Source organism: Temnothorax nylanderi, unplaced genomic scaffold, assembly GCF_030848795.1.
Source record: "Temnothorax nylanderi isolate EJ_2023f unplaced genomic scaffold, tnyl_v1.0 TNYL_tig0461_pilon, whole genome shotgun sequence".
Taxonomy (NCBI): Eukaryota; Metazoa; Arthropoda; class Insecta; order Hymenoptera; family Formicidae; genus Temnothorax; species Temnothorax nylanderi.
In genome coordinates, this window is record NW_027249523.1 from 30,554 (window position 1) to 145,842 (window position 115,289).

Consider the following 115,289-nt stretch of genomic DNA (forward strand, 5'->3'; position numbering starts at 1 on the left):
TTTGCTATTAATGTCAGACTTCCGCGCGACTCTCGCGCCTGCGTAAGTGCTAATTAGAATAATAATGCCGGCTTGACAGAGAACTAACGAAATTCCAAAGTTAATTGAAATATTCTATCGCGGTGATAAACGGGTGGTACTGAATCCGCGAAGTAATTATACGACGCCGGCGACACGCCAGCAGAATTACAAAACGTTACAAAATTAACTCTATTATTTTTTTTTAATAATAATTCGTGTATTAACAATAATTTCAGAGCAATGCCTAATATCTCCTTTATGAGAATAAGTCACGAATTATTTAACAAAGCATTTCCAAAGATTTATCGTCGATAAGAGATAATAGTCTATACATCAACTGCATTATATAGTTGCAGTATATTTAGTTGCTGCTAAACGTTTTTATCTCTTGACATTAAACAAATAAAATTTGATAGTATAAGCGACTTCTTTTCGTTAGACACGCGCCAAATTATGCAGGTCAAGGTGTCCCCGGTGAATTTTTATCAAACTTAGAGAAAAATGATCCCGACTTTGGGAATTACTCAGCCCCCGCAGTATCATCGTAATTTCTCCCCTCATTAATCTGACTAATTTAGTACCAGCCAAGTACGATTACTTGTTCTTCTTCACGCACATAACAAAATTAATTGTGATCGTTACGAGAAAACAAGAGCAACCTATAATAAAAGAGGATATCGACTTCGGCGCCGAAACAATCTTCTTTGTGTCCCTTTAATAATATACTGGCGAAATGTATCATCGTTTTTGTGATAAATGCAGTGACGTGAAACCATCAGCAATAAATGAGATTTCGTTCGGACAATTCAAATAGTAACACACGATAAACACGAATGACCGACATTTTTCACATAAAATGCTGTATAGAATTTGACAATGTTTTTTGACCCAGAAAAAATGCCATTTATAATAACTTTTTATTAGTCAACTAATTGAGCTTATTAACCAACTAATATAGGTTTCTGTCGCCGTGATACCGCGCGGCGCCAGCAAGAGCCAATTTGCACGGAGAAGAAAGCGTGCGAAAAATTCACGGACGTCCGCCGCAATTAGACTCGATCGAGCGATTTACTTTTAAGTTAATGGAATGAACGACGGCAAACTAGCTGAAGCCTGAACGACGAATGATGGTAACGCTTTGCCATAATTCGCAATTCCGTCCATAACTGATAAAATGTGCAAATTTTTATTTTAACAACTTTTGCACAAACGTCTGGCAGAGTTTATTAATTTGTTTTACAAAAGTCTCTAGATAATTTAGTACCTATTACGGGAAATTATTACAGAGAGAATTATACGAGAGATAAAATAAATATTACTAACATAATATACAAACAGCAATTTATCATTAAAATCCTAAAGTCAGATGAAAATAATATAGTATTATTTGGAATTCTAAAAATATAATTAGTTTGTACCATGTTGAACTATATTTCCCAGTCTTAAATTATTCCCCCGCGCTTTGCCGGAATTCTTTGGTGCAATCGGGATACCAAAGTGTGGGAGAGATCGCCCTTGAGTCTTTCGAAATTCCGAAGAATCCCTCACGAAACTGCAGGACCGAGTATTCCGTCCGGTAAGGGAATAAACGGCGAAACCATGGCAGCAGGACTCAACGGGAATGTAAATAATCCAGGGAATTCGCACGTAGACGGAAACGGCTGTTAGAAGAATTTAATATCGGTATACATCGCCAAACAATATGCAAGTCGCTGACAATATTTGGCATTTCCCCTCGTGTAATTAGTCGCGCCTTGATTTAATCCCTTCAACGATGGCTCGGAGGATTAAAGCGATCGATCAACGACGACGTGGTACACTGTTGACGATCAGTATCGCTTAACCTTAGGTGAAGGATGTCAATATTTTACGTTGCATGAAGAAGAAACAAAACTTCCATTCCCCCTTCTCAAAATAGAACGGAAAGAAGATATTGCAAACTTAAGACGTAAATGCAAATTGGCATAAAATATACATCCATTTTATTAAGATTCTCAAGACTCTCCCCTTATGAAATCAAGCGTATAGAAATCCTTTAATTCTTTACACGCGCCCGGGTATTTAAATCTATAATTAATTCTCAGCGGTGTGAATTAATCCGCTTAAATATAGGGATTACGTTTTAAAGCACTAGGATCGAAAATACACTGGGAAATGTGTCTAAGTAATTTTGCGCAGAAAAAGGGTATATGAATGAGACGGAAGAAAGGCGGAAAAGTATGTAGAAGGACAGAAAGTGGCGCTGAATCTAGTTTTATAAATCTTCCCTCTGGTTTAATTTCACACATAAGCTGTTCAAATGTACCCGGGGCTTTCCTAAAAATTAAGGGATTTTAATACCATTATTCACGTGCCAAGTAATCTGTTACCATACACAGCGATTACGCATATATAATAGAGACGTCACGGTACATTGCTTTGATTTTTTAAACATATTTTTCAACCCACTATGTGTCTCCTACGGTGTTTAAATGTTTAAAAATGCCATACATTAAAAAAATTTTTTACGTAAAACAATAGATCCCTACAAAGGGAGTATCTTCGATATATTTTTTAAATTATATTTATTTTTTAGATTAGGTATTTGAAAATTGTTTTTAACAAACCTTCAACTAGTAGGTATCACTTGTTGCAAGTTATTTTTCGCTATTAATTAATTATGTACGTCATCTGAAGTTAAAATGTTTTCCTAACATTATTAGTGATTTATGTCCCGAGAAAATATACCTAGACTACGTTCCAATTAAAAGTTGTGTGACAAGAATTAACCTCATTTTTCTTTGAAATTAATGATAGCGGCCATGAGGTATAATATCTAAGTAAATAATCTAAAAGTTCTTTCATTAACATTATACGGATAATAGAGCTATGAAACAATACTCGATTCTAAAATCGATACATGGAAATGTTGTTATTTAATAGTTACATTAAAATAACTGAGTTCTAATCTATCATAGATAATAATCAATATACACGTTTATTTGTTACTAAAATTATTAACGATTTTGAAACCGAATACTGTTTTGCATTGATCTAATAGATATGAGTACAGATTTTCACTGCTTATTGTATAATGCAAATTATTCAATATATTGAAAACTTTTCCACAACATATAGCTTGAAAAAGTTTAATTCATATTTTATGAAAAAAAAAAAGTAACCGACGTTACTGGCATTTTATTCAACAAAACCCATAACAGTTATTGATTTTTCGAGTTAATGCACGCGAATGCACCTCTTATATAATATATATGATAAGTAGGATAAACATAACTTTTATTTTTGTTTTATTTTTTATATAAATGCAAATAAATAATATTTTATCTGAGCTTTATCGGAATTATTAATAAACATGACCAATTTAACATCAAATATACCGAGATTGAAAATGTTATACATTTCCATATATCGTATTGATCCAAGATAAAATTTTAATAATGTATAAACATCTCTATATATATTTTAAAAACATTAAAATATATATAAATATCTCTATTTCTAATAAGTGTGTGAATGTAGTTAAACATGTTGCAAATTAAAATCCGATAATTTTAAACATAATAATCTCTCTCTCCCTCTCCCTCTCCCTCTCCCTCTCCCTCTCTCTCTCTCCTCTCTCTCTCTCTCTCTCTCTCTCTCTCTCTCTCTCTCTCTCTCTCTCTCTCTCTCTCTCTAAATTAAACTTTTCCTACAAAGGATTCTATTCACAACTTAAGCTTATCCCGATCACATAACACGAATAGTTAGAGAATCTTCGATTAAGAGAAACCATCACATCGATTCTCAAATCCTACATAATCACACACCTATCGCTACCTCTCTGACCCAGTTTTCATATCTTTTCTATATAGAAATAACGTAGAAAAATTTCCGGTTTAATCAAACTTCCGTCACGTGCAGCTGCAAGTATCGTCGCCATCGTAATGACACTGCTCGATCTTGCGCACGTCCCCAATTTTCTAAAAAAAAATAATAACAATAAGCTTAATCCGGATAAAACTTGGGACAAGTGTGCCCCAATTTCAGAAAGGTCTCTCTCAATCTCCTCGAACCCTTCGTAGCAAGAATAACAACGAGTCTTGCTATTAAGCTCTCAATGTCCCGTATAAATAATTGCCCAAAGAGCCCACCCATCAGATAGATATCAAAAAAATGAAAAACAATCTTGAAAGAAACGGATATTATTCTACTTTTTTGACATAGGTAATGGAATGAGGCGAGCCAAAGTAATATAAGACCATAATAGCGCAATATTTCCAGTTTCTTGTTCGTAGTTAAATGCATGAGATACATATTTCCTTAAATTGTCCAATTTGTTATTATAATCTTCTAATTTAGGAACAGAAAAATTACAAATAAAAATTTCAAATTCTTTTTGTTTTAGTTACCTATATCATTTATTTAATTTTTATTATAATTAGAATTATTTAAATATTAATATTATACGGAGAAAAAGCTGTTCGATTTCGCTTCCATTAAAAGACTTTTACAAAGTTGAACGAGATAATTACAAATAAAAATATTTGTAATAAAAAAATTACAAATAAAAATTTCAAATTCTTTTTGTTTTAGTTACCTATATAATTTATTTAATTTTTATTATAATTAGAATTATTTAAATATTAATATTACGGAGAAAAAGCTGTTCGATTTCGCTTCCATTAAAAGACTTTTACAAAGTTGAACGAGATAATAAGCCGTCTTTTGTGAGAGAACTTTGTGTACTTCAACTTGGACGCGGCCACAATGATCGTGGCCACGAGAGAGGCCCGTGTCTGGCCGGCTTTAACTATTTCCTACCGGTCGCGAACAAGTGCGGCGTGACCCAGTCCGCGGTGTTTTTTTAACGAAAAAAGTGTGAAGAGGGAAAAATAGGATGAAAACGACGCCGCGCGCCGGTACTTTGCATTCTCGGACATTCCGCGATAAAAGAGGTAAACGCGCGTGTCTTTGAGCTTAACGGAAGTTGCAGAAAACGCATCTGAAGTGCGTACTTTTAAGTCATCTCGCCCAGAAAGCATATATTTGTTCTAGAGCGAATTAAAAAGTATCAAAAAGAAAAAATGAGAGAGAGAGAGAGAGAAAAGTTTATTAAAAAGTTCGTTAAATTGAATAAACATTTGTTAAGTATTGTATTATTCGCAAAATAAACCTCATTTCGTATGAAAAATCTCTATCTGGAGAGATCTTTCTCACAGAACTTTAAACTCCTCTTCACTCTCTCTCTCTCTCTCTCTGAAAACTAAAAATTTAGATATAAACCTTGTTACCTTTCAACATAATTTTAAATATTTTATTAACTGCTGCTAATTAGTAGATATTATATATGTATTACATGTAGGCTGGTAATATATCGAAAATGGATCAAAAATTGTTAAATTACCAGATTATTACGTTCCGATTTAACTTGCGTTAATGTATTTGCGATGATACACGTAACGCCATCCGTGATAATCTCGCGATTTGTTTCCTTCTTCATTAAATATTTGCTACAATAAATTTATTAGCAGTTCTGTATATAAATGGTTAAATGAAGTCCAAGATAATTATTGAAATAATACAGTGCAGTATTTATTGGAATAATGCAGACATGCGCGCTGTGAATAGAGCCTGTCGATAAATACCTCGTTATATATTGTGCGACAGCTTTTTGATCGCGTTTTGCACACACTCATCCCAAAATGTTTGAAAATTCGTATCGGCAGGAATTATTTGTGCTCGCGACATAACAAAGCGCTTTATACTGTCATCCGCATGTTGATTACAACACAATTTATTAACGCTCACGCTCGCAAGCCTTTTCTTTTTTAAAATGTCATTTAACACAAACTTCAAACACTAATTAATTGAAATTATTTTCTATCCTAAAACAAGCTACATAGTCTTGTTATTCAAAATAAATGCTTTAATCTTTGTTGAGCATAAATGAAACTTTAAAATTGTATTTCTGTTTCGTTTCCCTCGAAAATGACTAACTTGGCTTTTCTTTATTCCTTGTAATTTTTCTGAAAATTGCGTTAATTATCTCATCTGTCTAATGCGAATAGAATAGAAGGAAAATTCTATCTTTCATCCGCCTTCAAGATTACGGTGGCGGCGGTTTAATTACGATGCTTTAATTGCAAATTTCATCAGCGAATGCGAGCTACAAAATTAATACCTCAGCCAATAATAGATACGCTGAAAAATATATATTGTATGTAGCTATTCTTGATACGAACTTCGACATAGCAAAGTTGCTGCAAAGACTGGTAAGTATATCTATCTATATTACGATTGCCATCTACATATTCCGAAAAATTAGTTAATAATTCGCTGATTAGCCAAGTGGCGCATTTTAATAATCTTTTCTACATGAATAAAATTCTATATTTGATAAATTTTTAAGTAGGTAATAAAATTTTTAATTGCATCAAATTTTAATCAATTATTTCTAGTAACAGTAGTTAGTTTTTTATGTGTAAATTTTGTCTAATATAAATAAAAGGGTACATGGCAAATTAATTCATTATATAATCTGTTTACCCCGTTGCGAAAGAACACGACGTTCTTCATCTCGGAGATTTCGAATATTAGATTTTACGTACGTGCACGTCCATTATTCTTATATTATTATTATCGATATTCACAAGCTTCGAGAAGCGCTTTTATTGGCGGCTGAAGTAACGAAAGCTTCTCATCCGTTGCGATCTATCTTCACCTGCGCCCTTCAGAGAGTCGGTAACTGCACTTTCCCCGCGCCATCCAAAATCGGATGATATCGCGCGAACTCATTATACCCGCTCGACTCCGTCCGGCGATTTGCATAAATTTTCCACGACAGGGAATGAAATTGCCCGCAAACTGTAGCGGATGGTAAAGTTCCGGTCTGTTCTAAGCAGTCGCTAACGACGTGAACGCGGTGGACACGTGTGCGAGAAGCGCATTGTTCGAGTTACACGGATTAACCTTTTGCGTTTCAGGGATAGTAAAACAACAACAAACTCCACTACGGATAAATATAGTGATACTCATGCAAAAATTAGAAGAGCAACTGCATATTTCCTAAAACACATCAGCAACTCTTGTTTATAATAAATAAAGCTCGATGTTCCACTGCACTTTTAGTTTATTCATAATTTTATCTATTAATTTTTGTTAATTTGTACATGTAATATTTTATTGTAACATTGAAACTTGATAGAAATTTAAATTTCTATTTTTTATTACTATTTATGATTAGGTAATAAAGAAATATTTATGGAATATTTAATTTAAAAAAATAATGTTTTATATATATGTGCATCTTTATAATAATATTTTAGTTTTCTAGTACAATTAAACCAAATCAAGAGGTAAATAAATAAATCATAAATAAATAAATAAATTTTACTCATTAATGATCATCGATTAATCACGTTTTATTTCGCGCAGCTCTGTGAAATCTGCGCTTCATAATAGCTTCATGCACTTTTTAGTAGCGGCATATACCATGAACTTCATCGATAATCTGGCATCATAGAGCAGCCTCTGGCATCATGATTTAATACTGGCTGTTGCGGCGCCATTAGTCGAGCTCGTATAATTTCTAGCCTGCGCATTATTCGCTTTAAAAAGCTTTCCGATGCTCGCGGTTACATACGCCTTCTCGTTGCGCTGCCCGTTAACTCGCCCGACAAGCGGAAAAAATCCATCGCGCGTGTAGGTGAAAATATGAAAATAGATAATGTATACGTATATACACAAGTACAGTTGTATCGATGCATTCGCGTACAACACCCGCGTCAACTTGTCGGACGGACTTAACGTCATTGATTAAACAACGCTGAGCGTTTTGCGCACCTTAGAAAATTTGATTTAGTAAATTTTTTATATTTAAATATAATATTAATAATAATGTTAAATAATATTAATATTTAATATTTAAAGAAATACTTTCTTGAAACCAAAATCTAATGCACCCCTAATCAATTAAAACAATTAAGAATAGTAATATTAAAGGCAACTATCAAAGATAATAATATATATATTATTTAAAAAAAAGATTTAAATTATTTACAAACGTAAAATTACACTCTGTTGTTCTATTTAGATGTAGATTTATTAGTCCGGAATATCCCATATATAAATGTGGGGATGTGCTTCGTATGTATCTATCCACATAATGGCAGAGGTTAGCAGAAATATCCTATTAATGACAGTCCATTAGACTGCCAGCTCAAATTTCCTCCAATGAACCCTTCCGAGTTGCGCGCTCACTCTCGAGACCACTTTCATTAAAAAGATAAACTTACTTTATTCTATATATATTTTTCATTGTTCGCTCCATTCATCTATCTCGGCTTCGTGAAACAGAAACGACAAGTTTATTCACTTTAAAAAAATTACTAACACTTTCGATGAGTGACAGTTACCGATCACTCTGTGCAAGAAGGCTAAAGCGTGATGCATCATTGATAAAACTGCAATAAAACTACGATGATTACAATATAATTAACGTGCAAGTCGAATTTTTCTAAGATTAATAATGTAGAAAATCATTATAATAATAATAATTGTGTTACATGCAAATTATATTCGTAAAGTAGAGCATGCAAAAAAATAAAAAATATTTTGCTAATTAAAAATCATAAATTAAAGATAAACGTTAAATTACATTGTCTAATTAAGTTATGAGAGTAAATAAATCTACATACACTGTTAGATTCGTAATGTTATTATACTCATGTATATTATAGTATATGTAAATTGTACCCATTTTGAGTTATTTTTAACCATTTCTATAGGTCGCTACCGCTCCTACTCAATACTCGTTAATTTAAGTAAAACAATGTAAACATAATGTAACAATGTGAAACAAAATAATTTATAAATAAACTGAACTAATGAAGTTCAAATAATATTGTTTTATATTAAAATAATAAATTTCAACACACGTGGTAGTTAAAAATAACAAAATGTTACTTAACTCAAGGTATTGCTTTGAATAAATTAAAAAGTATCTTTAATGGTGTTAGAAGTATTTTTCCGTTTGCTACACTCCTATAACCTCTTAAGTAATTGACGATAGTTTCATTATGATTAATAACAATAAAGTGAAAAAAGCGGCTGCGTAAATGCTCAAGCTTAATTATTATTCACTAGGTAAAAGTCAAAGCGCGCGTTGAAGAGCTATACGAATGCAACGTCATGCAAATGACCGAGCACTCGAACGAGATTCGAGTACTCGCCAGCGAGAAATGCACGTTCCGTAAAAAAGGACCTCGATATAAGAAATGAATGCAAAGCAATGTAGGAAACGTAAAAAGCGAGGGAGGACGAGAAACCGTATCCAAAGATTTACCGTGCTGAATCTCTTGCTGGCTGTCCGCCGGTATGTTGTCCGCCCTCTTTTCGCGATACCCTTTTAAAGCAAGCCGTAAATTTATGTTATGCAAATACAGATTTCCACAGGAAAACATCGCGAGAAAGGAAGAATGACATTTCGCTTTGCCTCGCAAAGAAGAATATAAAATTCGCGCTTCGTTATTTGACTGTCGGTGAAAGTCTCGCCGCTAGCTGTTGCATTAATATAGATCGGACGTGAAAATTCACAGATAAAACATCTCAAATGGGACGCTTTCAGAATATTGTTATAATTACGCGTTAAAGAAATAAATATGAATTTTAGCTAAACACATTTGTATGCGAACTATTACGAACGTACAAACGATAAAAAGATACAAATAGCAAGGATTTTATTAAAACAGTATGATTATTAATAGGAAATAATAAAAGTATTTATTTAAAACATAAAAGAGCTTTTATGTGATTAATCAAACAAAACTTTGCTTTTATCAAAGTAACAAATTTCTGTCGAAACCCTCTCGAACATGGCCTGCAGAATAAAATCAAAATCACGGAAGTGATTCGATAACAACAACCGCCACCACGGTAAACCACCACTATGATAGACCACCACCGATTTAAAGTGGAAGAAGCAATTTGCAGGCTATCGTACCTATTTTCGTGCGCGTCACGAGCAGACGCCGCTTATGATCGCGATCTACAATCGACAAATACGTAGCCAAGTCTAAACAGACTTTCCTATAAAAAAAAACTCATTAAAGTGCAAACTTGCAAAATGTAAAATTATTAATTTATCATGGAAAGATATCCTATCTACGAAAACAAAAAATAAACTAATAATCAGGAAATAAAAAGTTGCTTATAGAGTTGCAAAGATATATTTACAATAATTTATAGCTTAAATATAATACTTAAGAATATAATTTAGAAGTACAATTATTTAATTTAAGAAATGTGCAAGATTGCCTTGTAACAAAAATTCCAACTTTATCGTATTTCAACAGAATAATAATCTTTCTATCTCTGTATTCTAGAGGTCTTTCAATATAGCAACCGAGATCTGACGCACAGGCAAAATGTTTTATTCACTTAACTATTAACAACGCAATATTCGCCTTATCTTCAGGAGACAGGTCTATAGCACGATGCTTTGACGTTGTACACACGGCAGACGTTTGACATGAAAATTATCTAATATAGGCTCATCCTCCTCCTGTCTCATTATTCTGAGTCTTCCGCTAGTGAACGCAATGTGTATATGTGCTTATACATATATGGGAGATACAACGTCCATGCATAATGCAGGGGCACGGGAATGATGCATAAATATTTAGAACTGACTTCTATGCGGCATATAGTTAAACATTGACAAAGTGACTTACGTTATAACGACCCCAGTAAACAAATGCAAATCTCTTTTTAAAAATTTCATATAGTTATCTTTAATACATCCAAGCGCGTCAAGATAAAGCTTAGAATTTTTGATAGAAGATAATCTTGAATATACTTTATAAATTACATTTAGATATATTAAATAATTACACATTTAAATTAGATCTTAAGTTATATTTAAATTTATAAATATGATAAGTAATAAGTATAGCTTTAACAAGTTGTGTTAACCGATTATTTGTTTTTTATTTCTATCAATTTACTTAATTATTTAATTAGTATTATTATATTAAAGTTTATCCTTCTAATATCTTTATTCTTATAAACAGAATATCTTGCTTTATTAAATTAACATAAATTAAAATATTTTAGAGATCGTCTTTAACAATTTTTTTGTACGTTAAAAAAAAGCAAAACATATTTTATATTTTAATTAATTTAAAAACGTATTAAATATTACTTTTTACTTAATTATATATAACGGTAAAATTAATTTATAAAATAAGCAAGAGAAATATGTAATTTTATAATACGACATGCTGATAAGTTCAGCAAAAATATTCTTTCTGCAAGCACGTCGAATTTCATGGTATGTAAAATATGAATAGCAAGCAGATAATGATATTCAACGAATGTCCTCGGAAAGTTTGAAAAAAGAAAGCTGATATAAATACGCGGAAAATCAGAGCGCACGTTGGAGGTCTTTAAATGGATTTTTCAAGTGGATATTATCAACTGAGTTTATTGTAACGAAGAAGAGCAATGTAGGACGTTACCATTAACGTGGCTCGTTCCCAGAAGTTCAGAAGCGAAAACAATTTATAATAGTAGTTATAGGTGCTTGCGCTTTTACTCCGTAACTCCGCAATGAGTTGATGAGCTGGAAGAACGATATTCTATAACATTCCACACGTTATTTCTGCTATTATACTTCCTAAATATCACATTTCATTTTACTCGTTAACAAAATCGTGTTTTTTCATTAAAATTATTAACATTTATATTTTCTTTAATAAATAAGTAAATAAATAAGTAAAGTACTATTTTCTATTAATCATTAACAATAAAATGTCTTATCATTTTAAACAAATAAAGACATCCATAATCTACAGCGTTATTTCAATTTTTAAAATATAAAAAAGACATTTTACAAACAACGTGATAAAAATTACCAAGCAGATTGGTAAATTTTGAAAAATTATTGAAATTTCCTAGATATATTTTAATAAAATTAATCAAACATATTTTATATTTTAATGTAATAGATATTAATATCTTTTATTATGGTAGATATTAATCAGAATAGCTCGCATAAAATTCTTGGTGGTACATGTTGTCCCACAACTACCATAATTTCAGGGTAAATTTTAAGAGAAAATTCTCTCCGTGCAAGGGGTCAAGTACATTTTAAAGTTTCTTTAAAAGTTTTGTAGCTTCTTGGATAAAGGAACGGTTACACAAAAATATACATTAATGCACTCATTTATTCATGCTGTATTAATATATTTTGCAGACAAGTTATTAAAACACCATCTTAAGTAATAATTATTAATATACATATTGTTCGCATAACATCCAGCGATGCTTCTCGCATCGTGGATTTAAAAAAAAAACATCGAGGACAAACAAATTAAACATACGTATTATTAAAGGGAAGGCAACATTTGCATCTTACACGTTTAGTTAATTTGCAAGTAATGGGATGATACGTGTATAATTCGATATCTTGTGAATCTCGATCCTCAATGATGCTTTTCGTTTGAATTCGTATAATTCAGGAGAGATTTTAAAACATAAATGCAAGCAACTTTTTATAAATAGTGTACATAAACTTAAAGATGTTTCGAAAAACACATATTTTAACATTAGTTCGTTCTCCCCGCTTAAAATATAACAAAAATCTATATAAAATATAACTATTAATAACGCTTTGATCTAACATAGCACAAAAAAATCTCATAGACTAGCGATTAGACATTCGTGAAGTAGGTACTGTATATATTCACGACATGCTTGGTCAAATGTGTTGATGCCTTCTTTAGTAGAATTATAAAATTGAACGATATCTGATTCTTTTCTAACATCTACATCTCCTCGTAAAGAAGACAATATGATAACCATTTTATTTCTTTTCGGACAATTAATATGAAAGTAATGAAAGTAAACTTACTGCAATTAATAATTCACGTTTACTTTATGCTAATAATATATTAGCATAAAGAAAACGTGAATCATTAATTGCAGTGAATCTTTTAATATTCTTTGGTATCTCTCTTTATTTGCTTGAATTGTCTCTATCATACTAACAATAAGTATAAAGTTATTTTTCATGTTTTGCACTAGAAGCACTGAAGTGACCATTTATTACAAGTAAGTTTTTTTTTTGTTTAAGTGTGGAGAACTCACTACCAAAGTACAAGTATTTCTGTGAATCACCCTGTACATAAACACGCGTCGCGGTTTTATGACGATGGGATAACAGCGCATTATGACGCGACACACAGTTTTACATCGAATTTAACACTCCTGTATTTAATCAGAAACCTTTTTCCGAAGAAGAATTATGCAGACACATTAAAAATTCTATATCTTTTTATTAACCCTAGGTTACTATCCCTATTTCTTGTTTACGTCCATTACTACTATGAATCTGGAAATACCTTCATCTGTTCATATCTCTAGCAAGCATTAATATTTTTTACCTTCTTTTTTTAAAATCGAAATACCAAAACTTAAGCGAACTATATAAGCTTTATTTTGGAAAACCATAAAGCCAGTAAAATCATCTTTTCGCAAAAGATATAAAACTGAAACGTTTAAAAAAGCTTTAAAGCGGCTAACTGCATCATAAAACAAAATTAAAATATTATTGAAAATAAATGTTTTGCTAGAATTTAAACAATTTTAATATAAAGCTGCAAGGGATCAAGTACATTTTTAAGTTTTCTTAGAAGTTTTGTAGCTTCTTGGATAAAGGAGCGGTTACATAAAAATACATATAATACATTAATTTTCATTCATGCTATAACAATATATTTTGCAGACAAATCATTGAAACATACAATAAAAAAAAATCATCTTAAATATTAATTATAGGTGCACGCTGTTCGCATAACATCGAGAGCGATGCTTCTCGTCGCATCGTGGTCTCTTGCATTGAGGACAAATAAATAGAGTTTTCCTATCACTAAAGGCAAAACTCTGCACCTTTTTATTTCTGAATAGTCTAAAGTTGTGTTTTACGATGTTAAAGAGCAAAAAATCGTATTTCGTATAGTTCGTCATTTTTTAAAATAAAATACCAAAATTTATAAAAATTCTTTTGAAAATTACGGCATTTTTGAAACCACTTGGCAAGAATTTTTTTCGAAAAGTTCTACATAATTTAAGTTTTTGTAACGACCTGAATTCAACATTACTCAGACTAAAAATAGTCAAAAAGCATTCGTTAGTGGCAGATTAATATTATGTATCTTGATATTATATTGTTATTACAAATTTTAAAAAAGACATTTTTCGGTGTCATATTTTATTGGCCATAATGAATTTTCTGTACAAAAAAGTCTACTGTGCTACGTTTAATAACTAATTCTATTTAATTAAGCCATAGTACTCGATATCTTTCGAAAAAGAATATCTTTTAGTGATAACTTTCCCGTTGTCAATAGGGATAATGCACTGATGTTTTTGCGTATTTTTGATCGGTTTAACCATTCTAAATCGTCCGTTCGTTTAGTGTAGATGAGTGCGCCATTTCTAGATCTCCCGATTTCTAATCACACGAATCTTTTCTCGCACTAGAAATTGCTATCATCATTTAAATGTATTTCATTCGTTACCTTATACTCTGTATCTTTTTATATATTTTGCACGCCTAGAGATGGTGCTCTTCTACACTAGTCTACACCCAAAAACATATAGAATTAACATCAGGTTACTACCCTGAGAAACTCGAGTAGAAACTTTTATCGATTGGTATCTCATAGGATTTCACTAATAATATCTTTGCCTTATTGTGTTGGCAAGTAATGAAAGTTCCTCAGAAGAAGATAATGCTGAAGAATTAAGCGCTATCGAATCGGAAGAAGAAACATATGACATCGTAGAAAACACAGATCAACAGACTGAAAGTGAAGAAAAGACAGCGCATACTTCGATGCGAGGAACTAAATCTTTGGCGAGTCGTTTTATGTATAGCGCCAACTACTTTAAATGGTCCGTTACACCGCCGACGGAAGAAGAAGAAACAGAAGCAGATAAAGTACCGGATTATGAACCTGAAGTGTTGAGCGATGCGAAGAATCAGGATACTCCAACAGAAGTATGGTCTCTCCTTTTTACTGACGAAATGCTAAGTATAATTGTCAAATATACTAATGCTGAGATTGCACGAAAACGAGAAAATTGTAAAAAGTTACATGGTTCTTTAGGATATATTACTCTCGAGGAATTAAAAGCCCTTATAGGGATTTTATACTTTAGCGGATTACAAGAAAATTCTAGTAATGTAAAAAAACTATGGAAATCAGCACTTGTCTATCGCTCAACTATGGCACAACAACGTTTTGAAATTTTAATAGCATTTTTACAGTTCGATGATAAAAGTACACGTCAAGAACGTCGCCAAAGTGATAGATTAGCACCAATTCGTGACCTTTGGGATTCATTTATATCGAATTGTACAAAGTATTATTCGCCGGGTAAAAATGTAACAATAGGCGAGCAGTTAGTAAATTTTCGCGGTAAATGTCCTTTTCGTGTTAAGATGGGTACTAAACGGGAAAAACTGGGACTTAGAATTGTTATGATGAACGATTCAGACACTTATTATATGATAAATGCTATTTCTCACGTTAGAAAAGACGATAAGAGACCTCAAAAGTCTATGCCTTCTTATTATGTTTGTAAATTATCAGAGCCGATCTATGACAGTCACAGAAACATTACTTGTAATAAACGTTTCTCTTCGGTGCCTCTAGTGCAAAGCATGAAAGATAAATGTTCGCTTAGTATGGTAGGGACAATTCGAGCAAAAGAAATAGAGATACCACTGAAAATGAAAAATTTCACTGAAATTAATGATTCGCGTTTTCTTTATGCTGATAATGTGACCCATGTTGCCGCAACAGTATCTAAATATTGTTTCAATTTTTTAATGTAATTATGATTTCTTTCTAAAATTATCAATATATGTAGTAGATATAAAAAATAGGACACTTCGTATTTTGTTTAAAATAATTTTACACAACGAAAGATATTTGTAAAACCAGATCAATATATGTATTATTTTCATTTATACTAATATATTTCACAAACGACATAATTGTAGCAGCACGTAGTTTCTTTGTGTCAATTATTTTAAAAAATATGAAGAGTGTAAATTCTTTTTTATCTGTGTATTTTTCTTTGAAAATGCAAATTAAATTACGGTAAAATTTTTCGCAATAGATGAGAATATTTCATCTCGTATTTTTAATTACGTTATACTCACGCGCAGGTTTTCTGAAAATTATTTTGCGTAATATATTAATAAATTTTAATAATTGCACCAAATGAACATTAAATGCGCAGCGCGTTTACGATAAGCGAAATTAATTACGTGGCGTCCAATCGTCGGCAACATATAAAATTTCCATTTCATATTCGCTGTTCGTGCAAATTTAAACTTCCGTTTTGATCTCATGTTTGGTCATTAGCGATAAGGATGATTATCTAGTATGTGATGGATCCTAGGGGCGATCAATCGCTCATTTGTCACCACTTCTACTTAAGCATCAGTTTCAACCAGGTTCGAATTACGTCATGGAAACCGTCAGGCTGGGAAATAGTTCACCAACTATTCCTGCATAGACGATAGCCGAGTTTCTCATCAACATTCGAGTCTCGTATGAGCCGTACGTTAGTAATTTCGACAAATAATCTACATTATTCTATCGTCCTAATAATCTGCAGCTGTATCTCTGTACGAATCGCTCTAATGCTCAGTCATTCCGGATCTTCTTATTGTATCGAGTAATGTAAATGCAAATCTATATGCGCATATACGCTAGATTGCATCTCGTTAATCATTTCAGTAAACAAAGGATAATCGAATTTCCGTACGTCGATATACAAGGTTTTGCATGGAGGAGAGAGAATCCATAATATCCGTATAACGTTCATATCTCAAATTACGTTTTCGACAGCGAAATCGAGATTATCCATGATTCGTGCCCCGTGCGAATACTTCATTAAGCAAACTGCGCACGTTGCGCGAAACGAAATTGCAGCGGAGTGTAACTTGGGCACATTTAGGATGAACTACACGAAACCTTCGAAGTAATACGAATTTCTTTTCAACAACTGTGACGTCATTCCTCTCACGAAACATGCTAATTAATTATCAAACTCAATTAATATTGAAAATTTCAAAAAGATAAAAACAACGGTAAATGTAAAGTTTCTAATTAAGCTAAGAGAGATAAATTATTAGATAACATCTGATATCTACACGTTAATAATATTACGTATTTCTAACACATAAAAAAATGTTGCCTATCTGGTTTATAAAGATATAAGAGTTTAGACGGTAATAATTTCTTTTCCATTTCATCACATCTCGCAACTACAGTGACATGAGAGATGGGATTTTGAGCTGCGGATTTCGTTACATACGTCCACTTCAGGCGCATCTGCAGGTGTAAAGAATGAGAAAATGCATTTCCTCGACTTCGAACAAATGGTTGCGGCTTAGAAGAATAATAATACTCATCCTGCACATTTGTGAAGACAAAGGATTGCTCGCCGCAACGCAGTGCGAGGCTAACCTGTTTTTAGGTAACATCAGAGAATCGAGTAACAATACAGAACAGCGATTATTTAATCGACTATTTAACAATATAGAAAACAATAAAACTTTTTCTTTACGAGATTCTTCGATCTAAGTATTTGTAATAAAAAAGTTTTCTTGTATAATATAGAAGTTATAATTAAGCAATGCAATATAATCTTGTGCATACGTGTACATTCGCCTCATAGCGCATCCGGTATAATACGCAGTTTATGTGGTTAATAGGGGTTCAGAAACTATCTGTGTAAATACTTATGCAAATTATAATCGTGCAAAACAACGAGTGTTTGTATCTGCGGTGGATCGATTTGTATCGCGTATAATATAATATTTACGTAATAGTTTTGCGAAACCCGCAAATTTTGCATAATGTATATTCAATATTTGATTAGAGCAAAATATTAATGCGCGGTTCATTTTATACTCAAACTATTTTAACATTTTAAATCGATCACGTATAAAAACACACAAAAGTAGGTACGTAACTATCATGAAAAAGTTAATATTTGAATTTTTACTAAACTCTATAGCTCTCTTTATAAACATTATGTAATCTTATAAATGTAAAATAACAAACTATCCTGCAAACAAATTACCAAATTAACTAATTTATTGCAAATAAATGCTGAAAAAGTTTCTGTTAATGAAGAAACACTTTGAAAACTGTTTCGAAACGTAGCTCATAAGACGTCAGACATTTCGCAAAGCGAATATAAACCGGAACGGAGTACGAATATAGAGTGTATGAAAGCCATCGTTCCTTAGAAACTAGTAATGACGAAAGATAGTTAACCGCGACGACGGAAGTCGCGAGCTGTCTCCGCAAGAAACTCACGCCGTAACTTCGCTTTGCGATGCGTATTTGGAAGGAAATTGCACGCGCACTTCCGCCTCCGTCTCTCTCCTTCTCTCTCTCTCTCTCTCTCTCTCTCTCTCTCTCTCTCTCTCTCTCTCTCTCTCTCTCTCTCTCTCTCTCTCTCTCTCTCTCTCTCTCTCTCTCTCTCTCTCTCTCTCTCTCTCTCTCTCTCTCTCTCTATCTCTATCTCTATCTCTATCTCTCTCCTTCTTTTATCTCGACAAACATCATTACGATCTATATAGTTTACAGATGTCAAGATAAATCTCAAAGACCGAAATAATAATCGGTTTCACGAATCACGGCATTTCCTATCCGTCGATAGAAGCGACAACTCGAGAGAAGTGTTACTCTCATAAAACTCGTTAACTCTTTCATTTCGAGTTACAAAAGAACTTACACGGGGAACAGACTCGATTACACGAGTAAGAAACGCGTATATCGATCTCCCATCGCCGAGAAATGTAAGGCCGAGTTCTTTTTAAGCGTGGAAATAAAGCGGAATGTCACAACAATTGGCTCGAATTGAGAGTCTACGTGCTCATTACGGCGTTTTTGTTTCGATTTCTATCACATTTGTTCGCAATACTTAGAAGAGAAAGAAGAAAGGTATGTGAATCTAACGGAAACTAAGATTTAGCTAAATAATACTTTTGCGATAAAACGAAATTGAATCGAATTTTTAATCATAACTTGTTTTTATGCTATAGTTAACTACGTGTAATACAAGAATAAATTCTTAATAGCTTGATCAGCTTAATAGCGCGAATAAAACGCTGTAATGATCATCAAATATGCGTCATTACTTCGAGATTTAGCTCAAGCGCGTCACACTTTTGCAACCTTCGCTTAAAAAAAGGAAAGGGATATACATATCTATGAAATGTAGGTTTTGTATATGTGTAGGTATACACCATTTTATGATGAAAAGAAAACTGGGGTCTCTCGGGCAACGACTATTTTTGCTATATCCTACAGTGAGCGATGTGAAATGAGAAAAAATTAGGTCTTTAACAAGTCAACCGGGAATGCGAATAAAATCCCATTATAAGATAAACGCACTTTCGAATTTGGAAACTGAATTAAAAAGCATACATTTCGAGATTGCTAATTGACCCAAATTGGGACGAAGTGTACGAGTTGTATGAAGGACGTCGCTCGTTACTATTAAATGACAAAGACAACTTCGTTTTTGCGCCAATACATTCGCTCGGGCTTTTGGCGCGTATCGACGAGATACGAAATCTCGCGGTGACAACACGTCAACAGACAACCTGTGTACTATTCCTGGCGAACGCGTATCCAATTTGCAACAACGGATAAACAGGCGCGCAGTAAATTATTCGCGACGCCCGCATGCCCCTATTATTCCCATTTTACCGTAATGGAGAGGTTCGTATCCAGAGAGACCGATGTCCCCTTGGAATGACTCCAACGTTGCAGCGCGATACAACGCATATCGATATAAAAAAGCTGTATCGAGCTGGAGTTAACGGAAATGAGGCACCGATATTACTGCGAGACATTGGCGGATACGCTGCCGCAACTCGCAATTTTTAAACTTTTATAAAAGAAATATCGGAACATATAACGCAGAAAGGTATCATAAATTATGTATTGCACCGCGTTAACTAAATTATTAAAACATTTTGTAATACGCGCAATTCTGCGATGCAGAAAATCTTAAAACTGTGTCCGTTGTAGATAATAATTTATCTATTTGTTAAAAAAAAAATCTGTTCCCTCGCTATAATAGTTTAGAAATTAGCCCTGGCAAATATTTTAAAATAACTTTACTTCTATTTGCGAACAATCGAACGCAAGATAAGTTACATTTTGGCGATCGGGTATCGATTACTGCGAATAGGTTACAGCGAGGAAATCGAGGGAGAAAGAGAGAAAAAAGGCACACCGTCTCCTTAACCTCGCTTTCTGCTTCCGTGAGCAAGGCAAACACATTTCAGGATCTATTTCATGCGAGCTCTTCGAACGTGCCGCACACCGACGGCACCGCTTGGAAATGTGGCGACGTTCATTGCAACTTCATTTCCAGACAAGTGCAAAATACTTCACCGGCGGCAATTCTCGCAATATCTATGTCAATTTTGAAAGGCACAAGCTAGAAGCTATTAACTTTTTAACAAAGAAATTGTTTGTTAAATGTATCATATTTTTGTCATAAGTTTACAGGGAACTATGAAAAGCAGTCATACATATTTTTATGCATTCAACAAAAATTTTACACATGTCTTTTACCTCGTAAAAAACATACATAAAATAGACTTATATAAATTTATAACATAGAAAAGTTTATAAGACACAGTTATATAAATGGCTGTTTATCAATTGCTATACATATCCTTTATGTATTCATTAAAAATAAAAAAACTATCTGCGTTACCAAATATAAAATTTACTATTATTTAGAAAATAATTCAATCTATAAACGAGTATAAAGACAAACTTGAAACTTGTCGATTTCAAGATCGACAGAAATGTGCCATTCATGCTAATTAGTCGAATCGATATCCAATCGATCAGCTTTAATAAACTCGATTAACTGACTCGATTGTGTTTAACAAAAATTACATCACGCTAATTTCTTCGATTGTTCAATCGCGCTATTTTAACAATCTATTAAAACATAACAAGTCCTTAATGAAGCGACAATTACTCTCTATCGTGCAGTCTAAACTATTTCCCGATAAATTTGTCCATTTCAAGTGTTTCGTTGGCGCCTAGTAATTTATCGGACAAGCTTCCTGATTGTCAAATTTAACGAGCAAATAATGAATCACAATTTATACTTAATTCCTCTCGACGACAGAGAAATCCATTCGCCAATAAATGCCTCTGTTTCATTGTCGAGCCTCAGCATCGATTGGTTCATGACATTCATGAGCTTTGAAACACTGCGCTTCCAAATTCAATACGGTTTCTCGAGACAATTGTGTCTATCAATAAATATATAATGTGACTCTTTTACTTTAAGAGATAATCGTATAAAAAATTTAAAGCCACGACGCTTTTCCTATGTCGCGTTATCGTTTATGACGTATTAACGCAAAGTTCTTTTCGAACTAATTAATTTAATCATATAAAGAAGCTCGATTAGTTCTGAAATAACATAAAATATATAGATATTAAATATATGTGTATATAGATATACTTTCTATTCCGTTCTAAAATCTCTGTTTACCTTCTCTTCCATTAAGTTATCCCTAGCAAAGTCCCGGGTGACTGCTTCGCTATCAAGAATTTGCCGATATCATTACTGTTAATTAACTAGCTTATAATTAGCCGAAGAGCTTTCAATCAACTATACGAAAATCGAGACCATTCGATCAAACTTTTGACCGTTGAACGCGAACGAACGAAATCTCAAAAGAACGACGTCTCGACTGATCCCTTTTGGGGTTTCCGGCTGGATGCCTACTCACCCTTTGTCGATCACCCAAGGGTCGAATGCCCGCACAAGCTGTGACGTCGGCGGGAAACGTCGCACAGATCGGGCGTCAGCTGAAGCGGGCGATGTATGACGTGCCTTGCACTACACGGTGCTCGCAGTGGCGAGAACGAGATAACTTTTCACCACCGAGCACAACCGTCCTCACCATTCGAGGGTGCGCGGACGACTGAGGTCCGACCGTCGCCGTGGGTGTAGCTGTGCGGTGGCAGCTCCCTCTCACCCTCTCACCCTTCGCGAGAAAGCGCACGCTCTCTTTTATCCAACAAATTCTCTCTCTCTCTCTCTCTCTCGTTCTCTTTCTCTCTCTTTCTCGTTCAGTCGCGAATTCTCCCTTAACTTCTTAGAGCTTTTCGTCCTCCTCGCGCTGGTCGAAGCGCGCTCCTCGTTCATCCAACTCGCTCCGTTCATCCGACGCTTTCCCACCCAGTCTCTCCCATATTTTCCATCCCGTATTGCTCTTCGTCCGCACCCCCCGATTATCCTCGTCGCTCCGGTGTCGATCCGACTTCCTCTTCTCCCCGCGTTTCCGCGCGTTCCTCTCTTTTGCATTCCGGACTAATGTATCCTTTCTCCAATGTGTACATAGTCCTTTCTCTTCTATTACTTCCTCCCTCTACAACAAAGCGGTATCTCCTGTTCTCTCGCTCCACCGTGTCTCAATCATCTCATTCCCCCACCTTTCTCACGCGCGATTCTGGAGCGCGTCGCACTCGCCCCTTCTCTCGACAATCCTCGTTATTTCACCCTCCACCACCCAGATCTCTCTTCGATCTACCTTCTCTCTCCCTATTGCGTTACTTCGTCTCTCTCGCGTACACGCATACTGTCTTGGAAAATTTCGCACCCTCTGGCAACGCCACAGCAAGAAACGGATGCTGGACTCGATTCGCCGACCGAGTTCACCCGACTCGGGGAGAAAGAGAGAGGGAGTTAGCTTCGACGAAGGGGCGAACGAGTGAGTGGTGGTGGCCTGGTCAGCGGAAACGACAAAGACAAACGACGACAGTACGATCGGCGAGGCGAGACGAGCGAGGGAGAAAAACGAACGGTGCGCGTCCGAGCGTCGATCGTCGTAGATGGGAAGAGGCCCGATTTATTGAATCCAGGGGACCTATCGTGAAACTACTTGCAATTCCGATCGAAAACGCGAGTTTCCGACAGCAATATTGTACGTGTTTTGCAACCGTGAATCTCTTTCAAAATCGGTTTATATCAGTCGAATTGCAATGGCAAATAAAAGGGAGAAAAAAAGAGGGAGAGTCAAGTATTGGAATTGACATCAAAAATATAATATGCAAAAGCAGCTGAGAAATATAATTTGAGTTATAAATTTTAATTTAACGTATATTGTTATTTATATAAAGATTAAATACAATTATATATCTTTAACAATGTATTTATAATTTAGAAATAATTGTAAAAATAAAAAAATAAATAATATTATCGTCAATTTAATATTTTGTATTAAAAAGCACACATTTTTACACATACTAATAAATTAGTCCTTACTTTAATGCAACACCTAGACTAAATTGATTCTCTTACTTAAAAAAAAGTCGATCTTTCGACAGACCTGTCCATCTTACACGTTACTCGAACGGAAAATCGAGTTATTTAGAGAAAGTCGCCCGATACGTTACGGGCCTTTAATGCGAACAGTCCCTCACAAAAGGATCTGCTTTAGTGCTATGTTGGCAAGATTCGGCGATACGTATATCACAGCAGAGATTTCCGGAAGATTCATATCGCCCGGCGTGTAACGAAATTTATCGCGTCATTCGTTTTCGAAATAGAACGAATGTGCGCGACGCAAAACAAATATTGAAAGCTCGTTAATCTCGAAATTGAATAATCTCGAAACCTTTTTCCTCATTTTTAGCGAAAATTGAAAAATTACGGTTCTTTGCAAGCAATTACATCTGGCATATTCATCTCTACATTTCAATATTTAAAATTATTGCAGCATTCGACATATATCGTACCTTATTTGTCGATTTCATCTTTTCTCTCTTCTCTCGCCGCTATAAATCACACAAAATTAAGCTTTATTGTAGCCAGACAATTCGTTTAACTTTAATTCGCGTTCTCGCACCTAGCACTTTCATGTCACCTGCAACGAAGTCCAGCCGTATGCGAAAAGCTGGAATTGACAATTTCTCATCAGACTAACTTAAACAGTTTTGTGTGAGAACAACCGTGAGTTCCGACTATGTCGCGCCCGGTACGGAACATCCAAGCAGACAGCTTTCAATTTGCCACGAAATAATTTACACTTTCCAGTACGGCGATTCCACTGGGAAATTTATTGTGAATATGCATGCAGTACTTATGAATATGAATATGAGAAAATTATTATGCCAACGACGGCGTGCGATGCAGGAAGTTCGCACGCAGGGAAGCTCTCCCTTCTCCATCTCTCTCTTTCTCTGTCACTCGTGTCTCTTTTTCTCCCTATTTATCTTTCTTCTCTCTCAAGCTCGCTCATTTTCAAAACCCTCAAGAAGGCGAGACTTTAGACGAATAAATATTAGAAAAGTTGCATCGCATAAGATAGAAATCAAATTTGCTCAAATAAATGACCTGCATTCTGAGATTCGGTGCTATATGTGACAATGCAACAAACTACGTTTTAGTACATAGAACGCTTCTGTAATGTTTCCTGGGTAAGTCACGACGACCACATTACTCGTGATTTAGCGCAATGGTCAGGAAACGTCTGTGCGCAACACGTGCTGCAATGTGCACGCATTAAAGTAAACTTTAAGCTATTTATTCAGAAGTAGAAACTGTATAGTAAGCCGCAAATCAACTTGTATATGACGTATAAATAATCTAACGTTACATAGAGTAAAGCTTATTCAGCCTCGAATGAATAAATTATACAAAATATACACATCAAAATAATATAAATATTCTGAAATAGGTTTTAATCAATATTTCCAGGTGAAGAAATTTAAGAGACTCGCATTCATAATCAATAACGCGATACGCATCTCAAAAGCGAGACTCATTGTCAGAATAAATAGTGTGAGAACCAAAAGAAATAATAAACCTTCCGTATAATATTGCTGTTCACATGAATTTTTCATGTTCACGAGATTAATTTACATAAATCTGCATTCATAAATCTGGATATTGATACAAATATCCAGTTATTAACATCGTTTATATATACCATCAAAATTATTTTTAATATAATAATATATTAAAAATGTATTATTCAAAAATCTTTCATATTTTAACAAAATTCGTAAAAATGGATCTTACGTTATATTATTTTGCTAAAAAAAAAAAATAACGATAAAATTGATAGGTACTTTATAAAAATCACTCTTAGCAATTAATTTGTATAATAATATTTAAACTTGGAATAATACTTGGAAAGAGATAATATAAATTAATTCAAAAACTTTCTTCTTCTACAGATAATTATTAATTTTTATTCTGTATAGACACTAAGCGCATAAATATCTTGTAATTTTTATATTTTATGAGAAGTAAAAAGTTTTAAATAAAAATATTAATATTTTATTCACTTTTTGTAATATTAATTTGCTTCTTTATTCTTTCTTTGTTTCTTAATATTTATTTAAATAATGTTAATCTAAACAATTAAAAATTTAATTATCTATATTAGACTTGAAAATAATATTGGCTAAATAAAATTATTAAAATATTTCATGTTCTCATTTCAATATTATTTTTCTATGGTTTATAATATTATTTTTTATTTTATATTATTTATTTTTACTTGCCTTATAAATTTTAAATAACTGATATACACTTCGCAATTAGTATTCCGAAATATAGAAAGACAGCAAAACATAATAATAAATGACAAACGTTGACGAACTCTATTATGAATATGAATAGGTACAGGCATATGAATACAAGTGCAATTTTCGCGTACACAATAAATTCTTCTCAAATAACGACAAACAATTCCAAGATTAAATATTATATATATATGTATATTATATAGCAATAATCTGTTCTGTTTCATTTATTTTAGACAATGGATTTATGCGAAGTATATCAGTTATTTAAAATTTATAAGGCAAATAAAAATATATAATATAAAATAAAAACTAATATTGTAAACAATAGAAAAATAATATTAACATAGGAACATAAAATATTTTAATAATTTTATTTAGCCAGTATTATTTTCAAGTATACAATATACATAATTAAATTTTTAATTGTTTAGATTAACATTATTTTGAAAAATATTAAAAAACAAAGAAAGAATAAAGAAGTAAATTAATATTACAAAAAGTGAATAAAATATTAGTTAATATTTTTATTTAAAACTTTTTATTTCTCATAAAAAATAAAAATTACAAGATATTTATGACATGTTACATTTACCTCTGTGCTACTTTTATTATAATTTGACACATATATACGTCTAAATAAATTTGATATAATTGATAGCATAGGATCTCAAGAGATCCTCGCATGCAGGTGGCTGCGGCGCGTATCGCGCCCGTTCCCCTCGCGCCGCGGCGACGCGCGGGGAAAACCTATTACGGATAACCTAACCGGTTTGCGGTTTCTCGCGAGAATGATTCGGTCCGACCGAAAGGTGCGACGACTTCGTTGACACCCGCACGGTCTCCTCAAATAAATTGAATTATGATTTTATGCCGGGTTGCAGTTACGTGAACGAGCCGCGTGCTGATTGCCGATCACGTGAAAGGGAGAGACGCAGGTAAACATTGCGCATGTCAAATAAAGCTTTTCTTGACGTTCCTTAAGTCACGATAATTATTAGCGGTAGACTCTTATAACCGGCGATTGTAACGGAGAGAGAGAGGGGTGGGGGGGGAGAGAGAGAGAGAGAGAAATTTATATGTAAACGTCGTAATGAGAGAGAGAGAGAGAGAGAGAGAGAGAGAGAGAGAGAGAGAGAGAGAGAGAGAGAGAGAGAGAGATGTAATCATTTTATAGCGATAACACAAATCCATTACTTCTGATTAAAATAAAAGATATGACTCACCGGCACCGACGCGCAACAACGGAGTTGTAACTGCATCGTCGCTACGTTGTAATCTGTAACATACGAATGTGCAAATCGAATTATAGCAGCGCCCAAGATAATCGATATATATTATTCTTTCAAGTGAATAATTATTAAAATATTTGTACAGTTTCTGCGAAAAAAACCTGGTTCTTAGATGCAAGCTTCTTTTAACATTTATACATAGAAATCTTCCTCTCTAATAATTTTCGTATAAATCGTTCGTTCCAGAAAATGTAATTGAAAATAAACGATTAAACTCGCAAGAAGTTGATATATATTATAAATAGTATAAATAATAATTATTACGTAAATAATATAAGAATGAAAATGTACTTGAACAAATCATTATTATTCGTATATGAATAATAATAATTTACTTACCGCACGGTTGCTCCGCCGTCGCCCGACGTCTCCCAGACCTCGTTCTCCTCTCGGCCTCCTTCGTGGGCTTCGTGGCACAAGACACTCGCGGAAAAGACAGTTAATTAAGATCGCGCGGCGTTTAACACGGCATGGGCACTCCCGTACGCGAGCTGTTCCGCGGGTCGTCGCATTATATTCTTCGTGATATACGATAGCGATGAGTATAGTAAAAGATGTCAAACGTGATCGTCCCTTACGAATACGTATCGATCAGCGCGATTAACTCCCGCGATCCGCGATTAACAGTTGTAGGCACATCGTATAACTGTACGCGCACTTGATTACGATAAAAAAAGAATTGCGCGAGCAGCGCGAGAAAGGTCCTCTTTCGAGATTCACGACATGGCGACGAATCGGACGAATTAGCGGTTTAGCACGGATTCGATTCGAAGATTGCGCAGCTAACTTCATAGCGACGCTCTCGCCTACACTTCACGTAACGCTCGAATTGACGATATATTTCACCGTAACGCGTTTTAAAATAATTATTGTATTAAAACACGAAGAACATGAATAAATGTACGCGAGTTGAGATGCGAATATTCTGTTCCTCGCATTTCAGATTAATTTTTTTATATAAATGTAATTAGAAAAGTTTTGCGAAAAATTGAGAGAGAGAGAGGGGGTAAGAGAATAAGGTTAAAGACAAATCCGGAGTATGATATTGGAAAATACGGTCCTTGCTCGATCGTTTATACGCGCAGGCTGACAACCGTTAATTAATTGCTTAGAAAAAATGATCGCATAATTCTTTTAGTATCTACCGTGCGTTTCGAAAGATAATGCGACACACGGAGCTGCTCGCAGCACCTACCTCCCGGCTAGACTTTCATTCATCGATACTTGATAAGTATTCGTGAGGGACGATCGCGTTTGGCGTCTCCTACTCGTCGCTATCGTATCACGAAGAATGTGAATGCGACGACAAGCGGAACAGCTCGCGCCCGGCGCCACTACCCGCTCGAGTCTCAGCGTAATAATGCCGATCGAGTATATGCTCGAATGCTGGCCGCGCGGAGCGAAAGCGGGAGCGGCGGCGGCGCCGCGGGCCGCGGCGCCGCAACAACACGAGTGGTGGGGATGGAGGAGAGGTAGGGTGCGTTCGGCGTGCCATCCCCATCACTCGTGTTTGCTGCAGCCGTTAGCAGCCGGGCAGCCGTTAGCCGCGGCGCCCGCGCCCCGCGCCGCCCGTGACCACGGTCCGGCGTCCGGCAATCCGGCATTACTGCGAGTACTGCGACTATACTGCGTAGTGCGTACCCTGCGTACGTCTAGACTAATCTAGACTCGAGCGGGCGAGTAGTGGCGCGAGCTGTTCCGCGTGTCGTCGCATTATATTCTTCGTGATACGATGAGTAGTAAAAGGTATCAAACTTGATATCATTGCACATCAATTTCGGATAGAGCCTAGAGCCAATCGTTTTTTTGTCAACCGTCAACTTGATTAGCGTCATATCGCACGTCGTGTATTCGGGTGAAATTGCCAGCGTCATCTTCGAGTCTTTCGTTGTCGAAAACGAAACGTCGCGGATAAGTAGAACGGATTAGCTACAAGTCGGGTAACGTCGCGACCGACGTATGTACATATTTGATTAAGCCGATTCGTTATTACTCTCGTGTATCAATGTCCGTCGTCCGACAATCATTGCAACGTGGCAAAATCATTCGCAACGACGTTCGTAAATCATTGAAACGCGCGTTTCACACGATGAAGGCTGATTATTTGATCGAAATCTATTGTACGGACAAACAGTAAAGTGACGATCATATTTGCGGATCTCGTGTTCCGCGAACATTTATTTTGCATATTTGTCCGTGTTATTAGACGAGATGGCAATTACGCGAAAAACGCGAACGTGTATTATTTAATATTCAATGTATAGAAAGTACAATACAAGAAAGTATAGTTATAGTTAACAAGCATTAAGCAATAGGTGTAGGCGTCGTCGCGGCAGTGATCCCTTCTGCTTCTGACGCGTGAAGTTGGTCGTGCGATTTACCAAGTTTCTCCATTTTAGATCGTCCGTTGCGTTTTGCGTTTATTTGCAACATTTCGCGTCGCGGATATCGAGCGGGTCGTAGTCTCGTAAGTTTTGTCGCTCTTTTCGCGTTGTTCGTCGCAAAGGGAAGCAACGCAACGCGTCATTGTCTATTGTATGTTTATTGCTGAACGTCGGGAGTGCCGTTTAAAGTGGACGCGCGAGCGTTTAATTAATATTATCGCGTCGTTTAATGCGCGAGCTAATTTGAGTGTTTCCGCGAGTGAGCCAGTGCAACGAAGGAATCTGAGGGGAGGAGCTGCCTAGGAGGCATCAGGTGACGGCGGCGGCGGCGGGCGGCGCGCGGCGGAGCAATCGTGGGTGAGTCTCATTTGTCATTTATACATATATTATGTATTTATCAGTTATCACATTATTATATTATATTATGCCAAAATGTTAGATTAACGTGCGATTCGTGATTCGCCATATGCGTGAGATTCGCGAATAATATGGACATTTATTAATTTCGCCAATTTTTTAGGCGGAACGAATTTTCGACGAAATAAAGGGTCGCGATGCCGCAAATATTAAAGAATCAGTTGATTCGCGTATAGAGCTACACTATATAAAATAAATCACGAACAACGTGAAAGATCCGGTACTGATGACGAACGACGAATTTCACTACTACAAATCGCGAATTGTAAATTGCGAACTACGAATTGGGCATTCCTGCCGGTGAGTATAAGTACATAATCGAGTTTTATATGTTACACTTACGGAATTAATCATCTTTATTTGTTTGGATTGTTTAAATGATTTGCATAAGAATTCGGGAAAAAGATTTTTACTTATAAAAATTTTATAATAATTTATATTTGAGAAAATAATTCTTTTGGACAATATATACCTAATCGTTTTCCTAAATATCTATTTTGACAATCGAATTAAAAAACGCGTGTGCATTACTTTTTCAGATATTTATCTTGGACGCTACTATAATTGAGATGTATCTTTAAGGTGCGATTTCACGATGACGCTCGACGCTGGATTCGAGCGTCAAACAGCGCCAAAAAGCTAAACTGTGTTTAGCTTTGACACTCGACGCTCGAATTCAGCCAATCCAGTGGTTAGGTTATATTTCGCGTCCCTCTGAATCTATCACGTGACCAGATTTGACGCTCGAATCCAGCGTCGAGCGTCATCGTGAAATCGCACCTTTTATTTTACGGATGAAAGCGTCGTGCTGCAACTCCGCTGCTGCGCGTCGTAGCCAGTGAGTCGAATTATTTTTTATTTTCGGTAATGAGACGAGAGATGCGAGTAACGATCACAACCGTGCTTATGCGTGCTGCATACGTCGTTCGGATTGAATGAACGCGCAGGAAAAGCACGTGTGCGAGGTAGCGCTGGGAAGCTTGTTCGTTTTGCCATGTATAATCTCAGGGCGAGGCCTTCGCGACCGGCCGGCACCACAGGTGGTGAACCTGCTCGAAATTAAAATTAATTCCGCATCGATAATAAGCGGGGAGTTTAATAATAATACGCACAGTGCCATGGCGAGATCGGCCCACCACGTACGCCATTAGACTTTGGACTTGAACTTTTTATAATACGTTAAACTCGGAATTTGCCAGTACGGCACGCAATGTTTTGGTTTTTTTAATGTTTGTGCCACATGTAGCACGCCGCTGCGTACTAAAAAAACTAAGACCGTGTTATCATTCATGCCGTGAGACTCGAGCGAGCAGGCAGGTAGTGTCGCGAGCTCCATGTGTCGTCGCGTTATTATTTGTTGACACACGATCGCGACTATAATAGTGCCATGAAAAAATGTGACGATTCCTTACAAATCATTAATTATTATATATCAGCTGTTGTATTGTCGTGTAAGTATCAAACTCTCATTAACAATCTGTAAGCGTATCAAGGCGATAGCTGCTTATCCAAGCAGGCATATCGCGCAATTTATTTATTTGCGGTGGAAATTGAAACGATAGGAAAGAATGGAAATTTTAATTTATTGTGTTATGTAATATTTACGGATGATTTCTTTAACATAATACTTATTGTTGATTCGAATATATCTCGCATCACGTTTTAAATGTTTTGTCAATATTTAATTTGTCCATGATTTCCGGATTAATAGAACAGAGTAATACAAAAATCATCGGATTAATTAGTTCAAGTAATGATTGATACATAGAGTGTAAAATAATATACGAATCGCCAGATTACGTAATTTACGCAATGGAAACCTGCAATAACTTACGTAATCATTGACCTATTTGTTTGCAATTAATTAAAAATAGGAGGAATGGAATATCTGGTATAAAATTATTTTATAAAGTATTAAATATTCACGAAAATAAACTGATACTTTGCAATATGTGGACAGTGTATTATTCACATAAAATATTAATTACAATTAAAAGCAATTAGTTGTTTATTAATAATATTTCTCACATATATTTTACTTTAGGATTGTGGGACACAAAATTTTTACGAAAAATATATGTTACAAAGCGATAAAAGTATTTCGGGAAAATGAACAGGATTGGTATGTAACCTTGATGTTGCTTTAGTCGGCATGCACATAGCGTGTAATTATTTACACAAAATCACGACTGCGCGTAACAGTCGCCGGCAGGCACCTCAGAACCGTTTCGTAGCATTATAATCTCTCCTAACGCTGCCGTTCTTTGTGAACGATACGCAATTATCTCCCGCGCAATTAACTATACCTCTTAAATTTAATTCGTGCCTACTGAAACGATGAATACTCCGTCAAACAGGTTTATACTTCGCGCGATCTATTTACTTGTAAGGAATCGAAGCGATATACGACAGAATGCTGAACTTTTGATTGCATTACGTACTTTTGTGCTGAATTTTAATTAATCGTTGACTTGAAAATACAGTAACGTATCGCGTAAATAGTCGTTAACAGTAAGGTCTACGGTTAACGTCGAGAGTGCGGCAAAATGCAACGCAATTATAATTAACTCCATTTTCATAAGTGAATATTGCGCGTCGAATATTCCGACGAGGGAATTCGTGGGGAAGAGGAGGAGACCTAGGAAGCATCGGACAAAGATGGGGCAATGATGGGGTGAGTGCCATAATTATTATTATTTTATTGCCTGCTTTACGGAATTAAATGTTGATAATTATGTAATTGAATACTGTAATAAGATATCGTTTAATGGCGGAAGAATCTTCTACCGGAAAAGGCGGGATAACGTCAGGATAAAAAAGGGTACTCTCGAGGAATGAGGGATACGGGTGCGAATGCCAAAAAGAACTTCGTGAATTGTCTGTTACACCGTACCTATATATTTGCGACGCCAACTGTATACACTTCGTGTCCATGTGACTGATCGCGTAAAACAAAACTGTCGAGATAAACTTTGACGTTCGATCGATCGCTTAACTTTTCTACATGAATTGATCTCGGTGAAACCCAACAGTAGCGGAGCAGACAAAGCTCTCCATCTTAAAGATTGAGGCCATTGATGGAAAAAGGGCACATAAGCTTATTAAATCGTCTAAATTATATATGTAACTGTAACACATACCTGAGTCGATTTAGCCTATGCCCTTTTTCTATCAATGGCCTCGATTATTCTTTGTGTCGATAACTCACTAGCGTTACCATTCGATAAAAGGGCTTTGATTTGATCACATTCAGTCAATTATCCGCCAATGAATGGAGCAATAACGCGGCAATTTCTCGTAGTTTTTTTTAAGTCTTCGAAAACGAGGATTATAGGTGTATGACCGATCGTTCTTTCGATATCAAAATCACATAAAAGTCGCGATTAAAAATTTTTAATTTTTAGAGTAATTACGCGAGAGAGTAATTACTCTCAATATTCATCAAATTACATTTATTATAGCATAATAATAAATAAACTAATAATTATTAATTATTTAATAATTATAATTTAAATTGAGTAATTTAAATTGCACAAAATAAATTGTAAAAATTACGCATATATTTCAATCGAGTATGGCGAATACCTATCATGGATTTATTTATTCCATTTATTTACTGTATTAATATTAAAATGTAATTGTCTTATTTAATCAATAGCTGATATCGAAATTTTGCCTTTCTATCGAAATCTACCTTTCTGTATGATTGATTTCTTTCAAAAGTTTCGTATAATAATGCTTTAATAGTCAAAAGTGTTCTATCCTATAACTGAGAGACACAATCAATAAAATTAATAATTTTTTTTATTGGTCACGGTTGGTCACGTTATAAAATTTTACAAGTTTCTTAATTGTAAATATTGTATAATTAATCATTACTTTCTAATATACAGCTATATCTTGTATAAAAAAATTTTTGTTATAATTCCATGTTTCTATGATATCTTATTTGCGTAAACAATTCGATTATACATATATTTTGTATTATACTTTGGATACAATACATTGTGTTGCAATGTAAAATAATTTTTGTGAAAAATAGTAAATAATTAAAAAATGTTTTTTAACATATATGCAAAGAGAAGAGAACCGCTGATTAGAATGGCGGAAGGCTAGGTTAAATTGTTTTTATCGGATAAAGCTTTACTTTCAACTCAAAATTTAAAAAATTAGAGGAAAATACCAAAACAATTAAAAGGAAAATGTATTTAGTTGCAACAATATCCGGTAAAAATAGAGCAACATAAGAAGATATGCTTACTTATACATTTTTCTAGTGATTATTGACAGGATGAAGGTTATATTGTAGGATGAAGGTTATATTACGACAAAGTAAAATCACGCAGTTTCAGTCAATTGAAGGAAGAAAAAGAACCGAGTATCTTGCAGAAAATTTAAATTTTATGTTTGAACGACGAGCTTTCAGAGAAAGATTTGAAAGACGTATATTCCGATTCTCGCCTAATCTTATATCAGAATATTCTTGTGACAACTTTGACAAAATCTTTCGCAGATTTTAAAAGATACATATTCTACACTGAGAGAAAAATCCAGGTTTAAATAATCGGACAATCGTTCGAAAATTAACAAACGGGTATAATCCGATAACTTTCAATCGGAATTACAAAAAGCCTATTAATGATATCCAATTATCAATGATATCTGGATATCATTAATCGGGCATTATTTTGGCCTTGATCGGCTTTTTATAATTCCGATTGAAAGTTATCGCATTACCGGTTGTTAATTTTCGAACGATTTATTTCTCAGTGTACTTGTGCTCTCGCTCAATTAAACGATTCGCGTAAAAATACAAATCACTCGTGCAAGAGACATAATTTTTTAATTACACACTACACATTCAGTGAAATTTCCTTAAGCAATTATTAATTTTTATTTGTATAAGACATTAATTTTTACAAATTTAAAAAAATACCTAATTGTTTGCATAAGTAAAGTAAATTTCCGTAATAAAGATTTCTATTTTAGTATATTACAGTTTTCATAGTAGCTATAATAATCGCGATTTAACGGAATGACCTATAAAGCAGCCGTTCGCAGTAATATGATATGATGGGGACAAAACTGCTGGATTTCCGGATGAACATTGCGGACAAACAGGAATGGCGCCGCAACGTCGCATGTTTCTGGCGCCATGCGTTCTTCATGTAAGCAGTCGCGAACATTTACAATTATTCTATTTCTGTCAACGAATAAATCTTAAAATGCGCAAGAAATTAAATTGCCCCATAACTTTAATTAAATACTTATTTAATAACTTGAGAACGCAAATGCTATTGAAAAAAACATATTTTAAACATTATCTAATTAACTCTTATTATTATTGATTCTCTTATTATTGATTATCTAATTAACTTTAACATAAATTAATTACTCAACATAGTTTAATTTATTACGGAAATTTTAAAAAATATTTTAGGTATTCGGGGTGCATATATCTTTTTCATGATTATTGCACTTTGAGAAATAAAACTATATCGAATATATCGGTAGATTTCAAAGCATATCTCTACGTTACTCATTAATCACGGATATTTTAGTTTGCAATACGTTTCAAATAATCCACGTTTCTTTAATCTTGATGCATTTTAGTGAATTAAATAAAAGTATTTTGATTTGCCTGTATTTTTAACAATATAGCGTAAAGATTGAAAATTTTGCGTGTATTTTTATTCTTAATCTCTTGAAAAGATGCACGATAACAAGAAGTGATAGTGATTAAACCGGTGTATGGGATAATCAAATGGAGTGAATGTCAAAAACGGGACAAACGTCCATCATTTAACCTGCCGACTATACGTATACTTAAAAATAGTTCAAGCTCACTCGTCTCGGCAGCATGTCAGCGCCCTCGTAATTTATTCATCCTTTCGCCCTCCTTCTCTGATCTGTCCTATGACGTCACGGTGACCCTTAAAACCCATCCGGCTCTCGCGACTGCGTTGCAGCGGGCGGTCGGCACGATCCAACTTTTTCCTGGCAAACAAACGACACGGAAGAGAATTTAATATGAGCCGACAGCAGATCTCCGTTCGTTTCGCGAATACTATGAATTCGTAAAAAGAATCGGACGTGTTTGCACTTGTGGAATAATGCATTGTCTTCGCGTGCTGGGTGCTCTTTTGAAAATCCCGTGATAAACAGAGTGCACAGTTAAGTATGCGAGATATATTTATATTATACATTCTATACGCAAATTAAATTACAGTTTTATAAATTCAAATAGTTTTCTATTTGGCATCTATCATATCAATATTCATAAGTTTACGCTTTGAGAAATTTAAAAACGTGGAATATAAAACGCATTTATTTTGTTTATTAATTTGTGATCAACAATGTTGTTACAACTATAACTGATGACTTTTTTGATCACACATATCTATGTCAAGAATTAATTATAACAAACAGAGATGTGCAACACCAAATTTAATTGGTTATAAGTATTATAATGTCAAAATATGCAATATACATATTACATATACATACACGGAGAGAATTTTCTGTTAAAATTTACCCTGAAATCATGGTAGTTGTGGGACATGTACCACCAAGAATTTTATGCGAGCTATTCTGATTAATATCTACCATAATAAAAGATATTAATATCTATGACATTAAAATATAAAATATGTTTGATTAATTTTACTAAAATATATCTAGGAAATTTCAATAATTTTTCAAAATTTACCAATCTGCTTGGTAATTTTTATCACGTTGTTTGTAAAATGTCTTGTATATTTTAAAAATTCCTTGGTTGCCAAGTTGTCCCAAGTTTGTAGTGAATTTAAGGGTGAAATGTAACAAAAAATTATCTCCGTGTACTGAATCAAATATCGTAAAAAATAACAACTAAGTAAATAAATGAAAAATAAAAAAGTAAAGAAAAATGGACGTTATTGCGTTTCACAACCCGTCAGTCGCGTGAGCGTTTAAAAATTGGATGAAATTTCGTTCACATCCAAATTTGTTTTAATCGAGTCTTCGGTATAGTAGAGCCTGCCAATTTGCGCTCTAATTATATTTACCGAATCAATTTCCCTCTCCATCCGCGCAGCTTTGCTGTATGCCGACAATCGTCGTTACGATATTAAGCCGAATATGTGCTGAGCATACCAATCAACGCTCGGCAAAGCTCGTTCATCCAGCGACATTAATTCGCCTGCAATTAGAGCGAAATATCGGCAACGATAGGGCAATGGGATACATTCCATATTCATCGACAAAAGCAAAAAATTGGACAATAAAATGTATAATGTGAAATCTGTATTGTAGATTGATAATATATTTCGTTGAATTTTTAGTTACGCTAAAATTCACAAAGCAATTTTATAGATTACAAACGTATAGAGAGAGAATCATAATATTTCACAATCAGTTTTACAAAATTATAATTTTGAGAACTCCATAAACCTGCATACATTTTACCGTATAACTTATGTATGTGTGTGTGTTTTTTTTTTAACAACTAGATTTCTATATGTTTAGCAATTTTTATAATTATCTGTAATTGTGATTTATACTTGTAATATATGTTATATTCCTTAATTATTTGGCCAACAAATGCTTTATAATTATATAAGATTAAAAAGCGATTAGAAGAAAATAAATGACATTAATCTCGCAAGAGAAAAATTACTAATTAGAATGAAGATGAATTAGGTCAATGAAGATTAATGACATTTCTTAAAAAATTATTATTATATAATCGTCGTGTTCCCTTTTCTTCAAAGATTAACTATCATATTAATAAAAGGCTGTTTTCTGAAAAGCAATTAAATATATTGTTATATCAAAATTAGTATGTTATTATAAAAATTAGCATTAGCCATTTAAAAACTATGCATTTCGAATTTAATACGTAATAATTTTTTTCAATTTTCTTCTCTTTTTTTCTCTTAAATTCATAAAGTTATTATGTGTGTTATAGATCTGTATTAAACTCAGTATTTTAATCAATATATTTGACTTCTTAAAGATATGACTATTGTTTAACAAATTATGATAAATTTTATTAAGTAATTTATCTCATGTCTAATTTGAAACTTCAAATTAAAACATTGAAAAGCGTTTCAAGATTCATAGACAGTTTGCTTTGTGAAACGAGATAAATCGGAAAGGAAATAAAAAGGAGCAAATCGTAGGCGAATTTTCTCGTCGAAACAGGACGATCAGCTCGTTATCGCTTTCTTCACTTTTGCACGGTGGTTTATCCGCGAACACATCGAAGCGAATTTTCACCGACGCGACGCGTCGCATCTCGACCGGAAATGGAAGGAATCGGCGGGCCGCCACCTTGTAATTTCCGGCGGAGCGAGATAGCCGGATCGAAAGAGAAAGAAGGATAAAAGTACCGAGAACAAATTTGTGATTGTTTCACTATTGGCACGTTGTGACGATAGGTCTTTCTGCTTTTGCTAGCACGAACGTGATTCCGTTGTTTCCGATAAAAAGAACATTTGGTAGCTCGAGAGCTGTTTGTTCGAAATATTCTTTTCGCCATATACTCCACATTTTATTAATACAGACTACATAGAGATATTACAAGAAAGGCGATCTAGCTGCTGGTAATGTTAGTGTTAGCTTGACAAAAATGTATTTTGAAGGCATGAACGATTTTATCTTTTTTGCGTCCAATATTCGATATGATGGACGTACTTTTTCATCCTTTATGATTAAAAGTACAGTTTCAAAGTTACCTACCCAGTGTCGTCAAGCTCGGATGGTAGAAAATTACTGCAAAAATCTGCAGAGCTATTTTTTCAGTCGCTTTAAAAGCTAAATATCGAAACCCTGCAATTTGCTCCGAATGTTCGGCGGTATGGTATATTCTGCGATTATTATCGCGTCCTGCTTTCGACTGTCAGTATGTCGGTGACAGGCCGGTCCTAATTGAATTTTCGCGCAGGCCTTTCATAGGAATACATTCTGCCTGTGCTTCTACATGCTTTAGGTATGCCGCTACGTCTCGCGGAGCTAATTAGCCGTCGTGTGACGTCGCCTTTGATCCCCTTAAATTAATAATGGCACGGCGCTGCCTCGACAGGGAATTTAATTCGGTCCTCGCTGCTGATGTTTTCAGCAATCTCTCCTTTCGAAATCCAAGAAGCTTTAGTTTTATTCGTATTGTGATTATCAATTCATTGTCCGAATAATAAAAGTGTTAAATATTGATTGAAATACTAAGCTACGTATATGCCTACACCTGTAAGCATAAAAAAATTTTAGAAAAAGGGTGATAAAAGAATTGAAAAAATGTATTATGTATTAATAACCCTAATCCCTCCAACGTTTTTTCCGCCATTTAATCAACGAGATTTTGACTGTTTGCCGTTTCGAGAGTAAATGAGCTAGGGCTCTGAAATTTCTACCTGATGTTCCCTACTATAACAACTTTTTTAGGGCAAGGGGGGATTATCCCATGGCCGTTGGTTTTCCGGAACAAAACGACGTTAGAAACGCGTGGGACACGAAAGTGCCTGGTTGGAGGGATTAGAGATAAATATATAATAAATAATAATAATATATTTTTAATTATTAAATTTTATTTTTTTTTTTTTAATATTAATTTATTGGCAATACTGAAAAATAAAAATTGAGCAACAAACAAGAGAATTAATGTGTCATACAACGTTGTTAAAAAAAATAATAACAATTTACTTTTATATTGGGGCTGCATGCACATGTGAACAAATTGCACCAATAAACGTATTGGATTTTTTAACATTCTCCCTTTTCCCTTCATATCGCCTTTCCGGTCGCTTTTATTATCACCTCGCTGTGTTCCTCTACGTTGTATAGCCGCGTGCGTGTCACTGTTATCTTCGATTGAGATAGCTGCACTTTATATGTCGTCCGTGACAGGCGTTTCTGTAACGTGAGACAAGAGCTGATGGAACGACGATAAAGTGGACGCACGAAACAGCAGAATGTGATACCAAAGGTGTAAACCGGGGAACATTCTTCTCCTGCTATTTTTCTCGTGTCCGTGATTCTCCTGAAATCGCGTGAGATAAAGATTGCTTGAATCTACACTGCGCGGAAGAAGAATTATTCTGCGTACGTTGATAAATCGGTTTATGTCGATATATATCTGGATATTTTTAAATATATAACTAAAATAAAAAGAAGAATTATACGATAGATAGATATTCCTTAAAATAGTAAACTAATCTAGAAAATATTTATTGTAAAGAGATAATTATGCTCTCATTTTTTGCTATTTTTAGAGAAAAGAAGATTATTGAGAACGTACCATGTGCATTTCTTTTTTCGTTAAAATAGTTATATTAATCAAACTCAAAATTATTTCCAAAAATTGTCAACCACACTAACTTTCTATAATACGTGCGTTAACATCGTGAACACCGTCCTAAATAAATGAACTTGATGAGATTAATACGGAAGACGTCACTCCAGGTTATACTTCCGTTCTTTAAATACTGAAATATCACAAGCGACGGACTGTGCCGGGTAGAGAATTCCGGAAGGAAAATACAACGATAATGGGATTAATGGATGATTTTATGGCAGTCTGATAAAACTTGTAAGTGCACTTTCATCATCTACTGTGGAAACAAATGAGTACACTACTTCTAAAGCTTCTGCGCTTGACACCATAAAAACTTAAGAAACCCGATTGTAAAGAGGAATTGCTTTTTTTATTACTTTACAGCCTGCTAATAATAGATAATGTCTAGTATAAAGTCTAGTATAAAGATTTTTAAATCAAGCAATACTATTATAGCTATTAGAAAGGCAATAATTTTTATAATTAGATAGTTTAATGAAATAGTTAATAATTTTATTAGACAAATTTATTTAATAAAATAAAATATTAGTTTAAAATATCTATAATGTAATAGATGTAAATATTATTAAATTATGTAAATTGCAAGAATCCGTTTATTTTAAATTATATAATGTATAGGCCTGATATTACGGCCATTGTCATATAATTGATGTATACAGAATAATTATTGGCGCGAATTAATGTAATGCTAGCAAATTTTCTGTTCATGCAAATTTTGTTTGCCTACGGGATGAATTCCCACCTTATCGGAAGATAAAAGCTCGTGATATATGCATTGCTATCAGCATAAACACTGTAAGCTGTCGGAGAAAGATGCGTGCTTATCACGCGTCTTTGGATCTCGTCGATACGATGAACTATAGCGCATTTCGTACATTGCACGTGAAGATGAAGAAGCTTCGCAAAATGAGCGTCTGTAATAACAAATTTTACCGCCTGTGAATCATTTTTCTAGGCAATGTAAAAGACAATATAAAGAATAATACTGTCTTTCTGAAAATTGTGTCATTTTTGCTTCCTCATAGAGGAAGCTTTGTTTTCGTGAAAAAAAAATTTTTTTCAAGTATCTTTGGCAAAGTGTTTAGAATGTTCTAAAATTTGTGTTTAATTGAGTAAAAGAAGAATTGCGATGCTAAATTTAATGTATTTTAATGAATATTCCGATCGAACAACCACCGAAACGCAAAGCATATTCGGAAGCGTCAAAACATCTGAAAGAGAGGGGAGAATCTGACATTGAAGACGAAGACAGCCAAGCGTCCAAGAATGCTGAGTTGTTGAAATCTGTGCAGAGAAAACGACTCTGCGTAGATTTGCCGAGGAGCATGCAACCGACTGATAAATCTCAATCGGCTGTATCGGTCGGTTGCACTCTCCCCGGCAAATCTACGCAAGCGACGGCTGAGAGTATGCGGCAGGCGAGGGGAGACGATCAGGTCGTTGGCAGGCCGCCGACGCCGATTCCAGAACGATCTACAGGTGAGCAGACGCCGAGTATCGACGTTGACATCACGCTCCCACTCGATGACAGCCAGGGAGAAGTCCCAAATTGACGAACTAATCCAGAGCAGCCAAGTCACGACTGTACAGGCAGAGGTACATGCGGAAACGCAAACCGACGTCTAAAAGGTTTGTGATATGTGAAGTGTCCGTTACGGACACATTTCGATGATATCTGTTAACTCAGAGTCAAATTAAACTAAATTAAATTAAATTGTGAAGAGTTATCTGTAAAGTTATCTGCGTGAAAGATTGTTAATTTATTTGATTCTTACGAGTTTTTCATATTTTGACTCATATTTTATAAGAATGTGTGAACTATTACTCAAGCCTTTCCAAACAGGCTAAAATACTTTAAGAATTTATTAAATTACAGTTTTGTGTGATTTTACACTTATTTATATTGATTAGATATAAGTATACGTGAAATGAGTATATTTATACGATGAGCTATATGAAGGGGATTGAAATTCAATTAAATAAGATTAGATTCGTGAAAGATAAGTGATTTAAAGGAAATTTGTGTATTTTGAAGGTCGTACGTTAATTAGATGCATATGTGTATGATAAGAATGAAATTTTGAAATAACGTACAGAGCTGGTTTGGTTTAAGAAACGTAAATATGTTCATTTTTTGCAATTCCGATAGCGGGAAATATATGCGTACTATAAATGTTTAAAATTTGAAAAATCTTTATTATCGACAAATATTCAATTATTATTACATATTTGAATCCTGTAGAACATAACGAGTATAACGACACTCGTTTTATAACGATCTGATGATTAGAACGATATTCGACTGATAGAGAATGACATCTTTAAGACGTGACATTTTTTAGGTAATTTTGATGGGTTCTAGTTAGTTTTGATCCAATTTAATGAAATATATGTCGTTTTACCGGTTCTGATCATGATTTCGTGTTTTCATAATTTTGAATATTAAAATATCAACTTTGTCCATTTTTGAGATATCAAGATAAAACCACTTTTGTTATGTTTATTTAGTCTCTAGAGACCCTAGATAGTCACTAGATAAGATCAACAGGGAAAAATTTTCTAGGATTTTAAAAAGTAAGGAACAAGTTACAATGTAGAAGACCAAAAGATGCATCGAAGAAATATATCAAATGTCAAATAATTTTCTACGCTTTTTTAAATCCAATCAAAATATACGACCTACATAAAAGTACATAAAAGAGTACATAAAAAAAATCTGGAAGGAAAAATCCTTTTGTCGCAAAAAAACAGATTTTAGTGGATCCATATATTCTAAAACACAGGACGTGAAATTTTTCCGAGAACCACCTTTGCCTCCGCTTCTCAGTCCAGCGACCAAATTTTATACCGACTTTGCACCGTCGCGTCGACGCCACACGCAAAATAAGATCGTCCATCGTCGGTAAAGGTTGACGCGGCGCGCACATACAACGATATGAGAGAAAAGAGGAAAGAAAAGAAGTGAGAAATATAGGACAAAAAATGGTTTCCACGTTGCTCCACCACCCTACCCACGCTCCACCCTATTTTTCATCGTCCGACCTCGGTGATGCTCTCCCGACCGTTCTTTCATTTACGCGAGAGAAACAGGAGGCAAGAGCTGAAAGCTTTCTGAATTCGATCCTTCTCTCTCCAAGTTTCTCGTGTGTATCCCGATCTCTCTTTCTCTCCCTCGCTCTCTATTTCCTTTCGTCAGTATCCTCACGTTTCCTCTCTTGCATTAATATACCGACGACTGGATTAAGCACGTCTACGGTTTATCTCCTTCTTGCAATACGTTTAGGAACCTCCACACATATCCCGACCTGCACGGGGTTGGGATAGGACGAAAAGCTCATTTACCGAGGAGCTTTATCCCTTTTCCGCTACGCGTCAACTCTCGAATCCGAGAGAGCGACTCGACGATGATGACACGTGCATATGTATATACATACGGTCCACGATAGAAATGCAGCGAAGGAATTATGCGCGAAAGTCATGCGACACTCGCACGACTTCACGCGGAGATTCGACTTTCAAATGCGAAAAATCGAACTTTTGAATCCGCCGGCGGAGGATTTTCACGCGCCGTCGTTATTGCCTATGTAGGAATAAAAAAACGTAAAATGTCAACGTATATACACTTTAAATGCAAAAGATTTCGGAGAATTTCAAGCTTCGGTAATCGGCACAAAATGAAAATTTTGAGAATAGAAACTTTAATGTCGAAAGCAGAAACGGAGGTGTCACGATAACTCAGAATAACCATGCAAAATCGAAATATAGGTGAAACTAGGTTGTTTAGAATATGTAATGAAACACGGAGGGATGAACACGTCCAAGACGATTTTATTCCAAACGATCTTTTTACGTATCTCCTTTTTTTCGACGATATTCGCTCAGCCAATTAAGGGCGCTTCTCCTTGTTAGTTAGGCGCTACGAAAAACTGTAATTAAATCTAGTGAGTCGCACTTTGCGTCGCCAATTTATTTTCGTTGTTCACGTACTTTTATACTCGTTATACTGTTGTTCTTTCCTTTTTGCTAATTTAAAATCTAATGTTTTACTTTACTTTAATTTATTTTGATTACTAATATGCACGATATGACGATAATTGTTTTGTTGTACTAATTGGAACATCGCGGTGATCAAAGAGATTACAAAACGATAAATACATACACGCTGCGAACATCGATGCGACTAGAAATAGCAAGCTAAATAATTCTCAGGTAGCAAAACTGGAATACGTGCTCCCAGCAATCTCTTGTATAAAATATACAAAATGAACAATGTTGCAAGACTTCGCTCGCGTCTCTTCGCCGTTTGCATTGGACCCGGTGCACTTGTAAAAATACGACCATGTCTACATTTTTTAATTTTTATTTACCATTTCCTCTAACAGTCTAACAATAAACAGCATTGCTATCTGTTTTATTAAAAACAAAAATGACCATTAATTATTATATCCGTGATTTTCTTTGTTACCTAATTGTAAGGTACGAAGAAAACTATGTAGAATATAATCGATAATCACGCTACAGTGTATCTTGCGACAGAATCACGCGAATATATGAATAAGATAAAAGGTAGACTCATGAAACATAGTGAAACATAGTAAGAAACGGGAGCATCGATTTCGCATCAAAGTCCGAACGTCCGTAGAAACTCCATTACGTATCCGCTTTATCCCTTGCATTTACGACACTTTTATCATATTCAGCCATGAATCATTGAAATAACGATACAGCAGCAACGTGATATTCAGGTAAAAAAGTTGAGAAAGTAAAATACTTCTTCTGTATCTAATCTTAGACTTTAAGAAGAAATGTTTAAATTAAGGAAAAAGAAATTTAACTTCTGTTTAATTATTTTATTTAATTTAAATCCATAGCAATTAAATAAAAAAGGAAAGAATTTAGAAAATTAAAAATGCTGTGGTGAATAAAGTAAATGTACTTGTCCATTTTTCCTTTGTCTCAAATATAAGAATTTAAAGAGAAACTAAATATATACGTATGTGACAGTGTTCTAAACTTAGAATTTTCATCTATTTAAAACCCCATTATGTGCAAAATGCATACTGTTGAGAATTTAGAATGTTTTAAGATATAACGTCAGCATCACTTCTAATATCAATATCAATTTTATTAATTTTATCAAAAACTCTGGAAGATAATCTGTAAAACAATATACAATTAAATAAAAAAGAGAGAATTTAAAAAATTAAAAATACTATGGTAAATGTACTGTTTATTTGTCCTTTGTCACAAATATAAGATTTAAAAAAAAAACTAAATATATACGTACGCGACAGTATTCTATAAACTTAGAATTTTCATATATTTGAAACCCCATTATGTGCAAGATATATGCTGTTGAAAATTAAGAAATTGTTTTAAAAGATAACGTAAGCAAAAATCACTTTTAATATCAACTCAATCATCAATTTTATTACTTTTATCAAAAACTCTGGAAGATAATCTGTAAAACAATATACAAATACAGATAAACATGGCTAAAACGAATAAAATAAATTATAATTAGAGTCTTGTCGGAGAATAATTCGTACTTGATTAAGGCGTAATATGCAAGCCTGGAAAATAAGATGTACGAGTTATAAAAGTTAATTTATGATAAACTCTCTATCGTGGAATAATAAAGACGGAAAACATAAAAGCGAAGAAGCATCCCTGTTTTTTTTTTAGAGTGCTTCGGTTCTAAAGCAACGACTTGGAAGAGATAAAAATTGGTTCACCTTTTTATACCAGCGGAAGTACAACTGCATTCGCACCTTTTTATATCCCTGCGCATTATCCCTGTCATAATGATACGACACGCTCCGAGACACACTTCACAACTTGCCAGTTGATTCATTTTTATACCCTTATCGTCCAAATGCGAGAACGTATTCAATCTGCGTCCCATATATATAGATATATATATCGGTATATAATATCAAATGCACATGCATTAAAACGGTGTCTAGTTCAAGCTGTGTGTGTGCATGAGGGAAGCAATAATTTTAATTAAAATAAAAATTAATAAAATAAAGTTTATCTATAAAACAACCCAAACTGGTCAGAGGAATATAATCCGGCTACCGAAGATCTGTGCAATATAATATTCACAATGTATAGCTTTATTCACTGTATTTACAGTACAGTACACATACACTGTAAATATTATATTGTACAGGTCTGCGTTTGCTGGCTCATATAGATCTGAATATCCTTGTTTAAATTTCACTCTAAAAAAATAAATCGCGAGTTGTAAATAAATTATTAATTACAATATATGTGGTTAATTAAACATAACATATGTATCATTTAATTAAGTATCAAGAGTTATTAATTGAAAATTTAGTATAAAAAACATGCCCTAAATCTGTACGGCTCACTTTAAATACATTACATTTGACACATGAATTACTATATTATATATATATGATAAAATATTATATATTTTAATTAATTTTAAACTAGAATTTCGAAGTATTAATTATCAATTTAGAGATTATCTGACGTACAAATTTTAAAATCCTGCGGCTTAGTCGGACGACAGATATTAACATTCATTTTTTATCTCCGCTGCAATGTTTGTGAACCCCCTTTTAGAAAAGCAGTACATTCGGCACCCAGAATTTATGCTCAGAATTGAACGCACAAACGAAACGACGAAAGAGTCTCATTGTTTTTCTCCATTTGTGTAATCCATCGTGAGGGATGCACTCATTCAGCGATCAACTGCCGTGCATAAATCTCAAAAGTTCAAGCGTGCAGTTCAACAGCGCTTCGCCACCACGAGACAAAAGCGTTTTCCTCGCGTCTTATTTTTTTCAATCCCATTACCCGAATCGTGATAGAACTCCTTACTTGCTTTCATACATCTTAAGAATGCAGTTCCTGCGTCCCATTCTTTTTCTTTTTGACAAAAAAGTTTTAGTTCTTGATTACAAAGACGCGAGAATCAAGAGCATAATGTTTCTTTCATTTGTAATTACATTTATATTCTTATAACATACATATTAAGTAACTATTACATGCATTATTTTTATAAATTTCTGTACATGTGAGCTGACCTATTTTCACTAACTAAATTCACTCATTACTATATTTATGCGTCGTGTGATATTTTTAGATGACATATCAATTGCGCAAAAAAACACAAATTTATAAAATTCTGTTTTATTCAAAAGACTGACATTATGTAAATTCTAACAATAAGTACAAATCAAGGTACAACAGTTATTAAAAGATTAAAATATAACAAATTTATAAAAATAGAAATTCTATCACATTCAGCTGCGGCAAATGTAATATTAGGTTCGTGTGTACATATACATAAATGAGTTCATCAAAAGTAGAATTTTTTTAGATGTCAATAAAATATAAAACAAGTTAAAATTTTATTTAAACCATTATTTAAAAAATTATTTTTAGTGTCGTCTAAGAACCTTCTTCTTTCTTCTTTTTAATTTTCAAGTAGAAAAAATTCTATTTCATATTTACCCCTTAAAATTATATAAAACAGTGTCTTTTAACATTATGTTCCATTTTTGATGGATTGTAAGTAGATAATCTATATATATGTATGTACATACGCTCATTTACTACAACACAACTCAGAAAATAAAATTTTCCAAAAAATAAGTTTGAATGTTTCGAATCACTAAAATTCGTTAACATTAATTACTTTTAAATGCGATTTTGGTGTAATAAATAACAAAAATATCTAGCTATATATTAGCTCTTCATTCAGTGTATTGAATCTTTACCCTTCTTTTGCAAACAGTTCAAAAATGACAATTTTTGAGTTATGTCGTTGTTGTAGCAAACGAGCGATATATGTATATATACAAATATGCATATATGTATATACATATGTGTGTATATATATATACATAATACGCTTAACCCTAGAACGGTACACTTCTAAAAGGAGACTAACTTTCAATGCTCCCTACTCGGCAGTTTTCAATGCGCTGGCTCGATTATGGGTGCAGTTAGTTAGTAGGGAGTTCTCCAAAGTTCCCCTCCCCCCTGGTCCGGACCACCCTTCCCAGTACGATATAGAAATGGCGCAACTTTTAAAATCGCTATGGTTTACGCTAAGTACCCAGTGTACCGTTCTAGAGTTAATGAAATTATAATATATAATATGTACATATATATATATATATATATATATATATATATATATATATTACAATTTCATTAAGCAAAACACTGTACATGTATATATATAATAATATACAAAATTACATTCCGCCTACCTTCGTTTATACATGTCGTACATCTTATTGTTAGTAACATTGATCTTATTTTAAAAATAATGTTCCTATTAAAAAGATGTCATTTTAATGAAGTTACTTGTAGTTTTACTTTAACTTTGATCTTAGAATTTTTCCGCTCGGATTCTTCGGAATTTCGTCGACAAATGTGACTCCACCTAAGAAAAAGAAAAATGTATACATACAATCCTCAAACTTTCCCAATAAAGTCTCTAACTACCCAGTTCTTCTCTATCTCTGAATTCTTAGATCTAATTCAATTAAATTACATAACAAATAGTTCTTTCTCCAGATATTCGCGACATTTCTTCGGATATCCGGATAATAACTGTTCTAAAGAATCGCAACAACCGATCGATACGCTAATTAAACTGATCGTGAGGTAATTAGAAATTCCGCGATGCTGTTACAGTTGAAGGGAATCGAGTTATACCTTCCAGTTGCTTGTAGTCGGAGACCTTCCCTTTCACAAAGTTCTTAATGTCGTCCTCCGTAGGTTTCTTACCCTTGCTCACCACCACGAACGCTTTCGGTACCTCACCATGCCTCGCGTGCGGAATACCAATCACTGCCGCTTCCACCACGTCTGGATGCGTCCGCAGCAGCGCTTCCAGTTCCGCCGGCGGTACCTTCGACCAGGCGAGAATAATGTTTTAAATTAAGAGAGACGAACACTTTAAACGCCGCCGAGAAATAAGATACCGTCAAACCGCGGAACTTCGAAACTTTGCAGCGGTATTTTAGATATATATATACACATATATTACAACTGTTATTTATCATCTCCATTTCCCCAAGCTACGTGAATAATTATAAAGTCCAATAATATGACAAAATTAAAACTAACTAATTTCTTATCAGACTAAAGAAAGAAATAAAGAATTAAAGGTTATCGGCCAATAACGAGCAACGAGATTGTTAAAATTTGAAAAAATATATATATTGTTAACAATGTTGAAATGGGACGTTTCGGCAACACCGTGCCTTCATCAGCCAAATTTAATAGACTTGATTACATTAAATATACGAATAATCAGGAATCATACCTTTCTACATCCAATAAGTACAGTAAGATTGTTATAGAGTCGTAATCGCTGTACAAGTACGGTCTTTAGTTAAAAGATGTGTAAACGAGGAGTATCATGGAATTGTTGAACGAAAAAAACCGGAATCGAGATGCGCATTTTTGAAAAAAACCTTGATTAAAAGTCGAAAATCAGGCTCCATGATTTATTCACCAGTCGGCAATGGGAATGAATCGAGTCAGTTAGCGAAGTCTGCACGTCACCATAAAGAGTCAACAGTTAAAAAATGCGTCTAAGCTGTGATAACTGTAAATGAAAACTTGTAAGAGACAATAAATGTAAGAATTTGTTACGATTGTACGTACTGAGAAAATTCGTAGAGTCAAGCTATAATGTTTCCAAGTATTCGAAACAGTACGGTACTTGGAAACATTATAGCTTGACTCTACGAATTTTCTCAGTACGTACAATCGTAACAAATTCTTACATTTATTGTCTCTTACAAGTTTTCATTTACAGTTATCACAGCTTAGACGCATTTTTTAACTGTTGACTCTTTATGGTGACGTGCAGACTTCGCTAACTGACTCGATTCATTCCCATTGCCGACTGGTAAATAAATCATGGAGCCTGATTTTCGACTTTTAATCAAGGTTTTTTCGTTCAACAATTCCATGATACTCCTTGTTTACACATCTTTTAACTAAAGATCGTACTTGTACAGCGATTACGACTCTATAACATTCTTACTATACTTATTGGATGTAGAAAGGTATGATTCCTGGTTATTCGTATATTTAATGTAATCAAGTCTATTAAATTTGGCTGATGAAGGCACGGTGTTGCCGAAACGTCCCATTTCAACATTGTTAACAATATATATATTTTTTCAAATTTTAACAATCTCGTTGCTCATTATTGGCCGGTAACCTTTATTTCTTTGTCTGATACATACGAGCCTGTTCTTTATTTATATTTTTGAAATAAAGAATGTTTTAACATGTTCAAGGATTTCATAATCAATTTTGTCGGAAATAGTTTTGTTACTCATTGCATAATACGATCATATTAAATAATTCTTATAGTGCAAAATAATTATATTAAAATTGTAAAATAATTTATAATTAATTATTACATCAAGTTTATATAACATTGGGAAAAGAACTTTTTATTTATTAATATAAGCGAAGCCATTTAAAGATTATTTATGCAATTAGAATTTACCTATAACATATCAATTAATATTGCAAGAAATTATTTCTTATGTACCTAAATAATCACGACATAAATTATCGATATCCATTAAAATAAAAATGGAAAAGCTCTTTTCTTGTCAGAACAGGTTGTTACCTGGAATCCTTTGACTTTGATAAGTTCCTTTAATCTGTCTGTAATATAGAAATCGAAATCTTCATCGAAGTATGCAATATCGCCCGTTTTTAACCATCCATCCTCGGTTAGCGTATTCTTTGTAGCGGCTTCGTCATCTAGATATCCTTTCATAATGTGAGGTCCCTTGAGCCATAACTCGCCAGTTTGTCCAGTAGTGCTGACATCCTCCTGTGTCGTTAAATCCACCAGACGTGCTTGACAATTTGCTATATTTTTTCCAATGCTGGAATATTTATGTCCATGCTCAACAAACGCCACTGGTGAACTTTCCGTCAATCCGTAACCTTTAAAAAACATCGTAAGACTTTAAATAATCAAAATAGATATTTAATCACAGTCTGTCGATTTTCTTTTTTTTTCTTTTATATTTAAAATTTAGATATTTTAAATTATTTTATACTTATATTCATACTAACAAAATAAAAAACTTTATAATAATGTCTTTGAATAAGTATATATAATTTTCAAAATAATTACGAATGTGTGATATACTTGTGAGATTTAACGGGACAAGAAAAAATTACAATCTGATATAAAAAAGTAAATTTTTCGATGCATTACTGACACGTAATTTGAAATGTTAAGCCATCTCCATCTTTGAGGCAAAAACAATTTCGCTAAATAAAGGTTGTTACATATTTGTATCTGAATAAAATCTGTCTGGGAAAAAATTAAATAAATGGTTCCTCCGCGTTAATACTGGCATTTTTTCCAAACTAACACAATGAATTTTTCGAATTTCACAAACTCGAATGTGCATCAAAACAACTATTCAAACAACAGCAAAATTTAATACGATGCCGCTCTCAATACGACGAACTTTATTCCAAAATCGGCTACGTCGATTCATCGGATCTCGTTAAAAATTGAATGTGTACACCGCTCGTTCGTTCAGGCTCGCAAAGCTCACAAATGCAAAACTCGTCCCCTCTTCTCCTCGACATTTCTACCTCCGTCGGAAAAAAAAATATATTCGAGCCTTCAAAGCTCGCGCATATCGAAACGCGACCCCGGAAATTCGATCCACGAAACTCGATAACCATCGAAAATTTCAACCGCTCGATTTTGCGAACACCCACCTTGGTGGAACTTGAAGACATTCGAGTCAATGCTGTATTTTTCGTAGAATCTATCGACGTCCGTTTTGGCGAGCGGCGCGGCGCCGCTCATCATCATATGCATATGCTCGAAGTGATGCTTTTTCACAAGAGGAGAAGCCGTTAGAAATAGCACTACGGGTGGTACGACGTAGAGCGCAGTCGCCTGCAAAGGGTCATATCGTCATGGATTTAATACTTTGAGCCTTTCATAATCTTTTCACATATACAAAAGAAATTATAATTTTTTATGGTTGATTTTTTATGATTCATATAAAAATATAAAATGACAAAAAATAATTGTTTACTTTAATCCTAGCTAGCCACACTTATTTTCGAATCCTTAATTCGCTACACTCCGGTTCGTGAGACCGCTCGACTTTGTCGCATTGCCATTTTCATTCTAATTAATATTTTTAAGCTTGTAATGTAGGAATTGGAAATACAGAGTCTGAATAAGATGTTTGATGATAATATCAGGTCGAGAAAATGATTTGAGTTTAAACTAAATTTATTATAAGAAAATTAGAAAATTATGTTGTTATATATATATACGTAAAAACTAGAAAACCGAAAAACGTTCAGCGGTTCACTGGACCGGAATGTGACGAACTAGGGTTAAATTAATTTGAATACATTCGATCGCGAGCACTCATTGTCAATCTAATATTTTAGCATTCTATTCTAATAAACAAAAATTTTTTATTAAAAAAATCTAAAAAAAGAAATTTCTTTGGGTACGTCAAGCGATAAATTACCTTTTGTTTTTCCAATACGTTAAGGAACGTCTCAGGTACAAATTTTGGAATGGTGACTATCTTCCCGCCGAAAGTAAGACGTGGAAATGTTAAAGCATTCATCCCATAAATATGGAAAATTGGTAAAAATGTAGGGAATACTTCCTGATATGTACCTGGAAAAGAATTAAGAAATTTTAATATGTATAATAAATGTATCAAAATTATGAAATAATTGGAGAAGATGGAAAACAATTTTAAATAAATAAATAAAAAATTTTTTAAATAAGACTAACTGACATAATATCAATTTCAAACTCGCAAAATTTGGAAAGCGCAAACAAAAAGGCTAAAATAATAAGATAAAAATTATAGATAAATGCTTGGTATACTTGTAGTAGGTTGGAATACATTGATAGAAGATTGAGTCATCATTATATTAGACACCAGATTGCGATGCGTTAGCATAACACCCTTTGGTAATCCAGTAGTACCGCTTGAAAATGGCAAAACCGCTATATCATCGCAAGTTGTGTCTGGATTTACAGGTGGCAATGACTTGCCTCGTGTTATAAGATCCTGAAAAATTTTGCACGCTTATATTTATTTTTACTTAACCGTTTTCTTTTATAACGTATAAATATTGCCGATTTATTCGCATGAATATCTTTATCTTATTGTTAATACCAACATCAAAAGGTATCGAACCCTCGGGAATAGAACCAGTCTTATCGTCAATCACAATAACAGGAGTTTCACGTGGAAGACATGCCCTTGTTGCAGCGAGCACTGTGGATGCAATTGCGGACGAAGTGATGACTGCTTTCGCATTGGCCTTCAACAACTGCCTCGGCATCTCCTCTGAAAATTTTCACACGTCTACCTATATTGTAACAATTCGCTTAATTCGCCCACTTCCCCATCCTACTTTTATTTCATCAATTAAATGTTTTATGTGAATCGCAAGTAACATAAAAATATTTGAAACAACATAAAGCGACTTACCAGCCGTGTACAGCGGATTTACGGTAGTGACAACGAATCCCGCTGACGAGCTTCCAAGGAAACCTAGAACTGTGTCCGGAAGATTGGGCGCCACTAGGGCTACTACGTCGCCCTTATTGAGACCCATGTGTCGCAAACTTCTACCGATATAATATGTCGCATCCTTGGCTTGCGCGAACGTGTATTTCTTACCATTCACGCCACACTCCTGCGCAAAGTCAATTTTATAAAATTGGTATTGCGTCTAAATACTCCACACAGTGCATTTATCGTTTGCGAACAGGCTTAATAGCTAATTACATTTACGCTTACATTTGGTTATATTTTCCGTCTTTGCAAACATTCTTGATTTTTCCACGCAATTCCCCCCATATTAAAATTTTGTAAATAATGTATATCGGTCTGTTTAAAGAAGACGACGCAATTAGTTTGAACCGCTCTACGTATAAAGATTATCTACTGCATACAAGATATAGATCTATTAATATATACAGTAATTGATCTATATAGACCAAAAAAATTACCAAAGCAACATGATTAGGATAATTCTCGATATTATTCCAAACAAATTCGTGGATCAAGGTTTCCGGGTAGGAAGCTTCACCAGCCGGAGACATAATAATCTTCTCGTTGTTTGGTCCCACCACAATTCTGGCTGGTCCTGACAAGGCCGACGCACGTCTTAATGTGAAGTTTATCGTCCTCATTCCTGCATCCAGTACTCGACTCAGCCTCTGAATACGGTGAAACGCGTGTGTCGCCATACCGATACAATCGCCCTAATTTATCGATAATTAACTGCACGGCTCGTAATCTGCAAGCGTAATAGATAATAATTAGTACAACTGCAAATGGAACTGTTAAAATAAAGGATAGATTACGGTAATTTCATGTATCAAAAGAATTACAAAAATGTTACCCAATACAAAAAAAAATAATTCTTTAAGTTTTTCGATATATATATGTTTACGTTTTTTTTTTGTACATTTCGAATTAGGTATTTCACATGTTGAAATGTAAAAAGTACAATTTACTAAAAGTACATGATACTTCTTTCGTAAAAAATTGTCTACAAACACATGTAAAATTTAAATATAAATATAAGATACTTGTCAAAGATATCAACGTAAAATATTACATTTATTATGATGTAAAGATTTATGCGAAATAATAAGACTCGTTTTGCTGATTTGTTCTCAAATAAGAATCAGTTTTGCATTTTTTGCAATTGAATTCCGGATGATGGATTAGCGCGAAAAAATATCACACGCATGTGTATTTACTTTTACGCAATTAATAAATATTCTATGCGTCATCTATCACATTTTATCCTCCAATTTTTATTATCTATTTTTATTATCTCAGCGATTATCGCGACACTCTTTTATGCGTTACATTGATAATTATAATCGAATTTAATAGGTATACATACAGGTCATCAAGACGAAAAATCTCCGTTTTTATATCGAACAAGTGTATTTATTTATCGAAATAAATATAATATATTGTAACAAGCAATTAACGACTTCCTAGTCATCGAAGAATCATGAAAAACTGAACGAATTCTCGTGTCCTCGCCACGCAAAAAAAGAGAAAGAAAAGAAAAATAAAAAAGTAAACTACGCTGCATCAACTCAGGAATTTGACCATATATAGGGACAAACTGTGGACCATAGATATTATTACCAGAAATATTTTCTAGAAAATCTTTTCTTCTTTTATAAAGAAAATGAAATAGAATACTCTGCTCTGTACATTTTCTTTTTAAGTAGAGAAAGCTTCATAGAAATGCCTCATTACCTTATCAAAAAATTCCAACAAATCCAACAATTTATTCGATTTTTTAATAGCTTAATAATTACTTGCAAAAGACGTGCAAACTGTTAAAATAGATACCTCGCAGTAGATAAGAATTTGTGTTTGTAATCGTTTTTATATACTCTGTACTTACTTACGATACGTTAGTTTTATAAGACGTAACATGATATGAAATATGATGAAGTGATGATAAAATTATTGACTACTACTCGTTGCTATTTCATATGTTATAGGATATATCAGAACGCAACCATAATGGTTACATTTTGTGATAATAAGTGAGCTATGTAAATTTATCGTTATCTTCTGCATCTTAACCTTATCGTTCTTAATTGCTGAAATTGTTTTATACTCATATCAAGGTGTCAGAGGCACGTCTATTAAATGGACATGGGTAGACGAATGACGAATATAAACATGCTGTCTCATTCTGAGAATTGAAAAGTGATCAAAGTCAACAATGCACAATCGAAAGCTTAATCGATTAGATAATGCATAAGCTGTTCAAAGTTCAAAAGTTGCTTTTAACGCTAACTTTTAACCGCTAGATTATTGCTCTATAGATATGTTATCAATATGTAGAAATTCCTTTCTTAAAAATTCAAATGCTAAAGAATTTGTTATTTGCCTGAAACTGTTTATCTAGAATTTATATGACTAATTATAATTAGTCATATAAATATATGTAATTATCTACATATTATTTATCAAATATATAATATTTACTATAACGAATAGATTGTCTCATATCAGTTATTTATCTTTTTTAGTATGAAATTTGCATAAATTTATATAATGTGAAATATATTTTAATCTAAAGATATATGGTTATAAAAAGTTATATTTTACTCATTTAGTTTCTTTATAAGAGTTATATTTCAATTACTTTATATATATATATATATATATATATATTATATATAAAAAGATATCTCATCAGTCAGTCAGTCAGTCAGTCAGTCAGGACATTTGTTTATATGTACAGATATAGATATGATTATCTATTGTATATACATTTTGATATCAAGAAACTTCATATACAGTTGCAGTTAATTTTGTTCCGTACACTGAGAAAAAAAATTTGTTAATCCCAAGAAATATTTAGTCCGATACGTTCAATTAGTTGAATAAATTAATTCTTGATTAAAGAAACTAAATAAATTGTTGAAACAACTAATATTTGGTTAACTAACTAAAATGTTTAGTTGAACGTATCGGACTAAATATTTCTTGGGATTAACAATTTTTTTTCTCAGTGTAGCCAATGCTAATAGTTCTCAGCAAATAAACAATGTTATTATGATTGTATAGTAAAAAATGGTATAAGAACAGTAGATTAAGTGAATCCAATCTTGCATGCACATGCATCTTGTATGCATATGCGCAAACATATATACATATCCGTGTAATAAATTCATCATGAAAGTTTCATGATTGAAGAAAAATAATATCGAGATTCATTTATTATACTTATTGTTGAGACTTGCGGCGCTTACTGCTCGATGAAAATAATATCGCGCGTCGACTGAATACTTAACATCGTATGTTGTTAATTATCACGCATTACGTTACATTATAATGACGTATGTTCCGTTATGCGTGCGCAAATAGCTGACACGGATATTTGCTAATGCAATTTTTGCAAAAATAAAAATTTGAAACGGAAATTACGATATAAGAACCACGGAGTTTGAGAGCGTTACATTAAGTTCTCTCTCTCTCTCTCTCTCTCTCTCTCTCTCAAGATCATAAAAGTCAAAATATTATTTATGTAAATATTTATATAAATACCGTTCTCAAACAGGACGTTTAGATAGTGCTTCTTTACTGATTACGTTACTGTTTGAATTTTACTTATTTTTACATATTTCAAAAGTCCATATTTATAAAACATATTCCACTAGTTATCCTCACTTGTCAAAATTGTAAATTTATCTGTAGTACAAATACATAAATCGTAACTTCGCTGTACATAAATATACTGCATATACATATATACACATATGCTTGGTATAAAATAGTAGTATATGTGCAGTTTAATAGTCTAAATATACCATATTTAAGGTAGATTTTCTTATGTAGCCTGAGTATTTATAATTAATTTTCTCAAAAACAAATTATACAAGTTTTATTTTGTCTTTATATACAAGTTTATTTTATCTTTATGCATATTTTTGTCATAAAAAAATCATCGGTAGTATAATCATCTCCGGCAGTATAAATGTTTGCCAGATATTTTATACCATTATATTCAAATTTTCAAAAATTCGTAATATATTTTTGTAGATATAAATTAATCTTACTCCTTTCTCTTCGTGCGTAATGGATCGCAGATCGTTGTAGGTCTATTTTTAGAGATGTTAGAACGCTATCTCTCACACTGACGACCAAGTCTTCTTATCTGGCAATGCAAGAAATATAACGTCATTGAAGTGCTCTAGAAGCTGAAAATTTGCGCGTGCACAATATTTCGCACAATAACTCACACAAACCGAGCAGTTGCCAGTTAGATCGTCGTCGATCGATCGTTTGACCACCGATGTTTATGTGGCCGGTTGCACTGGCGAACTGACGACCCGACGAGAGTGTCGAGTTCTTCACAAACCAGCTGAACTTCAGTCGAGGAGATATCTGACTCCCCACCACCGACTTGTTATACCAGAAAGATGAACGGAGAAGCAAATGAAAAGAAAAGGAATCATACAGAAAATGCCGGTCAAGATCGTCCGTTATGCTGTTGCGAACGTCAGTAGCCTAGTTTCCATGCACCGAAGACTTACATCCGATCCTGCTTCGGTTTAATGCACTGTTTCCACTGGTTTTCAAAGCTTGTGGATCGAAGTGGGAGCGCAGTCAGTCATATTTCCATCGAATTAAATATAATTCTACGCTGCACTAGATGCGAATTAACGACTTCGGTGGAAACTAGACCAGTAATACATGAAATCGAAATTAAAAATGTATCAACAATTATCAATTGTGTGCTGCAATTATCTAATATCTTTACGAATTTTATGGTGTAAGATGATCTTTTATTAGCTCTACTAATCGATACAATATGAAGATATAACAAAAAAATTTCTGAGTACGTGAAAAAATATATAACGAAAAAGCCAGATAATAAATAGCTGTGAAAGAAATTTCACACTCACCTGTGATACAAAAAATTTGTTAATGTAAAATTGTATGTATAATTTATTAATGTTATATATATATATATATATATATATATATACAAGGCTTCGTATAAATATTGTTTTATTTTGAATTCTATTTAATCTTTTTTTCAGAAATTCCGCTATTGTATAAAAACTGTAGTAGAAAATTGCATATTAACATTTATTTAATTTTATAGAAAAAAATACGATAAAAGAAAGATTATTTCTTAAAGTCAGTTTTTTACTTTGAGATAAAATTAATCCTACAAAAATTAAGATAAATAACAGAATTCATAGGGCCGATTTCACAGTCTCCGATTAACTTGATCCTCCGATTAAACTCACTCTTCGTCTCTTTCTAATGACCATTTCTACCAATGTAGATTAACTTTAATCTCGGTTTAACTTGCTTTTTATCTTTTTCTAATTCGTAGAACTAGAAAAAGATAAAGAGCAAGTGAAACCGCGATTAAAGTTAATCTGCATTGGTAGAAATGGGCATAAGGGGGACAGTTAGAAAGAGATGCAAAGTGAGTTTAATCGGAGGATTAAATTAATCGGAGACTGTGAAATCGGCTTATAATAATTAATAATTACTATAAATTATTTGATAAGACAAGATTGTGAAATTGCTAAGATCTTTAGATCAGGATGCGCAGAACAATATATCACGTAGGGGAGACCGGGGCCTAACCGTCGCCGGGGTTGAACCGTCAAATCAAATATCTCGGAACCTGTATATTGTGCGAACTCGCTATTAACATTGTAAATGCTGCTTATGGTACCCATGTGACCAACGGAGTTTCGGCAGGTTACCTGCCGTGTTATGATTTTTACGAGGGCAAACGTGTTTTCGGAAGGTGAAAGTTACATTTTCTGCGCGTGGAAATTTTGTAATATCTGCAATAATATTTGCTCTCCAAATCTCGAGGTACGCGATTATAAAGAGTAATGCATGCTGAACACGAATCCAGTGTAGTTTTTTCATTATCGTTGATGTCTAATATTTCGTGGGCGATCAAACCTGAAACTTGTGTTTGGGGTTAATCCGTCAGTAAGCAGTCCGGGTGCATTTCCAAGGCATTTCCGGGCATTTCCAGGCTCACTGCATATGGAATATGGATGAGACGGGAATTACAACCGTTTAGACACCGAATAGAGTCATCGGACGTCGAGGAGTGAAACAAGTCGGGCGAGTGACTTCTGCGGAAAGAGGAACCCTCGTAACTATTTTTTAATAATGTTTCGCATAAAAATTTTAAATAAATTTTTATATTTTTCTCTTAAAAAACAATTATTAAGATGTATTCTATCATTTTTCAGGATTAGATGTACGTATATGTATTGAAAATGCAGTGTGACGGTTAAACCCCGGCATTTTTGAGATTTCAATTTTTCCACCGTTGTCGTTTTTGCTCTATTCCGGTTAAACAAAGCGACGTAGATAAAAATTTCCTATATAAATTTTGTAGCTAAAGGGTCACTCTTTACAGTGGTATACCACATTTAACTAAAATTATTTATTTTCTTGTTAAAAATCGGCACCGAAAAAAAACTGACGGTTAGGCCCCGGTCTCCCCTACATTATGTAAATTTACAATGTAAAACGTCAATTATGTAAAACATATAATTTAGAATGTATACTAAGGAATTCTTCAAATCTGTAAGATTTTATACGCAATCTTATAAGTTTCTTTTATGATTTTTATTAGGACGATGATTAATTTTTTAGTATTAATAAATTTAGTTTGATAAATAATTGTTTTTGAATAAATTTTACAGCTTGACAAGAGTTTTCATATATCTTGAAACCAATGATGTAATTGTTTGCATTTATAGATTTTTTTCTTATGATACCAGAAGACTGATCTTAAAATAGCGATGAATTTTATATTATGTAATTTTATTTATCAAATCCGATTAGGTAAGTCCTGGTAAGTAAATAATTTAATTAAGCTACTGAAATTATTTAATATGCAATATAATTCAGGTGAGATTATTCTAATAATCAAATTTCAATTACATTTCAGTTTATATCGAATGGCTTTCTCTAAAAGTGATAGTGAATATATATATATATTGTGTATAATACACTTATAATGTTCTATTAATAGAAGCTACTTCGGAAATGTAGAAATCTGATTACAAAAGAGCAATCAAAGAAATGAAACGTTGTTTGACCTTGTCCCACGTACATTAAGTCTTCGAGCACGTAAGTCCTCTTGCCATCTAGCGTTACACCTGAAGCAACGAGAAGTGCATTGTCTTTACCATGATGGATCAACAATATCGCGCGAATGCGCGCTCGATTTCTCATGTAAAAATATTATAAAACTTTTCGAGTATTCGCACATCATAATAATATAGTTTAAGAACTTTCAAAAATTTTTGGCTGTACATTCGCACGTGATCACTATTTTGAACTTTATTTGTTTCTCGCTTTAACTTATTTAAGCACGTTCTTTCGAGTCCTTAATTGTTTATGCTTCTTTTTCTTATTTGCTCAGTCCTATTAACCGATCCTATTAAAATCATTTGTGGTAGTGATTGCCTTATCTGACGTCGTTTTATCTTTTTTCCATCAAATTTAGTCGTCAGAAAATACTCGTGCTTCTGCTTCCTACATTCTTTTCCCTTTAATGCGTTGCAGAAATGGACGATTTACATTCTTAGTTGGCTTTTCACCAGATACCTGTCAAACAGGTACCTGAAGGAATTTCGAAGAAACTTGGGATTCTTTCCCCCTTTTTCCCCTTTGACCGGTTATCAACCTTTTTCTCGTATTAGTATTGTCTATATTTTTCTTTTTGACTCGTTCCTTTCTTCATTATTTACGGTATACGTATAGATAACTTGTACGAATTGTATTATTATTACTATTTGCTATTTCGTAATTTTAAACTTTTGATTTGTTATCAATGTAAATTTTGTCAGACGTAAACTATCGCATATGATAAGTGTGTTATCATTTAAGAATATGTAACAGTCGCGACTTAAACTCTTATCTGTTTTATTTACGGTATACATATGCGTTCAAAAGTTGAGTAATTATGTTAACTTGCAACAATGTAAGCACGAAGCGCACGATTTTGAAGTAATATTGCAGATTTCATTGCGCATGATACCACGTTCTTCACAAAGCCGCTAGTTCGCAATTTCTGCGCGTTGGTCGTTTCGAGCTTATCGAAGTGGTAATGCGTCGGCGCATCTTCATCGACGCCGACGCCGACGCCGATGACGTTTAGCGACGCAGGACCGTCTAAAAGGGGGATAAGAAAGTCTTCCAATAACACATATTGAAAAATTATAACGTAATGTAAAATTTCTTTTTAAATACAAATGTTTTTATATTAAACAAGGCTAAATTTAATTGCAAATAATAACAAAACAACGCAACAAATTTAAAAAAATTATATTTGTTAACTTTATTATTCTTATAATATTATTTTGTCATTTTATGTATAGGTAAATAGATTTTTAAATTAGATAAATAATTTTATTGACAAAACTGTTGCAAAACACTGTCAATATGCTATGCAAATTATTCATTTTATAGAGATAGCATTGCAACACACATTGCGAAACCGGAATTTAAAATAGCAAATCTAAATATATTTACACACACGCTGTTTAAAGTGATTAATTTAGGAAATATATACGAGAATTTCATAATAAGTTGCTTATACGTGTCAGACGTGATCAAGTTTTATTTATCTAGCTACCCCTTGGACTGCATATGTCGGCATTGCGACATCCCTGTATATGCTTGAAACCTGCGCCCAAGGGTGGACGGCCATGTCGACGCGGACCCTGCAGTACTCCCCCGTTGCAACCCGCGTATACCCTCGGCTGGCGGCTACTCGCACGAAGAAACGACCGCTCTCAGGAAACGGACAGGATTATCTCGAAGCAAGTAATCGTCGCGTCGGATTACTCTTGCACGCAGCATTTGGGCTATGAATGAAGACCCAACCCTTTCACCTCGAGGTAATCATCCCCTTATATGCTTACTGCTATATCTCGTGTCTATTCGCTCGATGTGTCCGGGGGAATTCATGGAGCGAAATTAAAGCTTGCTTAACGGAAAGAGGAGTCACGGGTTTTCATAGATAAAGGAAACAGCACGCTTCATCGTGTCGCGATTAAAGATGTTTAGAAAGAGATAATATTAATGTGCGTGTGCGGAGTGGCGACGTTTTTATCGATTGCATTACTTATGCATGTGTGCCTCGAGGAAGAGTATTCTTTGGCTGTATACATATATTGTTACGAAGGTATATAAGGTTGGTACATCCACTCGTACGTCACTTCGACGTTTGCCATTTATTAGTCGATCGTAATGCGGCCTTAATTAAAATATCATATGCATATGGAGTAAGGTAGCTCTCTATATTGTGTCAAAAAAAACCCGTATTAACGCATTTTGTCGTTCGAGAGAGCGTCTGTATAAATATAGAGCGTGAGGAGCTCTCTCTTCCGTCTGCCTTAATATGAAAGGTAATCGATGATTTGCAATTCTTTAATGAAAAAAGGTTGCAAAGTTAGACTTTTTCAACCTTTTGCATTACGGAAGACGCATACATGTTCGCACACGTTATGCCGATTAAATAACGTATTATTATTATTAGGTTTTGGCAGTGTTGCTTCTATCTGTGATTCCATGGCCGGGCCCCAGCGTCTTTAAAATATCATGCCCCCGCGATCGAGCGTCCGTAGTGAGGAGGATAGTTCACAAGGTAAGAGAAAGTATTATTAATTTAAAAAATTAATGGAAACTGTCTAATAAATTGATTACACGTGGAGATATCCTTAAAAATCAAACAGTTTGAAAAATTGTGTTTTTATTTGAGAAACAAAGTAGTGTTTTATATTTTTCAAAATTATAACAATTTTCGACAACAGTTTATTACTCTTTATAAAAGCATAAAGAGATAAGAATGAGATAATTTTAAACCTCGTCGAAATTTCAGAGATGGATACCAATACTGAAGAAATATCAGGTAGAATTGCCGTTGGAATGCCCATTCCACGAGAGTCGAGATATTTTTCGGCCACAACAAAAGGCGAAGCATCAGCACAGGCCATCACAATGGACTTGCGGCCTTTGCGGCAAGTCCTTCTATGCCGAGAAACATCTAGAAGATCACTTCGATAACAGACACAAAAGCAATGTTAATACGGTAAAGATTAAGAAATGTATAACGTACAAATTGTTGGTTACCTAATTTCCAGGAAATATAATACATAATTTTAAACATACTTTCATGAAGATTCTATTTCGTCCTAATTGTAACTGCATAGTCTTTAACTTGGCAAAGTTATTATCAATTCAAAAATCATCTCTGTGTTAGTAATCACTGATTATTTAACGAATCAAAGCTTTTTATCAGTAGTATCAGAATCCAGCGAAGATGCGAGATCTAAGCATGTTCTTTTTTTCTCAGGCAGAAGACGCGGTATGTCTAGCGGACTACTGCGACATCATGCGCTGCGAGGTGCTGGGCAACCGCGACTTCGAGAACTTGGTGGACGACGATGGCGAGCACTTGAACACCGATATCCAAGTGTGGCGCGAAAATACCGAGCAGCAGAAGCAACAGCAACAACGTCGCAGCACTTCTATCGTGCCGTGCGAGTCGCGCGGCCTCGCCAGGATGTATCCTGCAGATAAATCCTGCTCCGTCGCCGGCGGTGGAGCAGTGACGAAGCTGCAGCGTTACTGCCGTCGCGACGACCACCACGACGACGGTGACATGCACAATCATAGACTAGCGAGATCGCCCTATCACAACGAGATCGCCGAAGCGGATAATAAGAATATTGACTGCGAGGAGGACGAGGACGAGGAGGACGAGGAGGACGTGGAGGACGAGGAGAATCTGGTGGAAGCGGCGCTGCCCGCTGTCGACAAAAAACAGAGACGGCGGGGGCTGCATTTGAGGAAGCTAAAGTCCAACTGCAAGCCGGAGGAACTGCAGAAGCTGAAGACCCAATGTGAAGTGAGTTACTGCGAATTGAAGTGAAGTTACCGCATGACCGTTGTTTCATCTAATTCTAATGTCTTTTTGACGTAGCTTCAAAATCTTTTCAACAGAATACATATTATTTTAGTAGAAATACAATGATAAAAGATCGCGCACTGTCCTTTGACATTGTATTTTGAAGATTAAATAATTTAGTTAAGATCGCGTAGACAGCTGCGATTTGAACAGCGTGCGATCTTTGATTGTTTAAAAATATACTGTATACAAGATAAGTGCGCTTGCAGACACGCCCGTCTGCGAATACCAATAATATGTAATAATTGCGTTTATCATGATCTCTTAACTGAACGTGATCATCAACAGATACTCGTGCGTGATTGCATCGCCGGACTGCTCGCTAATCTTTCCCTACGGGATTTCCAAGAAATCGAAGGTACGCAATTAATTAACGCTGTACTTAATGTGACCGTTAACTTTCTCTTATCAATTGACATCGACAGGGGAACTAAATCGAGCGATCTGCTGGTATCTCAGCTGCGACAGATACTGGGAGGACACAAAAAGATCGCAGCGTCACACACCCTGGTACCTACTGACTATCTTCATGCTGCTCCTGTTTTCATCGATTTACGCATGTTACTACATAATCTGGGTTTGCTTTAAGTACGTTATTCATATTGTAAAAATTTCTCGTAATTCTATTCGCAAAATGTTTATCGGCTAGATTGCTTCTAATAGGAAAATTACCTCACATCGTTAAAGAAACTTTGATGTAAATATTTTTTTAGAAAATTACAAGCAATAATCTGTGTCGAATAAAAAAATTATAAATAGTCAAGAAATATCGCGTACGACTTACATTATTGTTTATATATTTATCATAAACTTCTTTGATAGAGAAATCCTACAGTATTCCTACAGTATTATATTATTTTAAGACGACTTATCTTTTTTTAATCCACATTTTTGTCTAATAATTATAAAGCGATTGCAAAAGTATGTTTTAATCGCTTTAAAAGAATGTTTGAGAAATTTTAAAAATATAATAATCATGGAAAGATATTAATTTTCTTTTTTCTGTAAAGTTTTTAAATAACTTGAAATAAAGACGATAAAAAATAAAATTAACTATTAATAACTTATTATTTATAAAATTAATTAACTACCGGCAGTATTATTACTACACAGACAGCACGCATGTCTAAAAGATGTCATAAAGACGTCTTTAAGATGCCTTTTAGACATGTATGTCTAAAAGACGTGTACTACGCATGTTTTGCATCGCTGATTACATTGCATAACGAAGAATTTAATTCTTATATATTTGCGTTGCGTGTAGCACCTCGGACGAAGACAGACTGGACGGTACCGGAAGCGTGGATTACAACGGAAGCACGGATCGCTCGAGTACTTCTCCGTTGCATGACCCAAGTATTCATAACGAGGGCAGGTTGGAGAGACGGAAGGGCGATCATGGGGACGAGAACCTGCCCTTATCAAGCGAGGATATGCCCGATCATTATATCTACGTCTCATACCCACCCGAGCTGAAGCGGCGACTTCTGGAGAGGTATATCGATTCTTGCGCGAGAGTATAGTCGAGAAGTATATTCTACGTCGCAAATGCATACAGTGATCCTCCTGCTTACAGCTGCTACAACAGAACCACTCGTCTCTAAACAGACGAGTCGAATTAGGAAGGAAGTACTTAAATCTTACCTGAGATCTGCACAAAGGAAGGTATTCGAGGCTGAACTCCTCACTCTCATTTTTCTCGTTATTCTCGTGTTTTGTATACCAAATGTGAATAAACTGCATCGTGGACACGACATCAACTGCTCGTTCCATTTCTCTTTACTCTCTTATCTTCTAAGAACTCTACGCTGCATCATCATGTGACGTTTAAGAGGTAAAGTGTAGGTGTATATGTGTTCAATACATACAATTGCGATAATGATTGGACTTTCATCCTCAACGGTGACAATTAAATAAATTTGGACTTTTACTTTCGATGTTATTTTGCAGATTTTATTTTGATGTTTCATATCAAGAAAGAAGCTCATTAGACACGGGTGGGAATATAATTTGTTAGAATATAATTCTACTTTTTATTAAAATAGCATTTATTCGACAGAATAAGTTATTTTTTTTATTTATGTACATAGATATATACTTTTTCTTATATATAGTTTTATACATATCTCAAATATTTTATAGATCAATAATAAACAAATAAAATATAACTGTTTAATCAAATTATTAAAAAATATTAAATTTAATTGCAGAAGAAATAGGAAAAAATTCCACTTTATTTTGACTAGAACTGCACTCGGTTTAAAATGACCAGAACTAAAACCAATAAGTCATCTTCATAGTCCCGTCGGAATCGCGTTGAGTATCCATCACGCTAGATTGGCGAACCAAACGGCGAACGCTTGCCACGCTCGGCCGTTGATTCTCTTCCAAAATGGATGAAGCAAGCCTCACTTCGGGTACTTCCTGCATCTCTACTGTCTCTCGCGTTGATAAATCCTCATAAGAAGTCGCGATCGATGAGGGTCTAAAGAATACAAATTGTAATAAATCGAAAATCTATAATCACAGAAGACAGCAAAGAAAAGTACAAAAGTACATCGAGAATATTATAGAACAAGTCATCAAAATATAACTGTTAAGTCATTCACTTAATTTTCTACTAATTAATATAGTTATTATCGTATGTTATTTCATTTTAATTGATATTTTAAAAGAGAAAATTTTTGATAGATTAAAATAACTTTCTAATATTCTACGCAAGCGCAAAATATTAGTTTACTCAATTAATTGTCAAGTGCGTACTTTGTTGGAACGCAACGGATGCAATCCGCGCACGACCAATCTTTGCCAAATAACTCTCCTTCCTCAACCGTCTGTGGCAGACGGTGGTGCAATGTTTCCGGTAGTCGCAGTCCAGACAAGCCACCAATTACCGAGATCACGCCCAAAATAACTAAAGGCAACACAAGATTTTCTTTCCCCTGCAATCGTATTAGCAAACATTCAGTATATTACAAAAATCTAACTAATCAAAGATGAATGTATACATTTTATCTTTCATATTTAATAAAATAATAAATTAAATAATACATAATAGCTAAAACACTATTAGCAAATCTTGTAAAAGTATATTTTGCGGAAAATAATAAATAGGAAAGCGTTATTGAAATAAAATTCAAACATCAATTCCGACTCACGAGATATGTTACGAAGGGTATAATGATGAGTCCAAGGCCGCTTATGTATGCGGAGAAACCAATGGCAACTCCGCGTAGTTGCGTAGGATAAAGCTCCCCGGCGAAAGGGTAAATAATTAAAAATGACGCCGATATCGCAGACTTCGATATGAGAAATAGTATCAAGGTTTCCATGACAGCATCTTATATGAAAAGCGCAAAAGATAATAATTATGAAACTGACACGTCATAGCTTTTTTCTTAGTACTGCAATTCCATGCGATGTTAAGCTATAAGCTAACTCATTGCTCTCAGCAATATCGGCACGTTACACAATTAACTGATTATGTTGCCACTCTTGCTAATTAATCAAGTCATTAATTAATTGACCAGCAGTGCGTACCGGACGATAACAGCACCGTTGCAATGCACGACACTCCAGCCACGACCATGCACAGGCAAAGCGGCCATCGGCGACCCCATCGATCCATTACAACCCAACAAGCGATATAACTGGGAATCTCGATGAGGGAAGAAAACAGAAAACTCAAATGTTCTTCGTTCCCCAGAGCCGGCCCATAATAGGAAAGACCGACATACACCATGTTATTGGCAAACCTAATCGGCAATATAAAGTAAAGATCTATTCATTCATATGAGATTTTTATAAATTATTGTACTGTGTCTGAACATCAAAGTGTTTTAATTAGAAGCAAATTCACATTCAATATAAATTACAACTATTTACAACTTTCTACAATATTCTAAAAATATTTTTATGATTAAATGTAAGATATAAACAAAGTATACTTGTCCCACTCTAACTTATACTGCATCAGTGTGCACTAGTTTAGCAGTGCAGGAATAGAAACAGATCTTATTGAAAGTTGTAGATTTCAGCATAGCCTGATGTAAAAATGTCGAACATGTCGCATATTTAGTATGTTTATCCAGTGAGAAGGTTGATGTCGAATCGACGTCAATTCAACGTCGATTCACCGGAAACTCATCGACATCGAAATTAACATAAAAAATCAGCTGATTTCAATCAAATTGTTTTGGCATCAAGAGTTGCTTCTTTCTAAGTTACCTGTGTTCAAAACTCTAAAAATTTTGTCTAAAATTAAGAGACTACCCAGGTAGCAAGACTCGTCATTTTGACGTCAATTGACGTCAAAAGTCTGTCATTTTGACGTCTTTTGACGTCATTTGACGTCAAAATGACGAGTGCTTGCTACCTGGGTAATGGCCGGTATTCATAGTCGGATCTTATTTCAAGACCGTCTTAAGTTATGTCTTAAGACGCTAAAGCCCCTTGCACAATGTCAGGCAACAGGCAATAGGAACAGGGAATAGAAATCAGAAATCATGTATAAATACATGTATAAATACAGAATAAACAGTGACACAGGCAATAGACACAGAGTTTCCGTCACGTTGGAAATTCTGTGCCTATTGCCTGTTGCCAACCAATCATAGTATTCGAATTTTTTAGGTTGTAATTAACGATTTTTTTTGTTATTTCCTGTTCCTATTGCCTGTTGCCTGGCATTGTGCAAGAGGCTTAATACGGCTATGCGATTGGTTCATGACATTTTAAGATTCAACTTAAGACGGACTTGAATATAAGAATCGACTATGAATATCGGCCTGTCACCATATGAGAGTATGCATAGTCATCGGTTCGATATCGATCGACATCGAATCGATGACTATCTGCATACTATATGGTGATAGTCTCTTAATTTTAGACAAAATTTTTAGAGTTTTGAACACACGTAACTTAGAAAGAAGCAACTTAATGCCAAAACAATTTGATTGAAATCGGCTGATTTTCAATGTCAAATTCGATGTCGATAAGTCATCGATTCGATATCGAATAGATGACCGACATCAATTTTGTAAGAAATATATATATATATATATATATATATATATATATATATATATATAATGAGCCGACCCTATTAAGAGCTGACACCTTCCGTACGTCTGCTAACAATAAGTGTAACATATATAGACAATACGAAACGTCTTCATCAATCAATGTTGTAGCACAGTGCGGAAGGTGACTGACTCAAGAGCCAGGGGTTTCAGGTTCAAATCCAGCGGTGGTAAGCAAATTTTCTAAGTACAATATAAATTTATTTAATTAAGCTTGCACGTAATCAAGATTTTCAGCAATAAAATAATGTTTAACGAGAGAATTTAAGTAAATTTTATATTTTATTTTGTAGTATATCTAACCAATAAACTTTAATCTATTAGTTTTTTTTTTTTTTAATTAATTACAAAGATCAAGGTTCGCAACATAAACCTATGTGAGATATAAAATATTAAAATATTGCAAAAAAATCGTGAATAAGTCAAACGAGAGTTGTTTCTTTTTTCTAAGAATAATATTATCTGAAATAAGCCTAATACGGTAAGCAAAATCCAGAAGAAAACCAGCCAGGCAAAACTGGCAAAGGGCAGGAATTATTGATACGTGAATTTATCGTGCTTTTGGCGACTTGTGAAATCGATAGATGCGCTTGTGCACTTTGACTTACCAGTTTAAAGTGATAAGACACGTCTTGAGACGCATATTTGGCGATTTGAAGAGCGAGAGCACACCGGGACCGATCCGTAATCTCTCCTCCTCGCTCTTCGACCTCGACATCGTCATACGCTGACGGAGCTTCTGCGTGAACGATACCGGAAGTTCTTTGCCATTTACGCGAGCCAAAGTTTCAAGAATGTCATTAGCTTCGCTTAGGCGACCCTTCGCTAATAACCACCGCGGTGACTCCGGTAAGAACCTATAATAATCTCTTATCTTTCACATGGATACTTGCATGTATATGTATATGTATGCGCACGCGACAAAAAGGCAAATTAAGATTATTTCAAAATAACTCATTTCGACGTCAACTTAACGATAACGTACGTTTTTTTTTTATGTATTCACTGTGTGTTGTTATGACATTTCGTTGATACGAATTTTAAAGCGCTCGTTTAATTATATCTCACACCTAAGAACATTTATTAATGTAGGTTGATGACTGATAAATATTAATAGATGTAAATCAGATATAAACAGATATGCTCTGAAACTAATTACTCAATTCACGCGAGATTCAAAAAGAGATGTCTCATTCTGCAAATATAATGCTCATGAAACGCAAATGCAATTAACATTGTAATTTATGTAATCTCTCATTATATCCTCATTATATTTGTCAATGACAACGTTAATTGTTCACTCACCACCAGTAGAAGAAGTATATCAGAAAAGGCGCACTCGTAGTTATCGCGAGCGTTCGCCAATCGCGTATCAAATAGGTGACACCTGCCAGCATGCAAAGGCCCATTGTATAAAAGGTGCAAGTCATAACTGTCACGAATGAACGGTAATTTGGACCGACCAGCTCCAAAGCTACGGAAATTAATTTATAATAAATCCAAAATTTAACTACAAATGTCAACAAAGCTAAGATAAAATCCTAATATTAGATCGATACATTAATCTTCGATTAATCTCAGGTACAAAGTACAAATTTATTGTAAAATTTTAATGCTCACATATAATAAAAGGTATCTGATAAATCGCTGGTATTGTCAGACCAACGACAAAGCGCGTGGAGGCCCAAGTCCAAAAATTGTTTGAGATTGCTGTTAGAAAGCCGCCAATTATTAATGTCGCCAAGCACGTGAAGAAAGATAATCTCCGGCCAATTCTGTCCAACAAGATAAATAGACTGCTATTTATTAACATCACTAACATGTAAAAAAAGGTGATTTTTCGCCGATTCTCGACAAAACAAAATCCAGCACAATATATCAATACATACGAAATAAAATAAAATACAAGATAGATAAATCGGTGCCAAAATAAATTTATTAAAACAAATGGGAAAAATATTTTAATAAATCTTTATATTTGTCCAAAAAAAAACAGAAAAACAGTATGTTCTAATTTAAAAAATTACATTCTAATTAAAAAATATTATATGAGTACCTATTAAATTTAAATCTGTAAACGCAGAAGAACTAAATTTTAATGAAAATAAAATCGACCGAATTCTAAATTACCTGTCATTTAATGTACCGAACAAATATACTCCTATAGGGCCTCCTGCATTAAGGGCCACTAAACCAATTGTTGGATAGATCGCACGATCGCACACAAGATCAAACTGTAACATGTTATAATTACATATTATAGTTTTTTAATATAGTAATGTACAGCATCTGGTCAAAATTTTTTGTTTCTTTTGTAAAAGAGAAATTTGTTCTTATTTTTTAAATTTCCTCAAACGAAATATCTATACGTATACTCGTAAAAAAAATCGTATATTTGTAATTGTATTTTCTATCAAAAGCGAATTAAATTGTGTACCAAAACTGTAAAATTTAGTTTACTTCTAGAAATGTGTTATGCTGATAAATTTATTAATTTATAAATAAATTTTATTGCAGACTGGATGCTCGCTGCAGCGAACGACAGATGACAAAAGCTGTACGGTTTTTCGGTACAATTAGGCGAACGTACATCGATGACGATGGACGACGTTATCTCCGAGGTTTCGTATTCCCAGCCATGATCGCAGGGCACGACAGACCACGACGCGTTGGGCACGGGCAAGTACGTTGCCACGACGGAATAGTTCTCCATCGTCGTCGTCCAGTCGATATCGTATCGCGTGCACTGGCTATACGTCTCGTTGTCATCCTGCTTTCACATGACATCTTTTAGCGCCGGATCATGCGACATCGCATGAATAATATATTCGCTACGAAACTGTAAGACGGGATCGATCCTACCGAATTGCAGCCGACCGCGTGAAACAAACGGCAGTCGCTACCAGAATCTATTCGCCCCAGAATTAACGCATTCTACTTGGACTGGTACAAAATTGCACGTATACAACGATGCGTTTGCTGGAATTGACTTTTCCAACTGCTTCTGCCGCAGTCAAGGTAAGAGTAAACTAGAAATCCAGAATTAGCTCGCTCTGTCTAGCACGAGTTTCTAAGTACTAATTAAACAACTCAATTTGCAACTAAATTACGTACGACGCGATTAATCAAGTGAATTACATGTGTACAGAGACAGGAAAACTTAAGTCATCACGGGGAGAACGCAACGTTAAAAGTAAGAGGAATACACCAACGGAATTATAATTATCATATCTAGCGCTAAGGTCCAGTTTCACAAGTGTCGGTTAACTTTTAACCTTAGATTAACTCACTCTTCGTCTCCTTCTAACGTCCCCCTTAGAAAGAGACGAAGAGTGAGTTAATCTAAGGTTAAAAGTTAGCCGACACTTGTGAAACTGGGCTTAAATAATAGGATATGGCGTGATAAGCCGCAGTTGAAGCGGAAGCGACTCAAAACGCATCAACATATAATCGGCGTCACCCTCTCTGCGGATCGACCTACAAAAAGCAGCGTTTGCATCTACAAGATATCGACACGACATCTTTCACACCATCGACTGCACCTGGCTCGCGGGAATGGCGAGGCGTCTTCTACGAGCAACGTCCATGTTCTCCAAACCCGGCACCTTGCACCAATGCGACGGCGTGTCCGCCATGAACAATTGATTGAAGGCACAAAAACCGCACGGCAAACACGCCGGCAAGCAGACCAGCCACAGCAACTGCTTCTGATAACGACCGAACTCGCCAACAATCGGCAAAAGATCGTCGAGATCGAAGTCGCCCTGCGAGACATTTCGTGCAGAGCAGCGACCAAATAGCGCTTCTAATTATAGAAAATATCCTATCGCTATCATTTTTATCGTCGGCTACACATTCCCTGAGCAATCTGAAGTTAATTGGCATTTTTTTACTTTTAACAGTACTTAGTTTGAAAGAATTGGAGACTTAATGTTAAAACTACAAAAATTTGAGGACAAAATTAATCGAGAGATATTTAAAATCGAATTGTTATCATCATTTGTCTGTTATAGTTTAATTTGCATAATTTTGAAAGATTATATGAATCAATCACGTCTCTCGATATTTTCATTAAGGCATAAACATGGCAAGATTCGTCTAAGAATCTATAATTCAAATTTCAGTGGAGCAAATTAGTAATAAAACATTGATGTCCGCTGAAACTTTTCACTTTTATCTAGATTCATTTCGGATATTATAAAATTATTGTCATGTTTCATGAAACACTTATTTAATCATGAGCTAAAGAGTACGAAAGTATGTAAATAAGCTTGACGTTATCATTTCGATAATTAGCGAACGAAGAGTTAAATCAATTTTAACGCTATATTCAATATTAAATTTCGCTTCCATGGATTCGGCTCGTAATCGAAATGAAAGTCGAAGAGACATCCTTCGAGGACGCAGCCGACAAAAAAATTATACTTACGTCATCCTCCGCGACCCTGGCATTGTCGGCCCGCGTCGAGCCACTATCGTCCTGTCGCTCCATTTCGGTGAACTTCGACCTCGTCCCACGTTACCGAAAGCCCCGATGATACCTTACAAAGGCGTCACGTGACCTGCATTAGCCTCCATCCGTGGGTGATTCGACCGATGCGAAGCGCGTTGCATCGTCTCTTGCCCCCGTCTCTCCCTCCGTAATAAAAGCGCAAGAGTGAGCGTCTCTCTTTCTCGTGTCGTGGACTCACAAAAGTGCACCATGCACCTCAACGATTTCAGCACCGACGGCGATTCGCCGCGCTGCGACTTCTATTAACAGGACACGGGTCCAAAATACAAGAACACCAGTGAATTCGAGTATTCTTCAGTTGCCGAGTTTAATTTTTTATTTTTAATTTGATACTTTTGCAATTTCGAGATTTATCGGTAATACCTAAAGTAGATTCGTAATCCTCTCGTCCAGTTTTCACGTTTAATATTCAAAAGATACGAAACTTGTGTGACGAGTTTTAATTTTTCAAAAGTTTACGATAGAAAAAAAAGATATAATTACTTTTTCCACAATCAGGATTCACAACAGATCATGAAGATTGATGAATGATTTACGAGAGCTGTGAAACACGAATTGCAAACGTCGATCGTGCTTCTCTCGTATATATTTGATGCACCAAATATATTAAGTCGCGTAGATCTCTCTCACATTAGAAAAACGCGATACTTATGATTTATTGTAAATAATAATAACACTGACAGCGCTTGATCAGCTGCACGCGCACGTTTGCACTATCCGAAAGATCCATCGGAAATGCGACGGACGGGTGGTTAATCTGTGACGCGGGCTGTGCCCTTCTAATTCAATTAGATTAAAGGTATTTAGAAAAGATTAAGAATAACGCTGACACGCGCATGCTGTTACGAACGCACGATGCAGCGATCTGATCGCCACTTCATCCCCGCTCCTTCCAGATAGATGCGATTTTTTTGTTTAAAAAAATTTCGTCGCGATGCGAATTGTTAATTTCGTTGAAAAAGATCCTCAGTTTATTTAATTGTATAATATTGAATTATCTGGCGAGCGTAAGAAAATAATCTGAGCCGACGATACTTACGGAACATACTAAAAATAGGGGTTGAAATCGAGAAAGAAAATTTTAATTTCTCCAAAAACACTCTTGCGAACAAAAAGTAAAAAATACGCGATAGGTGTAATACGAAATACGCGGAGGCGTACGAAAAAGGGCGGTGACACATATTGGCTGTGCTTGATGGTACTTGAGCGACGACTGTATGGTAATAATGGCATCCATCGCGGGTTAGATTTCAAATGAAATTTATTTTCGGGCCATCATGTTTTTCATGAGAGAAAAGGGAAACTATGAAATAAAAATAGGAAGCAATTCGCAATTTCTGCCGATTGAATCTCGTTTCGTATCTCTCGATATTCGCATTCCATGGACACGCGAGCGCTTCTCCCGCGTTTTGAAGCTCGCTCGTGTCCGTTGGAAAGGCAAATTAAATCGGTGAATAAACAGCAGTCGAAATGACTCGATATTATATGGCACTGTCGCTTGGCGATTCGTATAATCTTGTCTCTTGCACTCATCGGTACAGTCAGCCACATTAATGTCTTAAGTGATATGCAAATCGAATTGTTCCTGTGCGATGCAACGTGGACGATACGCCCCGCGTACATCGAGGACGTGCGAGCGCTGAAGAGAAACGTCTTCGCGGTTCTTTTTTCGCGATATTTCTTCGTGTAAGAGGCCTTGTGTCAGGCCACTAATCGAGCGATCATTAATGTGACCAATTATACGCTAGACACACTTCCCGAAGAATCGTCCCCCAGTCATTCCACGATCGCTCTGGCACTCACGTAAGCGATGTAGCCGAAGTCACATTGTCGTTGTCAATTATAAATCACCACAGGAAACACAATCCTCGCAAGCACCACACGACTGACACGAAAACGAATAGGAATAAAACGATTAACGCGGTGCATTTGGTTCTTGCACCACGTGGACATGCCGCACCCTCTCCCACTGAAGTCCGATTAGCTCCTCGCGACCGTCGGAGGAGCGAAAAAGCAAGTGAGAGAAAAAGGGACCGGTATTCTTTAAAGATCGGATCATAATTACAGCGATTTGGAACGTCCACTCTTCTAATTTTTGGACACGCCGTTGAGACAACAATTACATGAGAAATAGAGAAATGAGATTTTGATATTTTTGTAGATGAAAGAGATCCTTCGAAAAGACGGAGAACACTTTGCACGAATCCAAAACTTAGACGGAGTAGACAGTAATTTTGTACTATTCTATATTATCAATTTCCCGAAACTGTAAACCAAACATTAACTGTTCTCAAATTAAATTTGAAACGCGTGGAACTCTACAAACGTTACGTATTATCTTCATTCACTTGGCTCTCTAGAATTTCAGGATTTACTTAACGTTAAATGAAATTCCCGAGTAAATGCTCCGCACAGTCTGAGATATTTATGGAGCTTCGTTGAAATTTTAGCTCCGCATTCATTTTGTCAAGATATCCCAATCACGCGATATCCAAATATTTAATTGCTACCCTATATACGTTGATTGCCATGATGTGCTGTCGCAAGAATATCTTGCGACAAGAACGTCTTTACGTCGTGATACATAACATTTAGTTAACGTTGCAGCCGGTCGATCGTAAACTCACGCTACATTAAATCCGCTTTACGTTCCCTTGAAATATATAAAACAAAATCTCTTCTGTAACATCACATTTCTCGAAATAGCGCAATTCCATTTCTTTTTTAAATTATTCATCCGTCAGAAAACGATAGATATTCGCAAGGCGCGAACAAATTTGGTGCTTCTTTTCCCTTAGCTCGATACCGATCGCAGATGCAAAAAGGGGCATCGAGTTGAGCAAATGGTTAATGATTTACGTCCGATCTGGGTCACGCCGTACGAAAAATCGGCGATCGGACTGTACCCCTCGCATCGCGAGAGTAGGCCGTAATATATTTATTTTTTTTTTTTTTGCTCATCGTCTGTCGGCGCTTTTATCGCGGTACGAAGGAGCCTTATCCTACAGAGATCGGCGGATCGAGTGCCAGGAGGTTTTGCTTGGAGGAGAGGGTGGAGCAACACGACGGGCAGGCGGACGTCCAACATTCAGAATCGTCCCCTTTTATTTTCATCTCTCGTTTCACCCACGCATATATAGGTCGCCCAGAAACACATTTTCTTCCCATCACGCGTCAATTATAATTAGCTCGATCCGATCGCTTCTCTCGATCGGCAGCAGCACTCGGCACTCTCTCTCTCTCGCGCAGCGCAGACGTCATTCACGCACGCAGCTTTTTTTGTTTAATTTTTTTCTTTTTTTTTTAATTAGTTCGCCCACTTCGTCGCGACGGTGACGTCACTTTCGGCATCTTGCTCCCCCCGGGAAAACGTCGTGGATCGTAGGGAGTGTCTCGGCGAGGTCATTTTTAACGAGACCGATGGCGGTAGGTATCGCGGCGATTTTGCGGAAGCGAGAGATCCACCGAATTTGATCTAAACCCACGACAGACGCGATTTCCTTTATTGCACTACTGCACTATTGGAATTTTCGTTCGGCATAATATGTATATAACAATTAATTACTATGAAACACGTGATTCTTAATTGACGGATTGCAGCATCGTTAATTCTCTCCGGAAGTGGCGTTCGCTTGCGACGTGACGAAAAGACTTCAATTGCAATTTCTTGCAAATTAAAGTGCGACTGGTTCACCAGATAGGATACTCTCCTTCGGCAACATCGTCGAGAAGCAAAGGGAAACGAAAATAGAAAATGCTCGCTTTCCCTACGATGCACTCGTCGCCACCGCCGCGGCGCGGTTTCAAGCATCGAACAACAGATCTACGCGTTGGGCTCGTGTTTCGCGACTCGATTGTTAAAAAATATTATCGAAAATATTGTCTCGTACGTACAAGGACACCGCAGGCGGAAGGCGAGTCGCGAGTACGCTCGCGAGCCCGCGGGATCACTTGAAAACTTCGAAAAAACAGCGCTTGTTCCAACCGCTTTTGATGCAAGGTGGTTGCTTTAACGATCTAATTTTTAAAAATCCCGTCAAAAATGTACTTTAAATTAAAAAAATACCGAATTGAATTTAAGATACGACGGCAGTTGTGAAGAGAGAAAGATGAAAAACATGTATAGTCAATCTTCCTCTTTTTTAGCATTTCTTTTTTAAATACTCTACTGTTAAAATTTTTTGCTCCAAAAATACATCAGTATATTAGCTATATATAGAGATCAGTATTAATCATTATAGAGATCACGTTTCCCCGGGGAAATTTTCCATTGATCCCGCAGGCCGACAGGCGGCGCGATCCGGCCCGCCTCGCGATACAAAATTTATATTTACTTTTACATATTTGCTTGGCCTTCTGTTTCTCCATGCATCGACGATCCGTTCTCACTTCTCGAACGTGACGCCGCGATTCACGACGAATCACGAGCCAACCCACATTATCATCAACATCCTCATCATTATTATCATCCTCAACATCAACATCAACATCAACATCAGCACAGCATCAATTATTATCATCATCACCATCTTCTCTCTCTCTTTCTCTCTCCGATCCGCTCCATCAGTCATCATCGACGCATCCCTAATAAACTTCCTTACTTACTTCACAGCGCACATCATCACTGATACAGCGTAATGCACACGACTTTTAAATATACTACGTAAAATACGCTCATATCACGTACGTTCGCTCTAGTAAGCATCGCACCCACTCTAGGAGTCTCGACGATGAAAAGGCTAAACAACTAATTAGTCGACAAGATAAATCGCTCTCTGTCGTGCTATTATAAGTTTCCCCCAGGCTGGCTTCGCGTGCCGACGAGAAATTCCCCGGTCTCGTCACGCATCGAGGACCCTCCTTCAAGGACGTGTTATGTCGCTTCCTCGAGATCGTCACGAAAACGTCGTTACGGCGGAAAAAATCTATTGTAAAGTAAACGTATAGGCTTTGCGCGCGTTACACACTTTTCCGATGGCTTACGGTCTACGGTGATCCTCTCACAGAGCGGCGTCGGAGTCCGATAATTTCTTTTTTCACGTTGAATTAACACCTACCGTGTTAATCCTCTCCTATCACTTTTAAGAAATCTTTGGCATACGAATTTTTGGAATATACACATATATAGACTTCTCTTGTTGCACGGATCATCCGAAGCTCTGTTAAAAGAACCTTAAATTCTCCTGGTAATAAGCTAGAGGTAAGAAAGATAGGTCTCCTGGTAAGAAAGATAGGGGGTTGGTTAAGAAATGTCTATAGTCTACGGGATAAAGGATTAAGGTTGTTCGTCCGACGAGGACATCAGTACTCGTTATACGAAGCCAGCCTGACGGAAGCACGGTACTCGAGAGCAGGGTTTTTTCCTCTGGCCACGATCCCGACGTGTGCGTTTCAGGCTCGATCAGGTTGTCGAGGTAGAGGAGAAAGAGAAGAAGAGCTTCGATCGTAGGATATGCTAGGATCAGGATCGTCCGCCAGAGTTTTTTTTTCGTCCCTGCGATCGACGAAAGAGGATCGCGAAAAGGTCGCGAGGACCGTGCTCCCTTCAGGGCAGAATGTCGACTCCACGCACACGAGAGTCTCTCTCCAAAAATCACAGTCACATATATATCTATTATTTTTTCTTTTTTTGTATTTTTGTATCTTTTGTCACTTCTGTATCTCGTCGCTTTGTCTCCTACATACTCTCTCTCTCTTTCTTTCTGTTTCTCTCACTCTCTCTCACTCTCTTTCTCTCTCTCTTACATCGCAAATCTTTGATTCATTCGTTTAATAGCGATTTCACGCTTCACTCTCGCACCTAACTTTCTCTCTTCTGCCTTTTTCCCCTTATCGGCAAATTCGGCGACGCAATTCGCGGCGATTTCGCGGAAGGCTCGAGATGATCTTTTTGAGAACAAACTAACGATTAAGTATTATAGTAAATGAATATAATAAAACTTTTAACATACACAGTAAAAAATTATGTGTCAATGGAAGTCCACTCTCAATTTTGTGTTAAAATAACTCATTTATCGTGTTATTTTTGACATTTAGAAATGTTATAAATGTCGATATAACATTTCTAAATGTCAAAAATAACACGATGAATGAGTTATTTTAACACAAAATTGAGAGTGGACTTCCATTGACACAAAATTTTTTACTGTGTAGCGATCGAAGCGATAATTACGCGTTTAATCATATTTTTAACCTTCGATAGTTCTCAATATTTGATCAACGATTTTTGACACTTGAATATATAATAACCATAATTTAATCGAGTTTAAAGAGAAGAATATTTCTATCTTACAAAATTTTCCTATTGTTCAATAAATTAAATTATATAAATTTGTTTTTTAAATTTTTTAAATTTAAAGCAATTAACTTTTTATTACAAAAAATGTATATATGTCAATATTAGTAGTAGTAGAAAAATGAAAAAAATTAATTAAGCTATTTGTATTTTGAGATCATATGATTTCTTTGTTAATGATAATAAAACTCTAGATATGTACATTGATGACTAATTAGTCAATAACCCGACTGATTCCCAGAATCATCGTTACGATTTCGTAGTTTAGCACCAGATTCTAAGAGAACGATCGATCTCAGCACCAAAATCGGGACGCTGCGAATTACGGTGACCGTCACACACAGAAATTGCAAAAACTCTCGATCGCGAATAAGAAGAATAGGCGGGCAATCGAGTTCTTTGCAAGATACGGAAAGACACGCACCGCTGTCCTCTCCGTTGTGGCACTCTCATTCTCATTCTTTCTTCTTTTCTCTCTCTCTCTTTCTCTCTCTCTCTTTCTCTCTATTTATCTAATCTCTGCTAAATGGAATGTATAAAAGAAAAGAATAACTCGCGTCTCTTTACCGAATCTATCGCGATTACGGGACTCGCTATCGATCGCGATTGTTAATTAACCGCTATCGATGATCGTATTAAAATGGCAAATTATTAAGATAATTGCGGCGAAATTTGCGGTATTTAGGGCATCGCATTTCGACAAGAGTAATCAATTTTCTGATAAACATAAAAAAATGAGAAAAATAAATAACCATTAAAATACTTAACGAATTCATATGTCAGAATTGCTTCATTGGTGCCACAAATTTGATATTATTATAGTTTATTAACTAAAAGAAAAAAGAATATTACATATATAATTTGATAGGTTTTTGAAAATCACGGGCTATTTGACAAATAGCATAATTACCTTAAAATATATGTACAGAATGGCTCGAATAAATATTGCCACAAGCTCAAAATGTTTTCCTGTGTTTTCGCAAGAAGTTTTATTTTGTAATTTATGAAAGATCTCATTTCATCTTAGAAAAATAGTTTAGCCTTCTCTTAGAGAAATAGCTTCAATAAATGTATATATATATATATATATATATTTATGTATATATATCTCTCACATTATTAAACTTTGATATTAACTTGATAGACTTCAAGCCGGCGATTAAATGCTTTCTTACTTGGTTATTTACAATTTGGCAATATTCTTACAATCGAAGATAGTATTATCATTATCATCGATACTGAATCTAATAGATACGTGGATTAAGAAAATCGAATTAACACATGTACACCTCTTAAACAAACGATAAAAACCAAGAGATCATTTTTTTTCTAGAATTTGTGCGAGTTAAGTATCTAAAAATATTTCTCGTAAAAACCCAGGGCTACGAAATACCGTGGCAACACTTATGCGGAACAATATATTAATCAATGTATCACGTGTTATGTGCAAAATAATCCATATAAATATAAAAGTTCTTTGAGCGCGTGTTAAAAATGCATTGGTTTCGTCGACGAGCGATTAAGATTACGAGTTTTGATTTTCGGAGACGCAAAGATGAATCAGCGAAACATAATCTACGCGGCATTTTCATCGCGTTATTCATCGGTGCCGAAATATCTGAAATCGTATATTATATACGTCTCCGCGCCGGAGTATTTGTCAAAACACGTTTGCCCCGCGTTTGATAAGTTCGAAAAACTAGAGATTTTCCTACGCTATCTCCCTCTCGCACTCCGAAAATCACGACAAGAGTGTAAGTAAGGATGTATAAAGGTATATATATATGAACGCGAAGTCGCTAGAAAATACTCAAATTACGAAAAGAAGGATCCGCTGGCGAAAGCATTTGGAATGCATGGCACTACCGCAGACACGTTTCTCGACGACAATGACGAACGACGTGACGTAACTCCGTATTGTGTTATTAGCGATGTCGCTAAAAATCGCGGGCCACGATTCTCAGGAAAGATTCGCGGGGAGACTTCGCGACTTGTACGGAACGAACTCGCAATGACGATTCGCGATCGGCACGGCACTGACTATTCGTCATCAAGGACGCGGTATAAACGGAGGTAGAGATACAGGATACTTGAGACATCCCGGTCGTGCGTGGTGGAGGGGCTCGTCGCGGGCTCGCGCAAATCGAAGCGCGCGGCTTCATCGCGCGAACTTAGATTTCTACGAAAGAAATTCACCGGGCCCACCTCTCTCCTCAGGCTACGACTCCAGGCTACGTCAATTATCCGTTTGACAGAACTCGACCGATTTAAACGCGATCACGGTACCTCCTCAAAGTTTTATCCGCGAAGAGAGACAGCCCCGTCGTGCAAACGCGGGCGAACGACGGGCGCTCCTGTGACGGTGACACGCGGCCAGGAAGACGATCTCTCACTCAAAACAGATCTCGAGCGGCTCAGACGTCTCACGAATAGGAGAGAAGGAAGAAACGAGTGTTTAAAAAATGTCTGGACAAGCCGTGCAGCGTTGTTCCAAATGGCAGTGCGAAAAGCTCCTCGTCTGCGACGCCACTCGTGTGTACCATGATCGCGCGAAACACTCGGCCGGCTACTAAAGAGGACTTACATGATATCGAGGTGGGGGAGTATAAGGGGAGAGAGTTTGAGGAAATTGGAGATTTGTTCTTGAGCATACGAGATCATTTGCTCCTAACGGACGTTCAGGCCGGACGAGGACTTCGGTACAACTAAATTCATTTGTGCCATCAAAATATTAACTTTAATTATCCAATCAACAGCAAACAGACATTCACATACGGGGAAAAAGTAACATACGCATCTCATCTCAGCGGATCACACAAAGTTCTTGCGCAACATGATCGGATCAAGGGGGCATCAAGTTGCGTTCTGTAATCTTTACGACCTTTCATACTCAGTCTCTCTCTTTCTCTCTCTCGCTTTCTCCTACGCTGTCCATTCAAGCTTCCTGTTGCTTAGGAAAGTGATACTCTCTTTCTTACGCGGATAAATTCGGCGCGGTTCTATATAAGCACTTGACAGCTAAAAACCGCGATTCAAAATTTGATTCACGTCGTTGAGAAGCTCGGTGCGAGCTTTACAACGAGTCAACGGCGAGTCACTATAAATAAAAGACTCTCGTATTTTTTTTCATTCTCTCTCTCTCTCACACACACACACGCACGCACGCACACATACGCATACACATATACACATTATTACATGATACATTTTACTACATCTTTCATTCGTTCTATCATGCTATCACTTTATTTCAAAAATTCTCCCTGAGTCTCTCGCTCTCTCTCTCTCTCTCTCTCACTCTCCCTCACTCATATATATGTACGTTGTCCATCCACCTCACTTGATGTTCCTGTCGCGCTCTCTCGCATCTTCTTCCGTTCATTTATCTCACTGCTCACGATAATCGTTCATCGAAGTTGTCCTCTCTCTCGTTCTTTCTCTCTTCTTGGGCTATAATATCTCAATCACGCGGATGAAAGCCGCAGGCTCGTTTATACCAGGCATACTTGCAATCAGAATCTTTCTCTCTTTCGCTCTCTCTCTTCTCAGCAGACTTTTCACTTGGCCTTGACTCATTCATCGGCAACATCCACTTGCACTCCTCGTCATCCGTTGTCGGCATCCGGCGGACAGGTATTTATTTTTCCATTTTTTTGTATTCTCTCTTTGTCTCTCGCGCTCTCTCTCTTTCTCTCATTCTCGCTTTCTCTCGCTCTCTCGCTTTCTCGCTAAAAATGTCTTTCTCTCGGATCATATGGGATCGACACCGATATATTATATCGATAAAATACCGTCGCCAGATAGGGACACGTGCAGACTCATCACCCCATCTCGTCATCATCGCTTTGGAACTCACGCACATCCATCAACTCGCATCCGCACCATCCAATCTTGTTGTCTTTGTATTGTGTTTGATAGCTTTCTAGTCAAATCAAATTGCACGACAGTACAACCGTGGGGTGATCTGTAAACAACAAAAGCGAGCCAAATATCAGTCACCGTCGCTCATCGGTGCTCGTTTCTTTGCGGAGAGGGGGAGTTTCGGGCGTTTCAAATCGCGTACGCGGAGAATCCGAGGGACAGAAAACAACGCTACGATAGAAAATAGTGCATTCCTGTCGACATTGAAGTAATTCTTCAATGCCTTCATATGCTCACGTGCGCACACTCTCTCTCTCTCTTTCTTTCACTCTCTCTATCTTCCGCCCTCCCCCTTCTCTCTTTCCTCTAACAATTCTATCCTAACTACATCCTATCCTCACTATAAAAAGCTCGCCAGTTTAAAACTTAGCAATACCAAAGAATGTACGATGATATAGTAATTGAATATGCATGATAAAGACGAAGTGCGGTAAAGCGCAAGAAGAGGCGCAACAAAAGTAACGAAGACAAATCTCGTCCCTCTAACGGGATATGTGAACTGAGGTACAAACTCAAAATAAAATGCAGTGTTAATGCATCGCGCGTTGATTAAAGTGAGCTAAAATCGCATCGAGAACTCTGCGAATTAAGGCACGGCGTTGTAAACGAGTCGAGAGAAATAATATGAAAAGGTACTCACCAACTGGACGTAGCGTTGGCAGCAGTCTTGAGCTTTCGAATCTCTTTCGCAGCCCAGCTCGCCAGCTGTTTAGTTTTATGGGTGCGCGACTTCCTGCCCTTGGCTAGCAAATCATTGAGCGGATCGGTCTCCACCATGGGTAGCAGCTTGGTTCCGAATACCATAACGAGATCGCCTAGCAGGCCTACCGCGGCCGACACATTACCCTCGGAATGTTCGCGGTCCTGTGCTATCGAGGTGATGAATTGTATGATAAACGGAACGTGCGGCTCGATAAGGGCGATAGCGGCGTCCGGACAGCTATTCGCATCACCGCGGAGACCTTGAACTATGCCAGTGTAAGCTTCGAGCACGCCCTCGCGCAACTCGTTTAGATAATCGATCATATCGTAATCGCTTCTATCGACATTAGCCTGCGATGCCTGCACCAATGTTTGCAATACAACATCTAGGTATTTCTTGAATTCCGGTCCGATACTCATGGCGATATCACCGAAGGCCGAAAAAATTTGTGGTTTAACCGAACGATGAACGGCGTTATTGCTGAGGTTCTCCAACAACAGAGTCATAATTTCGTCGCAATAAGGAAGCATCTTGCCTTTGAGTGCACGACAGATATCACCGGTGAGACCAACCGCCGCGCAGCACACCTGATATTCGGCATAGTTCTTCAAGCCGAGACAGAGGTAAGGCTTGAACGCCTCCATGTACTTCAGGAAACCCTCGCCCAACACTTCAACCAGGGTCGAGACAGCCATGAGCGCGTCCTCCTGCACACCGCCCGATTTGCAGGAGTTTGAGCTAAACATGGCCAGCAAAGCGGTCATTATCACATCGGATATCTGCGGAGCGTCCTCCGGGGTAACCTTACGTAATACGGACTGTAAAGTCGCACAAAGCAACGATTGCAAATCGTTGTATTGGGCGCGATCTGAATGGCTCTGTATGTGCGATTCCATCTGCAATACCTGTTGCAGTCGTTCGAGTATCACCATCGTAGTTTTCTGTACGGTCACGTAACAATCGCGCGGTGAATTCTTCACCATCTCCATGAGAGCCTCATAGGCAGCGGATCTCAAATTCGCTTGAGCCCCATCCGGTCGATCGGTAGTCTCCAAAAGTCGTTGAATGATAAAATCGAAGTATTGTGACATGCAGTACGTTTCTGGTTGATTGCCGTCTTCGCTTGCCTCAGCCGACTCGTAGCTCGCTTCTGCTAATCCTGTAAATGCCCAGCATACATTGGCAGCGACGCGCGGTTCCGCCTTCAATCCGGTCACCAAAGACTCCAGCAATGGTTTCAGATAAGTTTCGTTGATTGCGGCATCTGGAATCATCTCGCATATGCGACCAAACGTCCATGCAGCGGTATCGCGGACGACTACGCTGTTATCGTACATCAGCTCGATGAGAGTGGGCATGGCTTGTTCCACTAACGGTTTCAACGTGGCAGGCTCTAAACCACCGAGAATCGAACCGAACGCCATCAAAGCCGCATCTCTGTACCTCCAGTCGGGACTCTTAATATTATCCTTGACAAAAGGAAGAACGAATGGAACAATGGCTTCTTCGCAGCAGGAGGATAGCAACATTAAGCAAACTCCAGCAGCTTTCGAAGGATTCCAGTCATCTTCATCATCAAACTCTTCTTGCTTAGTTAATTTTTTCATCAATACCGGTACCAAGTATTGTAAAGCACCCTTAGCATAGTGCCGCGAGACTTTTAGCGGTGGACGACCTCCTTCCGATGCCTCTCCTTCTTCCATTGACAAGTCAACCTCCTCGTCAGACACGTTCGACCAGAATTCTATTCCTTGAAGTGCTACTTCATCGATGTCGGATTTCATCGCTTCTAAAGTAATCTGTAATAAAAATTCCACTAGTAATTTTAGACATGCGCTATATTTAATATTTTGGCAGGACAATTAAAATAACTGTAAATGATACTTACAGGAAACAGTGCTGGAGCCATATATGGTTCCATGTATTGATAGTATAGTGACATAATTTTCACAAGACACTGTAACGCAGCTACTCTGATTTGAGTATTGGTAGATTGAGTGGCTTCACACACAACTTCCATTATGAAGTTTCGTTCCGTCTATACATAGGGTTAAAACATATAATGTCACAACATTAGTTACTTATTGCACAAATCATATCGCAGTCGTGCACGAAAGCGATATATTCGCGTCAATGATACAAACACTAACCTCTTTCTCAAAGTTTCCTTTGGTAAATTCCAAGGAATTATACAGGGCGCTCGTAGCCGCTAGTCGAACGTGATTTGACGTGCTGGAACCTTTCATACCGTGAATGATAGCAGTAAGAATCTCGTTTGATTGTGAGACTAGCACTTCGCTCTCGATTTCTTGGCAGATATATCCGATAGTCTCTAGAGTAGCCTCCTTCATCATCTCGGTACTGGACGAGTTGACAACATTATTGACTAACAATGGAATTAATTCGCTCCATTGTCCCACTGACAACTCGGCAACAGCAACATAAGCGACGCATTGTGCTGCGGAACTTGGCCTATTGTTTTCCGTTCCCAACGCTCCTAAAATCTGTAAAAATAAATGCATGAAGAACTCTATCATGCGTGAAAAAGAATAATTACCGAATATACTTAGCATGTCCTTAAATCCATTTTTTGACAGTGATAAATTTTTATAATAATTATTATTAAGTATTTTAAATTTCCATTTTAGAATTTTACTTTTTGAGAGTTAAACTGTTATAAAAATCTATATTAAAAAATATTTTGAACAGATAAAGTAAGATACATAAAGATAAAATTTAGAATAAGAGTTAAGATAAAAATGAGTGAAGATAAAAGTGATAAAGTAAAAATATTTCTGCTTTGTACTTGGAGTAATATACATTTTGGAAGGGTAAAAACCACAGTGGTGTAAGTCAAATTTTTTAAAATATTTTCTCGTATGCATAGATGCAATCTGTACAATATATAAATTGCATCTATGCACACGAGAAAATATTTTAAAGAATTTGACTTACACCACTGTGGTTCTTACCCCTCCATTTATAACAAAGGAATGTCGTCTCTACGTAAAATCAGGTAAGGCCCGTTTTTTTGTCTGAGCTCCTTGCACGGTTAATTTTTTCTCTTTTCCTCTCCAACATGAAAAGAAAAAGAGGAAAGATGAACCATGCAAGAAGTTCAGCTAAAAAGAACAGGTTTACAAATTGAAATGCTAATAATACAAGAAAATGCGATAAATATGTAACCCTCCTTACATTTTTCTTGATATATTCCCTCGTTTCAACAGGAATGGTAAGCCAGCGTTGCTGGTACTGGAACTTCATGTCAGGATCCTTGGAGGTAAGTTGGTTTTTGAGCTGTAGACCCGCTGCCATGCGGGCGACGGGGCTCGCGCCGACTGTGACCAGCACGGCGCTGAGTCGTTGCACGAATTCATGCTAAAACAGACATACCACCGAATATTGCAATCGAACACCGCTCCTCACATTATTGTCGCAAAATCCCATGGTGGCAAAATTTACTCACGAGATTGGTTTCGGCCGCCTGCTGCAGGAAAGTCTGTGCTGCCACGAGCTCATTCTTGTCTGAAAATGCGACAGGGACATGTTACAATCGCGCGCCCACAATTAACATTAAAGAATATCGTTACCGCGCCGGGAATCGCGGAAAACCGTAGGTTAGACGAGCGCGAGGCGCCTCGCGATGCGTGTCGCGCCAATGCGTGCGAATACGAGGCAACCGTCACACGGGACAATACTTTTCCGGCGGCGAACAAAGCGCCTAGCAACAGCACGACGGGGCGCGATATCGCGCGTAACAGCGTGCGCGAAATGGCTCGCGGTCCCGTCCGCGAAACGACGACGGACGGCACCGCCGCCGGAAGAGCCGAGGGCGGCGAACCGCCCGCGAGCCGAGCACGTTGCGACAAATTCGCCGAGAACGGCGACGCGCACGCGGTTCGCTCTCGCGTGCTCCGAGATCGCCATCACCGCGGCCGCCGCCGCCGCCGCTGCCGCCGCCGCCGCTACGACCGTCGGAGCAGCCGTCGCGACGAAGCGTCGCGTTTCGCGTTTCGACGAGAGGACGCCTGGATGGAGAAGAGCCGCCGGTCCTTGTGACGTCGCCGCCGCGGCGGCGGCGCGACTCCGACGAGAGACGACAGACTCACCCGACGAGACGGTCCTCTCGAGGACCTGGATCAGCTGCAACGTCGTCGGGTCCATCTGCATGGCTAACGGCGGATCGCTCACTCTCTCGTTTACAGCGTGATACGTCACAGTTCCCGCGACTCGACGCGAGGGGATGTTAAACGTCTGCTCCCTGATGCGAAAGTTCTCGTCACGACCGGCGGATATCCACATGTAGCCACCACCGACTCAACTGCCTTCGACGTTCCCCCCACTCTGCCGTCCACTTCCTGTGCCTGGCGCGGCGCGCGGCTGGCGGCGGCGGCCCGATCCTCGTCCTGTCTCCTTCGCTCCCGCCGTGGACGCCGGGCAGATTTATCGCTCTCTCTCCCTCGCTCTTTCTCTCTATGTGCTCCGCGTAGTTCGCGTTCCCTTCGCACACAACGTGCGGCGCAGGAATACCCGGCACTCCCGGCAGCCTTTGATATTCTCGCGCCCGCTAAGGACGAATCGCGGGCACGCCGACGCACGAAAAATACAGCCAGCCGCCGACGAGCGAAGCGAAATCGACACGACGATCGTCCACGGACACGAAACCACCGTCGCGTCTCTCCACCGCGATCGTATCGTGTTTTTCCGCGAGGCGAACTACTTTTTCGTCGCGCGCGATGCGTACATCGCGCATGCGTTCGCCGCTGCGCGCGCGCCACCTGGCACTGCTGGCGAGCAATCGCATTGGTCTGCATTGGTCGCGCCGCGCGTCCATTGCGCAAGATTGACCGTTGGTGGGTCTTTTGACGTTGTGGAAGATTTGAAATAAATGTTTCGCGCGTGCCCCGACTTTTCTTTATTCACGGTACGTCGCTTGATTTACGGACGTTCGCTAGGATCTCTGTCTATAAACTTTTGTTTTGTATATACAGAAACGTTGCAGCAATCCGCTCGTGAAAAGTTAAATAAGGAACACTTGGAAATAGATTCGACGTTGCAATGGTATATTTGATATATATCTGTTTCGAAACGTCCAGCAGGAGAAAAATTGTCGAATCATTTTCTTACTTAATTTTGACACAGGTATTTATTATAAATCTCCCCTCCCATTTCTTTTCTTCTCCAATTCATAGTCTCTAAAAGTGATATTTTATCTCGTGCTAAAATTTTTTGTTAGACGTACTACAATACATTCGAATCAATTAAAAAAAAATTGCGAAAAATGTTACGAAAGTTGTATCTCACTGCAAAATTGAAATATTGCGTGCATTTTTCATTGCAGGGTTACGGCAACATTAAAAAGTACGCCTTCGAAAAGATTTTAACATCCTTGTGACCTACTTAATGTTATTGTGTGCATGTTTCATTATTAATGAATATTTTTTAATGATAAACTGTTAAACAAAGTTGAAATGAGGTCTTGCTCAAATAAAGTGCTCCAACACCTAGTGACTGCGATGTGTCTGTAAATGGAGCGAAAATTTATCGGCGCACCATTGCTTGATGCAGTTCCTTCAGAAAGGTACGTGACTGCAAGTTATGTATATACTATCTTATATCTATCATTTTTGCTAAGAAACTCGAAACCGAAACTTGGCCCAATAACTGGCTCTCTGTCGTTAAGGAGAAACTGGCCAATCTCATAGTGATAATTTTACAACACCGATAATCCATATGATTACAAATGTCAAGGGCGCAATAACTTTGTCCCTTGCTACTTAAAATGTAATCGAAAAGGAAGAATATATATGATTACGTATATTGTCTCAATAAATCGCGTATCTCTATTTAAAAAATATAGTAGTATCAAAAACTGATAAAAAGATTCTTAGCTATAATTGTCGTCATTTGTCATTTAATTGACGTTTATCACCGACATGTACGATAAAATACTTACCACAATTTTTATTTAAGCTTCATTTATTAATATTTTGAGGTCTTTTCATTCCCTTATTTGAATATATCTTTACTTGCATATAGAAAAACGTATTCTAAAAATAAAACTCTTGATCGATAGTATGTATTTTAGAGTGATTTTTCCTGGGGCATAACTATAATACACATATATCCGTGAAAATGAAATTAAAATTGCATCATTGCATTGTCCGTCAAAGTTTCGAACAGCTCTCTCGATTAGCTCGACGATCAGAATTATCTTTAGCGATTGTTCATATTCGTTCGTTGCCGATGAAAACGTTCATAAATAAAACATTACGTAAAACAACATCGGCATCTGCACGTCGATACTGTTCGTTCGTTCGTATTTAAGTTCTAGGCGGTACGACGTGTTAAGAGCTATGACCAGGTGTACGCAATTTCGAAGAAGTAAGGATGGATTAATGTGAAAAGTTAGACCCAATCTACAATGGGTGTTGTAAGTCGTAAGTCGTAAGAATTGACCAATCACAGTCCATTATTCTCCTTGCGGTCGAAGAATAATGAACTGTGATTGGCCAATTCTTACGACTTACGACTTAAAACATCCATTGTAGATCGGGTCTTACCCTTGAACGAAAAACTCTTGCATCGCGGAATTGTTATAGACGAGCGAGAAAAGAGACAGAGAGAATGGGAAGGGAGGGACGCGAAGAAAGGAAGTGAAAAACTAGTCGGTTCATCGTTTTAGTAGATTTAATGAAACGATATACAGAATACATTTGCTTTCGTAATGCATCGCAACGCATTCTCGCGTGCCTTACCATCTATATCACATGTCAATTTTTTTTATTTATAAAATATAATCGTCATAATTTCTTTGTTCTCGCATCTTGCCTTTGAACTGCCTCTTCGTCGTATATATCGAAAGTATATACATATAAATATATATATATATTTATTTGTATTTATATATATATTTATATTTATATTTATTTATATATATATAATATATATAATATGTATTTATTTATTTATATTTGTATTTATATATCTAGTTATATATATATATGTATGTATATTATTCCAAGCGAGAGGGAACTGTGTTGTGGCTCGGTACAGAATTAACAACGAATCAGGCCGGAAAAAAGGTTCCATGAATGTGCGCGCGTGTGTACCTGTGCGTGTGTCAATATTTGCATACGATATTACACAGTGGCATATTCACGTAATATTATATATATTATGCATCGCCCTTACGATCGACGGTCGTACGGATGAAAAGATCGACGTCTCGAGTATTCTCCTCTTCGCGACTTCTTTATTGTCAGCCGTCGTAATTACATCTGGCTTCTCTCTTTCTCTTTTTTTTTTAATTTCTCATGGATCGATCGTGTAATCACACAGCGAGATCACACAATCTCGCGATGCAATTAATTTCGACTTGTCAAGACATACGGCCGTCGATCAGTCGTTTCCGTCATTTCCTTTGACCTCCTCGCCCCCGTTTCTCTTCGTCTCACGATTAATATATTCGATCGTGTGCATCGCGATAATATTCAGCATATAAAAAAGAGCAGGAGGAGAAGAAATGGATCAAAAGATCTGGTGCTGATTTTGGTGTGAATCATCTTGCGACACTTACATGGACTTCTGTTGGCTGCTACTCGCATTGTCTCTCTATTTGTGTGGACGCATGTACGTTTGTGTTAATTTACTAGATTTATTTTCGGTACGACGCTCATCTTTCACGGTGCACATGTATATGTACGGCGTATATGTTAAGCGCGTAATTAGTACAGTTATCGTACATTTATATACGCGACTTTTTTTTTTGGCTGAGCGTGCGGACGTTCGTACGACAGAGTGAAGCGGTAAAAATTAATCTCACAGTTAAAGAGAATTTAATTAAAATCGCTCAAATTAATATCGTTCAAATAGATTTATCTCGTTTATCATAATTTTTGTTTATCAAAACTTTGTCGAGTCGCTGAGTTTTATAGACAAATATTGCAAATTGTAGTGAAAGAGAATTGTACCTGTAAGCTATTTACAAGAAATTACAAAAGCAAACTAGTTGTGCCCATGTTTCGACCGGTTGAAGACCAAAGTTAATATAATTTTTATTTTGATGAAAAAATACGTGTGCTTCTCTTGACAATAATCATGAAAATTACATCGGGAAAATGAATTCTGCTTCAAATGATAGAGAAAGTTTAATAACTTGCATGAAGAAGGCTTGACAACTTACACGAAGAAAGAGTATTAGAGAGAGAGAGAGAGAGACTAATTTTTCGAATTCATTCGGGAAGTGTAGGAGAAATTTACATAATACATTATATATGTTTTATAACATCATGATTACCTTTCCATTTTGAACTCTCGGAGAACCGACAACTTTCGTATAGTTCTCACAGCGGAACACCCCGTACAAACGTCCGCCGCTTTACGAATCAGCGATAGATAATGCCCTCCGAATAAATTCAGTTACGACGTCAATCGAGAAAATAATTTATTAACAAAATTTCGAAGAGATATTTAAATAATCTGTTGATCGAACATTTATTGCATACACATCGATGAAACGGGGAAAAAGGGATAGAGATTTACACCTAACGGAATTGACTGTTATTTCGTTACAGTAATGACAGATAATCGGTTTAAACAACAATGACGGGACGAATCTCGTACGATTTCGTCGTCGAGAACGATCTCTTTACTGTTCACGCCCGAACGATCCGATTTTGCCCTCCTATCCCTGCTCCTCCTCTCTTTCTCGCGTTTGCTCCTTTCTCGCCTGTTCACTTTATGACAATTTCTCGTAAAAAATAATTCGCCGCAGCGCTGGGTCCAGGGACGATTTTCCGCGATCAGGAGCGGAAGACATCAGCCTCGCGCGGACTCTCGTTAAGACAAGATATATAGGAACAAAAATACGTTGCCTCCCCCCCCCCCCGAAACCCCATCTTCCGTATAACGGAGGCCGTAAACTCGTCGGGGTTTCCTTCGTTCTGGTCGAGCCCTTTGCGAAATTCCGATCTCGATCTGTCTACCGATCTATCGACCGATAACTCCTCTCCCGAAATCACCTCTGGACTCAACGCTATTTGCACGGGCGAGAAAGTCGATTTCTATGTGTTCGAAGATTTCTACATGTTCCATCTAAAGATGAAGACTGATATGAGGAGAAGATAAGGCGAATATCAGGCAAAAAGCGCTCGTTCTCGAGGATTCCAATTCCTGCGCCAAAGTCATTTCTTACAAATGTAAAAAATTATTTCCGTGTCAATTATATATTGCCGCAGATCGATGCCAATGTGTTACCTGATTTCATTATCATTTTAATACAAAATTATCTTTCTTTTTTTTCTAGTTATTTTTATATCTCCTGTGATTTTCTCTCACAATTCGCCCTAGCTCGTTATCAAATACTTATCCTCGCAACGGACGGAAGGAAACATTTACATTTACCGAGACGTTATTCTGTAAATATTTCAAAGCTCAACGATTAATATACTGTTTCTATATGCCTAGAAATATTTGTATTACGATCTCTCACATAGCTAAAGAGGCTTCTCAAAAAGTGTCCACTTTTAGAAAATTCTAAAAAGGCAAGATTTTGTATCTCTAACATTCTTCAATCGATAGCTCATAAACGCCTTACTCCTCTCTTTACAAAATATCCTGACGGAATCCATTGGCATCAGTCTGATATCGTAAAGAACCTCCTTATCTTATTGCTATCGATTTCGTGGCGCGAATTAGTTTTTCACCAGCGAGAACAAGCTCTTCCGAAATTTATGTCCTTCGAACAGGAGCAGAATCCGACGCTCTCGCATGCGTTATCTTAATTTCGATCGCAAGGGTCGCTCTCAAAGCCTTTATACCCTCGGATCCTGTTTACCTTGCATTCTTACCGGGCATTTTGTCTTTTGAACACTTGCACGCGTATCCATCCGCAAACGTGGACGTGTAATGAATCATATTAATGAATAATCATTCGGTACACGGAGAAAACGTTTTTACATGGCAATTTTTTAAGGGGGAAGAACTTGATATGTCGTCCATTGTCGCGTTTCGTATTTTTCGTGTCGATAACGGATTTTACGCCCGCTGGAAACGGAATTGATTTGTTCCTTCGTAAAAGGAGTAATTAGAGCATTGAGATTGATTATTTAAAACGTCATAGCATAGTGATCAATAAACGCGTGACACCGTATATACTCAGGTAGCAGGATGACGTCTAAAGACGTCTTAATGACGTTTTATTGGCGTTAGAGACGTCATTAAGACGTTATTAATACGTCATTTGACGTCACTCTGCTACCTAAGCATCCGATATGAAAGTTATTTTGTCTATATCAGCCAGAATAGCAACGGTGTCCATTGCGTTCGCTATGTGTGATAAATATATTATTATTACATTGCAATTTATATAAGGTACACTGAATATTGTTTTCCAATACATTATCACGAATATATTACCATAAACAGACAAATATTTAACATTTTTTAAGTTAAAAGACAGATCTTCAATTTTTCGTCACAAATAGTCATGATATGGCGAACCTTGGATTTTCACAGGACACCGTTCCTTTATAATATTTATTAACAAGCACCACAATTACTAATTAATCCTTTACGGCCAAAATTATTTTAATGGATTTGCACTCGGCAATTAAATATTATTGGTCATAGCTATTATTACGCTGTGATTTCTGAAGAGTACAACGTTACATTAAAAAAAAAATCATTTTCTTTGATTTCCTGATTAATTTTTGGCTAATCTAGATTTATCTTGACGCACAATGGTTATATTTTTCAGACCGCAAGGCATTAAATTTGTTAGCAACAAGGGAATTGAGAAAACCTTTCCGAAGTATCGCAAAAACTTTCGGAACCGGAACAGTTGAATGAAGGTGAAACCGGGTCCGTTTCCAGCGACAGAAATCGAACGCGAATATTTGATTACTTCTTATTATTAGTTCTTCCGTGCACTGTATCGTGTATCGCAAATTGAGAACATCACGCGAACGATGTCGCTAAACAAAATCTACAGAAGACATTAAATACGAGGAACCACAATCGCAGAGAGCTAAGTAAAAGGTGAATTCGAATCCAGGTATTGATTCCGCCACGTCTGCGAAGTGTCGAACATTTGCGGATACACACGACTTTAGATTAACATATACACATGTAATTATCATATCTATTGTGCACGTACAGGTAATTAATGTGGTATTTTTTTATGTCTGTGTGTGTATGTGTGTATGTATGTATGTGTGTGTGAACCGCGGTAATAAGGACAATGCCTGATCTGTCGTGTTACGAAGCTCGGATCGCGTTGCGATGGCGACGGTGGTTATCGTAAGATTACACAGGCAAAGGTAACTGCGCCTGAACAAAAATAGATCTCAGGATTATCTAACGTAGTCTAAGAAGATAATTAACTGAAGCAACCGTAGCGGTTGAGGCTAAAGCTTACTATTACTTTCATGGACGTTATCTCTCTCGGTAAATAAAAGCTATAATTATAAAAGAAATCTTAAAAGCTACAAAAAAGATACAAAAAAATCTACTAACTTTAATAATAACAAAATAATAGAAAATTTTAATAATAATATATAATAATGTCTTTAATTAAGATAAAAGGCGAAATCGAATGAAGAAGTACTTAAAACTTTTTATATTTAAATATATTTAAATATATTCAACATTATAGGTGAAAAATAATCGTGAAATCCCTTTTCGCTCCAAATCGAAGTTATTTCCCGATGTGTAATCTTACTTTATCTTATGGTACTTGAACGTGGATAAAATATCAAGATATACATCAAAAACAGAGATGCATGTCGACTGCGGTAATCCTGGCGGCGAGGACGCCTGTTTGAGAGCCTCGATCAGCATCCTCTGCCGTCTATCGCGTCGATCGTAGGATACTGGTGCGACGAGGGGCATTTTTAACGACGACGACGACGACAACGACGGCGAAGCTTACTGTAGCGAGACAATGGTAACACAAGGTGGTAGTAAAGGTAGAGCGCTGGTAACAGTGGTAGTAGTGGTAGTAACGCCATAGAGTAGTAACGCTATCAATGAGTAGTAGTAAGTATAACGGTATAGTAAAGTAGTAGTTGTAGTAGTTAAGTAGTAGTAGCGGCGCGTTATACGTATATAAATAGGACACTCTACGTTAGTTTGATTAAAAAAGTAAATGTCATAACGTAATAGGTAACTTTAAGCCGGGCCCGCCTCGCCGTGCCGTCCTGCAATTCAACTTGTCTCGCTTTCCCAAACGAGACGGGCCCGTGGTTGTTCGCCTTAACTCTCTAAAATCACATAAACGCAAGAGTAGTGGTAAAGAGTCGATCGATATCGACCATGCGCTTCGGACGGCGCTCGAACGACGGCATTGACAATGCCGAGCTCGTTTGCGAGTGCGTTATCGTGAGAGAAAAAAAGAACTCTACGAATCGCGGGACACGTGGAATCCACGAAGGTCCCATGGTAAAAATGTCTAAAATGCGTTGCGAGGCACTGAAAACTGATATCGATTTATATGCGCTATTCCGTTCTCGACATCAGAATATAGAACAATTAGAATAAAGAATGTGCTAACTCTTTCTACTTGATAATTTCTAATCGATCGCTTTTAACGAGGATACTTGAAATTATTTTTGGGTGTGCATAATTTAAAATATCTGCAAAAATATCTGGTAAACACTTACGACTTGAGATAACTGGAGATCTGGAATACTTAAATTTTTAATAACATTATTAAAACGTATCTAAAACATGTAAAAAGTGTATATAAAAATATTACGATTGAGATACATCTAGTCGAATGATTCTCAACTTTCCTACATTTTACCATAAACTCATAAAATAATTGTGCCACTCCTAAATTCATTTTCCATTAGCATAGATACCCGAGGGACGCATATTGCAACCCGTTGCAGCTTTTAAATGCATTGTGAACTCACAATTTTCGCTTATATCTCAATTTCCACCAGCGAATTTCTCATTTCGATATTTCTCATTGCCTTCAATCATATTTACCTTCGAGAACGCAAAGCGCATGCCATCGGAACAGATATGTCGACAATATAAAACGACAAAGAACAAGTAAAAGAATATACTTAACTTGATATATGTAACATAGAATTACATCGATTCTTGTCATGCATTCGAACAAGCAATCGATGCATCTGCACTCGGCATCGTCCGGCCGTCGAGAGCGCGACCGACAGTCACATCCTACGTCTACTGTCAAGACGGACGGGCGTCGTCCGCCCTTCCCGCCGTTGCTCTGATATGTTGCGAATCGCCGATGCGTTTCCCCCGCGACGGGCAAGGTATTGCCGAAGATATTACACGTGTCCAAGAAGTGGCGGGTCGCGCGCGTATGAATCGTGGGAGCGACGAGGCGAGCCGAGCGCGAGCACGGAGAGCCTCGTACAAACTAGGTAGAAAAGTGAGAAAAACTCGCGCGGAGAGCCTTCTTGCGAGAAGGAGAGAAAGAGGGATTACTCTCCTGTCCACCCAAATCCGCACGAAATCTACTACAGCTAGAAGGGAGAATAGCGAAATCGCCGCAGCCCGCCTCGCGCCCGCTTTCTTTTTCCGCCCGGGTCTGCCATTCGCTCGCGCCTCCATCCACAGCAGCAGCAGCAGCAGCACAACGGCAACTGTAGTAGTGCACTTACTACTAATAGTGTAACGGGCGATGTGTGACACCCGCCACCCGACACGTCGCGCATGCAGAGACCTACGTCAAGACATTCTGTACACTTACGTTCGCGCATGATGCATACGTCCGCTTGCATTCACATATATCCACATTCACTCGCTCATACATACGTACAACAAACTTTCCCTTAAGTTTAGCGTTCGCGTTCGCGCGGACAGTTTCCGTCCGCGCTCGCTCGTACGACCAGTAATGGCTCTCCCTCGCTCCTCCCGCTCGACGAGCCCTTTTCAGGATATCCCTCGCGAGACGCGAGAGGATGCCCGATTAGGACGTCGAGAACCGAACGTACCCGCGGGATCGCGCGAGGTTACACGTAAGAAGAGAGTAAAGCTACGTGTAATACAAACTAAGAAGGATGCAATTAGAACGAAGATAACGCAACCGCATGGGTCGGAGAAAGTAATTGTTCTATGTGCTGGCGAGACTGCTCGGCTCGGTTTAGAAGGGCAAGCTGCCGACAAACATCGTCTCGATCAGGGGCGGCGCCGGCACCAGGTCCTCCAGCTTGAGGTAGAAGATCCGCTGGAGGCCCTGGACCGAGAGACTCCTCAGCTCCGGTATCTTCCCTAGTAGGTATGACAGGTACTGCGACTTCCTCTGCGCCTCGGCGTTATAGGTCACGTGGTCGCGCAAGGACGAAACAATTTTCATCTGTAACTGTTCCATGCGCTGCGGCTCCTTCAATCCGTACCTCTCTGAAAGTATACGGATCAGCTTGAATGAGATCGCTGTTTTCTCAAAGACAGATGTAAAATGATCGAAATCCATGAATTGCCACCAAAATCTACCGAACAATAATAACATTCTGTAAATAATATTTCCATTTCAGAAACTTAAATTTTACACTGCTTTCGGAAGCCATGCGAAAATATAGAAATAGAATAGAATAGAATCTTACGTTTTCAGAAATTCCGATATTGATAATGTATTACGGGTTAGAAATTTAATTACTACACCACTAACATTCAAGATTAAGAAACATTGATAAATCAATTAAACTCCAATAATATCAGTCATTCGACCTTCGACACGTAGTTATCCAAACACGGAAACTCTGATTGGACACGCTTGTAAACCGCACACCTGCATGTCTGGTTGCTAACGGATCGCGTGCCGAACGAGGAACATCGTCGTTCCTTTCGTCGGAACATCAATAATTAACTGATCCGATGGATTAATTATTTAACTTGGCCGGTATAACCGGCATACAGGTAAACCGAACTGGATAAAGAAAGATTGAATGCGCCGTTAAAGAAATGGCCAGCAAAACGACAGCGTGACGACAGGACTATAGAATAATTAATATTTACAATAGCGGAGATCGCAACAGTGGGGCAATTCGTTCGATCATGAAATCAAGGTAATTATAATCGAGGTACTGACCAGTAACCAGGGTGAGTGCGCACAGGCAGGCGAAGGCGCTGATATCGACCTCCAGGAAGTGGAGAGCTTTGCAGAAGTCGAGAATGCTGTGCAGCCAATCGCCGAAGCTGCGCTGACATTGCTCCAGCGCGAGGACGACGCCGTTGCAGAAGACCAGCTTCGTGTCGTCCGGATTCGTGCGGTACGCCAGCCTTAGCACGAACAGTTCCAGACTGGCCGATTGGAAGAGCAGTTCCTGAAATCAGATTACGTCGTACGAAATTATTAATACGCCAATGCATTGTTCGTGAGACGCAAAGTACCAAAGGGTATTCTAAAGATAAAATATTTTATTATTCGCGATATTGGACACCCTTCACTTAATCAATTCTCAATATTCAGTTCAGAATACATCTTTAGAAAAGAAATAATATGATCGTATAATTTCATTTAGATGCGACGACAAATCTGAGATAGCAAAATCTCTTCTGTTTATAGCGACATATTAACAAATTAACGTGTACCACTCCTACCGAACAGTCTGCTAGTTAGCCGAGTAACTGACCGCGTCAAAAGCTCGTCAAGACTGACCTTTTAGAAAATGTATGAGCTATCGATTTCTGTAACCGTTAGTTCCCAATAGATATCGTCCGAGAATTGATATCTGACCAGTGATATAATAAAAGCGTATATCTCAATGAGACGGAAAAAAATCAGAAAAAACGAAGAAAAAAGAACGATAAACTGTCATGAGTCCAAATATTAGGATCTTAGGATCTTTTATCCAAAAATTTTACATAATCGGAATTTTTTTTTCGAGACATCCTTTAAATTTTTAAGTCGTCATGGCCTAGATTTTATCTCGTTCATCTTTGCATTGTGATAAGTGATCGCTCACCTGATCTTCCCGCACTAGATCCGTGAACCCGGGGATTTTGTCGGCAAAGTTTCGGATAACATCGATCGAGGTTGTCAATAGATTGTAGAACTGTTGGATCTTCTCGGCCTCGGTCATCGGAGGATCGCCCGGTCTAGGTTGCCGGTACTGTGAGTAATCGAGGCTTGCCTTGTCCGGCGTTGTGTCCAGATGTGCGCGAACTAGAGCGGTGATCAAAGAGACCGGCGGACTCGGTGGGGATTCCTGCGGTGACTTGGGCTTTGAAGGCAGCCTACCTCGGCGGCCTTTCAAAGAATCTGTTCTAACGACCTATCGGACAATTAAATAATAAAATAAGTCACAATTATTTTATCTCACATCCGTAATTATCTCGCCCACGTTATAATACTTTTGCCGTTTTTTTTAAGTAGCCCTTAGCACAGAATTTAATAATTGTAGGTATAACACTTCGATCATTTAATTCAATTTAAATTTTCATCATTTGATTTAAGGTCAAAGAGTTTGCTTGTTTTATCACACTGATATATACCTAAATATCTACAAATTCTCGACATAATATCTTATATAAAGTAACAAATTTAAGAAAAAAAAATTTGGCGTATTTTTTGCGCGACGCAGCGACAATGTACTTACCTCCTTGACCATGCCAACCATCAGGCACTTCTGGAATCGGCAAAACTGGCAACGGTTTCGTCGGCGTTTGTCTACCGGGCAAGCCTTCTCGGCCAAGCATACATATTTGGAGCCCTTTTGCACGGTCCTCTTGAAGAAGCCCTTGCAGCCCTCGCATGTGCGCACACCGTAGTGCTGACAGGCCGCGGTGTCGCCGCACACGGCGCAGAGCTGGCTCGGGCTTGGAGGTGCGCGTTCGCCACTGGTACCGCTTCCGGGCGATGGCGAACTGACGGTGGAACTCGCGGTACCGCCGCTGCCGCGCGGCTTCGGGGAATCCGTGCTCCCACTACTGTTAACACGACACAGGACGCTCATTGATCTATAACCCGTCGCTAGTCAGAACGGAAACTCTTCCAAAACTGTCGCGTCTCGTGTCCTCGAAACAAGCTAATCGTGAACGCGGAAACCGGGACTCGCGCGGTCTTTCATTTTCCAAGATTTACAGCAAAATTGAAAAGAGTCTGTATTACGTGCTGATTTAGGCAATTTCACTTGTCGTATTATTTCAGAGTTACGTGAATTAAAATTTTTAAACTGGAGTTTCGTTTCCGTGCACTCCGTAAATAAATTTGACTTAGCAAATTGAAATTACGAGTGAACGAAATAATAAATTTAGAACAAAGATCATATACAAGATCATGCATATTGCAAATTTCTTGTTTCTCTCACATTAGAACGTCGTTAGTTTATACGAGGAGCGCAATGAGACTTGAAATTATTTATTATATTTATTTCATAAAGAATCTTACCTTGCTGATTCTGATCTTTGAGTGGGTAGTGACGCCCTTCGCGGCCGCGTGGTACCAATGACGACGCTGGTATCGACGTTGGGACAGAGATCGGTAGGAACTACAGGAGTGGCGATGCTAGCAATAGCTGATGGTGGCCCGTAAACCATAGGCATGGTGACAGCCACCCCGTAGGATGGGTCCTGCCGATGATTGGGCGGTACAACCGCCGTTGTCGGGGTGGGCGCTGATTCCGTGGGGAAGTAACTTTGATGATGATGCGGAGCCTGTTGCGGCTGATGATGCTGCGGGTGATGGTGCGGGTGCTGTTGTGGCGGCTGCTGCTCGTGATAGGGCACCGCAGCCGAGAACTCGGTCGGGTAATGAGTATGGGTGCAGGAATATACCGGGTTGTCATAGCATTCATCGTCCATCTTAATGCCGAGGCCCTGGAGCTCCTGCCTGGTGTATCGCTGCACCGTGTAGGTCTCCTGGAAGCTCGGCAATGGCGTAGGACTGCAAGCAAAAATGCGTAACCTTTTATATACGAGCCTCCAAAAGCTCTGTTGTCGACAAACTTAAACGATTTTATTATAATATTGATAATAATATAATTTCCTCGCTGTGCTACTGGAGAAATCCTGATAACAAGTTATAATCGTAATTTGCATACCTAAGAGAATCAGCTTGGATGTCTTCGGGGAGGGGTGGCGGGGGCGGGGGCGGTTGCGATGGCTGCTGATGGTGAACACTTTGCTGAGACTGAGCAGAGTCGTCGACCGGAGGCACGCCCTGCGGATTCCCGAGTTGCAGTTCCGGAAAGGGATCCAACTCCTCGGGCAAGCTTCCGGCATCCGTAGTGTCCGGATAAGGGCTATTCAGGAACTCCCCGAAATTGCCGAAGGGACTCTGCAATGAAAAATTGCGGCCATATTTATAAGCGATATCAATAATAATATAAAAATTAAATGTATAATAATATAATACATAATTGTATAAAACATAATAAATAATACATGTATATATACATGTATAAAGTAGCAATTTTATCAAGATATTGAGAAAGGAGAAAGTAATTATTGTAATAACAATAATTTATAGTATTAATCTAACAAAAATTTCATGCTACATGAGAAAAAAAATTTACATAATTCAGTAACATAACATTAATAATTTCTCAATAAAAACTTATATCATAAATTTTAATAGTATAGACTTTAAATGAATAGAAAACCGGGAAATTGAATAATAAAATAGAAAGAAACGCAAACAAAAAAAAATACCTGCGTCGTACGAGTAACGTGAACCAATTTGAACACCATACCGACAAGAACTTTGCGAATCTTTTTGTTTTCTAATTACATACCGAACAAACGAGACTCAACTATTAACTTTAAACGCCGTTTTAAATGATGTTTTCCTTTGGCGGAGCCGTCACGGTCTCCGGAGAGCCGTGCGAGCGGCAAATCGAAGCACCCAACTGCAAGGCGGAAACATTGTTCGACCACAATTGCGAGCCGCAGCGTCGAGACATCGATGTACAATCGAGGTGCGCGGTGAGGATGTTCGAGAGAGGATTGGACAAGCCAAGCTCGTATCGCGTGTTGTCTATAAGCTAGCGCTCGATAGAGACTTAGAGCCTCTCTTTCTCTCTCTCTCTCTGTCCCTGCTCTCCTCTCTCATTCCCCGACCCACTTCAATCATTGATAGTCGATAGTCGATAGGCGGTAAAACACTATACCAGCTCGCGATTAAATATTCGCGCGGCAATAGGATAATAATAAACGACGATCTGTATTGATACACTTCGTAGATCGACTCGACAAGAAATTATGTACGCTGAGATACTCTAATGAATTACTCAATCGGCCGTAAAATTTTCAAACTGCGGGCAAAATTAACGACGGAGATTTATCACGTCACGACGCTCGAAGCGATTGGTGTAATCATATGATAATGCTTTCCCTCTTCGCTTGCGAAATGGATTTGATTTATTTCGCATAACTATTGCGTTCTCTCAATTATAAGTTACAACAAAAATAAGAATATGATCAAAATCAAACAGTTCCATGAAAAATGTTTATTCAAAAATTACAATTTAATTCTAAAGGAAGACAAAAAAGATATTCAAATATCGTTTTTACAATATTCGCAAATGGCACGTTATTTTATCGACGTTCGAAATAATAACAATTATTTTTCTCAATAATCAAAATTAAATAGTTCCATGAAAAATGTTTATTCAAAATTTGCAATTTAATTCTAAAGGAAGAGAAAAGATATTCAAATATCGTTTTTGGTATTCGCAAATGTGCAAATGGCACGTTATTTTGTCGCTGTTCGAAATAATAATTATTTTTCTCGATGACTAAAATGTAGCTAAAAGAGATCCACATCGTCATTAACAAATTCGCGATCTGGATTAAAAAAAGATCTATTTCAAAATCCGAGAACAAAAAATGAAAATACCGCAGGACATCCTGCGGCAGGGAGTGAAGAATAGCACGATGAGGAGGAGGACGGGGCTGGTGGAAGAGGGTGGATATTCAATTTGCAAGTGCCGGTTCCGCTTCGAGCTGACATTTCGCTCATCGCTCCCTCGAGGACCGGCGATCGAAGCCTCGTCCTTCCAGACCGTGAATAAATGGCCTGCTAAACGGCATCCTAAAAGCACCCCTCCCCTCCTCTCTATTTTCTCCCGCTAAATTGTCGAGACAACCTCTTATTGCTCCGCTAATTCCGCGGGCACATTCTCGTTTTAGCGATTAATTGACCGCGACGTCGTTTCATCCGTCACGGAAAAGAAGTCGGAGAGGAGATACGCGAGAAAAGGGAAAAGAAAAGAGAAACAGGTAGAACGGCATCCAGGTATATGGAATGCAGATTGTGCGTGATGCGTGCAGATGACGATCGCAGGAATGTGGGAGAGTCTTGTTACCGAGGACCTAAGTGGAACCATCGTGGAATTCCAGAATCCGAGAGATCGATAAGAATTGGATTTAAAAAATCAGTTCGCGACACGATAATTTCAAACTGGTTGCGCAGAGGCAAATTTATCCAAAAAAGTGGTTGGCAGTATTTCAGTGATAATCCACGCGGTTTTCACGGTTGATAGATAACGCTACTTTGCTGCGATATCGTATGATAAGAGAATGATGTATGAGAAGAGGGAAATGGTTTATCCGTTATCGCGGAAATGTTGCGAAGAAAAGAAAAGATCTCAAAAGTTTCAAGAGCTACTAGTGATAAACCTTAGAGCTTGAATTTCTAAGTAATTTGTAGGATTATTTTTTACAAAATAATGAATTCCATTAAATTATATATATCTATATCAAATCTATTGTAAATAATTTTTAATTACATAATGCCGAAGATTATATATTTCTATAAATTATGTAACTCAACCGGAAAAGTACATGTCACAGTAATAAAAATTTATTTTTGAATCGACTGGAGATTACTTGCGCAGCACGCTATTCCTAGACTTTTTTTTACTTTCTTTGAGGAATATTACATATCCATATTTCTCATAAGATCTTCTTAAAATTATTTATGAGAGGCGAGATAAAATATGAGCGTTTACACTGACGAATATTATTATTACGTAAAATTACAACTTGTGTTGCATCACGTGAACATGCAAACGCGAGGCTTAACCGATCCGTTCAATCGACACAGCTATGATCACAAGACTCACAGTGCGGACGACATTTTAGAATGTCGACTGATTTTATGGATCCCCAAATTTCACTTTACCCTCAATTTTATTTATCACTAAAATACTCGTTTCACCTTCATTTTCCTTCTTCAACGTCTTCGAAATTTATCGAATTCTGATTTCAATTTAATAAATTTAATTCAAATTTAATTGAAGAACTAAAGATAGAATGCATCATGTGTGTGAGAGAGAAAGAGAAATAAGGAAATGGAGCTCACCTGTGTCTGCAAAAGTAGCATGCTTGATGCCACTGTCAGGGCGGTCGTAGTCGTGGTGATGGACGATTGATTAGTGCAAGCGAGAACCGGAACGGTAGCGGTCGCTTGACGTTGCTGCTGTCGTTGGCGATGTAGTTGTTGCTGCTGCTGCTGCTGCTGCTGCTGCTGCTCTACCTCGCTACGAATAACAGCCACCGCACGTTGGCTACCGTTGCTGTTGTCGCTGTCGCCGTTCGGCGAATGCAGTTGCCCTGCAACACCCAAATGGGCACCCTCGGTTATTTTTTATATTAGGCAATCAATATCATTTCAAGCTAAATTGAAGTAAAGAAGAATAATTCTGATAAAAATATGAATAAGGAGAATGACGGCAGACGTAAGAATAGAAGGTATTTCGAGAAGGAATTGAAAAGGAATTAAGAACGATATTATTGAAGGCTGTTATTCCGTTTAATATTGGCGTAGTATAATAAGATTTTATTACAAAAATCCGATTTTGCAATTATTATTTTTAGTAGTCAGTATTTAATCAACATTTCTTATAACTTTATTTAAATATACGTAAAATGTGTAAGATACGCAATATATAATGCACGTTTCTCCGATAAGAGACTTCGAAACACTGGCAAGTTGATAAATAATGCCGCATACGCGCGTCTATTGTGAAATGTTAGTATATGGAGTACGGACTAACATTATTCATTATGCGCGAAAAGGCAAAAATGGATCGCAACCTCGTTTCTCCTCGTGCGAGAAAACTTTCTGATATGTCAATTTCGAACGATACGCCGCGGAACACTTTTTCCATCGCAAGAACGCGGTTAATATTGATGTTTAGCATTCTGCGTGGCATGCATACTGCACTTCCGGTGCGCGGTACAAGAGCGGCGCATTAAGTACAACTCGGTCATTCTCCGACGTTTAAATCTCCGTACGCTTTGAAATCGATTCCGAAATATTGTTATCTTTCGCAAGATGGCACACAATTCGTAAGGTATTCTTCTCTCAATTTCGTGTTTTATAATCTTTTCCTAAAGTGCTTATTTATTCATATCAGCGTAATAATAAAACTAGGCAACGAGCATATATTTCAAACACATAATTTTTTAAATCAGCATCAAGACACAAGTCCACCTCTCAAATTTCGATGCAAAATCTTTGAGAGAGATTGAATATTTGAAGAATACGTACAGTATCTATGATACTGCGAATGTCCATCATCCATGGTGATCATGTCTGCATAGATTACCGCGACTTAGAAAATTATACTATTACGACGATGAGTATTTATTACTTCTTAGTTAAATCTTCTAAAGTTTATGACCAATCGAAGCAAGCCTAACGGCACGCGCATCAACGAGAGAAATTTCCGAAATCACTTTCACTATACGTTCAAGCACGATCAAGAGATTTTTGCAGTGGATCTTATTAATCGGTGAATTCTCGTCGTCGACTGAGCACTTGAAGCGTCGTCGGGACGTCCTATATAGGGTGGTCTCGAACACCCCGGGGAGACATGAAATCATTGGCATTTAAAATACTACAACCCCGGCCGTTCTATACAAACAACCACGCGCCCTACCTCCCTTCCCGATTATTATTACGCGATATTATCCCCCGACGGCCAAGCGATAGACAGTCTCGTACGAGCGACCACGCTTTTGCGACAGAACATCGATAAGTAGACACTGCAGCTTTCTCCGCATAATTAGTAGTAATTAAAAGTTCGCTGGCAATTAAGAAATTTAGCAATTCTATAAATCTCTCTTAGAAATTCCGCAATTATATTTCAATTTACATTTCTGAAAAATATCAAAACAAGAAAACTAATTTCTCGAATTATGAAATAATGTAATTCCTGGAGCTCAATTTTATATATATATAATTATGAAAATGTATTATAACAAAAGAATTAATATAGAAAGCTTTATCTGCAGAATAATAAATAATCCGATAGAAAGTTCACAGTGTTTTAATTACAGTTTTAATGATGATTCTCATTTATGTACCTTAAGTCATTTATTTGATTGCATAAGAAACAACGGGAATAGAGTCAACGAGAGCATGATTTATCGAATCCGACCAGGAAGGGTTTCGATACGCGAGTAATCCGATACAACGACAGCCGGATGCGGGGCGTCCCGGCGCATCGAGATCCCACTCGTCGATAGTCACGGGTATCGAAGTCGCGTTCGATTTAATTTCACGATCGTACCACGCCGAGGACCACCCACCGCGATCGCGAGGCATCGGTCATGAGCGATTTCACCGTGACGCCGATCGATTCTGCAAGGGGGGTGTTGTGCGCGTGGAAGAAGTGACGATTAGGCACAATGGACCGGCTGTTAGAATGAATTAAACGCGCGCGCGAGAGGAGGGAACGAGCTTATTGTCATCCGCGAAGCCGTCGTCAAGCGCGAATGAGGAAATCGGCACTATCTTGCCGCGACCGATGAAGCATCGGTTATGTTAGACTCCGGCAATCCCCGTTAATTATCCCCCGAACCTCGCGTGAAGTGAAAATGTGCGATTATCGACAGAGAGATGTGGGTTATTGAAAACGAATCTTTGAAATTACAGGAATTTACGTGCGTTAGTGTATGGAGCATCGCTTATTTTAGATATTTGCTGGCACTGTGGGAAACATAGGTGTGCGGTAAATGCAGATTTCTCGTCTAATTGTCTATAGCGCAAACATGATATTTTATTATCACGCAATTGACTTGTTGGGCATAACATAAATAAATTATATAAATCACAGTCACATTTTTCACAGATAAATTATTACAGTAATTACTTTAATATCGTTAAATTTTTAATATATAAAAATATATATTCACGAATAAGTATATGTATTTGTATTTAGCGAGTTAATTAATCTGTCGAAAGAAAGTCTACTATTAATTGATCTGTAAGAAAGGTAAGAATACGTTGTCGTAAATTCTAGTTGCGTCTAATAAAGTTTTTGTTAATGGAAAATAAAGTAACTCGATCGGACCATTCCCGACATCGAGAATTCTGGATTACTAATTGCGTCGTAAACATCGACCTGATGCAATTAGCGAGACTACCTCTTGATAGTCGCGTGCTTCGAGGAACTAAAAACACTTATATGTTCTCGCTGCTATAAAATACAATGTCGTTATCGCCACACAATAAATTAGCCGATACCAAGAGACCGTCAACCCGTAACTTGTAGTACGTTACAGTTACAGTTAATTGAACGCCGTTGTGTGCCTTGTTCGCGATTATTTTTACGCGCGAAAATGGCACTTAATAGTCTCCGCCCGAGGAGATACCATAAAATCCACGATTTAAGATTGCATAAAGGCAGAATGTGCAATTGCTCGCAATGTCTTATCTCTGAGAAATATGATGGAAGTAAGCAGGGATTATATCGTAAGCAGAGAAGTACATCGTAAAAGATATGCGCTAAATACGAGTGCATGCAGTAAATAACTATAATTACTTTAAAATACATTATAGTAATGATGTTACTACAGAGCGTTAAAATGTTAAATTGACAATTTTATGGAAAGTAAGAGGAATAAGATTAATAATTGGTTACATTAATTTTTTAACTTGCTAATTCCATTAAGTTAAATGTGGCGCAGCTTCTATCTTGCAAATTATTCCAACAATATAAACAAAGAGATATTATAAGCCCGCCGGATCTTTCGCTCCAAATTTTTTATTAAAGACTCCAAATGTTTTCCCATCTCGACTCTGGATCGCGCGCCAACGGGCCGCATAACGGATCCACGTGCACGAAGACATGGAAACGGCGGCGACCAACACGCGCGGCAGCGCCGTAGGCAGGGGGTGAACGTGCGGAAGTAGAGAGGCAGGGAACAGAGTAGGGTAGCGAACGGGCCGAGAGAAAAGAGTAGGGCTTAGCAGAACACCCGTGTGCCAAGTGGATTGCAGCGGTCTGGTGTGCAGGGCCCTCCCACGAACCACGCCTCTCCACGTGCCACCACGTGCACGCTCGTTCGCGCTCGACTCGACTCACTCGCCTCGCTCGTTCCCCTCGTTGCGCCGCGCCGCGCGTCCGCGACTTCCTCTCGTCAATCGCACATTCCTTCCTCCCGCTCTCTCGTTCTGTTTCCTTACCGGTCCCTTCTTTCGACTTCCCTCACATCTCGCGGCCTTGCCTGCGCTCCGGGAAAACGAAGACGCGCGTAGACGAAGGCGAATTCCGCTTATCTCACGTATGTATCGAATATAATTCGAATACATTATCACGATAAGAATTTTGATTTAAATTCTAACAAAATTAAAAAATCTAATTACTCGTGAAAGTAGAGAAATACATAAATGCAAAGAGGAAAGGGGTATAATTTTCTGATAATATTTAATGATTGATATATTTATTTATTTTATATAAAAAAAATACTTTTTATATAAAACAATAATTTGGTTGAACGCGCGCGATAGTAGCTCTTATGTATTGTCTCGTATTTAAATGTAACTGCAATAAAACAGAGAAATTAATTATATTACCGCAAATCAATTACTGAATGTATGTTAATTGCAGATAAATAAAATTTGTTACAATATATTGTAATTTCGATATAAGATGCAGTCACGCGACAATGTCTTATTTCACGAAGCATCCCGGTGACTTCAACGCAAGCATGAGAAACGTCGTGTGCGGATTTCTCTCGCGAGACTCTATACTTAACACGATCGATAAAGGCAAATATTATAAAAAATATATAAAACAAACCAAAAAATGTATCAACAATGGATTTGAGCAATATGTTCTTAAGCTAAGCATTATATATAGACTTTCTCCAATCGACCGCGCGAATGGAAGAAGACCGTGCGAATACACGTTTTACACGTGCACAGATTTAGACGAATCTTAGTTACAGCATGAAATTATATCCGCATGCTATAATATCGTGGATAGGCAGAGAAATGAATAGAATGGCGGGGTGAGAGGGTGAGGCGGGATAGTGAGGGAGTGAGGGAGACAGAGAAGCCGTATTGCTGAAGATTGCTAAATCAGGGGGATCGGTTCGTTGCTACGAGGATCGTAGCTATAATTCCGTTTTGCGCTTATGTAGCTACGGGGATAATTTCATCCTTAGAATGATTCTAGTTGCCATAACTGGTAAATTACCGTGGAGCGGATTATCTCTAAGAGCCACGCGGACAAGCGTGCGCATCTTAAAGCGCCCGCGCATTGCGCGGGCAAAGAGAAAGGCATATTGTTGCTGATCGCCAAGTAACTCCCGGGAGATTCACCCATTATGCAAATCATCCGGACAATTCTACATGAGCTTACACGCTTCAAAGATTACAATCGGTTTTTCCGTCATTAACGATTAGTTCTCGACCGTTGTAACGCATCGGCGGCCGTCAGGAGAATGTCCGCGCGAGGAATGCGCGCGTCCTTCTCTCGAGCGTCGCGATGGAAAAACGCGCAATCGTTACAATGTATAAATACTCGATTGCAGTGAAATTGCATTAATACTTTGCGGTGTAATATCGAGAGTCCCGATGCGCTCTCGGTGTCTCACTTCGCCATTTTAACGCCATTCGCATTCCAAAATATTGTGATAATCCGCAGCGCCGAACGGAGAAGTCGGAAAAATATTGTTTCCAGATTTAACATCGTTTCAAGTATAATATATAAATTATCTTATACTCTTTGTCACTATGGTAATTTTCTATTTTTCAGTCATATTTATGGAGAGAGATTCTATCACAATAATTCTTACACATTTTTTCCATTCAATAAAATGAAGTTTAAAAGAGAAAGTTGATTCATTTAGTTTTTCCAAATTTAGATTTGATTCGGCTGCTACATAAAAGCCAAATGTGTGTAAAACGATTTGCTGCAATAATCTTGAGCAAGTCCCCAGCTCTATAGGGAGCGCAAATTACATCAAGTTTACTCGAGACCGGGACGAACTTTGCCGGTCCGTCACAGTTTCGTAAGGAATAGGCCTCGCGTCTGAATCTAAAGTGGCAGAAAGCAGACGGTGTCTCTTACTTAGCAGTGAAAGGGTTAATTATGATCGTCCGGCATCTGGCGCGCGATGGACGGGCCCGCGGGGCCTCTCGCGGGACGTCTCTGTCGTGTGGGCGAACACGATGGGGTCTTAAATCGAGGATATCCCCGCGGCCGGCGCGGTTATGTGCCGCGCACGATATCGGACCCCGCTTTCTCTCACGCACGCTCGCTCGCGCACGCATCGCGACGGAACGTTAGGTGTGCCCGCATACGAGATGAGTCCATTGATCGCGCGGCCGCGGCGGCACGACCGCGGAGGAAAGTCCGTAGATAAAATACCTTCCCCACGCCCCTTTAGTCATCTCTCGCTTAAACGCGCGATAATGTATAGAAGAAGCATCGATGACGTGTCGCGCCATTATTTACTTTCGTCTACAATGCGATAATTTCATATACACAGCTGTGACTGTCTTAATATTCTTATACGAACTCGAAATTGTAAAGAATTTTGACATAGAACTATAAGTTATTTATAAAATTTTTACGTTATAAATATTATATTAGAAAATATAATTTACAATATAATATCGTAATATCACTATTTAGCATGTTATATTTTCATATTGTAATATGATACATGTTGCTCCAAAACCAACTGAAAATTGTTAATTATTAGACGACAGAGATTAAAACGCCAAAATTCTCCAGTAAAAACTGTTCATAATCAACGCGATCAATGATAAATGACAAGTGGTGAACGGTAAGGATTACCGATAAAGTCTCAACTCGATCGCAGATTGATAGAACGATAATTGCCGGCAAATCACCGGGACTTATCTATGTCAGGAGTAATAATCGTCGGATGATGAATCAATCGTAGTAACGATAATAATTCAATTCCATGCACGAGGCGTCATGCCGCGCACTCGAGTCCCGCTGCATTTGCATACATCTTGCATCCGAATAAGATTACGCGTAATTTACGCACGTGCGTTATACATCGTATGCGAGTTACAAAAGAATCGGCTTAAGTAACGCTAGTCACCCGTCTTCTTTATCTACACCGTATTTTGAAAGTGACCAGATGCTATACGTGTCCGGCGAGACCGCGTTGTGTGAACCTTCGATGTCAGGCTGCTTTCACTTTAATTAAATTTAGCAAGAGATTAATGTTAATGCGCCTTACCGCCGCGAAGTAATGCTTGAAATACAGCGTGCTGCAGAACTAACGAGCCATCTTTTATTCGCAGATTAATTCGGAGTCGATTTTTTATTATATTAAAGATATCAAGGATCGTTGGTCTTTCAATCGCACCGTGAAAAAAGAGCTTTTCGAAAATTGAATTTCAGATGTGCAAACGGTAAGGTGTCATTCTTCAATTTCAAGTAGGCTTAACAGAGTCGTAGGTATAATTGAGTTGAGTATTAAGTTGAGTATTAAAATATTAATCGCGTAAAAAATTCGGGATTGATAAATGGTAACTATTATACTCGGCACATACGTTAAGAAGGAAATGATTCGAGATTGATTGATGAATCCATAAATAAAAGATGAGCTATATAGCTCTGGAACACCGTGTATATTCGATGAATCCGCGTGCGTGTACGCGCCGCGCGCGCCGACAATCACCATTTCTCCGAAGGAGTTGAGGATGACGGCACACGCGCTCGCCGCTTTTATCATCCGGCTATTATTCAGCGTACACTCAAGGAATCTGAAGAGTAGTAGCCCACGTGACACACCGGCAGATCTTATTACCGCCGTTTAGCATTGGTGTTTAATTTTAAATATAATGGTAGGCGCTTCTCGATCCTCTTAGTCGTCGCGCGTTTACGGTTAACTTCATCGATTATATGTTTACTCGTATGCCCGTTTGAGACTGTAATTAAATTAATAGGTCGGTTGATTACATGGTATTCCCTTGATCAGTGCCTTTGACGAGAAGTACGAGAATCTAATGCTTCAACAGAAGCATTAAATCTCCATGAGTACATCTCCAACAACAAGTGATGCATCTTCTTTTACATAATAAGGCGAGGCCTTTGTGTAAATTAAATCAAGTGCACATTCAAATGCTCTCTCTTTCCCTACACGCGGCCGAGAATATCATTTCTACGCAAGGCTGTAAACGAGATAAATAACGATCTCAAGTGAAATTGGTTTTCGCAGTAAGCTCCGCATTTACTTCTCGGTTTATCATTATCTCGATATAGTGTATCCTATCCGCACGAGTCGTGTACACGCCTGCTGCCCCGCGCGGTTTCCCTCGCGCGGGTTAGAGTGCGGTGAGTCGGCGGAGGTGAAAGAAGAAGGTCGAGTAGGAGAAGTAGACGGAGGTAACGAGAATAAGAAAGAGATAGAAGGATGGGAGAAGGATACGGAGAGGCGCTTGCGACACGCAGGCTCCAGCGCAACCGGCCCGATAGGTAGGTAGGTAGGTAGATATATCGCCCCCTGACCCCGAAGAACTACCGTGAGACCGGCTTAGCTCCGACCGGCGCGCGGCGCGCGGAGCACTCTCCTTTGCTCTCCGCTTCGCGCGGCGTGCATCGCGTGCATGCACGTGTATACGTGTGTCAGTGTGTGTTTTCTCGCGAGGCGCCGCGAAGTGTGTATAGGGAAGAGAGGGCACGCGTGACACGGAGGGCGAAGGAGAAGGGAACGACACAACGATAGATGGGAGCCTCGTGGGTGCAGCCGCATCCGCGCTCCTCGGGGTGCATCGAGGGCGAGGAAGCGGGGCGGGAGGGAAGGGAAGGAGCTCAATGGACCGTTTGGATTACGCCGCGAGCGGTGTCGCAAGCGTTATAAATGTTGCTTGCGCGGAACCCGAGGATTTATGGACACGCCGCCGAGGGGTTACGACCGACGAC

General features: G+C 37.1%; 5 protein-coding genes and 1 long non-coding RNA gene across 11 annotated transcripts; 2 read left to right on the forward strand and 4 right to left on the reverse strand.

Annotated features, from left to right (window-relative positions):
- Nucleotides 1–47,241: 47,241 nt before the first annotated feature.
- On the reverse strand, nt 47,242–58,082 carry LOC139783003 (uncharacterized). 2 transcript variants are annotated; one of them, XM_071722122.1, is made up of 11 exons: nt 57,924–58,082; nt 57,741–57,838; nt 54,144–54,433; nt 53,620–53,827; nt 53,306–53,475; nt 53,007–53,193; nt 52,636–52,790; nt 51,860–52,043; nt 50,739–51,064; nt 48,797–48,992; nt 47,242–48,521 (listed from the first exon to the last, which is right to left on the reverse strand). In XM_071722122.1, exons 3-11 carry the CDS (start codon nt 54,381–54,383, stop codon nt 48,451–48,453), a joined length of 1,737 nt encoding a protein of 578 aa, XP_071578223.1. In that variant the 5' UTR covers nt 54,384–54,433; nt 57,741–57,838; nt 57,924–58,082; the 3' UTR covers nt 47,242–48,450. The 2 variants fall into 2 exon arrangements, with proteins under 2 accessions (XP_071578223.1, XP_071578224.1); XM_071722123.1 differs by lacking the exons at nt 57,741–57,838; nt 57,924–58,082 and adding an exon at nt 53,932–54,021 and having other exon boundaries at nt 54,144–54,283.
- A 4,285-nt stretch (nt 58,083–62,367) lies between these two features.
- On the forward strand, nt 62,368–66,408 carry LOC139783007 (uncharacterized). 2 transcript variants are annotated; one of them, XM_071722131.1, is made up of 8 exons: nt 62,368–62,582; nt 63,224–63,331; nt 63,566–63,775; nt 64,040–64,594; nt 64,943–65,012; nt 65,080–65,242; nt 65,919–66,149; nt 66,213–66,408. In XM_071722131.1, exons 1-8 carry the CDS (start codon nt 62,556–62,558, stop codon nt 66,256–66,258), a joined length of 1,410 nt encoding a protein of 469 aa, XP_071578232.1. In that variant the 5' UTR covers nt 62,368–62,555; the 3' UTR covers nt 66,259–66,408. The 2 variants fall into 2 exon arrangements, with proteins under 2 accessions (XP_071578232.1, XP_071578233.1); XM_071722132.1 differs by having other exon boundaries at nt 66,231–66,408.
- A 270-nt stretch (nt 66,409–66,678) lies between these two features.
- On the reverse strand, nt 66,679–74,305 carry Cart (Carcinine transporter). Of its 2 annotated transcripts, XM_071722129.1 has the most exons (11): nt 74,161–74,227; nt 73,278–73,540; nt 72,326–72,505; nt 71,866–71,969; nt 71,356–71,510; nt 71,041–71,209; nt 70,344–70,592; nt 68,195–68,409; nt 67,813–67,994; nt 67,418–67,596; nt 66,679–67,139 (listed from the first exon to the last, which is right to left on the reverse strand). In XM_071722129.1, the coding sequence occupies exons 1-11, from the start codon at nt 74,225–74,227 to the stop codon at nt 66,929–66,931; spliced, it is 1,974 nt and encodes a 657-aa protein (XP_071578230.1). In that variant the 3' UTR covers nt 66,679–66,928. The 2 variants fall into 2 exon arrangements, with proteins under 2 accessions (XP_071578230.1, XP_071578229.1); XM_071722128.1 differs by lacking the exon at nt 73,278–73,540 and having other exon boundaries at nt 74,165–74,305.
- On the forward strand, nt 68,351–73,028 carry LOC139783008 (uncharacterized). Its single transcript, XR_011721089.1, has 4 exons — nt 68,351–68,426; nt 70,187–70,584; nt 72,253–72,753; nt 72,884–73,028. It is a non-coding gene; the product is annotated as an uncharacterized lncRNA (long non-coding RNA).
- Nucleotides 74,306–74,354: 49 nt separating the features above from the next.
- On the reverse strand, nt 74,355–89,556 carry Fs(2)ket (Importin subunit beta Fs(2)Ket). Of its 3 annotated transcripts, none has more exons than XM_071722127.1 (7): nt 89,277–89,556; nt 88,634–88,692; nt 88,363–88,545; nt 87,318–87,671; nt 87,056–87,205; nt 85,105–86,966; nt 74,355–74,487 (listed from the first exon to the last, which is right to left on the reverse strand). In XM_071722127.1, coding segments are annotated over exons 1-7 (2,802 nt in total). In that variant the 5' UTR covers nt 89,470–89,556; the 3' UTR covers nt 74,355–74,486. The 3 variants fall into 3 exon arrangements, with proteins under 3 accessions (XP_071578228.1, XP_071578227.1, XP_071578226.1); XM_071722126.1 differs by lacking the exon at nt 74,355–74,487 and adding an exon at nt 75,492–84,507 and having other exon boundaries at nt 89,277–89,555; XM_071722125.1 differs by lacking the exon at nt 74,355–74,487 and having other exon boundaries at nt 85,101–86,966.
- A 2,283-nt stretch (nt 89,557–91,839) lies between these two features.
- Nucleotides 91,840–106,610, reverse strand: Hr38 (Hormone receptor-like in 38). Its single transcript, XM_071722124.1, has 7 exons — nt 106,451–106,610; nt 103,188–103,423; nt 102,536–103,030; nt 101,745–102,075; nt 101,112–101,420; nt 100,235–100,469; nt 91,840–99,546 (listed from the first exon to the last, which is right to left on the reverse strand). Exons 1-7 carry the CDS (start codon nt 106,469–106,471, stop codon nt 99,290–99,292), a joined length of 1,884 nt encoding a protein of 627 aa, XP_071578225.1. The 5' UTR covers nt 106,472–106,610; the 3' UTR covers nt 91,840–99,289.
- Between the last annotated feature and the right edge of the window lie 8,679 nt (nt 106,611–115,289).

Excerpts from the sequence above, each read along its gene's own strand:
- LOC139783007 (XM_071722131.1), top strand. The coding sequence starts at position 62,556 with ATGAAGACCCAACCCTTTCACCTCGAG. Across the intron at positions 63,776-64,039 it reads ACAAAAGCAATGTTAATACG|GCAGAAGACGCGGTATGTCT; the intron begins GTAAAGATTAAG and ends TTTTTTTCTCAG. Across the intron at positions 64,595-64,942 it reads AGCTGAAGACCCAATGTGAA|ATACTCGTGCGTGATTGCAT; the intron begins GTGAGTTACTGC and ends GATCATCAACAG.
- Cart (XM_071722129.1), bottom strand. The coding sequence starts at position 74,227 with ATGGAGCGACAGGACGATAGTGGCTCGACGCGGGCCGACAATGCCAGG. Across the intron at positions 71,210-71,355 it reads TCAGATACCTTTTATTATAT|CTTTGGAGCTGGTCGGTCCA; the intron begins GTGAGCATTAAA and ends TAATTTCCGTAG. Across the intron at positions 68,410-70,343 it reads TGTCTTATCACTTTAAACTG|GTTTGCCAATAACATGGTGT; the intron begins GTAAGTCAAAGT and ends ATTGCCGATTAG.
- LOC139783003 (XM_071722122.1), bottom strand. The coding sequence starts at position 54,383 with ATGGCGACACACGCGTTTCACCGTATTCAGAGGCTGAGTCGAGTACTG. Across the intron at positions 53,194-53,305 it reads AGGGTTCGATACCTTTTGAT|GATCTTATAACACGAGGCAA; the intron begins GTTGGTATTAAC and ends AAAATTTTTCAG. Across the intron at positions 48,522-48,796 it reads CGACTACAAGCAACTGGAAG|GTGGAGTCACATTTGTCGAC; the intron begins GTATAACTCGAT and ends TCTTTTTCTTAG.
- Hr38 (XM_071722124.1), bottom strand. The coding sequence starts at position 106,471 with ATGCTACTTTTGCAGACACAG. Across the intron at positions 103,424-106,450 it reads TGCTACTTTTGCAGACACAG|AGTCCCTTCGGCAATTTCGG; the intron begins GTGAGCTCCATT and ends TTTTCATTGCAG. Across the intron at positions 101,421-101,744 it reads TGGTTGGCATGGTCAAGGAG|GTCGTTAGAACAGATTCTTT; the intron begins GTAAGTACATTG and ends ATTGTCCGATAG.